The sequence below is a fragment of the Pelophylax lessonae genome (assembly GCF_965119305.1).
Source record: "Pelophylax lessonae genome assembly, chromosome: 3".
In the NCBI taxonomy this organism is placed as follows: Eukaryota; Metazoa; Chordata; class Amphibia; order Anura; family Ranidae; genus Pelophylax; species Pelophylax lessonae.
In genome coordinates, this window is record NC_138770.1 from 135,400,301 (window position 1) to 135,544,479 (window position 144,179).

Sequence of the window (144,179 nt, forward strand, 5' to 3'; positions counted from 1 at the left end):
GATGTAAAGTAATTCCTAATATCCAACTGGTTGCTATAGGCAAAACAGATTATTTTTATTCTCCTCCAGCTTCAGAAAACTGTGCAGCTGTGTTCGTTGGAAAAGCAGCATCCTTCTGGGACTTCCTATGCTGTATAATATAAATACATTAAATTTTGACATTTTTCATGTGTGTAGACAGAAAATATGACGATGCGTGTCCCGGAAAGACAGATTTGCAATCAAAAGAATCCTATTCATACAGACATAACTAAAATTCCACACCAGTAATGCCGCTTTCCTGATATTAAAAGGACACACCTTTATCAAAACAACAGCAATACATTTCCCAGACATAAAGCAAATGCCAACCAAAAGGTTCAACTTTTGCTGATGATAAGGAAATGTCTTCTGTGTTAGCACATCACTACTTTATAGTTTTACACAGTAATAGAAAATCCTCATAGATCTTGTCATTTCTCTGTGTCTGTGGCTAAACACCCGGGAAATACATTGTTTTTACAGTTAAAGAACTCCTAGAATAGTAGAGTAGAGAAAAGAGTACAGTAAAGGCCCCTTTCACACATGCTGTCCCTTTGTCCGTTTTTAATCCATCCGTTAACGGATGAAAAATGGACATCAATGCATTCCTATGGAAAAACGGATGTAAATGAATGATCATTCATTTACATCTGTTTTCATCCGCTTCAGGCAACATCCGTTTTGCTGAACGGATGAAAGCCCTATTTTTCATCCGTTAAAAAAACAGATTGAATACAGATGAAAAACATATGACAACGGGTTAACCACTTGCCGACCGCCGCAAGTACATATACTGCGGCGGTCAGCCCCCCCTGGGCAAAGTGACGTACCGGTACGTCACTCGCCCGCGAGCCAATAGGGGGCGAGCGCGTGCCTCCGGAGGCGCGCTTCCGCCCCGCTCATTCACTGAGGTCCCCGCGCGAGTGACCGGCGGTTCCGATATCCGCCGGTCACTGGCGATCTCCCGCTGGAGAGGGAGAAAGGCAGGTGGCTGATGTAACCAAAGCCGCCTGTCATTCTCCCTGGTGTAACAGCAGAGATCATACGATCCTGCTATGTAGGATCATATGTCTCTGTGGTTACATCAAAAGCCACGCACCTTGACAGTTAGAAGCACGCCCCTAGGGACACACTTAACCCCTTGTTCACCAATAAAGTTAACCCCTTCGCTGCCAGTGTCATTTTTACAGTAACAGTGCATATGTATAGCACTGATTACTATAGTGATGTCACTGGTAACCCCAAAAGTGTAAAAAATGTCAGTCAGGGGTCCGATCTGTCCGCCGCAATGTCGCAGTCCCGCAAAAAAAATTGCAGATCGCCTGCCATTACTAGTTAAAAAAAAAAACAATAAAAATGACATAAATCTTTCCCTTAGTAAACGCAATAATTTTGCGCAAACCAATCAAAATACGCTTATTGCGATTTTTTTTTACCATAAATACTTAGCAGAAAACAAATTGGCCTAAAATGTTAAAAAATTTAGATTTTTACATTTTTTGGGGGGGAATTTCATATAAAAAAAATGTGAAAAATATTCTTATTTTTTCAAAATTGACGCTCTTTTTTTGTTTATAGCGCAAAAAATAAAAATCACACAGGTGATCAAATACCACCAAAAGAAAGCTCTGTTTGTTGGAAAAAAAAGGACGTCAATTTTGTTTGGGTACAGCATCGTAATTGTCCGTTAAAGTCACGCAGTGCCGAATCGCAAAATAGGCCCTGGTCTTTGAGCAGCCAAATACTCCGGGGCTTAAGTGGTTAAAAACGGATGAAAAACAGATGATAAAAACATGATGACAAAGGATGAAAAACTGATGAAAACAGATAAAAAACTGATGACAAAGGATGAAAAACAGATGAAAAACTGATGACAAAGGATGAAAAACTGATGACTAGGATGAAAAACTGATGACAAAGGATGAAAAACTGATGACAAAGGATGAAAAACTGATGTTGACTGAAAAAACTGATGACAAAAAAACGTGACTGAACTGATGAAATGAACGGTCCGTATGTGTGAAAGGGGCCTAAAAGTGAGAAAGAACGAGTAAGCATGATGATAATGAATTTGCAAATTAAAAGTACACCTAAAGGCAGATTAGGAAGGGCTCTTTCACACGGGCGTTCCTTTTTTTTTGCCCGATCAGGTCCTTTTTTTTTTTTTGTAACGGACACGGATGACACTTGTGTCATCCGGTCCGTATGTCCGTTTTTCATCCCATCCGTTTGCGGATGAAAAACTGACATAATGCATGTCTATGTAAATACGGATGTCTGCAGATGACACCACTGACATCCGTTTTTGCTTCAGTTCCGTTTTTTGAAAGGGAGAAAAAATAGGGTTCTCCTCCGTTCAAAAAAACTGAACTGAACTGAACTGACTAAAAACGGATGTCAGAGGATGATCATCCGATGACATCCGTATTTACATAGAGATACATTATGTCCGTTTTTCATCCGCAAACGGATGGGATGAAAAACGGACATACGGAACGCCCGTGTGAAAGAGCCCGAAATGTTAAAACTCCTGTTGTTTACCAAGTGTGTACCATGGGGGATATTTCCCTCCACCATCTATCTCTAGACATAATAGGAAGTGAGAGGAAATGCCCTCTAAGGGCTCTTTCACACGGTCCGCCTCCGTAGGCGGATCCGTGTTGCTCAGCGGGGATCGATCCGCGATCCCCGCTGAGCCGGGCGGATGACAGCTCCGTCTCCGCTCGCAGAGCGGAGAGGGAGGTGTCTCAGCACCCGCTGCCCTCTATGGGGGATCGGAGGAGAGCGGACCGCTTGTCCGCTCTCATCAGATCCGCTCCGATTACTGAACGGATGGAAAAATAGGGTTTCCATCCGTCCAGATTTCAGCACAGGATCGGATGCGGATGGCAGCGGGTGTCAGCGGAGGTGTCTCCGCTGACACCCGCTGCCCCATAGAGCTGCATGGAGGATCCGATCAGATCCGCCTAAAAAACTGACAGGCGGATCTGATCGGACCGCCCGTGTGAAAGAGCCCTTACACAGTTGTCACTGGAACAAAGGTGAAGATTTACCCTCTTTTCCTGTTCTGGTGACAAATAGAGAGTGTACATTTTCAAAATGGGGTTGTAGACTGCAATTAAGCACTGACAGGTTTTTTGTACAAATTCTTGGCATTAGATACACTTTGAGAGGCTATACCCCCTGTTGGGTTTGTCATTTAACCATGTGAATTATAAACTGCTGGCTGGCAAACAACAAGGTAAATTATAAAATTTGAGGAGGCCTTCAGCCTTGAAAACAAAACATACAACTGTGAACATAAATATAGGACACTATCAAAATGATTATTATATATGATTTATATAGTGCCAAGCCAACTGTTTACGCAGCGCTTTACAACTTGAGCAGGGCCGGATTAAGAGCATCATGGGCTTGGTGCTGAGGATTTTGAAGGGCCTTAAGGGCCGTGCCTTGGCATGCACCCAGAGGAGGAAGGGTGCAGCCATGCATGCCTAATTCAACATGGGATGCTGTCTCTGAAGCCCATAAACACATCCATGCATCGTCAACTATCCCTCCTTGTCCGGCCTTCGTGCTGTGTGGGGAGGTTCTGAGGGTGCTGCCTGGGGAAGCGAGCATAGAAGCCAGACTTCTGTGTTTACAACTGACAGAAGAGCGGTAACAGTGAATATGGCCAACCCGGGGCCTATATAAAAGGTAGGGGCCTGGAGCTGCAGCTCCAATAGCCCCTACGTTAATCTGGCCCTGAACTTGAGGGTAGACTGTACAAATACAATACACTTTAATACAGTAGGAATCAGAGGGCCCTGCTCATTAGAGCTTAATGAGTCTTTCTCTTTAAAGTGAACCTATGTCTAGGCTATGTTTAACAGAATAGGCACAGAGTTCCTGCAACTCGTGGTTTACTAAACAGATGCAAAATTTCAAACCAGGTTCAGGATGGTATAGTGCATGCATACACTGAAGAATAATGCTAAACAGATTATGAAAGTTGCACAAACATGGACTCTTCTCTTTCTCATGTCTCTGTGGCTCAATCAGGGTAACGTGTCTGCACAGTATAGTCTCTATAAATCAACAGCCTTTAAATCAGATAGTCTAGCAGAGAACCATTACTTTAGTAAAACAATTCAGAAGACAGTTACTTGTGCTTATCCTCCTAAACAGCATACCTCACAGTGAAGTCCAGGTTAGCTCTGGTTACACAGGTGAATTGATGGAGGCATCCAAAGCCTAAGGTCACAGGGCCACCCTACAGAAACCAGAGTACTTGGTTAGCAATCTCGCAGTGACTCCCCACAATAGCTGGGTCTTTCAGAGAAGCTGCCTGATATGAGTCTGTGGACTGGCTGCCAAAACACCAGTTCTGACAGTGAAGAATTGCTCACCTGGCTGCAGATCATTTGTCACGCTAACTCTTCCTCATCAGCTGTGGCCTCTCTGTGCTGATGAGCAAAGGGAGCAGAGAGACATACATGTGCATCTCATAAAATTAGAATATCATCAAAAAGTTAATTTATTTCAGTAATTCAATTCAAAAAGTGAAACTCAAATATTTTATATACAGTATCTCACAAAAGTGAGTAAATCCCCTTACATTTTTGTAAATATTTTATTATATTTTTTCATGTGACAACACTGAAGAAATTACACTTTGCTACAATGTAAAGTAGTGAGTGTACAGCTTGTATAACAGTGTAAATTTGCTGTCCCCTCAAAATAACTTAACACACAGCCATTAAAGTCTAAACTGCTGGCAACAATAGTGAGTACACCCCTAAGTCAAAATGTCCAAATTGGGCCCAATTAGCCATTTTCCCTCCCCGCTGTCATGTGACTCGTTAGTGTTACAAGGTCTCAGGTGTGAATGGGGAGCAGGTGTATTAAATTTGGTGTTATCGCTCTCACTCTCTGATATTGGTCACTGGAAGTTCAACATGGTAGCTTATGGCAAAGAACTCTCTGAGGATATGAAAAAAAAGAAGTGTTGCTCTACATAAGGATGGGCTATAAGAAGATTGCCAAGACCCTGAAACTGAGCTGCAGCATGGTAGCCAAGACCATACACCGGTTTACCAGGACAGGTTCCACTCAGAACTGGCATCGCCATGGTCAACCAAAGAAGTTGCGTGCATGTGCTCAGCATCATATCAAGAGGTTGCCTTTGGGAAATAGATGTATGAGTGCTGCCAGCATTGGGAGTCAGCCTGTCAGTGGTCAGACCAAACGCCGCAAACTGCATCAAATTGGTCTGCATGGCTCTCGTCCCAGAAGGAAGCCTTTTCTAAAGATGATGCAAAAGAAACAGTTTGCTGAAGATAAGCAGACTAAGAACATGGATTACTGGAATCATGTCCTGTGGTCTGATGAGATCAAGATAAACTTATTTGGTTCAGATGGTGTCAAGCGTGTGTAGCAGCAACCAGATGAGGAGTACAAAGACAAGTGTGTCTTGCCTAAAGTCAAGCATGGGGGTGGGAGTGTCATGGTCTAGGACTGCATGAGTGCTGCCGGAACTGGGGAGCTACAGTTCATGGAGGGAACCATGAATGCCAACAAGTACTGAGACATACTGAAACAGAGAATGATCCCCTCCCTTTGGAGACTGGGCCGCAGGGCAGTATTCCAACATGATAACGACCCCAAAAACACCTCCAAGAGGACCACTGCCCTGCTAAAGAAGCTGAGGGTAAAGGTGATGGACTGGCCAAGCATGTCTCCAGACCTAAACCCTATTGAGCATCTGTGGGGCATCCTCAAACGGAAGTTGGAGGAGCACAAGGTCTCTAACATCCACCAGCTCCATGATGTCATCATGGAGGGGTGGAAGAGGACTCCAGTGGCAACCTGTGAAGCTCTGGTGAACTCTATGCCCGAGAGGGTTAAGACAGTGCTGGAGATCCAATGGAAGGCCACATAAAATATTGACACTTTGGGCCCAGTTTGGATATTTTGAGTTAGGGGTGTACTCACTTTTGTTGCCATCGGTTTAGACGTTAATGGCTGTGTGTTCAGTTATTTTGAGGGGACAGTAAATGTACACTGTTATACAAGCTTTACACTCACTACTTTACATTGTAGCAAAGTGTCATTTCTTCAGTGTTGTCACATGAGAAGATATAACAAAACATTCACAAAAATGTGAAGGGTGTACTCAGTTTTGTGAGATACTGTAGATATATTTCAAGCATTTCTTTATTTTAATTTTGATAATTATGGCTTACAGCTAGTGAAAACCCCAAATTCAGTATCTCATAAAATTAGAATATTACATAAGACTAATAAAAACAAGGATTTTTAATACAGAAATATTGGCTTACTGAAAAGTATGTCCATGTACAGTATAGTATGCACTCAATAATTGGTCAGGGCACTTTTTGCATGAATTACTGCATCAATGCGGTGTGGTATGGAGGCAGATAGCCTGTAACACTGCTGAGGTGTTATGGAAGCCCAGGTGCAGTGATTGGTTATTAGGACTGTCAATGTCTTAACAACAAATAATGTCAGGTGCATGTCCCTTTTCTTAGTAAGATGGAAGTGAAACTTCCAGACCTGCAGATTGCTCAACCCCCTGCCTTCTGCCTTTGTTTGCCTTGTGCTGAAAGGTATGGAGGCACTCTGATGGGGACACCTGATGCAATGGGGCACTCTGTTGGGGACACCTGATGTTAGGGGGCTCTCTGTTGGGGACACCTGATGTAAGGGGGCACTGTCAGGGGGACATATGATGTAAGGGAGAATATTTTAGGGGATACCCAATATATGGGGGGACTCTGTTTGGGACACCTTATGCAAGGAGGCACTCTGATGAGGACATCTGATGTAAGGGGCACTCTAATGGGGACACCTGATATAAGGGGGGGACTCTTGTTGGGGAACCCTGATGTAAGGGGGCACTGTGAAGGGGACTTATGATGTAAGGGGGAATTCTGTAGGGGATACCTGATATATGGTGTACTCTGTTTGGGACAACTTATGCAAGGAGGCACTCTGATGAGGACACCTGATGTAAGGGGCACTCTGGTGGACACCTGATGAAAGGGGCACCCTAATGGGGACACCTGTTATAAGGGGGAGCTCTTGTTGGGGAACCTTGATGTAAGGGGGAACTGGAAAGGGGACACATGATGTAAGGGGAAATTCTGTAGGGGATACCTGATATATGGGGGCACTCTGTTTGGGACAACTTATGAAAGGAGGCACTCTGATGGGGACACCTGATGTAAAAGGTGACCTGATGAGGACAGATGATGTAAGTGGGGACTCTGTTAGGGACCCTAATATAAGGGTGTATTGTGATGGGGACACCTGATATAATAGGGGACTCTGTAGGGGGACCCCTGATGTAAGTGGGCACTGTTATAGGGACACCTGATGTAAGGGGGCATTCTGTTGGGGACGCCTGATGCATGTAGGCAATCTGATGGGGACAGATGATGTAAAGGGACATGGTGTAAATCGTCTAGAAATATTAGAGAAGTGCTTTGGAAATTGTACATTGCTTATTTTTTAATAGGCAAAAAATGACTACAAATATAATAGGATTTGAGACATGACACAAACATGAGCTTTGAACCTGGTTGGACCTCAAAGAATTTTAATCCAATACCCCTGCAGTAGATCAAGCATTCTCTGCAGTAGTTTGCTATCAGCGGTACACATTGCATTTGGACTTCTGATCAAAGTCCTGCTTCAAGCAAATGATTATTAATTGCTGTAAGAGTGATTCACATCGTGATGACAGATTTTATCTTGAATGCATTTAATGTAAACTAAAATGTCAAATTCAATCTGAATTAAATGAGCATTAACTCAAAATAGGATCAAAGATGCGAAAGTGATAAATAATTTGCCAACTCTAGAACATATTCCGACAATATCTTTCAGCTGCTGTGGATTCCCACAGTAATAAAAATAACATTTACTACTTAGTTTTTCCCTATTTTGTAACAAATCTCTGGATACCAGGTTTCCGAAGGTTATTTCGGCTGTTGTGAATGCCCGATTTCCTTTAAATTGCATGAAACATTAGCAACGAGAGGTTCCTGGTCAGGTCAGAATTCCAATAGACAAAAGTAAAATGAGACAAATCAGGGACATTGGTGGAAGACTTCTATCATCAGAAAGTGATTTCTACATCCCACTGAAGAAAATTACCTTGGGCTAGAAAAAAAAGACTGAAAACTTTGCTTTCTTTTCTGCTAGAGAAATTCAACCATTTTTTCCATGTATTTAGACTCCGTGAGAGATTTTTCTCTTTTGTAGCAATATTCAAATTATAGGCAAACACAGATCCCTTCCTATAACATTTCTAATAGGTTGGGGCCACCAAAAATACTTAAAGTGCCATTAAACTCACAGCTACAAACATCAATATATGCATAGCATGAGTTTTCACTAAAAGCTTGCTGTATATATCACCTAATTTAAGGTGAACCTATTTTAAAATTGAAATCCAAGGACATATTTTTATTTTATTTATTGGCAAATGGCACAGAAATACATAATACACAGAACGCTGGGCACAGGACTGCATAATACATAGGGCAGAGCTCTTCCGTAAAGCTTTCCATAGCCCATTCACCATTGGGTCACTTTTACACAAAAAAAAGAAAAACTCAATGTCACCTGTAGTGACATACACGAAGGTGGAAGAACCACAGCAGCCGGTGTGGAGAACAAGCTTTCGGCCTAAAGACCTTGAAGTGTGTGTTGGGAGGGCAGAAGCGACCGCTTTTCCTTACACTGGTTGTCAGAACTATAAGTTATGTTACAGGAGGACTTTTTCTGTAAGGTGTTACGTTTTAACATAATTTCAAAACGGACCTTAAAGTGAAATGAAAGGTTCCCAGTGTCATTACAACAGTGCATATTTTTAGCACTGATCACTGTAATAGTGTCACTGTTCCCCAAAAAAGTGTCAGAATGTCCACCGTAATATCAGTCCCACTATAAGTTGCTGACTGCCGCTATTACTAGTAAAAAAATAAAAGTATCCTATTAGGTTGTAGAAACTATACTTTTTACACCAAACCAATCAATATATGTTTACTGAGATTATTATTATTTTTTTTTTTTTTTACCAAAAATATGTAGCAGAAAGTAGATTAGCCTAAATATAGGAAGATTTTTTATTTTTTTTTTTATTGGCTATGTTTTATAGCAGAAAATTAAAAAACTGGATTCTTGTTTTACTGTAAAATCCTTTTCTCTAATGTTCATTGATGGACACAGCTTCATATCTTCATTGACCGATAGGTGATGCTGCTCTCCTTAGGAGTAGGACACTAGGCGGAAAAGGGTCACTAGGCATAAAAAGCTTGACGACGTCTATGGGGCAGTCCCAGGGGGTATGCTCCCACTTCATGCTATAGGATCTCAGTTTTGTAACAAGCAGTGTCAGAAGAATATATAACCCAACATTAGAGAAAAGGATTTTACAGTAACACAAAAATCTAGTTTTCTCTTTTGTTCATTGACGGACACAGCTTCATATCTTCATTAACCAATGGGACATACCAAAGCAGTGTCAGCATGAGGGGTGGGAAAAAAACACAGCAAAAAAAAAAAAACAGAATTCCCCACAGGGCTTAATGAATCCAACCAAGTAACCAAGTAACCAAAGAGCTCAACTAGGAACAACTGGAGCTCACCTACCAAAAAAATTACATCCTCAAGAGGCAGAAGCCTCTGCAACAGCGGCCTGCAAAACTTTGCAGCTAAAAGCAGCATCTGCAGATGCGAAATCACCCGCCTTGTAAAACTTGGTGAATGTGTGTACATACAACCAGGTGGCCGCTTCACACCTCTTCTTTGTAGAAACTCCAGCACATGTGATACCGAAAAGGAACAGGGGGAAACCCTCCCCAAGACTCACACCAAGCAATGTATGCCTTCCAAACTCTATGGTAAACCTTCCAAGAAGTAGATTTCCTAGCTTTCACCAGAGTAGGAATCACCGAATCAGACAACCACCTATCCTTCAGTACTTGGCTTTCAATAGCCAGGCCGTTAAAGCCAGCAACTGAAAAGCAGGGTGGAAGATCGGTCCTTGAGACAAGAGATCTTCTCTGAGAGGAAGTCACCATGGAGCATCGGCTATCAGTCTTACCAGGCCTATGTACCAAGACCAATGAGGCCAGTCTAGGGCCACCAGAATAACTGGAATTGCTTCTGCTTCAATTCTGCGTAGAAGTCTCAGCAGAGTTTGAAGCGGAAGAAAAGCATATGTGAGGTGATACTGGCCCCAAGGGGCCACCAGAGCGTCTTTGGCGTCTGCCAGAGGGTCTCGGGACCTTTCCACAAACCTCAAAACCTTCCGGCTGATGCGCGAGGCTAACAGGTCCACATCAGGGGTCCCCCCACAGGAGAAACAGTTGTTGAAACACCTCCGGGTGGTGGGACCATTCGCCGACTGAGGTAATCCACCTGCCAATTTTCCATCCCTGGAATATGGACAGCAGAGGACTGAAACAAATTCCGCCCACCTCAGAATGCCAGCCACTTCTTTGGCCAGTAGGGCACTTCTGGTGCCCCCTTGATGATTGACATATGCGACGGCCGTGGCATTGTCCAATTGAATCCCTACCGGACACCCTTGCAGACGAGACCAGACTCCCTGGGCTGATTCCGTGCCCAGGACACCTCCCCATCCGGACAGGCCAACGTCCATGGAGACCACTGTCCAGTACAGGGAAAGAAAAAAGACTTTCCCTGTCGAAGCGCCGGGGAGCGAAGCCACCAAATTAGGGATCCCCTAGTACCTCGGCTCAACAGGATCAGATTGTCCAGGGACTGTGGATTCTTGTCCCATTCTGCTATAATCTTTTTTTGCAGAGGTCTGGCATGGAACAGATTGAACTGCCTCAAAGGTGGAGACCATCAGGCCCAGCACTTGCATGCAAGTCCTGAGAGATGACCGCCGGTTGGATAACAAGAGCCGAATCGCCTGCTGCATTTTCAGCAGCTTTTTTTCTGGAAGAAACACCTGGGCTAAGGCTGAATCCAGAGTCAGACCCAGGTAGTCCAGCTTGTTGGACGGAGTCAGAGCTGATTTCTGAAAATTCAGAGTCCAGCCGAACTCTTGCAGAGTTCGCACCGTGATGTCCAGATCTTCTTTCAGGACAGATGGAGACTTTGCTCTCAAAAGGAGATCGTCCAGGTACCCCAGTACAGAGATCCCCCACTGCCTGAGTAAGGATAACACCAGAGCCAACACTTTTGTGAACACTTGAGAAGCTGAGGCGACACCAAAGGGTAACGCCACAAATTGATAGTGCTCCTCGCCTACGGCAAAATGAAGAAAAACGTTGATGCCCGACATATATTGGGATATGCAGGTAAGCGTCATGGATATCGATAGAGGCCAGAAAATCCCCTTGATGAAGGGAAGCCACTACCGTGCAAATGAACTCCATTCTGAATTTCTGAACCCGCACAAAGCGGTTCAGGGCCTTGAGGTCCAAGATTGGACATACCCTTTGCCCTTCTTCCTGGGAAATGTAATTAGGTTTGCATAAAACCCCTGAAAACGTTCTGACTCTGGGACTGGTACAATGACTCCTTGTGACAGCAGATCCTGAACCACCCCGAGAAGGCCCTGAAGCCAATCCGAGGACAGGCACAGGTTGGAAGGAAAGAACCTTGCTGGGGGCAAGGACCGAAACTCGATTTTGACTGGACCAACTCATGGACCAGTTTGTCTTGAACCATGGAGGTCCATGGATCCGGAAAGAAGGCATCCCCCCACCCCATGTACGAGTGAGGGCGTCCCTTTAGGCAGAGGAGGGCTTGTCTGCGGTGCCCGCAGAGCCCGCCTTAGACTTCCCAACCCAGGGTCTCTTGAAACCACCCGAGAAGGTTCGGGAAGATTTAGACCCCTCATCCTGCGACCCTGCAGGACAAAAGAGACGCTTGTGGGCTGAGAGGAGAGGACCACGTTTGCAGGGAGGCTCTCTGCTCTTTGTAACCTGCGGGAGCAGGGTGCTCCTGCCTCCTGTGAGACCATTTATGAGCTCTTCCATGGAAGCTCTGAACAAGCGGTCCCCCACGAAGGGTAAATCCGCCCGCACCTTTTTGGAGGCCTGGTCCGTAGACCAGCATTTCAACCAGATCATGCGGCACAGTCACCGCTGTCACCGACACCCTGCAGACTATCAGGGCTGCGTCCAGGGAGGCATCACAAATATACTGTAGCCCTGTATCAACTGGTCCGCCAGCTCCGCAGGATGCTGATCTCCTTCAAAAATCCTGACGCAAAAGCTTTGCCCCTTCCGGTATGGTCTGGAAGACCAAGGTTATGGCAAACAACGGCCTCAAGATAAAGAACCAGAGATTCGGCCTTCCTATATACAGGGTCTTTAAAGGACGGAGTGTCCTCCACTGGCAGCAACGTGACTTTATTTAACCTAGAAACCAGAGAGTCAGTTTCTTGGAGAAGGACTCCTCAAAAGGATACCTCCCAGCGAAACGCCAACCATGCGTTTCGGGGACCCCCACTGACTAGCGACAATCTCATCAAAATAGGCAGGAAAGGGGAACACCTTAGTCACCTTGGATGGTCTGCGGGTGCCAAACTGCACCGGCGTGGCCGACACAGCATTAGCTGTGTCCTCCATCTTTAAAGTTTCCTGCACTGATACAATCAGTGCCTCCACAAGTGCCTTTTCTTGCACAGATGTAGTGGAAGAGGAATTGTCCTCACTGTCAGAGCACTCGAAGTGCGTGGACGCAGACCCTGTGGGTTGACTCGTGTCCACGGTGGCCAAATCAGCCTCAGAAACTGAGGAAGCAGGTTAAGGTGGAGAGCGCTTTTTATTAGGTCTCTTTTGAACAGCCATGTCCACTTTTGACAACAATGACTGCACGACCGGCGTCATGGCCGCCAGGGCAGACTGAGGTCCTACAGCTTCTTAGAGTGGGTCAGGTGGTGACACATGTTCTAGGGGGCTCCATGGTATCCTGGGGACCGCCATCAAAAGTAATGTAAAAAAAAAAAAAAAAAAAAACCCCACCGCTGCATTGATGGCACTACAGGTCCCAGTAGTGCTGTAATAGCAGAAAAAGGAAGATATGCCGAGCCAGGAACTCACCAGCCGATTTATATGGAGATAGAAGCACCGATCAAAAGGGAAGAGAAAATGGCTGAGCGGTCACTAGAGATCCCCCCAAGCCGAGCCCCACTCCGTTCTGGCTTCAAGAAAATGGCCACCGCTATACAGTATAGGAATCACCAAAAACATTGCCGCCCGATCCCCTGTATGCGGCCACCGGAAAATAGCGGCGCGATTCCTGGGACCCCCCTGAGGTACTGTCAGCAGCAAGGGGGGGCCTATACAGGGACCTCCCCCAGGACAAATACCACACAAAAAGGCAAGTGGAGCCACAGTTGGCGAGCTCACCCCCCCCCCCCTCTCCGGGGGTCTCTCTCACAGAGAGAAAAATTCAACAGGTTAAAACAGTAACATTTCTCACTAATCCCAGAATGGAAGCAGGGGGGAGATGCTAGTGCAGGGGCAACCCCACTAGTGAAATGGGGGTTGCATCTGGGTAGAAGGGACCTACCGACCCAGGGAGGGGCACCACTCCGGACAGATCACCTCCTCATCGTGGAATGGGGGGTGCTGCGGGCCAGCCGGACACTGCGACCACGTCAAGTGCATCCTTGCAATGTGTTTCATTCGCAGTCCAGCCCCCGTCCTCTGGGGCTATGTCACTGCCGACCTAGAGCGAAGCTGCAGTCTGCACACGCTCGCTGACCAGACTGGGGAGACCATAAGGATCTAGGATATCCAATGCGTCACCCAGTCCGGCAGTTGATTGCAGTTCCCACAGGAACAGACTTGATTGTAGAAGAAAAAACAACAAAAGGAAAAAAGTTCAGTTTAAAAAAGGAAAAAATTCCAGGACCATAGATCCCAGCAAAGAGCTAGGTCCTTACTCCTGACTAGGCATAGAAAAACTGAGATCCTAGAGCAAGAAGTGGGAGTATACCCCCTGGTATAGTCAAGCTTTTTTAACCCTTTTCCACCTAGTGTCCTACTCCTAAGAAGAGCAGTATAACAGATTGGTCAATGAAGTCCGTCAATAAATGTCCATCAATAAATGGAAGAGAAATATTGTTTTTTTTTTTTTCTAAATTGTCTATTTTTTTTGTTTATAGCACAAAAAATAAAAACCATTAAGGTGATCAAATGCCACCAAAAGAAAGCTATTTGTGTGTGTGGGGGGGGGGGGGATGGGGGAGGACAAACTTTGTTTGGGTACAGTGTTGAACGACTGTGCAGTTTTCAGTTAAAGGAAAAAATGGCCTGGTCAAGAAAGGGGGTAAATCTTCCAGAGGGCAAGTGGTTAAAAAACATTTGACAAGTAGAATTTTTATTTTTTTTTGTCAGAAAAGCGCACCAAAACTGCCCCACATAATAGAATGATATGGCAAATGTGTGGAAAGGGCCTAAACCGTATAACAGTCTCATTTACAGTACTTTGTGTCTTTTTCTTGGTCCGAACTCTGATGGTGGATGGGAAGGCTTGGTTCACAGTCTCCGCACTATTTTTTGGTGTTCTATTGGGTTGAGGTCAGGACTCTGTGCAGGCCAGTCAAGTTCCTCCACCCCAAACTCGCTCATCCATGTCTTTATGGACCTTGCTTTGTGCACTGGTCCAAATCATTTGGTGGATGGGGAATTATGGTGTGGGACTGTTTTTCAGGGGTTGGGCTTGGACCCTTAGTTCCAGTGAAGGGAACTCTTAAAGGGATTGTACAGGCAAAAGGTTTTCTTTTTTTTCTTAATGCATAAATCTTCTGTATGCAGCATCCCCCCTAATACTTACCTGAGCCCATCTTTATCCAGCAATGTTGCAGGAGTTTCTCAGCAGCCCCAGACTCCCCTCCTCATTGGCTGAGACAGCAGCATGGCATGATCGGCTCTTGCTGCTGTCAAAGTCAGTCAGCCAATCAGGAGAGAGAAGGGGCAGGGCCGGGTCACGGCTCCGTGTCTGAATGGACACAGGGAGCTGTGACTCGGCTTCGATGTCCCCATAGTAAGCTGCTTGCTGTGGGAGCACTTAACAGGAAAGAGGGGCAAGGAGCACAGAAGAGGGACCCGAGAAGAAGAGGATCAAGGCCACTCTCCAAAACTGCACAGAGCAGGTAAGTAGAACATGTTTGTTTAAAACTAGACTTTACATCACTTTATGGCGTCAGCATACCAAGACATTTTGGACAATTTCATGCTCCCAACTTTGTGGGAACAGTTTGGGGATGGCCCCTTTCCTGTAACAACATGACTGCACACCAGTGCACAAAGCAAGGTCCATAAAGACATGGATGAGCGAGTTTGGGGTGGAGGAACTAGACTGGCCTGCACAGGGTCCTGACCTCAACCCGGGTAAAACACCTTTGGAATAAAATAGAGCGGACACTGTGAGCCAGGCCTTCTCATCCACCATCAGTGCCTGACCTCATAAATGCGCTTGTGGAAGAATGGTCAAACATTCCCATAGACACACTCCTAAACCTTGTAGACAGCCTTCCCCGAAGAGTTGAAGCTGTTATAAATGCAAAGGGTGGGCCAACTCAATATTGAACCCTACGGACTAAGACTGGGATGCCATTAATGTTCATTTGTGTGTAAAGGCAGGCGTCCCAATACTTTTGACAATAAAGTGTATATACATACACAAACTTATACAATATAGGCCCACGCAAACTTAAAAAAAGATCAGAAAGCACTGAATCAATCTAAATAATCAAGTAAATACTTACCAAGTACATTTTTGACAACACACAAAATTTAGCCTATTACTGAGCAAATAACTAGAAAGGTCTGGAAAACCAGTCTGAATTTTTCCAGACACCAGAATGCAAAAACACAGACACTATGAACTGGAACAGTAAGAATGGATTATCAGCGCCATCATGTGGTAAAGGTAATAAAGACACACAAGACCTGCAGGTAAAAATACCTTTGCATAAAGGTAATTAGTAAATCCTTTAGTTTCTTTTAATTAGTCTTTTTTTGGGGGGATTACTCTTCCTTTTTCCTTTGATCTTTTAGAATAGACCTTGATGAAAGAAATGTGACACGTATAATTTTAAAGGGGGCATTACTAGAGGGATCACCAGCAGGGAGTGCTACTTCAGCTATATAGAGCTTTAATTATCAATACAAGGTTCATCAACAGGAGGAAGGAGGTCCTAAATTCTCTTAGGACCCTTTCACACTCCTGTACAAGTTGTACTCCATGATTTCCAATGAGTATCATTCATATCTCAGTGACTTCAAGTTGCAATGACTCAGACTAGTCAGTACACTACTTTGGTCTGACATTGATGCGTTTTTAGGTCCATAGACCTCAAGATTACACAGGCATTGCTTCAAGTCCAGTCAAAATCGAACATTTTAGGTCGCACAAGTGTGAAAAGAGCCTGATATAGCTCTTTAGGTATCACTGGAGGGATCAGCAGTGGTCCTATTGCTCTACAAAGATTTGTAATTATCACTAGAGGGATCCCTTCCAGGAAGAAGATTTATTTTTTATTTTATTTCAGGTACTTATATAGCGCTGTCAATTTACGCAGCGCTTTACATATACATTACACATTCACATCAGTCCCTGCCCTCAAGGAGCGTACAATCTAAGGTCCCTAACTCACATTCATACATACATAGTAGGGCCAATTTTATATAGGATCCAGTTAACCTACCAGCATGTCTTTGGAGTGTGGGAGGAAACCGGAGTACCCAGAGGAAACCCATGCAGGCACAGGGAGAACATGCAAACTCCAGGCAGGTAGTGTTGTGGTTGGGATTCGAACCAGTGACCCTCTTGCTGCTCGGTGAAAGAGATAACCACTACACCACTGCCGCCCATATGGTCTTAATTCTACCATATAGACGAGAGGGATCACCAGCAGGAGAAAGGAAGACCTGATTCCTGTATATCCACTTGACCTCTGTAAGATATACCCCTCTTCATGACCAGGCCGATTTTTTTTCTATATGGCACGGATATTTAACTGATAATTGCACGGTCATGCAACGCTGTACATAAATTAAATATATTATCTTTTTTTCCCCACAAATAGAGCTTTAGTTTGGTGGGATTTGATCACCTCTTGGTTTATTTTTTGCGCTATAAACAAAAAAAATATTCAATAAAAAAAATGTAAAAAAAAAATCTAATTTCTTTATAAAATTTAAGCCAATATGTATTCTGCTACATATTTTTGTTAAAAAAAAATCCCAATAACCGTATATGGATTGATTTGCGCAAAAGGTATAGCGTCTACAAACTATGGTGTATATATACTGTAATTTTTTTTTATTAATGTAATGGTGGTGATCAGCAACTTATAGCAGGACTGCCATATTGCAGAGAATAATCTGACACTAACTTACACTTTTAACACTTTGTGGGAACCAGTGACACAGTGATCAGGTCTAAAAGTATGCACAGTCACTGTACTAATGATAGTGGCTGGGAAGGGGTTAAACATCTAGGGCAATAAAGGGTTATATGTGTGCCTAGACAGTGTTTTTGTATGTACTATTTTTATTAAGGGATGTGCTGGATTTTATTCCCAATAGATCTTTAGCTATACTTCAGAATACTGTGTCTAGTTCTGGAGACCTCACTTACAAAATGATATTGATAAGAGAGAACAAGTCCACAAACAGGCAACAAAAGTAATGGCAAGTCTGAGGGATGAAGTATACTTCTAAATTAAGTAGAACTGTGGCCACATTTTTTTTTTTTTCATTTTGGATAAAGGGAGGAAAATACCCTGTTTTTTTCACCATCTGTGTTTTATTGTGGAGATTTCCCTTCACTTCCTGTCCCATAGCCAAGGAAGTGAGGAAATCCCTGCAAATTAACCACTTTACCACCGGAGGATTTTACTGTCTTACGTCCAGGCCACTTTTTGCGATTCGGCGCTGTGCGAATTTAACCGACAATTGCGCTGTCGTGCGACGCCGTACCCAAACAAAATTTACGTCCTTTTTTTTCCCACAAACAGAGCTTTCTTTTGGTGGTATTTGATCACCTGTGTGATTTTTACTTTTTGCGCTATAAACAAAAAAAGAGCGTTTATTTTGAAAAAATAACAATATTTCAAACATTTTTTTATATGAAATTCCTCCCAAAAAATATGTAAAAATCAAATTTTTTTAAAATTTTTGGGCAATTTGTTTTCTGCTACCTATGTTTGGTAGAAAAAAAAAAAATCACAATAAGCATATTTTGATTGGTTTGCCCAAAAGTTATTGCGTTTACTAAGGGAAAGATTTGTCATTTTTTTTTTTTTTTTAACGAGTAATGGCGGCGATCTGCGATTTTTTTTTGCGGGACTGCGACATTGCGGCGGACAGATCGGACCCTTGACTGACATTTTTGACACTTTTGGGGGTACCAGTGACCAGGGGCGTAACTACAGGGGTTGCAACTGCTACCGGGCCCCATGCTCCAGGGGGCCCGGTAGCAAACCAGTGGGTGAACTTCCAGGATCTCAAAGGTCACACTTGCGACCGGGCCCTGGCATTGCACCACTGTGGGGAGGCCCCAAGATTGCAGGAAGGGGGCCCACTGCAGAACTTGTGAAAGGATCCTGCTGCGGGACCATAATAAAAGGCCATGCAACGAGAGCCCCAGGATTAGTGGGAAGAGCCCCGGGCTTGAAGGGAAGGGTCCCGGCCAGGGGACTGGGGGGCCCTTCATGGTTTCTTGCATCGGGGCCCTGAAGGCTCTAGGTACGCCTCTGCCAGTGACATTACTGCAGTAATCAGTGCTATATATATGCACTGTTACTGTAAAAATGACACTGGCAGGGAAGGGGTTAATTTTATTGGAGAGGGAGGGGTTAATGTATGCCTGGTGCTTACTAACGTGTGGGGGGGGAGGTGACTTGAGTGAGCCAGGGACAGATCGCATGTTCAGCTATGCTGAACACTCCGATCTGTCACTCCCTGTCACTTAGGAGATCCGCCCGCTCTGTTTACACAGGCGGGCGGATCTCCAAACTAGATTCCCCAACGATCGGGGAAGAGCGGCGGCGATCGCTGCATGAATGAAAACAGCGGGAGCGCGCCTCCGGCGGCGCGCGAGCACCGCCTACAGGGGGAGGAGTCCAGCGACGTAGGTCTACGTCGCTGGACGATAACGAGCCACTGTGCCGCAGTAGCAGCACAGTGGCCGGTGGTAAAGTGGTTAAGGGAATGTGCTGGGGATCCCCAGGTTACAAGACCCAGTGCTCCCATTGGAAGATTTTCCCTCTATTAATTTTTTTGGGGTACAACCCAAAATTGGGATTTTCTTTTACTTTCACTTTGATAATAGTAAAAATGACAAATCGAGAGGTTGAATCTCCCCAACGAGGGCACAGACTGCTTGTCAGTTTTAATTTCTTTCTAATCCCTCTCCTCTAAAAGTGTTGCCTTTATTTGTATTTTAATAAATACAGTGTTGAAGAAAAATTATACGAAGGGGGTGAATAAGGTTCAGGAGGACAGGATTTTCAATATGAAGCCAAGATCAAGAACATGGGAACATGACCTCAAACTAGTAGGAGGAAAGTTCAAAAGTAACCTTAGGAAGTAATATTTTACTAAAAGAGTAGTTGATGTGAGTAGCGGGTCAGTCAACAGTAAGTGGATTTAAACATGCTTGGAACAAACCTAGATCTATATTCTATATATAACATCTAACAAGGAGTAGGCTCAATGGAGCACAATTTCTGCCATCACTCTTCTACATTCTATGTGATTATACTGTACATTTGTGAGGCTGGGTCACAACGCTGGAAAGGGATTGGCCCTTTTATGGCTACTTGTTGACAATCCTCTAGGATAAACAAAGCTACGTTGCCATGGCAACATCAGCAGAGCTCTGAAAGTAGGCCAAACATCACTTCCCATTTACTTGTATGGAAGAGATGGCTCCAAGACAGCGTTAACATGTAGCCAAATCCCACACACAGGTTCCAGCCTATGGAAAGCAATAAACGCTTATTTGTCTTCTATTTACAATACATTTTTTTAAAGCTGTGCAGTAATACATTATGACGTGTGGCATTGTAAAGAAGCAAAGGAAATCAAATAGTATTTAAACTGTATTCATTATAAACTGTTCATAAATAGTATTTAATCAATACAAAAATCGGGAACATTTTAATATGGAGCAAAAAGGGAACATTGCTCCTTCTAGGTAAAAGGAACTTGAAAAGAAAAAAAGATGAAAAACTGCTCATCTGTCTTCTTTGTGATACAAAAACCCATCTTTGTCAAATTTACATGACCCAACTGTGCCCCCTAAACTGCAAAGGCAGCCATACTGGGGCATACGCATGTCGCAAAATGGCAGAAAATATCCCGTCCCATTCGGTGGATTTGGGGAATCTGTTATTTTTTTATTCAGCCTGCCGACTGAACAAATTAACACCTAGACAGGTTCCTTGAGCCTTGTACATGTCCATGGTATTTTGTGCCCAATTAGCCACACTGATTTTAATTTAGTGCGTTACTTTTTTTCCTTTCTTAACCCACCAACATCTAACCAACATTGCTTCCTAATAACCTTATCACAACTACACAATTCACTCATCTTACACACATACAGGTACATGCATTAACATAAGGGACAATTGTCCACCTGACCGCTAGGATAGTGTCTTCTTGGTGCATTAAAGTGTATGTATAGCCAAAAATTAGGGAAGGCGTATTGGAAGGATCTGAGCCCCCTCCCCAAAACGTTTTTACTTGCGGCTCCCTGATGAGTAGATTTGCCAGCTTCCTGGTTACCATTTAAATAAAAATAAAAAAATGGGGATATACATACACTTTAAAAATAGAAGTATTGCTGTTGGCTGACCTTACAGTACCGTTCCCAGATTTTAAAGTCAGGATCCACCCAGATGCCTGACCGGCCCTGGACTCAGCCTCTCAAATTGCTACTGAAAGCCAGTCGCCCCCCAACAGACCTGTGCTCCAGTGAGTGCTGGAGGGCCAGAGCAGAAAACAGTGATAGACAGTCACTGCTCTCTACTCAGTGAAGACCAAGAACTGAGCAGTCATGTGATCACTCAGTTCTCGGTCTCCAAGCCGGTGGAGGACTGATGCTGTAGCCATACAGGTATTTTTTTTTTTTTTTACATTTTCCACACTTCCCCTTTAAGGCCTACCTCATTCAGATGCAAATGTAATACTAGCAGATCTCAAAACCAATCTGTGCATTGTCCATGCAGAGCGAAGCAACAGGTTTACTTAAAAAGCAGCCCATCCACATACATATACTTTCCTTTTATTTGTTATTTCACTGCTCCATTCAGCCACCAGGATTGAAGAGGGGAATCCCCATGTTGTGATATGAAGACTACACAAGGCTAAGGACTCATTTCCCAACCACATCTGACACCTCTGGCTGTCCCGGTGTCCAATCACCAATCCCCAGTGCGGTCATCGACTGAAAGGGTTTCGGGGATTCTTTTATTTATTATAATAAAATAAAGGCAAATTTATATCTTCGACTAAGCAGTTGAGAGCGGTGTATTTAGACATCCAACAACTTTTTTCCTTTTTATAGCAAAGTACACACATGTAAAAACAGAAAAAGTGAGACTTTCACTGAGTTAACTATATACAGACAAAAGGAAGATAGGGGTGTCTGGAGGTCATTTAGCACCACACCCCTTGTGTAAACATGAACAATTGAATAGGAAAATCGGGGCTTTAAACGGTGCAAAAACAGAAAAAAATAGATGTAAAAACTGTAAATGTTATTAATACAGATTTGTAAAAACATCAAAAAATACTTTTTACATAGGATTAGGCAATTGATCCAATACACTCAAGTGTATTTTTACATATATTTTTTTGTTTGTTTTTGCACCATTTAAAGCCCCAATTTTCCTATTCAATTGTTAATATATACAGACAGTATATCCTGCAAATTTTGTTTCTGTATTCTTGCATTACATTCTGCACCTGTTTCTATAGACAGTTTAGCAGAAAGAGGAAATCAGCAATCGCACAATGAAGACCTATAGCGTGTAGTTCTGGATTCTTCAGCAGTACGGTTATATTTACCAATCATAAGATGAAAAGAGTTTTCATGTAGATTTGTATTTTTATTGCTACAGCATGCACAAACGCACTGTCAAACATCATTACCAGGTAAAAGGAAACTCTGATGTATCTCATCACTTAATACCAAGCATTAGCTGGTATAGAAGAAAACAAAGACCAATCATGAAAAAAAAAAAAACACGAGGAAATAAACTAGTGTCCATATTTGCTTAATTCCTAGATGGGTATAAGTGCAGCTCCAGGTGTAGTGACCGTTGTTCAGTTTGATGTTTCATGCTGCATGAGAAGCTCTACCCAATGGGTCTCTCCATTGAAGTGGACAATCATTAACACCACAGAGGCTTAGAAGGTTCTGAAGAGCTGGTTGGGCAGATAGCTCAGGTGTAAGAAGGAGGTCTGGGCCTCTTTCTCCAAAGAAGCCAGCTCTTGTACAGTAGGCGCCAAGAGTTCTACATGCCCTTTGTAGAGTCCACCTGCAAAGAAAGAAATAGGCTCCAGTGTGAAATGGCTCTAGTAGAAGGAACAAACAATGTCTGTATGGGCATGGCTGCAGTACATAAAATGAAAAGAGAGCGCACATGCGCCCTAGTGTGACACCGTTTATCAAAATCCAAAATGAAACACTTCAATCCATAAACTTACATTTTGTAGTATATGTGCAGGTTTATAAGTCACCTCAGCTTCCTCTCCTGGGTCACCACTGCAAGTCACCTTCAACTCACCAGCTCCAGCATTCATAGAAGTCAGTAGTACAGCTTTTATGAATGAAATGTGACTTATAAATGCAGGATGGGTGGATGATTAAAAGGTCCATGTCCTCCATTCATAAACTGTTTTTCATTCATAGAAGCTGTAGCAATTACTTCTCTGAATGGAGGAGCTGGAAGAAAAGGAAGGGCATAGATGCGCACTCTTGATTAACGCCTGTCAAAGCTCCCTCAGTTCTAAGCACCGGAAAATTACAGTGGCAGATTGGGGGGGGGGGCGGCACTGGAGGAGGAGGGGATTTCTGCTAAACCAGAAAGGGACACATTACATTGAAGGTAAGTAATATCCCTTGTGCTGATTTTTTTATGTAAACGTTGGCCAAATGCCTGACGCAAAGTTCACTACTAAGGTTTACTTGAGGGAGTTATGTTTTAGGGTTTGGGTGAAGGAGAGGTAAGTATTGGGGTCAGTTTAACGCTAGGGCAGGTGGGCCAAGCTTATTTTTGTTTCCAAAAGTCCCACATAGAGGACCTCCAGCCGCACGTCTTAGTGTTAAGAAATCAGTGTAGCTCTCAGTTTTCAGCATGACCTATAGACACACACTTATTTTTGAATTGTGGGATGCCACATTACTCTATTTACATAACCACACAATATGGCCTCATATGTAATAGAATACAACCGCCTAATGAATGAAAACTACAGCCAGACTTACCACCAGTAGCTCTCCGTTGTCCATACACTACTTTTCCATCAAATTCATCCAAAGGAACCTTCATATCAGGCTCTACATGTGATATGGTGCAAGTCAGGTGCTCTTCAATTTCTGACAGCAGCTGCAGAGGAATTACAGGTACACAGATCAGTGCCAGCTACTGTCCGGGGATGTATTTAGCACAGTAAGGATTAATATTGCATTACAGGAAGATATGGAATTTTTTACATTAGAGAATACAAAAAAAGTGCAGGAAGCAAATTTACTGGAAAACTGAAAATCTATGAAATATTTTTTTTTTGCAGATAATGTCTTACTGAAAATCAAATTCAGAACATTGAGATGAATATATTGGGTTAATAAAAAGGCACACATCAGTCCCGCTTATCTATAAACCTGAAGTCCTCCTTAAGGGCACATGCACACGATGGGGTTTAGCTCACAGAGCATAAAAACTGGACAATGGGGGGGTGGGAGGGAGGCACAAGTGCAGTGTACAGCCTGCTGCCAAAAGCCTGTCAAAATCAATGGTAGGCTTAAAAACACAGCTGAACACCAACTCCTGAGTGGTGCTCATGTTTAATAGGGTGTGTTTAGAGATGTAGGTCTCCAAAAACACAAAATGCCTGTGTTTGGGGCATATGTCCCTAAACTCATATGGTCTTAAAGTGGAACTTTAGTAAAAAAAAAAAAAATGAGGTCCTGCTAGATGACTTCAGGCTGGCCCCTTGTGAATGTATAGCTATGTAAAACATGAAAAATGTGTGTCTATACTGTTTAAAATCCAGTAATGCACAGTCTCATCCTGCTCTGCACTTGCTCTCCTTTTTTTGGGAATGTTTAGGCTCTGCTGAGTTTGTAGAGGCGGATCTGCTTACAGCCTTAAAGCAGAAGTAAATCCTCCTATCCTTTACAGCCAGGGAAGCTGCTTCTGCTTGATCTGCAACCGCCACGATGCTGGACATGTGATCAGTTACGACACCAGCCATTCGTTTGGTTGAGGAAACAAGCACATGTGACAGTTAGCAATTCTGGCATTCCATGAATGTAACTTTTCTTAAACTGTTAAATCAATGGGTTTAGGTCTGCTTTATGGCTTTGGGCTTCAGCAAAATGGCAGCCTCCAGAAAGAAGAAACCGGAACAATTCTGGAGGCAATTTACTGCACACACTCATTTTGGTAGCATAATTATTAATGTGGAATGTATGTTCCTTGCTAAAGAACATTATTTTTTATCAAGTTATGTGTGAAGTTCCACTTTAAATTAAAGTACCGGTCAGACCAGCATTCAGCTGCATACAGCCACCACACTTCTGGGTAGTCATAGATTTTGAAAGGCTGCTGGCAGTGGGCTGTACACACTGCACCTGTGTCTCCTTGTTCCCAACAAACTTTTTATGTTCTATGAGTCTGTGTGAATCCAACATATGCCCAAACGAGACTCGTATTGTAGCTGATAGAAGGTCTTGTGGAACATACCTGCATCTCATTGTACCATATGGTACAGCCGCCTTCGTCCTTCAGCCTGGTATTATAACAACCTTTACCACGACTGCTGCACACATGATACCAAACCTATGGGTAGAAAAAGGAGGCGATAAGTGATCACACCTACATAAAGATGTTCAAACACAGAACTTTGTTTCATGCTAATCAAGGATGGACTAAACCATATACTTAGAAGAAAGGGGACAGGTTTCAGCAGGGCAATGTCAATGGTGTGCTTAATGGGTGAATGCATTTCTATTAGATATTTATTTTTATTTTTTTTTTAAGCATAAAAAACTTCAACTTTATTTTGTCAAGTGCTGGACCTACTCAATCTGATCAAACAGCTTTATTTTATAAGTACAGCATTCAGATAAAAGGATCAAACTATGCTCCCAGATGTAAATTCTTCTCTAATGATCCTGACTAGGTCACCTAATTCTCTGGTTCCCAATAATTTAATCTGAATGGGAGCAGAAACCAATGTATTGGATTAAATACTGATATGTGCATGCATCTGTAGGATAGTCTAACAAAGGTTTATTTTATCCTTACAGTAAGTGATCATACGAAAGGAAAACTGCTATTTAAGAGAGTGTATTTAAAATGCAACCCACACAGAGAAAGATATGCTGGCTGCCATCATTAGTTTCTTTTTAAAAATACTAATTGTAGGGGCGTGGCTAAGCTATGGTAGCGTGAAGACACACTTCTTCACACTCCGCACCAAGCCGCTTCAAAGGCAGAGTTTGCCATCCGTTTCCACCTGCTTAATTCATGTCCAAGCACAGACTGAAGCAGAGGAAACATAGCGGTACATAGTTAGTCATGTTGAAAAAAAAAAAAAAGAAAAAGTCCATCTAGCTCAACCAATAAAAAACAAAAAAAAAAAAAAAAAAAAAAAAAAAAAAAAACATGATCTGCCAACATACAGCACTTCTTTCCCCCCTGGAACACCGCGGACCCGCTTGGCCTACCGAGACAAGATGGCGCCGGGAACAGCCACGAGGCACAGCGCGGCTCCGCAGGTAGGCGGCTCTCCTTCTCCCTCACCTGCTGCTGTCAGAGCTTAATCCCCATCAAGATCCAGTCTCTCTGGAGTATCTGCTCTCCTAAGGGATGAGGCACCTGCTAGTCCCTCGCAACCTAGCCTGTCAGGTAGCAGCAGTAGGGACATGTCTGCTCCACATGCAGTGTCGACTATCCTGCTCTCCCTCCCCACAAGACAGGACATGGAAAACATTGCAGCTAGGCTTGAATCATTCCTCAGGCAAGATATTACCAATGTGACCCAAACTGTACAAGTTCTTGAGACTACAGTGAACACTCTTTCAACAGACAGAGACTATTCTACAAAGGCTGAATGCCCGGGAAAACCTGCATAAACATCAAGCTGCTCTAACCCATCTGCGTCTACAACATAATTATTTAGACAATCAAAAGGGTTGGCATGGACAAAGCGGTGGATCATGTCTATCGTAACTGCAATCACAACCAGAGGTCTACTCAGAGTTATCACCATTAAAGAGCTGCCTTCAGAGAGGACAAACAAGTTCCACTGACACCAAGTCTTGGTGTACCGTTCATGTTGGTGACGTGTGTTGAGAACAAGGTTTTCCATCTTATTTCCTCTACCTTTTTGAGCCACATGCTGACATTCAGAGCTTGTAGGCTTTTCCATTTAAGAGGAATGCACTTTTTGGCAGAATTTAGAAGGTGGGGGATGACAAAATTTTTATAGATCTGGACTGGGATGTTAGAGGCATAGAGAAGGAAGAGAGCAGGGTCATTGGGGAGCGGTCGGTCTATAAACCCGAGATATGTTACGCAATGACTTCCAGAATTTCTCTAGTTTAGGGCACGACCAAAAAACATGTAGGAGCGTCCCCCTTCCCTCCCGGCATCTCCAGAATTGATCTTTAAGTGTGGGGATAAACCTTCACAGCCTAGATGGTGTGCAGTACCATTTTGTTAGAAGTTTGAAGTTGGTTTCTTGAATTTTCGTACAGATGGAGGATGTAAAGGTAAACTGAATGTGTTTTTTTTTTTATCTGGGTTAAAAGACACAGTCTAAGTCCCGTTCCCTCTTAGCTAAAAATGGGGGTTGGCGCGACCCCTGGGGTGTGATAAACACTGCGTAAGTTTTGGACAACGCTTGTGCTAGTATTCCGTCCTGAGAAGATTTCTTCAAAAGGTGTAAGTTGTGAGTCGTGTTCGCTGGGGGCTGGCAGTGAGTTCAAGAATTGGAGTTGTAGTGCCCTCCAGAAATCTAGGCGGTAGGGCCTGAGAAGTCCATGAGGTTATTGAGCATAGGCCAGCCAGATGGTGTTAAAATATGCGAAGCTTGGAAACAAACAGATTCCATCAAAGTCTGAATGTTTTGTCTTGGTAACCCGGGGTAAACTGGGGGTTCCCCAACCCGGGCGTCAGTTTGCGAGTGCGTCTGGGTAAGTGAGAGTTGTGCGAACAATTTCGGGCAGGTTTTGATCATGTGACCAATAAAGGGATGGAGTTTCACAGAGTATGGTAGTGTATGGTGGCACTAAGGAGCATGTCGCATTAAGCTTGTTCAAGTTTGGGCCAAAGCTTTGTTTCAGTATGACGACACCAGTCAATGTCATCAGCATCTTTAATAATATATTGGATAGGCCTGTCTCTTCACCTATTGAGCTTAAAAGGGTGCACAAAGTCAACGTCCCTGGTGGTAATGAACGCACCCAACAGGGAGATGTATTATGCAGGGTGCATTTCTTCCTTTTGAAAGAAGAGATCATGCGGCGGGCCTAGAACAGGTGACCGGTTCAATTTGATGACACTACTATCCAGCTTCTCCCCGACTTTTGTCGAAGAACTCTGTCCTTGAGGCGCCAAGTGAAACCTCTGCTGGATAAAATCAGACTGTGGGGGAACATACAGTTGTGTTCAAAATTATTCAACCCCCCAATGCTGTAAAGGGTTTAGGGAATTTAGTGTACATTTATAATTGTATTCAGAATGAAATCCTACAAGGACTTTTTAAAGAACCATATGCATATAAAATGACATCAATTGGTTTTGTAATACAGTAGTAAATGTTTCTTTTGTGAATTCTTCATTGACAATTATTCAACCCCTTAAAGACTACCACTCTGAAGAACAGAGGTTCATTGAAGTGTTTTCAATCAGGTATTGAAAACACCTGTGGAGGTCAGGGAGCAGCAATAAAGCCTAATAAGCACCAATTAGGCAGCTTTAAAATGACTGTGATACTCAGCTCCTTCTAGACATTTACTGGTGTGGTTACAAACATGGTGAAGTCAAGAGAATGGTCATGGAAGACAAGAGAAGAGGTGATTACTCTTCACAGGAAGGGCAATGGATATAAGAAGATTGCATAGATGTTAAACATTCCAAGAGACACCATAGGAAGCATCATTCGCAAATTCAAGGCAAAGGGCCCTGTTCAAACGCTACCTGGTCGTGGCAGAAAGAAGATGCTGACTTAGACTGCTGTGCACTACCTGAAGTGTAGAGTGAAGAAAAGTCCCCGTGTGACTGCTGAGGAACTGAGAAAAGATTTGTCAGATGTGGGTACTGAAGTTTCCGCTCAGACAATACGGCGCACACTGCGTAATGAAGGCCTCCATGCCAGAACTCCCAGGTGCACCCCCTTGCTGTCTCCAAAGAATAAGAAGAGTCGACTGCAGTATGCCAAAAGTCATGTGGACAAACCATAGAAGTTTTGGGATAGTGTTCTGTGGACTGATGAAACAAAATTAGAACTGTTTGGGCCCATGGATCAACGCTATGTTTGGAGGAGGAAGAACAAGGCCTATGAAGAAAAGAACACCTTGCCTACTGTGAAGCATGGCGGGGGGTCAATCATGCTTTGGGGCTGTTTTGCTTCTGCAGGTACAGGGAAGCTTCAGCGTGTGCAAGGTACCATGAATTCTCTTCAGTACCAGGAGATATTGGATGACAATGTGATGCAGTCCGTCACAAACCTGAGGCTTGGGAGTCGTTGGACCTTTCAACAGGACAATGATCCCAAGCATACCTCCAAGTCCACTAGAGCCCTGGTCCTCAACCCTGGTCCTCAGGGCCCACTAACAGGCCAGGTTTGCAAGAAAACTGAAATACATCCCAGGTGATATCATTTGCTGCTCAGTGATTGCAGTGCTCTAGTCTGCATCTCCCCAAGGTAATACTTAAAATCTGGCCTGTTAGTGGGCCCTGAGGACCGGAGTTGAGGACCACTGCACTAGAGCATAGTTGCAGATTAAAGGCTGGAACATTTTGGAGTGGCCATCACAGTCACCAGACTTAAATCCGATTGAGAATCACTGGTGGGACTTAAAGAAAGCAGTTGCAGTGCACAAGCCTAAGAATGTGACTGAACTGGAGGCTTTTGCCCATGACGAATGGGCGAAGATACCCGTAGATCGCTGCAAGACACTTGTGTCAAGCTATGCTTCACGTTTAAAAGCGGTTATAACTGTAAAAGGATGTTGTACTAAGATTGAATGTCACTTGGGGGTTGAATAAAACTGATAATGATGTGAGCACAGAAAAGACATTTGTGGGTATTTCATTATAAATGTTATGTTATATTTGTCTGACCTACACGTACCTCTTTGATTTAATTGTAAGCAGGATGACTGAATGATCAAAATCAATGTCAAACTGGCCAAAACAATCAATTTCAGTGGGGGTTGAATAATTTTGAACACAACTGTATGTATGAAGCTACCCTTTTAGCCTTACTATTCACCCACACAATGACAGTATCTTCCTAAATGACCCCCGGCAACTACCGGATGTTTTCCGCTTTCTTGACATCAAACCTATTGACTTGCCTGATTGGCTGGCACTGAATGTGGTTCTCAGCGTACCCCCACTCCCTCAACCCGAAGTAGTTCCAGATCCTGGTCTGCTGTCTAGAGAGCCATGAATGGACCATTGCGGCTTCTTCTAATCGGTTGCTCCAATGATTTTCACAACTTCTTTGAATATCCTTTAAGATTTCTTGTCATTGGAAACGGCTACTGTCTATGAACGACACACCTTTCCACCATCGTCTGTTCATGGCCACGGTTACTCTATTGCTCATTTGATTCATGTGATGTACAGAGATCTACCAGTGTTGCATCTTTGATACCGCTTTATATGTGTTTTTTTTCCTTTGTTTGCCAACATTCACTGATGTGGGCTGTGTACTATTTTTTTTTTTTTTCTTTTTCTTACTGCTTATACATTTCTCTGGTCCCCCATGTGGTTGCAAGTTCTCAAGATTGACATATGTCAATTTCTCAGTACTCTGAATTGTCTTTATATGTGTGGATTCCATGTGGACCCTGGGTGGGTAGACTCCATTTCACTCCCCCTTAATATCAAAACGGGAGGTTATTTTTTCTTCTCCGACACGTTTAATGTTGGTTGTCATCCAACATAGTTGGGCCCTCTTGCGGGACATACTGTTTTTTTTTTTTTAAGGTTCTTTTACTCTTCCCTCCCGGGATGCTCCTCAAGTGAATCCACAATACCCGAGTTATGTTAATTTTGCAGTTATATGCTGCCTGAGTTTTTTGGAATACCTGGTTGGTGTTTTTGATCCTAGCCATCCTGGAATCGGGTGGACCTTTTCATTCATTACATTTTACAGTATGTGCGCTGCATTTATATTTTGCTAAGTGTTTAGTCCTTCTTCCCACAATGAAATCCGAGCTTCTGCCTGTTTCAAATTTTCGAGACAGACAGAATCCTGCTGGCTGTAGCCATCCCATTTTAGGGTACGAAAGTTGTGCTAGAGCCTATATTAGCATCTTTTCTTCTTACTCCTAGTTTTCTCCTTTTTTGTCATTTACTTTGCTCCAGACTCCCAATCTTGTCTTGTATCTTGCTTTCCCTCTTCTATATTTGAGTGAGACTCAAGTGAACTTGTCTTGCTCAAGTTAAAGAGCTTTCACTTGGCATTGCTGACTTGGAACGATCCCATAAACGTAACCAATCCCCGACCACACAACTGGCATTATCCGATGCTAGACGTGAAATGACTACACCTTTTTGAACAGAAAACCCTTTCCATCAGAGAAACTACGCAAGCTCTTCTATGTTGAGGCTAACAAGCCAGGTAGGATGTTGGCTAGAGCCGTTCATGCCAAAAATTGCCTTGCCGCTATCCCTAAGCTTAACCGTCCTGAAAGCCAAATGGTTCATCATGATAAGGACATTAATGACCTCTTTCGTTCATTTTATGCCACACTGTATAACGTACCTACATGCCCTTCTACTATTACACCAAAATGTTTTCAGTCTAACATAGATGAGTATTTTACCTCTACAACACTCCCGACCGCTCCTCCGTCAGTGGTACAGGATCTTGAACGACCATTTCTAGAGGAGCTAGCAATTGCGGTTTCCTCTCTTAAGATTAATAAAAGCCCAGGTACGGATGGATATTCGGCTCGCTTTTATAAATCCTTTCAGGACTCCTTCCTACCACTACTTGCAAAAACATTTAATGCTATCTCCTATGATTACCCTTTCCCAAGACAAGCCCTTGAAGCTAATATCGTGGTCCTACCTAAGATTGGTAAAGATCCTACGCTTTGCGGTAGCTATCGCCCTATATCGCTAATCGATTTTGACATTCGCCTATACTCTGAATTACTGGCAAACCGTCTTACGCCACTTATATCTAGCCTATTCCATCTTGACCAGGTGGGGTTTATTCCCAAGAAAGGGAAGGGATAATATTCTTAAAACAAATACCCTGATGGAGTATGCCCAAAAAGGTCAATCCCAGCTTGCTTGATATTGGTCGAAGCTGAAAAGTTTTTGAAATGGGTTCATTGGCAATTCCTTGAGGGTAAGCTACAGCAAGTGGGCCTTGGATTCAACATGTTGTGTAGGATTCAAGCTCTCTATAAAAACCCTACAGCGAGGATTCGCTCCAATGGCTTGCTCTCAGACCCAAGTCGGATATGAAACTAAACCCGGCAGGGAAGCCCCCTATCACCCTTATTTTATACACTCACAATGGAACATCTTGCAATAGCCATACAAAAAAACCCAAATATCATGGATCTTTCAGTTGGCCAACGTCAACATAAGCTCTCTCTTTATGCAGATGACCTCCTTTTTTAGGTTTCTAACCCCCATATAACTTTACCAGCCATTATCAAAGAGTTCACCGAGTTTGGCCTGGTAAGCAATTTTAAAGTAAACTATGACAAAACTGAGGCCCTTAACGTATCCTTATCCAAGACTACTTTATCCCAACTCCAATCTAATTTTGCATTTAAATGGCAGCAAAAAGCTATTGAATACCTTGGTATCCAAAATCCTACTTAACCTATCTACCTTGGTAGACCTTAATTATACGCCCTTGTCTTGTACAATTAATGCGTGTCTCAAACCATATGGTAAACCAAACATCTCCTGGTTTGGTCGCATGAATGTTGTCAAAATGTACGCGTTGCCTATACTTCTTTATACCTTTCAGGCGGTTCCTGGATTTTTTCCCATTGGTCATTAGGGCTATTCCTGACTTTATATGGCAATGTAGGAGACCTCAAATTTTCCCTAATATCTTGGTGCTACCTAAACTTAGAGGAGGTGTTGCTCTTCCTCACCCCTTGCTATACTTCCATGCAGCATCACTGCTGCTGAGAGTAATTGACTGGTACCATGATAAATCTGTAAAATGATGGAATTATTAAAAAATGACCCGATATCCCCAGACCTTACGTCTCTTCTACTGACAGATCCAACACACAGACCCTCTATTGACCTATAGTCTTTTGTGACCTCTGCTACACTACCGATTTGGGACAAATACCTAACCAAAAGACTGTTGTCCTCGAGACCCAGCCCATTGACCCCGCTATTTGGGTTTGCGTCCTTCTTTTCGTCTTTTACTAGCTCCAAATTCCTCTTATGGAGAAAATCTGACAATGCTCTTCAGAACCATACACTTAGAAAATGAATCCCTCTCTCCCGATTACTCTCAACTTTTCATACACCTTCGGGGGCATGGCTTGAACACTCAAATTGACACACTTTCTGGATGGAATGCTGAGCAATGACAATTTGAATGGACTACAGACAGTCTTTGAGTCTTTGCTATCCCAACCTAACAGACCCAGAACATTCGCTATTCCGAATATACAAGATTCTATTACAGGCCTCCTATCCAGCTTCACCACCATTCCTTTCCAAACGGGAAGAGAATGTATCTACCGATAAGGAATGAAGCAAAACACTGGCGTTTTCTTTTAAGTTATCTATATCATCGCATACCTAAGAAAGGAATTACCGAATTGTGTCTATATGGTATCGTTTTCCTACTTATTCTGCAAAAAATTGATCCTGCCATACCAGAGACATGCTGGAGATGTTTGCAGGCTATCAGCACCATGACACATATATGGGGCACATGCCCACGCATAATCCCTTTTTGGGATAAAATACTACACCTATATGATAAACTTGTAGGGGACAAATTCCCAAATGAACCTCACGTAACCATACTTTCCATGTTACTGGGCTCCTATAAACAAATCAAAAAAAGCTTAATTCACCATTTTCTTATGGCTGCCCGCTCTGTTATCGCTAGATTTTGAAGCCAACAGACAATTCCCTCTCTAGCTGACTGGGCTTGTGAAATGGACAAGACTGAACACCTAGAACATATGATGGCCTGGGATGCTGATAAGAGTGAATCCTATAAAAAATTATGTGGACCGTGTGGTTACACTTGCGGTTTTCTTCCGCTTTTGAAGCTGATAAATTTGATAGTGCTTCCCCTGGGACCTCCCATGTGTAGGGGACCTTCCCCTTCATTTCCTATACATACATTTTATCTTTGCCTCTTTACCCCTTCCTTTTTTTTTCTTTACATTTTCACTTTGCTTTTTGCTACCCTGTATTTTTTCCTGGGTCTCTCCTATTTCTGTTATATTACTTTGGCGCAATTACTTGAAATACCACTATATACTCTTGACAAATCGAATAGGATCTCTTACATTACATTAAGAGTGGTCTTTGGCACTCATTTTATATACAGGCTTTTAATTTTTTTTGTTCTTTTATATACAGTACTCACTTTACCATGTCTTAGAGTCCCTTTATTTTATAATAACCCTGTGATGTTTGGTTTCCTATTACTATGGTATTAAGGTTTACTTATACATCCATTGAAATTGACGAATACTCTCACGTTTATTCTATGTACTGTTTGAAACCTAATAAAACAGAATCAACATAAAAATACTAGTTGCCCGACTCTGGCTTTCATATTTTCTGAGTCACCACCCAAAGTAGAAAGTCAGAGTGAGACCAGAACGCCTGATCACCATACTTGTTAAAGGTCAGTGACTCAAATGTATTGAAGCCAAAGGATCAGAGTGACAGCCAGGCAAATCCGTTTTTCAGAAAGTGTGGCCAGCAAAGGCAGTCTCCACATTCTTTCATGAGAGGTTTCCTTGAAATATATACATAAGCAAAACAAATATACCATGTATACTGAATTAACTATTACTGATGTGAGACAAAAATGCTTAAAATGGAACTTCACCCAAAAGGGGAAGTTCCCTTTTTCCTCCTCTCCTATATATGGAATGTCTTTTTTTTTTGGGGGGGGGGGGGGGGCTCAGCGGGTACCAGAGTTTGACAGGTACTCATTATTTCTGCCCCCATAGCCTCTTGGGACACATCACGGGTCCCAGGAGACTGTGGGACCATTCATGGGGTGCAGTGCGGCTCGCACAGGCACAGCAAGCAGCCAACTGTAGAGCCACAAGGAGTCACAAGTGGCTGCCCACAGTTAAGATGCCAAAACCTCCTAGAGATGAAACGCGTAGGGTAGAGTCACGGTGTGTGAGGAACGAACTGCAGCCATCTTGATGGTTGGATTTCCTAATTATTTGTATATGCTTTATTTCATCACTACTATGTAAGTGTAATATTCTATTAAACCACTTCTGCTTTTAAATATATTACACCATGAGGAGGCTGTTTGCTTTTTCCCAATATATGTGCTAACCCGGTGAATCTTGCAAGTGTTACTGCAGGATTGGATTTTGGAGTGGTGCTTTTGGTGAATACTTGCCTATCTTGCCTGGAGCTGATACACTGCACTATTTGGCTGCCTGTTGGGAGCCAAATCTCTCTGGCAAAAGGCTGCCCTTTTGGAGTGTTGGTGCTAGTGGAGGATTTTATACATTTATTTTATACCTTTTTCTTCATCATACAGGGACATCTTTATACACTCAAGTATATGGAATTACAATACATACCTTTGGACTCCATGTTTTGAGAGACTTTTGTATTAGTATAATTGGGGCACACTTGTTTGTGTGACTCTCTTAAAGTGATAGCGCTGCATTTTTCAGTTTCATTGTTTTTGTGTATGGCCTACATATTATTCTAGCTGCTGTGCGCATTTAATTTAGGAGGGTGGATATAAGCGCTGGTCCCTAGAAATATATTGTTACAGGTAAATGTGTGTTTAAAAGTCAGCAGTTACAATATACGTAGTTGCTGACTTTTACATTTTTCTTTACAGACTGAAGATCTTCTTTAGCTAAAATTTTGTAACAGGTCGTCTATAAATGACATTTTTAGAAGACCTCTTAAATGTAACAAAATTCTTTGCAACTTTTTGCCACCCCCTTATATCTATAGAAGAGTTTGTGTACCCCCCTGTAGAAACACGCAGTGATTACAGCACACAATCATTCCTTCATCAAACGCCTTACCTTCTCTTTTTCCGCTGCCACCAGAGAAATGGCCAATCCCATTCTGAAAATGGAAACATCTGTTTAGTAAGCCAGTAATAAATATGCTCCAACCATTAAATAAAAAGGTGTGCGTTTCTGCAACATTGTCGAACACGGTGTTAAGTAAAATTTTTTAAATAGTCCAATATTCAGTGGCTTTGTCTGTATCAAATTACAGCACCAGCTCACTACACACTTCACCTCCAAAAAAACAATAGAAACCTGTGGGATAAGTACACAGGACAAAGTGGCAGCTAACAAAGAATAAAGGAAAACTTTGCAGAGAGGAAAAAGGCAGGCTGCTCCTCCTACTGGAAGAGTAGAAAGAGGTGCAGACAGACAGATGAGAGAATAGACAGGCCACAGCCGTACGAGACAAGAGATGGAGGAAAAAAAGAAAAAAAAAAAGCATGTCTTTTTAGCTAAAGCTGCATATTTATTTTGAAATTTAAAAAGTATAAAAAAAAAAAAAAAAGTGCATGTATGTGTGCATCAGTACTGCCACTAAACATCACCCTTCTAGGGACTGGACAGAGGTGACATTTTGCAAAAGAGAAATAAGACCAATGCTAATCAAACTGTAAAACTAATTACTCAGTACTCAGATAACCATCAACAATTGAGAGCCCTTATCCAGAGACACTGGCACCTCCTTAGTGAGGAAGTCACACTGTCTAAATATGTCAAAGAGTTTCCGGAAGTGGTATTTAAGAGAGCAACCTCGATTCGGGACTTGCTTACTAAGAGCCACTATACCTGCAACCCCCCTGAACCCAAGACAAGATTTGGAACATACCAATGTGGTAATTGTGCACGTTGTCCTTGGATTGAGGAGGGTTCTATTACATACCTGCCAAATGGGAACAACCACAGACTTCGTAGCTATGCGGATTGTTCCACGTGTGGAGTGATCTATTTAATGCAATGCCAATGTTCAGCGTTTTACGTTGGTAAAACCTTTAGACAGCTCGGACAGAGAATAGGTGAACATCTGTACTATTCCGGTGGTGGAAAAATTCTCACCCCGGTGACTCGTCATATCAGGCTACATCATAGATATAACAACACATGTGTCTCCTTTAGGGTTCTGGAGATTATACCCCCAGACCCTAGAGGCGGCAACTGGGACCAACGTATTTTACAAAGGGAGGCTTTGTGGATAGAAAGGCTTAATGCCACAATCCCTCCCGGATTAAATGAAGCCCACTCATATAAATCTTTTTTGTGATTTCACGTTGTCAGCTGGACTCTAATATTTTCTTTTTGTGTCTTGTTTTTTTGTATTTTGTTTTTCCCCCCTCCCCCACCCGTTTCCCCTTTTTTCCTTTTTCCCCTCCCCCCACCCCGTCCTCCCTCCCTCCGTTGTTCCCATCTGATTTTTCCTGTTCCCTTTATGTTTTTTCTTCATTCTGCCCCTTCATCATAGATCTTTGCCTACAATACATTTAGAATAAGTTTATATTGAATTACACCCTGAGAGTTGGATTCCTTAGCCACTATTGCTATGGCAACACCCAGGTTCTTTCCATGAGAATAGTTCTCATGTTTGAAAAAATTGTCTATATATACTTCTTTGTATATGTGATTTATTTTCCTCATATGTTTGTATATACCAATCCTTGTGACTCTTGTTTAGATGAGATGATATATATAAGAAAAATAAGAACTTCCGCGCTATGGACTAAATGGATAGATAAGTGAATGATTAAGTGAAAAAAATGTGTATAAATATATAAAAAATGTAGTAAATGTATAAAATATAAAATATATTTCTATAGATATATCTAAAAATAGGCTGCAGCCTCCCTGGATGATAATCCGAAGACTATGCACTGGATATAAAAGGAATAGGGGCGATGGCGCTGCCTATATAATTTAGATATAATAAAATGTGATAGGCTGTGATACAAAGTGCCTTAAGCTGAAAACAATAATGTATAATATTCAAACAATAATATATACCATAAAAACTTCAATTAAGTGCAAGTGCAAGGTATGAAAGTGCCTGCAGAGAAATTGAAAAGTGACTGGTGCAATAATTGTATGAGCAATAAATAATATTTGACATGCAATATTAATGTGCTAAAAAAATGGTGCTATATAAAGTGAGCTGTTCCACTCATACCACGTGTTGATATGGGGAATAAAAAAGTGCCACCAAAGCAAAAATAGAAAAAAGTTAAAATATTGAAAAATACAGCTTGCAATGTCCAATAAGGAAAGATCCAGTAGAAAAGTCTATATCATGTGCGGTGACTTCAAAGGCAATAAAGGTGACAGCACTCGAAACAAACCGACACTCAGGTAAAAAGGTGACCCCGTGGTGGGTGGTAAGGTGCTGGGATTCCTTTGATAAAATTGCACACTTACCAGAGACACCCACCCCACACAGGGGTATAGAGCGGGTGTATTTATAGGTCTGGCAACCTAGCGGTATCCTCCTATCCCTGGGTGGAGGGCGTGTGCCGAGGATCAGACTGGTCCTGGTGTAGATGTACCCTAGGATGGTCCCCTGTGTGCCTTCCTGCCTAGGTATGTTCCGAGGGATCCACTCAGCTCCACTCCCGATATTAGACCTCCTCTGCTGTCTCCTCGCTACTTCGTCTATATAGAATTTCCTGCCTGTTTCTGACCTCACTTCCTGTCTCAGGAGACAGGAAGTGAGGTCAGAAACAGGCAGGAAATTCTATATAGACGAAGTAGCGAGGAGACAGCAGAGGAGGTCTAATATCGGGAGTGGAGCTGAGTGGATCCCTCGGAACATACCTAGGCAGGAAGGCACACAGGGGACCATCCTAGGGTACATCTACACCAGGACCAGTCTGATCCTCGGCACACGCCCTCCACCCAGGGATAGGAGGATACCGCTAGGTTGCCAGACCTATAAATACACCCGCTCTATACCCCTGTGTGGGGTGGGTGTCTCTGGTAAGTGTGCAATTTTATCAAAGGAATCCCAGCACCTTACCACCCACCACGGGGTCACCTTTTTACCTGAGTGTCGGTTTGTTTCGAGTGCTGTCACCTTTATTGCCTTTGAAGTCACCGCACATGATATAGACTTTTCTACTGGATCTTTCCTTATTGGACATTGCAAGCTGTATTTTTCAATATTTTAACTTTTTTCTATTTTTGCTTTGGTGGCACTTTTTTATTCCCCATATCAACACGTGGTATGAGTGGAACAGCTCACTTTATATAGCACCATTTTTTTAGCACATTAATATTGCATGTCAAATATTATTTATTGCTCATACAATTATTGCACCAGTCACTTTTCAATTTCTCTGCAGGCACTTTCATACCTTGCACTTGCACTTAATTGAAGTTTTTATGGTATATATTATTGTTTGAATATTATACATTATTGTTTTCAGCTTAAGGCACTTTGTATCACAGCCTATCACATTTTATTATATCTAAATTATATAGGCAGCGCCATCGCCCCTATTCCTTTTATATCCAGTGCAGAGATGATATATATGTCTACTGATTGATATTCATTTATGTTTGTTTTTTCCTTTTAAGATCTATATCTCGCACCACTCTGGCTTGAGCCTCTCCTGTGCAGCTATGTACGGATCTATTTCCTCTTCTTGGGAGGACCACTTCGGGTGCCTCCCCCTACGGCGGACACGTGACGTTGGGTACGCCCCCTATCCCCCATTGGGGATGTGGACGATACGCCGAACTCACACCGTCACTTCCGGCCAAGTTCTGTGACGACGCTCCCCTGCGACGCACGACACGGCCGCACACTTGACGGGTGGACGCCCGGCGGATGCGCTTGCGCAATTTGCGATGCGCATTCCCGGCGCCAGCCCGGATGTACGGCAAGACGTAGTGCTTGCACGTCATCTTGGGTGGAGCTCCTTAACCACCATATATAGCGGTTCTTCGGCGTTCCCTCCGTGCAGTCAGCAGGGACGGGACGCCGATAGTTGCACTACCGCAGGTAATACCCTCTATTTGCCTTATTGGAATCAGCGAGCTATATTTTGGAATAAATGGATTTTTGTAAGAACTTACCGTAAAATCCTTTTCTCTTAAGCTCATTGACAGACGTAGTCTTCTTGATTCTCAAGAGCTGGGTTATGTTGTCTCCGCAGGAGTAGGACTAGGCAGAAAGACAAAACGTTCTGGCTCCACCTTAGGGGCAGTCCCTGAGGGTATATCCTCCCTCTCTCTGCTACAGGGAATCAGTTCTGTTTAAAGCAGTACAGAGAATTTAACCCAACCCAACTCAATGATAGAGGGGCGGGTACTACGTCTGTCAATGAGCTTAAGAGAAAAGGATTTTACGGTAAGTTCTTACAAAAATCCATTTTTCTCTATCGCTCATTGACAGACGTAGTCTTCTTGATTCTCAAGAGCTGGGACATCCAGAAGCAGTGCCACAAATGAGGGGTGGGATTGACAAAATCAAATCCAATCTAGAAGGCCCAACCGGTGCCAAACTAGAAGTTTTAAAGGCTCATTATAAACAAAGAATGAGACTAAAGAAAAATTTTCCAACGCAAAAAACCCTCGAGGTAGACCACTGGTCTCCTCAAATTGCGGCCTGCAAAACCTTGCGGCCAAACGAGGCATCAGACGATGCCATTACATCAACTTTATAATGTTTAGAAAAGGTATGCACCGACGACCAGGTAGCCACCTTGCACACCTGGACCACTGACGCCTGATGGCGAAAGGCCCATGACGCACTAAGTGCCCGAGTGGAGTGCGCCTTAACAGGGAACGGGGGCTCCCGACCCTTAATAGAATAAGCCTGCACTACCGTCTGTCTGATCCATCTGGAAATGGTCGCGGCAGATGCAGGCAACCCCTTTTTGGGTCCATCTGGGATCACAAAAAGTGAATCCGTCTTGCGAAACGAGTCTGTCGTTTTCAAGTATACCCTGATTGCCCGGACCACATCCAAGGAGTGTAAAGCAAACTCCCGAGGATGACTGGGCTTAGGACACAGGGAAGGTAATACAATTTCTTCATTCAGATGAAATTCTGAAACCACTTTTGGTAGGAAGGATGGATTCGGACGAAGAACCACCTTATCTCTATGAACCACCAGATATGGTGAACGACAAGATAATGCGGCCAGTTCTGACACCCTGCGTGCAGAAGTAATAGCCACCAAGAAGGCCACCTTCTGGGACAACGTGGGTAGAGGAATCTCCCTAATATCTTCAAAGGGAGGTTTCTGAAGAACCGACAACACTAAATTAAGATCCCAGGGGGGTAACGGCGCGTGCACTGGCGGAGCCAGATGTCGCACCCCCTGGATGAAATTCCGCACCAAGGAATGAGTAGCCAAAGGCTTCTGAAAGAAGATGGCTAATGCTGAGACCTGACCCTTGATAGTACTCAAGGCCAGTTTCTGCTCAACCCCTTGTTGCAGAAAAGCCAATATTCGACTAATCGAATAAGACCGAGGACGGAACCCCAAAGGTTCACACCATGCAATGTAGGACTTCCATGTGCGATGATAAATCTTTCTGGTAGTCGCTTTCCTTGCTTCAACTAGAGTAGGAATAACTGAAGCTGACAAACCTTTGTCCTTCAGCACCTGGGTCTCAATAGCCAGGCCGTTAAAGCCAGCGATCGTAAAGCAGGATGGAAGATCGGTCCCTGAGACAGTAGATCCTCCCTGAGAGGAAGTCTCCATGGGACGTCTGCCACCAGTCTGACCATGTCGGCGTACCAAGCTCGACGAGGCCAGTCCGGAGCTACCAGGATTACTGGGATTCCTTCCTCCTCTATCCTGCGAAGAAGTCTTGGCAGTAACGCGAGAGGAGGGAAGGCATATATTAGCTGGTATTGCCCCCACGGGGCGATCAGTGCGTCTGCGGTTTCTGCTAGAGAATCGCGGGAGCGAGCCACGAATCTCTGAACTTTCCTGTTGAATCGTGATGCCAACAGATCCACATCCGGGGTGCCCCACCGTAGGCACAACTGGTGGAAAACGTCTGGATGGAGGGACCATTCCCCCTGATCCAGGGTCTGACGGCTGAGATAATCTGCCTGCCAATTCTCCACCCCCGGAATGAACACCGCAGAGATTGCTGGAACAAATCGTTCCGCCCAGCGAAGAATGCAAGCCACTTCTTTGGCCGCTCGGACACTCTTGGTGCCCCCCTGGTGATTGACATAAGCCACGGCCGTGGCATTGTCCGACTGGATCCGAACCGGGCTGCCCTGGAGCTGCTCGGTCCAGTGAATCAGACAAAGTCTGATCGCTCTCAGTTCCAATACATTTATCGGTAACCTGGATTCTTCCGGGGACCAAAGTCCCTGGACAGATAACTGACCGAGAATTCCTCCCCATCCGGATAGACTGGCATCCGTGGTCACTATCGTCCAATATATTGGCAGAAATGACTTTCCCTGGCTGAGCATTGGAGACCGAAGCCACCAAACCAGAGACTCTCTGGTCTGTTTGCTCAATCGTATCTGATTGTCCAGGGATTCCGGATTCCGATTCCATCTGAGAAGAATCTCTTGCTGAAGAATTCGGGTATGGGACTGGGCAAATGGGACTGCTTCGAATGAAGCCACCATCAACCCCAGAACCCTCATGCAAGTCCGAAGGGAAGACCAGCTGTTGGACAGTAACAACTGGACTGCTGATTGAATCTTTCGGAGTTTCCCTACCGGAAGGAAAACTCTTGTCCTGACTGTGTCTAGAATTAGACCCAGCTATCGAGCCTCTGGGTGGGAACCAGAAATGACTTTTGCTGGTTCACCAGCCACCCGAATTCCTGTAAAGAAATCATAGTAATTTCTATGTTTTGTAGCAAGGTCTGAGGAGACTCTGCATGAAGCAGAAGATCGTCTAGGTAACCTAGAATCGATATACCTCTTTGGCGCAGAAGTGCCAACATTGGGGCCAACACCTTTGTGAAGACCCGCGGAGCCGTGGCGAGACCGAAAAGGTAACGCCACAAACTGATAGTGGTTCTCCTCTACGAAAAAGCGTAGAAAACGCTGATGTCCTGCGAAAATGGGAATGTGAAGATAGGCGTCCTTGATGTCTATGGACGCTAGGACATCCCCTGGATGCAGGAAGGCTGCTACCGTGCGAATGGACTCCATTCTGAATCTTCTTATGTTGACGAAAGAATTGAGTGCTCTTAAATCCAGAATTGGACGCACTTTGCCCTCTTTCCTGGGTATTGTAAACAGGTTTGAATAAAACCCTTGAAACCGTTCTGTCCAAGGAACGTGGACTACCACTCCTTGTTGTAGTGACTGCTCTCCGCAGATCTTCTAAACGATCTGCGGATAGACGGATATTGGAAGGGAAGAATCGCGCCGGTGGGAGAGATCGAAACTCGATCTTGTACCCTGACCTTATGACTTCGCAAACCCATTTGTCCGGGATTCTGGAAAGCCATGGATCCGGGAACCGGCGAAGACGTCTCCCCACCCCAGTTATGGGTGGGGGCGCACCTTCAGGCTTTGGATGGTTTATCTTCAGGTCTGGAGGGGGCGGGCTTTTGCTTGCCCGACCAACGACCCCTGACGCCTCCTGCAGGAGCTTTGGAGGACTTAGTTTTTTCACCCGCTGGACGAAAAAACCTCTTGTGAGCAGAAAAAGAAGGCCCTCGTCTTTGACGAGTTCCTCTACCTTTAAAATTTTGCGGTAAAAAGGTGCTTTTTCCACCGGTGAGATCCTTAATGATCTCATCTAAGTTGGCTCCAAATAGACGCTCTCCTGAAAAGGGGATATTAGCCCAGGGCTTGACAAATTTGCCTGAAATCTAGGAGCCAGCTAAAAAAGTTAGGAGCCAGTTTTTTTTTTTTAAACTAACAACCAAGCTTTATTTAATAAAACGGATACTAAATTTACACATAAATGCGACTAGAACCCCACTCTCCTCTATAGCGCAATTGGATGGAAACCGACTGTCTGTCTTTTTCCATCCGATGCCATCTGATCCGATCCTCCGATTACCGCTCCATAGAGGAGAATGAGGGGTCCGATCAGGTCTGTCTGAAAAACTGACAGGCGGACCCGATCAGACAGCCTGTGTGAAAGGGGCCTTCGGCTGTATATATAATATAAACATTCTTTTTTTTTTCAATTCTTATTAAAAAAAAAAATGATATATAATATATATAATATATATATATATATATATATATATATATATATATATATATATATATATATATATATATATATATATATATATTTTTTTTTTAATAAGAATTGAAAAAAAAAAAAGAATGTTTTATTTATTTTTTTTTAATAATTAAAAAAAAGAAAAAATGTATTATTATTTATTTTTTCTTTAATTGAAAAAATAAATTAATAATAATAACCACACTCCCTGTCCACTTACCTTTAAGCAAAGGTAACTGGACAGAGAGATGAAGCCTGCAAAAACGTCCCATCTCCTTCCAAAGAGCAGATGAGAAGGAAGGCATTGAGAACATGCATTACTCCCGGCCACCACAAGAGGGCGCCAGTTCCCCTAGCCTCTCATCTAACAGAAGAAGGCCGAAAAGCCGGGGCCTCAATTTATGGACGGCGTGGAAGTCCGTGCACTCGGGAAAGAAGGTGGGGGCGCAAAAGGGACAGGACAGCTCCTGCAGGGCCCCCCAGGCGCCAGGTCGCTAATTCTAGTCGCAAATGCGACCTGGCGCCCGGGGTTTGTCGAGGCCTGTATTAGCCAATGCTTTTTTGGAACCTTGGTCGGCTAACCAACCTTTTAGCCACAGTGTACGCCTGAGAACCACTGCTGAGACCAGGGGTGTTGCTAGGTGGGAAAAAGACCAGGGGCTTCAGCCCGAAGATAAATTTGATAACCCCCTCCCACATTTTAAAGAAAAGCCCCGCCCAAGCTCCTCCCATATTTAAAAGTAAGTACCGCCCAAGCTCCACCCAATGGCCCCCTCAGTCAAGGGTCAGTCAAGGGGTGGTATGGAGAGGAGTACAGGGGGTGAGAAATTGGGTGGTATGGAGAAGAAAGAAGTAAAGGGGGTCAGTCATGTGGTGGTATGGAGAGGAGTACAGGAGGTCAGTCATGGGGTGGTATGAAGAGGAGAGGAGTACAGGGAGTCAGACATGGGGTGGTATGGAGAGGAGTACAGGGGGTCAGACATGGGGTGGTATGGAGAGGAGTACAGGGGGTCAGACATGGGGTGGTATGGAGAGGAGTACAGGGGGTCAGACATGGGGTGGTATGGAGAGGAGTACAGGAGGTCAGTCATGGGGTGGTATGGAGAGGAGAGGAGTACAGGGGGTCAGACATGGGTTGGTATGGAGAGGAGTACAGGGGGTCAGACATGGGGTGGTATGGAGAGGAGTACAGGGGGTCAGTCATGGGGTGGTATGGAGAGGAGTACAGGGGGTCAGACATGGGGTGGTATGAAGAGGAGTACAGGGGGTCAGACATGGGGTGGTATGGAGAGGAGTACAGGGGGTCAGTCATGGGGTGGTATGGAGAGGAGAGGAGTACAGGGGGTCAGACATGGGGTGGTATGGAGAGGAGTACAGGGGGTCAGACATGGGTTGGTATGGAGAGGAGTACATGGGGTCAGACATGGGGTGGTATGGAGAGGAGAGGAGTACAGGGGGTCAGTCATGGGGTGGTATGGAGATGAGAGGAGTACAGGGGGTCAGTCATGGGGTGGTATGGAGAGGAGAGGAGTACAGGGGGTCAGTCATGGGGTGGTATGGAGAGGAGAGGAGTACAGGGGGTCAGACATGGGGTGGTATGAAGAGGAGTACAGGGGGTCAGACATGGGGTGGTATGGAGAGGAGAGGAGTACAGGAGGTCAATCATGGGGTGGTATGGAGAGCTCCTCTCCATACCACCCCATGTCTGACCCCCTGTATTCCTCTTCATACAACCCCATGACTGAACCCCTGTACTTCTCTCCTCTCCATACCACCCCATGACTGACCCCCTGTACTCCGCTCCTCTCCATACCACCCTATATCTGCCCCCCTGTTCTCCTCTCCATATCACCCCATGTCTGACCCCCTGTACTTCTCTGCTCTCCATACCACCCCGTGACTGACCCCCTGTACTCCTCTCCTCTCCATACCACCCCATGTCTGACCCCCTGTACTCCTCTCCATACCACCCCATGTCTGACCCCCTGTACTCCTCTCCTCTCCATACCACCCCATGACTGACCCCCTGTACTCCTCTCCATACCACCCCATGTCTGACCCCCTGTACTCCTCTTCATACCACCCCATGTCTGACCCCCTGTACTCCTCTCCATACCACCCCATGACTGACCCCCTGTACTCCTCTCCTCTCCATACCACCCCATGTCTGACCCCCTGTACTCCTCTCCATACCAACCCATGTCTGACCCCCTGTACTCCTCTCCATACCACCCCATGTCTGACCCCCTGTACTCCTCTACTCTCCATACCACCCCATGTCTGACCCCCTGTACTCCTCTCCATACCACCCCATGTCTGACTATTGTCCCATCATTTTTTTTCCCTCCTCTTACGTGTTATACGTGGGAACACTCACCTGCCCAACCCAACAGATCCAGCAAGCATTGTCCTGCTGTGATTTGCAGCACCTCTTCCACAGGCCTGTGAATGGAAAGCGAAGCATCCCGGTATATGTGGTGAACACATTTCAAAGTCTTAGAGACGTCATGGTACAGGAGATGGTCAGAGACTGCAGACATGGTACAGGAGATGGTCAGAGACTGCAGACATGGTACAGGAGATGGTCAGAGACTACAGACATGATACAAGAGGTGGTCAAAGACTGCAGACATGATACAAGAGATGGTCAGAGACTGAGGACATGGTTCAGGAGACGGTCAGAGACTGAGGACATTAAACAGAAGATGGCCAGAGACTGAGGACATGTTACAGGAGATGGTCAGAGACTGAGGACATGATACAGGAGATGGTCAGAGACTGAGGACATGATACAGGAGATGGTCAGAGACTGAGGACATGATACAGAAGATGGTCAGAGACTGAGGACATTAAACAGGAGATGGTCAGAGACTGAGGACATGTTACAGAAGATGGTCAGAGACTGAGGACATGATACAGGAGATGGTCAGAGACTGAGGACATGTTACAGAAGATGGTCAGAGACTGAGGACATGATACAGGAGATGGTCAGAGACTGAGGACATGATACAGGAGATGGTGAGAGACTGAGGACATGTTACAGAAGATGGTCAGAGACTGAGGACATGATACAGGAGATGGTCAGAGACTGAGGACATGTTACAGAAGATGGTCAGAGACTGAGGACATGATACAGAAGATGGTCAGAGACTGAGGACATGATACAGGAGATGGTGAGAGACTGAGGACATGTTACAGAAGATGGTCAGAGACTGAGGACATGTTACAGAAGATGGTCAGAGACTGAGGACATGATACAGGAGATGGTCAGAGACTGAGGACATGTTACAGAAGATGGTCAGAGACTGAGGACATGATACAGGAGATGGTCAGAGACTGAGGACATGATACAGGAGATGGTGAGAGACTGAGGACATGTTACAGAAGATGGTCAGAGACTGAGGACATGTTACAGAAGATGGTCAGAGACTAAGGACATGTTACAGGAGATGGTCAGAGACTGAGGACATGATACAGGAGATGGTCAGAGACTGAGGACATGTTACAGAAGATGGTCAGAGACTAAGGACATGATACAGAAGATGGTCAGAGACTGAGGACATGTTACAGAAGATGGTCAGAGACTGAGGACATGATACAGGAGATGGTCAGAGACTGAGGACATGTTACAGAAGATGGTCAGAGACTGCAGACATGGTTCAGGAGACAGTCAGAGACTGCAGAGATGATACAGGAGATGGTCAGAGACTGAGGACATGATACAGGAGATGGTCAGAGACTGAGGACATGTTACAGAAGATGGTCAGAGACTAAGGACATGATACAGAAGATGGTCAGAGACTGAGGACATGTTACAGAAGATGGTCAGAGACTGAGGACATGATACAGGAGATGGTCAGAGACTGAGGACATGTTACAGAAGATGGTCAGAGACTGAGGACATGTTACAGAAGATGGTCAGAGACTGCAGACATGGTTCAGGAGACAGTCAGAGACTGCAGAGATGATACAGGAGATGGTCAGAGACTGAGGACATGATAGAAGATAGAAGAGCACTAGGGGGGCCGGAGAGCACAGGCGAAGCAGAGAGCACTGGAGGAGCTGAAGGGCACGGTAGGGTGGGGGTGGGGGACTGGAGAGTATTAAGAGGGGGTTTGGAAAGCATTGCAGGGGGGTTGGAAGGCGCAGGGGGTGGAGAGCACGGGGGGGACAGGGAGCATAGGGGGGAGGGAGATGAAAAGCACAGTGGGGAGCTGAAGAGCACCGGGGGAGGGCTAAAGAACAGGGGGCAGTCCAGTGCACTGGGTGGGGGGGTTAAGAGCACTGAGTCGGGGATAAGAGCACTGAGTCGGGGATAAGTGCACTGAGGGTGGGGGGGGGGGGGGGATAAGAGCACCGAGTGGGGGGGGAATAAGAGCACTGAGGGGGGATTAGAACACTGGAGGGGGGGGGGGTTAAGAGCACTGGTGAGCCAGCAAAAGAAGTTGTATAGGAGGGGGATGGGGCAGCTGCATATAGAGGAATTGATCTTCCCCTATTCTTCCTGCAGGAGGGTTATTCAGCAGCTGCAGAAAGAATAGGGAAAGATGAATTCCTCTATATGCAGCTTCCCCATCCCTCTACTACCCAGCACACACACTTGAGCAATGGGCACTCACCTTCTTCCCGCCGAGGCTCCGCCCCTTCTTCCCGCCGAGGCCCACCCCCTTCCCGCCGCGGCTCCGCCCCCGCTAGTCCCCGGACTGAAGGAGCTGCCACTGCCTGCGGTTTACACAGTGCCCTTTACGCCACTGCATCCAGTGATTGGTGGGCGATCTGGGGCAGCCGCAAGGAAGGAGAGTGATTGCCGCTGTCAAGTAGCATTGATTTCGGGTGTGGGCGGGACCGGTATGCGGGGCTCCGCCCCATTGTTCCGTGCATAGAGAAACAGAAGCTGTCTGGGGAGGAAGGTGGGCGTGGCATACCGGCCCCGCCCACACCCGACATCAATGCTGAAACTTGACAGCTGCATTCACTCTCCTTGCGGCTGCCCCGGATTGCCCACCAATCATTGCATGTGCTTTATAAATCTTACACTGCTGAGGAATGTAGCCTGAGTTCTCGGCCAAACCCAGGCTTTGGGACTCGGGGCTAATCATTTTAAAAAAAGCAACAGGAGACCCGGGGCTTTTGGGGAGCACACTCGGGGCTATAGCCCAGGTCAGCCCCCCCCTGCCGACGCCACTGGCTGAGACTGATGCTCGCGCCATTAATGGAGTGGCGTCTAACGCCGCATCACATACAAACTGTAACCCCTGTATCATTTGTTCCAACAAATCTGATACCGCCTGAGGGACTTCTTCTAAGTCCCGGCGTAACCACTTGGTCCATTCAGTTACAGCCTGCGAAACCAGACCAATAGCAATTATTGGTCTGAAAGCTGATCCAATCAAGGAAAACATGGTGCGAGACATAGCTTCTATCTTGCGATCCACTGGATCTTTAAAAGACGGAGCGTCTTCTAAAGGAATAACTGTGGCTTTATTCAATCTAGCAATAGGTGAATCCACCACAGGTGGTTCTGTCCATTTCTTAATAAGGGTTTCCTCAAACGGATAACGCCTGTCAATGCGTTTAGAAATATTAAAAGTGCGTTTTGGCAGACGCCATTCTTCTTCGATTGGATTGCCAAAACATTTGGGCAATGGAAAAACCTTCGCCACTTTGATGCGTTTTTTAGTCCCAAAAGGGATCTCAGTTTCAGCTATTTCTGATGGAATACCCTGTAACCTTAAAGTCTCTTGAACAGATATAATGAGTGCGTTTACCAACGCTTCCTCTCGGGCTATGGCGGATGCCGAAACATCCTCCTCACTGTCTGAAGAGACAGGACCCGAGACACCAATACCAGATGAAGTACCTGCAACTGCAGAAATAGGCTCAGAGTCTGAATCCGAGGTTTCAGATAATAAGGGGTTAGGCGGGGGTCGCTTTCTTGCGCCCTGTCCCTGACAAGCCACTTCCACCCGGGACACAAAAGTTTCCATAATAGCTGACAAAGATTCAATTGTCAATGGGGTGCTGGAGGATCCCGCAGACCCCTCGAGGGGATCCGGAGGAGATACATGAGTGGCAGGGTCCATGTTAATACAGGACACCTTTGCCAGCAAAACAAAAAAAAAACTTTTTCTTTTTTTTTTTTGTGTGTCTCCCCCTAGCGCAATAGCGCCCCTCAGAGTACCTGCTTCTCGATCCCGGAGAGAGAGAGAGAGGGACCCCCAAGGCTCACCAACCGATGCAGTGCAGTTTCCAACAAACTGCAGTCAGCGTCTGTCTTACACAGACTGAAAGGAGCTGTTTGCTTTTTCCCGGGCAGAAGGCGTGGCTCCGCCCCCTGTGTACGCCTTCCGGCGTTCCCAGCCCTCCACGAGGTAGCTGGGCTCACAAAACATGGCCGCCCCCATAGAAGAGACATAAGACTCCAAAAACATGGCGGCCGGCGTGACCTGAGGACATACATGCATTCGGTCTACGGCAAAATGGCGGCGGACCGCCGATATCGTCTTCCCAGCACATCCACCTGCACTCTGCTACGAGGTGACATATGGATCTACAGAGATACACTGCACATAAGGTAGGATTATACCTCCTATGTCTGCTGTAATGTTACAGTCTGCTGGGTAGAGTGTTAGCTCTTGAACCAAGTCCACTTCCCACAAACACATGCTGTATTACAAGGGGGACTTGTAAGTATCAGATATATACTGACCATATATGGAGGGGCCCATAATATATACTGCCTCATAATGAGGAAAAAAGGGAACGTTTACTCACCATACCGAACCGACAGGCACCCTCTCTTCACAATACCCTCTCCACCGGGGTGGGGGTTTGTGGACGCCTCGACTCTCTGGTACCTGGCGTCCAAGCGAGACTTTTAACTCGCAAAGTCAGTCCCTTTACTGGGACTCCGTCGCGGCCGACCCAGCGCACTGGTCTGCACGCGCTTGTAGGCAGAAAACCGGGGTGACCACTGGATCTCAACATCCAGCCCGTCGCCCGGCCCCGCATACTTACTTGAATATGTGGCGGCCGACCAAGCGCAATGCCATGGTCTGCGCGCGCTCGTAGGCCGGCTGGGGTGACCACAAGTGTCGCCCAGTCCGGCATTTTTGCTTGAAGATCTCACAGGAAAAAAACACTGGAGAAAACTACCTAAAAAATGTCTTTTTCTTAAAGAAAAAAAGTCTTGCCAGGACCAAAAGATCCCAGCAAGGAACTTAGGTCCTTACTCCTGACTAGACAGAAAAAAAACTGATTCCCTGTAGCAGAGAGAGGGAGGATATACCCTCAGGGACTGCCCCTAAGGTGGAGCCAGAACGTTTTGTCTTTCTGCCTAGTCCTACTCCTGCGGAGACAACATAACCCAGCTCTTGAGAATCAAGAAGACTACGTCTGTCAATGAGCGATAGAGAAATTGTTTTTCTTAATCGGTTACTCATACCTTTTAGGTGATGTGCAAAGGATCTTGCTGTGGATATTGGATGCTACACGGTCCTTGATTCACCATATCTAATACACCCGTTCCCTGTCCATTCCTCTTATCCGGAATCACCCGGGTAAGAATACACCTATATATTCCATTTATATCTCAGGCTATGCATTTGAGGTTTACCCCTTAACTCTGCAAGGCTTTTATATATATTTTTTCATTGCGTCTTGGGTGAACCACCACTAGAGGGTGGATACACCTTCTATGCAATTTATCCGTATTTATACTTATATATGGTTTACTTGTTTTTTCTAATTTTCAGACAGAGATACCCATTTATTGCAGTACTACCTTGTGTTTTTTTTTCTGAGCTTCTGTGTTCGCCCCCGGGGGGATCTTCCCCCTACCTTGTGGTCCAGGACCTCTACCATTGTTGGCTTGTTGGTTTACCAGACAGGTGCGAGATTATAGACATCCTAATATATCTGTCATTATCACAAGTTTAGCATATTACACAATATGTATGGATTTATGTAAAATTCTATATGTGTTATATGTGATGTTTCTTTATACAGACATTCACTATTTGTTTTTCTCCTTACTTTCAGTGTTGAAATATTTACAAAGTGATACCCCATAGAAAAATTACCCCTGAGGAAGCGGCAATAAGGCCGAGAAACATGTTGGGTTGACACTGTGGGTTTCATCGCTATCCTGCATAGACACCTCCTTTTGGATGAGTCTAGGGTATATGCTATCTACCCTAATGTAGGAGCTGTAAATCACTTGTAATCTGTTATATATGCCAAATACATCTGTTTACTGCAAATGTTTTTAAATTACAATATTATAGATATTGTTCTTTGTATCCTGTTGGTACAGTATACAATTTTATGTTTTCTCTATTTTGCCTAATAATAAAATTTTGATTTTTTCTTACATATCTCTTTTCTTATCTCGTACTACATACATACCAAGCACCCCTATAATAAAAGTCCCACCATATGCCCAAAATCACTTTTTTCCTTTGACATTCAGATAGGGACGTGGTGCTTCTCTATTTTTCCATTACTTCTATGAGCTTGTCTACCCCTTTGATTCATCACCCTTCTAGGTTAGCACTGAGGGGTGAAAAACAAGGTGGTCATCATCCATCTAATCGGGTAATGCTCTGTTTAACAGTCTAAAGCACAGTTGTACAAAAAAAGTTAAACAGCAGTAGTGCATGCTCAGTAGGGGCCCACCCACACCAGGACAGTCTACTGCTGTGCGTTTAACACATTAGAGTGTTCAGCAATAGAACAGCTCATTTATTTGAATGGGCTGCCGATGCACAATAAGAATTCCATTATTGTAATGCTTCGAGTTTTGGCTTGCGCAGTGCCTGGCAGTGCAGTACTGTGTAGGTGAACAGAGAAGTCTTTCGCAATGTGCCATTAATGCATGTAACATGTTACTACAATGCTTAGGCCATTAATGAGGGATGAAAGCTTTTTAATCACATTATGAGGGCTTACCAATAACAGAAATGCAGGTTTAGGAGATATTAATTGTACCTACAGGTAAGCCTTATTATAGGCTTACCTGTAGGTAAAAGTCAAAAATATCGGTATACTACCACTTTAAGCCAGGAAATGCTCTTTTCTACGCCAGCACCCTCCTTCTGTATGGGTCACCGAAACTAGAGATGGGAACTCTGAGTGTTTCTCTAACATATGGCCACATTAAAGGCTTGTTTACAGTTGCAGTGCCCCCTGAAGAGCAATCATCGCTCTTCACAGGGTGGTTGACAGGTTTTGAGGAGGCGCGATATCACTTTTTCCATGCATTTTTTAATCCTTAAAAACCTTGCACCATCATGCCATAACAACGTACATTGCATGTGGTTGCGGTGCAGCCCCATTCAGGTGATCATGGCAGGGAAGGGGGCAAATCATTTTTATTGCCCTGCAACTGTAAACTGTAAGGGCTCATGTACACTACAGCTTCTAAACTTGAGTTTAGGAGCTTTTGGCATTTTTTTGCCATAGCTCCTAACTCAACTCCACGAAAGCCTATGTATCCATGTACACATAGGCTTTTTCAAGAGTTAAGAAGATGCTGCAGTTAGGGGAGGTTCAACCTAGCTCAACCTCCCTCTCCTGAACAATGAAGAAGAATCGCATGCAGGATAGGAATGTTTTCATCGCTGGTCGCATAACGTGGCCAGCAGTCAACCTAGTTTGTGTGTACATGAGTCCAAAGTGTAAACCAGTGATTCACCACTTTGATATTGCAGCCACAATATTTTTTGATAATTAAATACTTTATTTAGTTGTGCTGATATACATTACACCTTCAAAGTGTAAACCAGGCAAGAGAAAAGCTTCCATCAATTACTAGAAAAAACAAAAAGGAGAGCATAATTCACAACTGTATAATACCTCTCAGCTCTGCCGACTCTTCCAATACGATGGACATAATTCTGCTTCTCATCCGGAAGGGTCACATTGATAACTGAAGGATGAACAGATATCATTATGCACAATCATTCTGATACAAAAAACGATGATCAAATAACTGGAAACCAACTCACCATAAGGAACTCCACGGATATCAATACCTCTGGCAGCCACATCTGTGCAGATCAGGAATCGAACTTCATTTTTCTTAACACAAAGTAATGGAAGTATGAAAAAGTGAATTGACAGATTAGAGACAAAGTGTTAAGACAATTCAATTTCAAGGTTTGGTATTTCAAGATGAGAAGAGGTATACTGCAACTAAAAACACTAAAATTTTTGAAAGGGAAGGCTCCATGTTGAGGTTATTTTTTTCTCTGTTCTTGTGCTGTATATACACAGCAAAAAAAAAAAATGTAAAATATTTTCAATCAAAACTTTGATTAAAAAATAAAATAGCACAGACTTGGAGGAAAAACTTGAAACATTGGGGTTGATTTAATAAAACTGGAGAGTGCAAAATCTGATGCAGCTCTGCATAGATATCAACCAGCTTCCAGTTTATATTGTAAAATCTAAATTGAACAAACTCAAGTTAGAAGCTGATGCTTTATAACATTACATTACATTTACAAAAATTGCTGCAACTGCACTTTCCAAGTGCAGAGTCTATTTGATTTTAGTAAATAAACCCAAATGTACCTTTAGGGGGTAACATTCAAAATGTATCAGTGTAACCAAAGAATTATAAAGCAACTGCATGTGCTGCATTTTTTTCACTGCTAAACTCACTGTCACAGCAACAAAGGTGCAAAACTGACATCTGCAGGCCATATCAAACAATGCACTGTTCGGTAAAGAGCAACACTGACATCTGCAGGCCATATCAAAAAATGCACTGTTCGGTAAAGAGCAACACTGACATCTGCAGGCCATATCAAACAATGCACTGTTCTGTAAAGAGCAACACTGACATCTGCAGGCCATATCAAACAATGCACTGTTCTGTAAAGAGCAATACTGACATCTGCAGGCCATATCAAACAATGCACTGTTCTGTAAAGAGCAACACTGACATCTGCAGGCCATATCAAAAATGCACTGTTCTGTAAAGAGCAACACTGACATCTGCAGGCCATACCAAACAATGCACTGTTCGGCAAAGAGCAATACTGACATCTGCAGGCCATATCAAACAATGCACTGTTCTGTAAAGAGCAACACTGATATCTGCAGGCCATATCAAACAATGCACTGTTCGGTAAAGAGCAAAGCTAACATCTGCAGGCCATATCAAACAACGCACTGTTCTGTAAAGAGCAACACTGACATCTGCAGGCCATATCAAACAATGCACTGTTCGGTAAAGAGCAATACTGACATCTGCAGGCCATATCAAACAATGCACTGTTCTGTAGAGAGCAACACTGACATCTGCAGGGCATATCAAACAATGCACTGTTCTGTAAAGAGCAATACTGACATCTGCAGGCCATATCAAACAATGCACTGTTCTGTAAAGAGCAACACTGACATCTGCAGGCCATATCAAACAATGCACTGTTCTGTAAAGAGCAATACTGACATCTGCAGGCCATATCAAACAATGCACTGTTCGGTAAAGAGCAATACTGATATCTGCAGGCCATGTCAAACAATGCACTGTTCTGTAAAGAGCAAAGCTAACATCTGCAGGCCATATCAAACAATGCACTGTTCTGTAAAGAGCAACACTGACCTCTGCAGGCCATATCAAACAATGCACTGTTCGGTAAAGAGCAATACTGACATCTGCAGGCCATATCAAACAATGCACTGTTCTGTAGAGAGTAACACTGACATCTGCAGGGCATATCAAACAATGCACTGTTCTGTAGAGAGCAACACTGACATCTGCAGGCCATATCAAACAATGCACTGTTCTGTAAAGAGCAACACTGACATCTACAGGCCATATCAAACAATGCACTGTTCTGTAAAGAGCAATACCGACATCTGCAGGCCATATCAAACAATGCACTGTTCTGTAAAGAGCAATACCGACATCTGCAGGCCATATCAAACAATGCACTGTTCTGTAAAGAGCAACACTGATATCTGCAGGCCATATCAAACAATGCACTGTTCTGTAAAGAGCAACACTGATATCTGCAGGCCATATCAAACAATGCACTGTTCTGTAAAGAGCAATACTGACATCTGCAGGCCATATCAAACAATGCACTGTTCTGTAAAGAGCAACACTGATATCTGCAGGCCATATCAAACAATGCACTGTTCTGTAAAGAGCAACACTGACATCTGCAGGCCATATCAAACAATGCACTGTTCGGTAAAGAGCAAAGCTAACATCTGCAGGCCATATCAAACAATGCACTGTTCTGTAAAGAGCAACACTGACATCTGCAGGCCATATCAAACAATGCACTGTTCGGTAAAGAGCAACACTGACATCTGCAGGCCATATCAAACAATGCACTGTTCGGTAAAGAGCAAAGCTAACATCTGCAGGCCATATCAAACAATGCACTGTTCTGTAAAGAGCAAAGCTAACATCTGCAGGCCATATCAAACAATGCACTGTTCGGTAAAGAGCAAAGCTAACATCTGCAGGCCATATCAAACAATGCACTGTTCTGTAAAGAGCAACACTGACATCTGCAGGCCATATCAAACAATGCACTGTTCGGTAAAGAGCAACACTGACATCTGCAGGCCATATCAAACAATGCACTGTTCTGTAAGGCAAAAAGAGATCAGATATCTTATACTTCAAAACACTAGCAACCCATGGAACAGCAGTGGATCTCAGCACATACCTTAAATCTCTCCAAGTTTTGCTTTCTCTCCTGTGGTTTCCTGTCACTGTGCAGACATACGCATGAGAATTGGTGTCCTTTCCTGTCAGGCCCTGAAACATTATTTCAATAAATACAAATTTTAATTGAATTATATTTCATTTGAGATGACAGAACAAAATTTTAGAACGAATCTCACCAATGGTGACACAGACCATTAAAAAAAAAAAAAAAAAAGACAGAAGTTTCAATTCTTTCCAAAACTAGCTGCCTTGCCCATAAATTCCTTATCTTGGAGTATAGTACAGGACTTGTTTTTATAGACCATGGGGTTATTTATTTGGAGGTACCTATACTTGTATACACATATGTATATCGTACATTCACATCAGTCCCTGCCCTCTAGGAGCTTACATCCATCCTAACTCACATTCATACATACATGTACTAGGGCCAATTTAGACAGGAGCCAATTAACCTACCAGCATGTCTTTGTAGTGTGGGAAAAAACTGGAGTACCTGGAGGAAACCCATGTGGCACAGTGAGAACATGCAAACTCCATGCTGGTGGTGTTGTGGTTGGGATTGGAAACAGCCCTAGTAAAGCAGGCTACCTTCAGGTTGTTGGATACTGCCAAAGAAACTTCTCGGGCTGCCCCTAATGCACACTCATAACTCCACCCATTATATATGAAAAATGGATTTTTGTAAAATCTTACCGTAAAATCCTTTTCTCTTAGCTCATCGACAGACGTAGTCCTCGGTGATACACCACCTTCGGGTTATGTTACCTCCGCAGGAGCAGGACTAGACAGGAAATTAAAAAGCTCTGGCCACACCCTAGGGGCAGTCCCAGAGGGTATATCCTCTCTCTCTCTGCCTCAGCAAATCAGTTATGTGAAAAAGCAGTGCTTAGAGAATTTAACCCAACCCAACTCCAAAACAGAGGGGCGGGGACTACGTCTGTCGATGAGCTAAGAGAAAAGGATTTTACGGTAAGATTTTACAAAAATCCATTTTTCTCTAGCGCTCATCGACAGACGTAGTCCTCGGTGATACACCACCTTCGGGACGTCCCAGAGCAGTATCACAACTGAGGGGTGGGAAAATGGAAATCAAATCCCAATCTAGAAGGCCCAACCGGTGCCAACTAGAAGTTTACAATGCTCATCCTTAATGATGAGACTCAACCAAAAAAAAAAAAAAAGAGAAAACAATTTTTTTTTTTTTTTTTCAAACAGAAAAAAACCCTCGAGGTAGACCACCGGTCTCCTCAAATTGCGGCCTGCAAAACCTTGCGGCCTAATGAGGCATACGCCGATGCCGTCACATCAATTTTATAGAATTTTGTAAAGGTATGTACCGACGACCAGGTGGCCGACTTACATACCTGGACCACTGACGCCTGATGGCGAAAGGCCCAGGAAGTACTGAGCGCTCGAGTGGAGTGCGCCCTAACAGGGAACGGAGGACTCTGACCCTTAATAGAATAAGCCTGTACCACCGTTTGTCTAATCCATTTGGCAATGGTCGCGGCAGATGCAGGCAAACCCTTTCTGGGGCCATCCGTGATCACAAAAAGTGAATCCGTCTTACGGAATGATTCCGTAGCTTTCAGGTATACCCTGATTGCCCGAACCACATCTAAGGAATGCAACGCATGTTCCCGATGATGCTTGGGCTGAGGACACAAGGAAGGTAGTACAATATCTTCATTCAGATGAAAATCTGAAACCACCTTGGGAAGAAAAGATGGCTTAGGATGAAGTACTACCTTATCCCTATGAATCACTAGGTATGGTGACTGGCATGATAATGCAGCCAGTTCTGACACCCTGCGAGCAGAAGTAATAGCCACCAAGAAGGCCACCTTCTGGGATAGAGTAAGCAAGGGAATCTCCCTGATGTTTTCAAAAGGAGGTTTCTGTAGAACCGACAAAACCAAATTAAGATCCCAGGGCGGTAAGGGCGCGCGGACTGGAGGAGCCAGGTGCCGCACCCCCTGGATGAAATTCCGCACCAAGGATTTGGTAGCTAAAGGCTTCTGAAAGAAGATTGCTAATGCTGAAACTTGACCCTTGATGGTGCTCAAGGCTAGCTTCTGCTCAACCCCTTGTTGCAAAAAAGCCAATATTCGAGTAACCGAATAGGTACGTGGAGGAAATCCTAAAGATTCGCACCACGCAATATAAGTCTTCCATGTGTGATAATAGACTTTGCTGGAAGTCGCTTTCCTTGCTTTAATAAGGGTAGGAATGACTGAAGTAGACAAACCTCTGTCCTTCAGTACTTGGGTCTCAATGGCCAGGCCATTAAAACCAGCGACTGTAAAGCACGAAGGTAAATTGGTCCTTGAGACCACAGACACTCCCTGAGACGAAGTTCCCACGGAACGTCTGCGACTAACATGTCCAAGTCGGCCAGGCCGGCTTGAGGAGGCCAGCCTAGAATTTCTAGGACCACTGGCGCTGATTGGATCTGAACCAGGCGTCCCTAGAGCTATCTGGCCCCGACCATCCGAGAAAGTCTGGTCGTTTTCTGTTCCCACACATTTATCAGATACCTGATAGTTATCAGGAAAAGTGATCTTTTCTGGTTGAACCTCAGGGACCGAAGTCACCCGACTAGAGGCTACTTGGCCTATCTGGTCAACCAGATCCGATTCCTGTGAGGTATCGGGACTAATCTTAGGAAAAGGTAAAGGAAAAGATCTTTTCAGGGAACGGTAACTACCGCTTCCTGTGGTACTTAAATGTTGGAAGGGAAGAATCGCACCGGTAGTAGTGGTTGATGCTCGATCTAATGTCCTGAATACCGGTGAAAACGTCCCCCCACCCTGAAACCGGGTGGGGGCGCACCTTCAGGCTGTGTACTCCTTTGCTTCGGGTTTGGCTGGGTTGGTCCCCTTCTTGAACCCTCCTGGAGGAGTCTTGCCTTTCCCGCTAGTACCAGCCGGGCGCCCTTTATGGGCGGTAAAGAAAGGTCCTCGCTTGTTGCGAGGTCCCTTAGCTTTTGCAGCCTGTGGCAAAAAAGTGCTCTTGCCCCCAGTGGCATCCTTAATGATTTCATCTAGGTTGGCTCCAAATAGACGATTCCCCTGAAAGGGGAGATTGGTCAAGGTCTTTTTGGAACCTAGGTCAGCTGACCAGCATTTTAACCACAGCACACGTCTGAGGATCACTGCTAACTTAGATGCATGCCCTAATAGGGGAGTAGTGTCCAAGGCTGCGTCACAGATAAACCGTAGCCCTTGTATGATCTGTTCCATCAAATCAGATGTCTCCTGGGGAATATCTTTTCCCCTAAGATCTTGGCGTACCATCTTCGCCCATTCCGTAAGTGTCTGGGAAACTAGACCAATAACGATTACTGGTCTAAATGCTGACCCTATCAGAGAAAAGATAGTGCGGGACTCTGCTTCTATCTTTCGATCCACCGGATCCTTAAAGGACGAAGTGTCCTCCACTGGAATAACCGTGGCTTTATTCAGCCTGGAAATAGGCGGATCCACGACTGGTGGTACCGTCCATTTCTTAATGATGGATTCCTCAAACGGATAGCGTCTAGCAATACGCTTGGAAATAGTAAAGGTACGTTTAGAATGCTCCCATTCTCCTTTAATCTGATTACCAAAACATTTAGGTACAGGAAAAGCCTTCGCCGTCTTGATGGGCTTATTAGTCCCAAAAGGCCTCTCTGTTTCAGTTGCCTCTGCCGGTAAAGCCTCAAGTTTTAAGGTTTCTTGCACTGCCACAACTAGTGCGTCCACCAATGCTTCTTCCTGAATTATAGCAAGAGAAGAAGCGTCCTCCTCACTGTCTGAGGGGGCTTTACCTGGGATAACAGCCCTTGCAGAGGAACCTGCAACTGCCGTGACCATCTCTGAATCTGAGTCAGAGGTGTCAGATGGTATAGGGGTAGGCGGGGGTCGCTTCCTTGACCCCCGTCCCTGACAGGCCGCCTCCACCCGAGCCACCATAGACTCCAAAATTGCTGTAAATGACTCTATACTCTGTGCACCGGCGGGTCCCGAGGCCCCCTCGAGGGAAACAGGTGGGGGAATATGTGTGGCAGGGTCCATAATAACTCCAGTTACTTCCTGGATAATATAATTCAAAAGTAAAGAAAAAAACTTTTTTTTTTTTTTCTTTTCTGACCCCCAGCGCCACAAAAAGCCCCTTAGTGTTACCTGCTAGGGATCCCTATCGATCGAGAGAGAGAGAGATAGACCCCCAGGCTCACCACTTGATGCTCAGAGTTAAACTGCAACAGCTTACAGCGCTGTCTTGACAAACAGGAAGTCTTTTGGCTGGCTGCCCAGGAAGAAAGGAGGCGGCTCCGCCCCTCTGCACGCCTTCCGGCGCCTCCCCCAAGCTCCACGAGGTGTAGGATCACCTCAAACATGGCCGCCCCCATGCTGGAGACACGAGGCTACGCCAAAATGGCGGCTCGTGCGATCCTGCAAGAAAAAATGGCGGCGGCCTGCTGAATGTCGGTGTGCTGCACACAACACTGTCTCTGCCTGGGGATATGGCGTGGTTGGCGGTATCGGCCCCTGGCGGACCGCATGGCCGTTCGGGAGGCCTGCTAATAGCTGGAGATCTGATTTGGAAGGCAGTCTACATGTCCGTGGCTTCTGACTGGTAGGTAGCTTATACTTAACCCATAAGATTCCCAGAATGCCACAGATTACATCTTTTAAACATGTATACAATAGATTGTTAGCTCCCAAACCAAGCCTCCTGGCTTTTTGTACACAAAAAATCACACTCAAAGTAGGAGGATCTGTGACATGTTATAGGATAGAAAGGACTCTTTCTTACCATACCGAGAGGGGCCCGCGTTCACCACAAAACCCGTCAGAGGGAAAGGGGGAACATACTACTCACCATACCGGAACCAGGCGGGCACCAACTCCTGACAGTACCCCTCTCCACCGGGGCGGGAGGGCTGTCGACCGATACGAACGCCGTGACTCATGGTCTTTGGCGTTTCAGCGAGACGTTTAACTCGCGGGTTCAGTCCTTTTAATGGGACTTTGTCGCGGCCGACCCAGCGCGGAGCTATGGCCTGCACGCGCTCGTAGGCTGAACTGGGGTGACCACAGGATCTCAACATCCAGCCCGTCGCCCAGTTCAGCTTTCTTGCTTGAAGATCTCACAGGAACACTGGAGAAAAAGCTGTCTAAAAAAATCCTTTAAGAAAAAATTCTTGCCAGGACCTAAGATCCCAGCAAGGTGTCTAGGTCCTTACTCCTAACTAGACAGAAAATAACTGATTTGCTGAGGCAGAGAGAGAGAGGATATACCCTCTGGGACTGCCCCTAGGGTGTGGCCAGAGCTTTTTAATTTCCTGTCTAGTCCTGCTCCTGCGGAGGTAACATAACCCGAAGGTGGTGTATCACCGAGGACTACGTCTGTCGATGAGCGCTAGAGAAATCCAGGTTTTTTTCAAGCAATAAGGAGTAACCACAGAAGAGAGGGGAGGGGAGGGCATGAAGCACCTTGTGGCTGAAGCCTGCATCAGCCATGGTTTGAAAATCCACCCCATAAAACCTGGAGAGAATGTGTGAGCACAGGACCAGGAGGCAGCCTTGCAAATCTGGGATAGAGATGCTTGATGCTGGAAAGCTCACGAGACACCAACACACCTGGTGGTGTAAGCTTTTATAGAGAAGAGGGAAAATCTATTCTTAAGGAAGAAGGGTATGGAAAAAAAAACTGTCTGTCCACTTGGCAATGGTGGAGCTGGAGGCAGAATAGCCTCTACAAGTGTCTACAGGTACGACAAAACTGGATTCCATTTTGAGAACAGAATCTGTGGCTGCCAGGTAGACCCCAACAGCCCTCACAACATATAAGTAATGTAGGGAGAGGTCTATGGTGTGTTTTGCAGCAGGATAGGAGAAAGGAGGGTCAATGTCTTCATTGAAGTGGAAAACAGACCACCTTGGGCAAAAGAGATCCTGGTCCCAAGATCACTTTACTCCTGTGCAATACAGCAAATGGCTCTTTACAAAAAAAAAAAAAAAAAAAAAGTTGCCAGCTCAAAAAACACACAACAGATATAATGGCCACCAGGAAGGCAACCCAAAAGGGAAATCTAATCAGCTCAATGAGGGGTCCAATTTCTGGAGTACCGAGAGCACCAGGTTGAGATCCAAAGGCTACAACAGGGGTCCCATTGGGGGATTTATATAGGCAACTGCTTGAAACAAAAAAAATGTCTAGATTAAAAATTGCGATGCAAGAGGTTACTGGAAAACAATAGATAAGGTATAAACCTTTTCCCTGAAGGGTACTCTGGGAGAGACACCGATCAAGACCAGATTGATAAAAGGCCAAAATACAAAACTACAAAATATTCCATAGGACTGAGCTGCCTGCAATGTAAGCCTTCCACGTTTTGATGGTAGATCTTGAGGGAGGATTTTATCATTCTAAAAGGTGAAGATAACAGAGCCAGAGATACCTCTATCCCATAGGACCACGCAGGTAAAAACAACGACTGAGAAGAAAGGTGGAATAGGGGGGTTTGCATCAGTATGGGTGTATGAACACACCCCCACACATGTTGAACTGGATTGATTTGTGTCTTCATTCAACCTTAACAACTATGTAAGTCTGATCTGTTTGGAAGAGGCAAAGGCTTGTTCACCAGAAGTCCGAGTATGTTGGTGTACCAAGTCCTTCTTGGCCAATTCAGTGCAATGAAGATCACTGGAAACCTTTTGTACCTCTATTTTGCTCAGAAGTAAAGAGAGAATAAACATCCTTTCAGGATTAGGCCAATCATCATGCAGTATACTTTTGGATTTTACCAGCCTTAGGCTCCATGCACACAGGGCATCATAAAAACGCACTCCAAAGCTGTTTCTTGACGCCAGGAAAAAGCAGCTGTAAAAACGTGCTTTCAGTAGCTTTTTCCATAAGAGTTATTGCACGTTTGGCCACATAGCTTTTAGCAGCGTTTTTTCTGCCTCCATTCAAAATCAATGGTTCCCTATGGGAGCCTATTGATTTGAATGGAAGTCGCACCGCAAGTCAGATCAGGATGATCCGACTTGCGGCGCGACTTTCGCTGTGAGAATCTTGAGGGGGAACTCCACGCCAAAATGAGGAAAAAAAAACGGCGTGGGGTGCCCTTCAGGTCTGGTATGGAATTTGAGGGTGGCCCCACGAAAAAACTGCGTGGGGTCCCCCCCAAAATCCATACCAGACCCTTATCCGAGCATGCAGCCCGGCAGGCCAGGAAAGGGGAGGGGACGAGCGAGCTGCCCCACCCCCCCTGGACCATACCAGGCCACACGCCCTCAACATGGGGGGGGTGTGGGTGCTTTGGGGCAGGGGGGGCTCTGCACCCCCCACCTCAAAGCACCTTGCCCCCATGTTGATGAGGACAAGGGGCTCATCCCCCACAACCCTGGCCGGTGGTTGTGGGGGACTGCGGGCAGGGGGCTCATCGGAATCTGGAAGCCCCCTTTAACAAGGGGGCCCCCCAGATCCCGGACCCCCTCCCTATGTGAATGGGTATGGGGTACACTGTACCCCTACCCATTCACCCCATAAAAGGCAGTGTATGTAAAGAACGACAGGAGACGTTTTGAAAAATGTATTAAAAATCTTCATCCGCTCTTCTCCCCTCCGCTCTTCTCCCCTCCGCTCTTCTGCCCTCCGCTCTTCTGCCCTCCGCTCTTCTGCCCTCCGCTCTTCTGCCCTCCGCTCTTCTGCCCTTTTGCCTCCTCTGGTCGTCTTCTTCCTCTGGTCCTCCTCCGACGCTGTCCCGGTGATTATGCCGGTCTGGGGGGCCCCCTTGTTAAAGGGGGCTTCCAGATTCCGATGAGCCCGCAGACCCCCACAACCACCAGCCAGGGTTGTGGGTATGAGGCCCTTGTCCTCATCAACATGGGGGCAAGGTGCTTTGAGGTGGGGGGTGCAGAGCCCCCCCTGCCCCAAAGCACCCCCCCGATGTTGAGGGCGTGTGGCCTGGTATGGTCCAGGGGGGAGGGGCTGCTCGCTCGTCCCCTCCCCTTTCCTGCATGCTCGGATAAGGGTCTGGTATGGATTTTGGGGGGGACCCCACGCCGTTTTTTTCGGCGTGGGGCTACCCTCAAATTCCATACCAGACCCGAAGGGCTCCCCCTCCCGCCGCCGGAGGCTCGCTCCCGCTGTATTCAGTCACAGCGGGAGTCGGGCCAGGGGAGGAGCGGCGGTGACCACCCCCGCTCTTCCCCCATCGTCGGGGAATCGAGTTTGGAGATCCACCTGCTTGTGTAAACAAAGCGGGCGGATCTCCTAAGTGACAGACAGTGACAGATTGCAGGGTTCAGCATAGGAGAAAGGACAAAATAGGGGTGTGTTTTAACCACTTAAGCCCCGGACGATTTTACCCCCTTCCTGACCAGGGGGTATTTTGCGATTCGGCACTGCGTGAGTTTAACGGATAATTGCGTGGTCGTGCGACGCTGTACCTAAATGAATTTGACGTCCTTTTTTTCCCACAAATAGAGCTTTCTTTTGGTGGTATTTGATCACTTGTGCAATTTTTGATCATGCGCTATAATCAAAAATATGAAATCCCCCCCCCCCCCCCAAAAAAAAAGGAAAAATCTAAATTTTTTTAAATTTTTGGCCAATTTGTTTTCTGCTACCTATGTTTGGTAAAAAAAAAAAAAAATCACAATAAGCGCATTTTGATTGGTTTGCGCAAAAGTTATTGCGTTTACTAACTAAGGGAAAGATTTTTGCCATTTTTTTTTTTTTTAACGATTAATGGCGGCGATCTGTGATTTTTTTTGCGGGACTGCGACATTGCGGCGGACAGATCAGACCCTTGACTGACATTTTTGGGGGTACCAGTGACATTACTACAGTAATCAGTGCTATACATATGCACTGTTACTGTAAAAATGACACTGGGAGGGAAGGGGTTAACTTTATTGGAGAGGGAAGGGTTAAGTGTGCCCCTAGGGGCGTGTTTCTAACTGTCATTGGATGTGGCTAGTGGTGTAACAGCACAGATCAACTGTCCTACATAGCAGGACCGAGTGATCTGTGCTTTTACACAGGGAAGAATGAAGGGCGGCTTTGTTTACATTAGTCGCCTGCCTTGCTCCCTCTCCACCCGACGATCGCGAGTGACCGGCGGACATCGGGTCCGCCGGTCACACGCACGGGCTTCCTAGAGCCCCCTATTGGCTCCCAGGCTAGTGACGTACCGGTACATCACTTTGCCTGCGAGGGGCTGACCGCCGCCGTATATAGTCGGGCGGCGGTCGGCAAGTGGTTAAAGACATATCAACATCATGTTAAAAAAAAAAAAAAAAAAAAAAGCTTTTAGACAAAAATTTAAATCAATAAGAAAATTGTGTGTTCTAGCAAACTATACTACAGTAAAGATTTACCGTAATTAGGATATAAACATTTGCTGCCATTCTCTTTATACAAGACACTGCTATTTGTGCAGTTATTACCTCCTCCATACTGTATAAAATATTGCTCCATGTTGTCACAGTCCAGCTTGGTTCGGCAGAAGATGATGGCTTGGTCCATGTTGTGTTCTTTGATGGCACGAACTATGTACTCTCCCTTTAGGATCTTAATGGCTTCTGACATAGTTTCTGGGAAAGAACAGAAATCACAGTTAGTGATTCCATAGTGACTGTTCTCCCATATTCTGCTGCATAACAAAGGGGGCTAATTCATTAAGCTAGAACAACTGCTATTTGTCATAACATCTTTTCAGTTGTGATGGCCAATAAGGATTGAAAAAAAAAAGCAGTCATATGGGTAAAATTAACTATTTATGACAAAAATGAGTTCTAGCTTAATGAACTGAGCTTATTGTGTTATGGCACAAGACATCACAGATTACCTGGGGAGCTTCCTCCTGGTCTAGTGTTATCTTTATCGTGGACTCCATCAGTCTATGCAACAAAAAGTATTAAAAAAAACATTAAGAAATTCATTTAAGAGAAAAACCTCACATTATATTAGTTCATGCCAATCTGGCATTGATTTATTTTAGATTGCAAGTCCTAGAGATCCCTGTACCGAAGCGATCTCCTTCAAATCCAGAAGCCCAAATCACATTTAGTCGCTTTAGCATGCATCGGTTAATAGGACAATAATAATGGCTAACTTGCTTACTTAAATAATTAAACTTTTTTTCTAAGGACAGAACCACAAAGAAGAACCAGTTGTTTTTAAAAAACATTTTATTTAAGTAGTGTTAACATTCTGTACTATTTTCTCTATGAGGAAAGGGAGGAAGGGGTGAAGGGTGCATAGAAAGTGGGGAAGAAGATAGAGATTTGGGGTGATGGATAAGCAGAGAGACTGGAAATCAAATCTGGACAGTACAGACCTATAAGCTGAAGGAAAGCAGACTGTGCCACTGGTGTGACCAAGGAGCCCTTGAAGATAAAGGCACACGTCTTGCAATGGTGCCCCCCAATAACTCTGTTGTTGCAATAGTACACTAATACAGCTACAATCCCATTAAAGGATAAGCTCACCTTTAAGGAAAGAATAATGCACATATTTTTGCAGGAAAAAGAAAATGTGCATTTATTATTTTTTTTTCCCACAGGAGCCTGCAAAGCATTGCAGCCACAATCAGTGGACCACTGATGCAATGTCAGGCTCCTGCATATTCTCCCACACAGCTTCCTGACCGTACTGCTCTACAGGCTTTCAGTTAGAGAGCTGAAGGGAGTGTGAATAGACTGCGGGCACACTGAGCACACTCGTAGTCCATTGCGAACTACACACCATATGACGCGGTGGAAGTTGGGACTTGTAGTTTGTTCCGGTCACAGATTACGGTGAATGATTGATGAGGTAGCCCAGACAAATCACAGCGAAGCTGATTTTAAACGTAAGTGGCTGCAGGGGAAAGGAACCCCCTTCAACTGTCATAGAGAAGAAAAAACTCAGGGGTGAAGGGGAGGGGGGCTGAACATGTTACATCCTAAATACAGGTTATAAAAAAAAAAAAAAAAAAAAAAAAAAAAACTTAGCCTTTAATCATAGAAGAGAAAAGGAATCTTCACATTCTATGGTGAGCAGATGGGGAAAATATCTGCACAATATGTCACGGTATGTCACAGTCTGAGAGGAACATGAGAAATCATGGACTTATAAACTGCAAACATAGAATAAACTCATCACTATTTTATGCAAGTCAAGTCTGCATATTTTTATGCACATACAGTGTAAATGAGGCCTTTATTGATAAATTAAGAGTAGGAGAGAGACAGAATGAAAGAAGCAGTCAGAGAAAGAGACAGATAATGCAAGTGGGAGAGACAGACAGACATACATATATATAGGGTCTCGGGCTAGGACGGGGGTGGAGTGAGCAGAAGCCCTAGGGGTAAGTGGGGCATCAGGACACCAGTGCCGAGGGTTATAATTGCATAAACTGGCACTGATGCTGGGAGTTACTTTTTTGCGAAAACTGGCACAACGCTAGCAGTTATTATTGTAAAACTGGCACCAACACTAGGAGTTAATGCAAAACTGGCACCAGCACTGGATGTTATTATTACAAAAATGGCACCAACACTAGGAGTTATTATTGCAAAACTGGCACCAACACTGAGGGTTATTTCAAAACTGGCATTACTGTTGGGGATTATTATTGTAAAACTGGCATTACTGCTGGGGGTTATTATTGCAAAACTGGCATTAGTGCTGGGGGTTATTATTGCAGAACTGGTACTAATGCAAAGGGTTAGTATTGCAAAACGGGAACCACCACTGCAGGCTATTGCAAAACTGGCACCACCCCTGAGGGTTATTATTGTGGAAACTGGCACCAATGCTGGGGGTTATTATTGCAGAAACTGGCACCGATGCTGAGGGTTATTATTGCAAAATTGGCACCAATGCAGGAGTTTGTTAACGAAAGTGCCCTCAATGCTGAAAAAATGAAGGATGGGGGGCTCAGTTCATCATTTTTGCCCTGGGCACCGGATAACCTTGTCCTGGCACTGGTCTGTCTCTGCTCATACAGTTCTTGTCCCTATGAATGCTTGACTACCAAGTTAGTCTCTGAGCTAGAGAGTAAAGCCAGAATCAGGATGGCAGCCCTGAAGTGTGCACAGATGAAATCAAGTCAGCAATGACAGATCCCATATTTCTATACGAACAGGCTTCTTTTATAAAACAAATTTATATAAAAACACCATTTTTTGTAATTTAAGTGTCTAAATAAATTATACACAGAACTCCAAGAACACTGCACCTACTCGTATATGTTTGCTGCCCAGTCGCTCCCACTGTTTATCCTTCTTCGGGTTGATCGGGACAACAACATGGTGAACGGTTTCAGGGACAGAATCTTCCCCTTTTAGATCCACCCAGGTAGGGAAATGCATGATTTTCTCAGACAGTTTCTTCACATCAAATGAATGCAGAGTGGCCGAACACACGATCACCTGAGCAGAACAAAAGTCAAATCATGAACACAGAGTTTACATTCCTGGCAGAAAAATGTACTTGGTCAGTATTCCTTTTTGTAGAGTTAGCAAAAGACATCTTTATTTTACTTGAAAATTCCTATTCAGATCTACCTCGTGTCTGCATAATGAAAATATACAGGAATCAAAACCACTGCAAATTTATTCATTGTATTATTCTCCACAGACTGGACAAGTCTGCATACAACTACTTGGGTGCATATGTGAATAAAGTGAATTTGGTATCTGCTAACCTATCTGCAGATCAGGCAGTGCTACCATGTGGTGCCAGTTATGTGTCTTCGAAACAAGCTCAGAATCAATTTTCAGTGAATGTCCAAGGTCAGGCTCTGAATAATGACAAGCCCACATCTTTTTTTAACCTCCGGAAGATTTACACCCCCCTTCCTGACCAGGCCATTTTTTTTGCGATACGGCACTGTGATAATTTAACTACTGCATGGTCATGCGACACTGTACGCTAACAAAATGTATGTCTTTTTTTTTTCCCCACAAATAGAGCCTTCTTTTGGTGGTATTTGATCACCTCTTCTTTTGACATTTTTTTGCGTTACAAACAAAAAAAGACTGACAATTAAAAAAAAAAAAAAAAATTTTTTTACTTTTTGCTATAAAAATTGAATTTTTTCATTAATTTAGGTCAATATGTATGCTGCTACATATTTTTGGTAAAAAAAAAAAAAAAAAAAGCGTAAATTGATTGGTTTTCGCAAAAGTTATAGCGTCTACAAACTATGGTATATATACTGGAATTTTTATTTACTTTTTTTACTAGCAATGGCCTCGATCAGCGACTTATAGCAGGACTGCGATATTGGGGCAGACAAATCGGACACTGACATTTTTTGGGAACCAGTGACACGAATACAGTGATCAGTGCTAAAAATATGCACGGTCACTGTACCAATGACATTGGCTGGGAAAGGGGTTAAACATCTAGGGCAATCAAAAGGTTAAATGTGTGCCTAACCAGTGTTTTAGTGTACTGTGGGAGATGCTTTTACTAAGGGATGTGATAGATTTTATTCCCTGCTGACATGACAGAGCTCTGCCTTGTTTACATAGTCCTGTCATCTGTCCTGTGTGTCTTCCTGGCGGCAGACATCCATTGGCCAGCACCCGCTGATCAGCATCTTCTGTGTATAATCACAGCGTGCGCCCCCCTGCCGGGAAATGCCAGCAGCAGAGCCACCTTACATGCAAGTGATACGGTCGGCAAGCAGTTAAGCATGACAGTTTACTTTCACCGATCTGCCGAACATTATGACCACTGACAGGTAAAGTGAAAACATTGAGTAAGGATTTGAGCAACTCCGACAAGGGCCAAATTTATTACAGTTACTTATATACTGCTGTCAACTTACAGTTCGCTTTACACATATACATTGTACTTTCACATCAGTACCTGCCCTCAAGACGCTTACAATCTAAGGACCCTAACTCACATTCATACATACAGTTCATATACTAGAGCCAATTTAGACCGGATCCAATTAACCTGCCAGCATGTTTTTGGAGTGTGGGAGGAAACCCGCGCAGACACAGGGAGAATATGCAAACTCCAGGTAGGTAGTGCCGTAGTTGGGATTCGAACTGATGACCCTAGTGCTGCTAGGTGGAAACACTTAGCCACTGTGCTTAAAAAATGAATGCTGAATAACAGAAAGGTGTCAGAACACACAGTGCATCGCAGTTTGTTGTGTATAGTCAGGGTGCCCATGCTGAACCAAGGCTCCTACAATGGGCAAAGAGAGCATCAGAACTTGACCATGGAGCAATGGAAGAAGGTTGCCGGGTCCGATGAACCCAAGAATGGTTTGAGGAACATAACCGTGAGCTTGAGGTGCTGCTTAATGCCAGATACCACAGGGGTCTAGTGGAGTCTATGCTTTAACGGGTTATGATGAGTGGTCATAACGTTATGACTGACCAGTGTATATAGGAGATGTTTGGCCCTCACGTCTTACCTGCAGCCTTTTCCCATCTGAAGTGATCTGAGGGATTTGTTGATGAATTCTGTTGATGAAGTCTGAATAGCCCTGAGAGAGAAGGCCATCCTACAACATAGCAACAGAGAGATCAGAAAAGAGAAAACTAGACAACACTATAGAACAAGACATGTATCATTAGAGAGCACCAGGACATTAGAATAAAGCCAGTGGGTAAAGAACATGACAACTTACAGCTTCATCGAGCACCAGAAAGCGCACTTGTGACAGGTTCAGTTTTCCAGTTGAGATGAGGTCATCAATTCTGCCTGGAGTGCCCACTACAATATCCACCTATTGGGAACACAAGTAAAGTTTGTATTAAAGTGTGACTTAAACCACATCATAAACAAACCTGGTTAATCCTGCGGTTTCCTATCTGCAACCCCCTCTCCCTCCAATTTAGCTAGGGATTTTGCAGCTGTGGTGGCAGCTCTGCACATGCTCAGTTTTCAGTGAGCTTCTGTGCTGAGCATTTCCTCCCTATCACATCTGAGCAGCCCATGTGACTATAGAGTCACACATGTGGGCGTATACACAGTGGTAAATGACAGCCCACTCCCTCCCTCCCCCTCAATGCCCACTAACCAGATGAACACAATAGGGGTGGGATATTACATGTAGATTGATGGAGGCTTTACCTCCCTCTTATTCTAAGACACAGGCCAGAGGGGCGTGACACAGCCTGTGACTGGCAGAAATCTGCCCACACAAGGTTATTTCCAAAAAATAATACATATTTGATTTTAAATATATATATTTGTATGACAATTTAAAACAGTTTACTGATATGAATTATTTGGTTTTACTCTGTATCTCAAAAGGATGTTTTTTATTTTGAACATGTGACAAGCAGCATAGCGCTAGAGGCTCCTTTTGCTTAGGTTTCCCTGCAGACAGGCTGGGAAAGATCTGGGTCATGTGACAGCTGTACATCGATTAGGAAAACTGTATTTAGATGTTTTTTTGTTTTTTTTATTAAAATAATTACAGTGCTATCACCCATATACAGAAATAGGAGGGATAATGTAAATTAAACAGTGTGTGTTTAATATTACTTGATGAAAATACCACTCTAAAGAAGAAAAAATATATAAACTTACTCCACTCTCCAGCGATGCCAGCTGCTCCTTTGCTGCTACTCCGCCAATAATCAGGAGCTCCCTACACAATAAAATATCATCATCATCATCATCTTTTTAATTAGGTGTTTTAAATAAACAGAATTCAGTAAATATAAAGAAAACTAAAACTTTACCCATTCCCTCAAAGCTCCTTCATTGTCCCAAATCCCAGTATCAATACAAACAATACAGATAAGGTTTACAATTTTTTCTCATGCTTTTCTTAAAGCAGTATTAAACCCAATACCAAAACTGTAATAGTTTACAGCTTACCGGTCATTAGACTTGATGGCTTTATTAATTAGTTTTCTTTTGTTAGGGTTTTTTCCTCTGTTTTCCCCTGGCCATCTGGCCATTAACACACTTCCTGTATTAGAGCGCCCCACTCTGGATGAAGGAGCACAGGGGGCACCTTTGGACAGCTGCATTGTCAGTTAGGGGGGATGGGACTTTTCAATGTACTAGCAGATTTAAATACACCGAGGGTGTTTTCACACTAGCACTTTTGGTGCGCACCCAGGTTCGATTGACATCAGAATTTGGTTCTTTTTGAGGATGTGAACACTGTCTTAGCGCAACCGCGAACCGTAACCGAGTCCACTTAAAAAGGGTGGTCCGGGGTACGGTTCATGTGAACTCCAGTACGGTTCGCTTCTGATGAGAACACAATCGTACCAAAGCAAGCAATTTGGCACCTTCTCGTTTACAGCGGTTGCCAAGCAACATGAGTACGCGACGGCTGCAGCTTAATGACACAAGTGTACCGAGGTTTGGATACAAAAATCAAATGTGAACACAGTCCATCGGGGGCAGAGGGAGGGGGGAGCAATCGAACTCTGGTTCGGACCAGGCAATCGCACCAAGTGTGAAAACACCCTAAGAAATTGAAGCCAAATTCTGTCTCACGCTGCAGTTACAGCAACAGTTTTTTTTTTTTTTCTTTTGGAACAAAGGTTATGCATGAATAAATAACAGCTGATCATTGTAAGCTTCCCAGTCAGTGGTAAATGGTTTGTCTCAACACGTTATGGGCTACATTTGCAGGAGAGCTGCTAAAATACAACAGACTTACTGCCTGGAACAAGAGATGAAAATAAAGAAAATAAAAAAAAAAAAAAGAAAGAAAAACCACCACATCTAAGAATTGGAAAGCTGCAATATAGTAAAGTGTTTATTACCACTTTAAACAAATTCTAAATGAATGATAAATTCTGCAATAGGGTCCTGTCTAAACTAGTAAGCACAATTCACAAAAGTGTAAGGTGTTTTCATAAAAAGGAGAAAAAGTATATATAACACAACCAGTTTGTTCAGAGAATAAGAGGGGGAGGGGCAAGAACATTCCAACCACCACCAGATACTTCATGCATACACAATTGGCACTTTTTTGGAGTGGGGGGAGCTGGTACCTGGTTTTGATAGGTACCCGCTCCCACTTCCGGGTAAGATCAGCGTTGGGCAATCTTCATGCATTTTCGACCCCTCCTTCTTCCCCCCGCTGCCTCGTGGGACACCCACAGGTCCCAAAAGACAGCAGGACCATTCAGAAAGCGAAGCGCAACTCGCGCATGCGCAGTAGGAAACTGGCTGTGAATCCCGAAGGCTTCACTGCCGGTTTCCCTTACTTACAATGCCAGCGCCTGCACAAAAAACCTATTGACAAATCGGCTCGGGGCGCCAAAATCGCAGGATTCCTGGACAGGTAAGTGTCCTTATGTTAGAAGTCAGCAGCTAAAGTATTTGTAGCTGCTTACTAAGTTTAAATTTTTATTTTTCCAGACTGGAGCTCCTCTTTAAGCAGGCATGTTTTGTGTGTGGGCTAATCTTTCTTAAAAAAGATGCTATTAACAGTCGCTATTCACATTTTGAGATCTGGAGAAGTAGGAGCAATCAAACACTGTAGTCGTTTATGAGCCAGGAACAAAAATATATGCCCTGGTTAACACAATTAAGGGTCATATGCCACATTAGCGTGTAGCATGATTATTTATTTAGCTGAAAAGTGTAACCCCATTTAGAAGCCTGCTCATATTGATCACCTCAGCTTTGGATTGTCCACATATTTCTTGAATTGCTTGACGTTATTCAGAGTCTGCTCTGCCAGCTCCCGGGATGGTTCAATAATGAGGGCTTTTGGTGCATTTGGCAGATTCTTTGCCTGGCTCACTTGGGCACTTCCTGAAATAAAAACACCACATAATAGCAGACATCAGTAAACATGGTGGAATAACATCAAACCTAGAAAATGGTAAATACAGGTGTAAAGGAAGGACCTAAAGGGCTGTACACATAGGCTGAATATTGGGTGGCATCGGCTGGTTCAGTAGAAATCGGCTGACCTTCGGTCATGTGAATGGCAGCCGGCTTCTGTCAAATGGGCATGACTGATAGAGGTATGCCAACCGTCTCCCGGACTCAGCCAGTGGCTGAGAGCACTGACCGGAGTATTCTGACAGGGGGCCGTCTCTGTCAGAACACAAATCGCTCTGTGGGGGAGATCGCTGTACTAACATCATAGTCAGTACAGCTGCTCTTCCTGAGCTCTTCAGTTTTTTTTTTTTATTTTCGTATAGCCCCCTGGGTAAAAAAAAACAAAAAAAAAAACACAACAACTAAACTAGTGTGTACCAGGCTTAAAAGTGGATGTAAATCCTCACATATACTCAGTGAACACCCTCAGATGATACACAGAGATGAGACCAATCTCCCTACATTCATTTTACATGTATATCTGCTGTCTTCAGCTTTCTATATTCTTTAAAAAAATGCACATCGTGTTAGAAAGGTTTCTTCCTGTCTTAGTGTAGCACCCTCCTAGGTAGGTGCTAGAAAAACCATAAGGGAGGCCCTGTCTGCTTATCAGGGGGGCCTGATTGTTCAGCTAGGCTGTCATGTGTTTCCAGGTGTGCCTGATGAGCTTGGAGAGTCTCCCCACTATGTCCAATGAGAGCTCTTATTGGACAGTGGAGAAAACCTGACCAATAGCACACCAGGGCATGTATCTATCCCAGAGGGCAGAATCTGCTGCAATGCATCCTGGGATGGGGTATAAGTCTGAGGGGGACACATGACAGAGCGTCTTTGGCGGGAAGCAGAGTCCCAGGAGGAGGATGATGGCTGTCTCTCCTCCTGTCAGAACGAGTGAGGGTGTCCTGGGCAGTCGGCCTAGAGGACGAAGGTTGATCTGAGCTTCAGAGAGGGATCCAGTATGCTGTGGACTGAGTGGAGCTACTGGGCCGAAGTTTCAAGGAGAGCAGTGTCGTGAGTACTGTAAATTTCTCAGGGGTCTGCCTAGGATAGGGGACCACTCCAGAAGGTCAGAGGGATCCGGGAGCCAGTTAACCAGTAGAGAAGGCTTAGGAAAGGGGGTGCCAGTTTCTAAGCCCTGAAGATAAGTGTGTGAAAGAGGGTGCCGGTGCGGGCCCTGAAGGGTACAAGTGTTCAGCAGTGCTAAAGTAGCTACCTCAGCAAGGAGCACCAAAGGGAGCTTCAAAAAGGATTTTGAGTTACAAGGAGGTGATCAGAAGTCAGTTCAGTGTTAACAGGCAGCAGGCCAGCGTTAACCAGCGTTGACGGGCATCAAGCCAGCTTCAAGTCAGCATCAACAGGCGTTTTTCAGTTGTCCCCAGTAAATTGTGTATAGTTGAGCCAAAAGAGTATCCCACTCATCCCTTCTCCCATCCAAGTTCTTAATAAACAAAAAAACCCAAAGATACTGGACTGGTCATTGTCTCAGTGCTCACATGCTTAAATATGCTGTTATTAGCGGTAACCCAGGCGGACCCACATCCAGCACAATGGCTGGGAATTCTGCTACATTAGCATACACTGTATGTGAGCTGATTGGAGAAAAAGCACTCACCACATAGGCAGAGGAAGGAAGACTACAATTGTAGAGTTGTATTTTGAATAGACAAGCTTTCTGCTTATCAGTCTCTAAGTCCCTTCCCCGACACAAATTTCCAGTTGCTTTTATCTCCTGTGTCTGAGAACTTGTCAGAAGTTATCGTGCTGATAACAGAGGAACAGAGCAGCAGAAAGACATGGGACTTAGGGCTTTGGAGAGAGATAAGTAAACACCAGGTCAGATTTCCTGAACGGGGCTTTACATTCACTTTAAGTCTTATAAAAAACGTACAATTCCGCAATGGTTTGCAGGGCACATATCTGCTGTCACCTTAATTTGGATGGAAATCTACAAACCTACATGTAGGTCTTGGGCGAGGGGGGGACCAAAATGCACAGAGTAAACTAATAAAACACAAGCAGAGCACTGTAGCTCAGAGCAATCGTATCTCTGAGAGGGGACTAACCCAGACTCAAGGTGCTGCAAGTTAACACTGATAATCACCTGTTTGTATATGCAAGCTATAATATATATAGATATATATAGTGCTATAACAAAAATGGCTGTCACCAGACTGGCTATATTTTAGTTATGGATTCTGGAGGGGGGGGGATACCTGGTTTTGACAGGTACCTGTTCCCACTTACAGTCAGATCATCGCAGCAATCTGACTGGAAGTTCACCCCCCCCCCCCACATTCCCCTGCAGACCACTTGGACGCGTCACAGGTCACAAAAAGGTGTGGGACCACTCAAGTAGTACGGCACAGCTCGCGCAAGCGTAGTGAATAGCCGGCTGTGAAGCCACCAACTATTACAGCCGGCTGCCCACAGATAATGTGCCGGGCACCAAAGCCCAGTGAAGAAAGCGGCCATGTTAGGACAGAGCTGGATTCTCGTACAGGTGAGTGTGAGGTTATTAAAAAAAGTCAGCAGCTACAGTTTTAGCTGCGGACTTTAAATTTTCCCACCGGTCACTGAAGAACCACTTTACTATATCATGTTATTTGATGTTTTTCAAAAGTTTTTGATCCTTGATACTCTGTTCGCACTAGTGCAACTCCAAAGTCGCACGCTTTTTAATGCAACTTTGCACTCTGGAAAGTCACATCAAAGTTGTGCAGGAACCTTTTCTAAGTTGCACAGACTGGAACAGGAGTCCTTGAAATCAATGGGCTGCGACCTGTCATCCAACTTTAGGTGTCCAAAATCACAAGACAAGTCTCACTAATGTGAACGGAGCCTTAGTCCAATTATGAATTTATCAATAAAGATGTCTTGGTTAAATGTGGATAATTATGAGATAATGCTGTGTACATATATTCTCTATAGATGCATGTGCTTCTCAAAAATTGGAACATATCTGGCATGCCAGGTGTCTGTAGCTGCAGAAATCTGGCCTAAGGCCTGGTTCACACCTATGATGGTTGCGGTTTTTTGCATTTTCCTGGTGCGTTTTACGTTTTATCACGCATGTTTTTAGGAGGTGTCTGTTGTCATGTGAGAGAAACCAGTAAAAATGTGCCAGAACTGACTTTGATAGTTTTCTATTGAAGTCTAAGGAACCAAAAATATAGTCTGTTGCAGGAAAAAAAAGTCCCTGGCCTTTTCAAAAAAAAAAAAAAACACACAGGTGGAAAACACAGAGATGTGAAAGTGATCAATAGGAAACCATGTTAAATGGACTCTACTGCTTCTCTGCAAATCTGGAAACGAACTGAAAAACGCACAGGTGTGAACCAGGCCTTATACACGGTTAGGGGTTGCTTTGCTAAAACTGGAGAGGGCAAAATAAAGTGCAGCTGCGGGTGAGATTAGCTTCAAACTTCAGCATGTTCAATTAAACTTTAACAAAAAATGTAGAAGCCGATTCGTTTCTGTGCAGAGCTGCATCAGATTTTGCACTCTTCAATTTAGGTAAATCCATCCCTTATTGTCATGCTCCATAGAAATCATGTGCTACAGGAAACTATCGCTTTATAGATACTAAATCAACCAAGTGATCGGAGCAATACATTTTTTTAATTGCAAAGCTACGCTTATAGCCGAGCTGCTACAGGCAGATAGAAACCAGACAAATGAATTCAGCTCTGTATTTATTAACCGCTTGCCGACCGCTGCAAGTACATATACTGCGGTGGTCAGCCCCGGCCAGGCAAAGTGATGTACCGGTACGTCACTAGCCTGTGAGCCAATAGGGGGCGAGCGCGCGCCGCCGGAGGCACGCTCCGGCCCCCACTCATTTACGGACACCTCCGCGCGTGTGACCGGCGGACCCGATGTCCGCCGATCACTCGCGATCGTCTGCTGTGAAGGTAGAAAGGCAGGTGGCTAGTGTAAACAAAGCCGCCTGTCATTTTTCCCTGTGTAACAGCAGAGATCCAATGGTCCTGCTATGTAGGACCGTAGATCTCTGCTGTTACATGTAAAGCCAAATCCCTGCACAGTTAGAAACACGCCCCTAGGGACACACTTAACCACTCCTTCTCCAATAAAGTTAACCCCTTCCCTGCCAGTGTCATTTTTACAGTAACAGTGCATATGTATAGCACTGATTACTGTAGTAATGTCACTGGTACTCCCAAAAGTGTCAAAAATGTCAGTCAAGGGTCCGATCTGTCCACCCCAATGTCGTAGTCCCGCAAAAAAAAAATCGCCGCCATTACTTGTAAAAAAAAAAAAAAAAATGACAAAAATCTTTCCCTTAGTAAACGCAACAACTTTTGCGCAAACTAATCAAAAAACGCTTATTGTGATTTTTTTTTACCAAACATATGTAGCAGAAAACAAATTGGCCAAAAATGTTAAAAAAAATATTGGATTTATACATTTTTTGGGGGGGAATTTCATATAAAAAAATGTGAAAAATATTGTTATTTTTGCAAAATTGTCGCTCTTTTGTTTATAGCGCATGATCAAAAAAAAAAAAAAAAAAAAAAAAAAAAAAAAAAAAAAAAAAAAAAATCGCACAGGTGATCAAATACCACCAAAAGAAAGCTCTATTTGTGGGAAAAAAAGAACGTCAAATTCGTTTAGGTACAACGTCGCAAGACCGCGCAATTGTCCGTTAAAGTCACGCAGTGCCGAATCCCAAAATAGGGCCTGGTCAGGAAGGGGGTAAAATCTTAAGTGGTTAAGATACCAAAAGTATTTTTTTTATGAAAGGTGTGCAAGTACCTGAAATCTACCTTTACATTAGCCTTTTGCAACCCATTGTGCAGCAGAGCTCAGACTAGTAGAGGAAGCAGCAGAACAGAACAGTTATGCCACAAACCAATTGGCTTTCATTTCCCAACCTAGAAAAGTGAAAGACCGAATATGAAAAAAAGCTGAATTTGATACATACCAGCATTCTGAGATTTGACTACATGGCCATCTGGAGCTTTGCACAAAGCAACAAACCCATCCTTGGGTGGGAATTTGAAGTCCTCATCTCCAAAATTAAATTTCAGCTCAGCATTCTGAAATAACCAAAATGTTCCACATAAGCTAGGATATAATAATGTTGCATTAAAGAATTTATGTCACCCATCAACAATGGTAAAATAATTCTACTTAAAGTGTATGTCCAACCTAAACTCTTCTCGGTTTAGATAAGAGTGGGGAAAAAACTAGAACCCATTCTTCAGTTTTATGGCTTTCCAGGGCTCCATTAGGCTAATTGTATCCTTCCAATTAGGCACTGGTATGGTTGAGAGAGGTTTTAGGCTACATTCACATGTAGGCGTTTTGGGGAGTTTTTCAGCTCTAGGATCAGCTCAAAAAACACCCAACAAGACAAATCCTATTCATTTCAATGGCCCCTGTTCACATCTGAGCGCTCCGACGCCTTAGGTAAAACTCCCGATGCTCCAAAAAGTACATGAGCTTCTTTTTGGGCAGATTACAGGCCCATAGACTTAATGCAAACGCTGGAAAGGCGATATAGAGCGTTTTACCTGTAAAGCACTTGAAAAAAGACCTATCAAAACGCCTATAATAACGCCTGAAAAACACCTATAAAATAGCAACGCCTAGATGTGAACTAGGGATGCACCGATCCGATATGGCTATAATAGCTGGATCTGTGGATCAGTAAAATTAACAGATCCGGTGTTGCTCTTCACATATAATAAGGAAAAGAAATGGCTGCACTCCGATGTGGTCAAAATCCAGGTTTATTGGACATCCCAATGTGGCAAAAAAGTGGCAAGGTAGACGCGTTTCACACACTAAGATGTGATTAAGCACACATCTTAGTGTGTGAAACGCGTCTACCTTGCCACTTTTTTGCCACATTGGGATGTCCAATAAACCTGGATTTTGACAACATCTGAGTGCAGCCATTTCTTTTCCTTATTGACTGTCCACGGAGGCGAGCGCCGCTGTTGGTCATCAAGCTTCCTATTACCTTGAGCAGTGTATCTCTTTCCTTTGTTGCTCTTCACATAGCTGTGAGGGAGCAGAGAACAGCTGTCAAAGAAAAGAAAAAAAAAAAAAAAGAGCCTCCTGCAAATGCCTGTCAGTCTCCCAGTTAAGTAAACACAATGAATACAATGTATCGTTTCATTCCGTGTGCCGCAGGAGGGAAGTTTAACCTCTTAAATGCACAATTGTTATAAGGTATCTGCCGATACCGATCCAGAAGTATTATTTTGTTATAAGCTCACGAAACAGTACTTCCGGATTGGACTTGGGATCTGCGATTTCACAAAGCAAAATATCAGCATCGGGACCAAAAAAGTTGGATCGGTGCATCCCTAATGTGAACGTAGCCTAAATCCCCCCCAAACCGCTGCCCCTTTAGCTGTAAAGGCAGCTGGTAGTGTTATACAGATGCCACAGAACAGCAAAAATATTCTCCCCACTGCATTCAGCGTGTGATACCACCCACCGGTGCAAATGAGGGCACCACTAGTAAAACGAAGCGTTTAAGAGATTTCTTCACAGTTCCTGTCCTGCTATAAAAAAAAATTATACCAGACAGGAAGTAAGCAGAACTCTCCAACCGCAACAAAGACAAATAAAATGCTTTTATTTAGGAGACTTTGAGAAGGTTTTTTTTTTTTTTTTTTTTTTTTTTTTTTTTTTTTTGTTATTTCAGTCTGCGTCCCTGTTGCAGATTTTTTCTTACTTCCTGTTTAGTAAAACCATTGTCAGTAGCCAGGAGAGAGTAAATCTCTCTAAAACCCCACTGGAGTTCTAATCCTTCCCCGCTCTACCCAAAACCACAAACACATGGGCTTTTCCTAAATTGTAATGGACTAATACAAAATCATTTGAGTTGGTAACGGAAGCTATAAATGCCATCCATTATCTTTATAGAATTCCATTACTTGCCACAGATGGATATCTTGTGTGCTACATCTGCTAATATTACACGTGGCTATCCCAAGCACACAACTTAGTCATTTTTAGTACTGTGGATCACTAACCAGCAGTGGCACCATTAGAGTAAGTCTGAATAATGCTCCATCCACACTTGTACGACTCCAAAGTCGTGCAACTTTGGATGGGTGCGACTTGGATGTGAATTGTTGTCCCTCTGCTGTGTGCGACCCAATGTTGTATTAACATTCAGGTACGACCTTCATGCAGCTTTGGAGGGTTAACATTGAAGTCTGTGGCCCTCAAGTTGCATGAAAGCAGGACCAAAGTAGTGCATGAACTACTATGAAGTTGCTGCGACTTTAGGTCACACATATATGAATGGCTATCATTGGAAAACATTGGGTACGATTTGTCATGCAACTTTGATTTTCATGCATCAACAATGGAATGACTGGAAGACCTTGTGCTTACCTTCAGAACACATGACGCAAATATTGCTTGGTTCTTCAAGTGCGAGGGAATATCAAATGCATTTCCAAGGTCTTTGCCTAAACAGAAGCAAAAAAAGATGAAATACAAAAAGCTCCTAAAAACAGCAAATCCTAATAAAAAGATGAAATCACTCACCATTCTTGGAGAACTTTACACGACCACCATCTATGTCCACGTAGCAACCAATGGTATCATGCATTGTAAACTCCTAAAAATGAAAAATAAAATTCAAAAATGGACCACTTGCAGCAATTTGTTACACTAAGAACAATAACGTTGGGTACAAAATGCGAACTCAGCTGTAAGATCGTACGTGACAATAATTGTTTACATAGAATACTGCAATGCGCTTTACAAGATAAAATTAGTCTAATTTAATCTTAATTGATCTAAGTTTTAGCAAATATGGTATAATTGTGTTGAGGTCTGTTTGCATCAAAGTAAATATTCTAATAAACCCGGGGAGTGTCTGTGAAGGTTCTTCTTAATCTAGGTCATGGTATAGCTAGTAATAATTCGTCATATTCAGCCAGACTTGGTTTGTAATGTCTAAAGTGGTTCTAAAGTCAGAAGGTTTTTTATTTTTTTTACTTCTGGATGCAGCTCCCCCCCAGCCCCCCAATACTTACCTGAGCCCAATCTCGATCCAGGGATGTGCATGAGAGCAGCAGCTATCCTGGCTCCCTCTCTGTTAACAGCAGCGGAAGCTGCTGTCAATCATAGCTAGTGAGCCAATGAGGAGAGAGGGTGGAGTGGAGGGGGAGCAAGCCACGCCCCTATAGCAAATGGTTTGCTATTGAGGGCACTTGGCAGGGAGAACCAGGACAGCCAGCAGGGGGGAACCAAAAAGGAGAAATTATCGGATGCTCGAAGAATAACATGTTTATTTTTAAAAGAAAAAAAATGAGACAACCTTTAGAATTACTTTAAGACCTATCTTAGCTTTTCCAAGCCACCTACTCAGTTGAGGATATTGCTGAGGTCACTTGGAGATGCTACAAAACCTGGAGTGCTTGGAACCCAGCAGTGGACTCAGACCAACAGGGCATAATGGACTTCACCATGTGCTTTGTGTTCAGCGTAGACCTTTAAGCCCATATACGAGGTTTATTATACCAAATTTTATTCCATAAATGGACTATTAAAAAAAAAATATATATATATATAAAAAAATAATGTTTACTTATGCACTAGCCACTGTTGTCCCCTTTAAAAGTAGTCCCCCGATACCTCTCAGCGTGTACAGGGAAGCGGCATTCTACTTGGTCAGCAGCGTCACATGGACAGCACTGATCAATCAGAATCTGACTAGCACGTCCCATCAGCACTGTGAGGAGAGGATTTCAAATCTTCAAACCACCTAAGGCATCATGTGAATGGTCACTGTCGTTGTGGAGAATCCACTTGGCAGGCCAGAGTTTCTGTCTTTTCCTCCAAACAGATTCCTGGAACCTTTTCAGAATTTCCAAGTAAAAATGTTGGTTGACCATTGCGCATCTGTCCTTTGCGTTTTAGGCTGCCCACTGCTTCATTGTGGACATCTTCATGCCCCTTCCTAAACCACCCATGCTATTCAAAAAACACTTGATTTCTCCATTGAATGTTCACCATGAAAGTAGACCAAACCAAAAAATCTCCTGCGCTCCGAGAGGTTACATAGTTAGTGAGGTTGAAAAATACATCAGTTCATCCAGTTTAACCCATGATGTGTGTGTGTGTTAGTACATTGTATACCCCTGTATGTTGTGGTCTTTAATGTGCCCATCTAATAGTTTTTTGAAACTATTGATGCTCCCTGCTGATATGGAAGAGAATTCCACATCCTTACTGCTCTGACAGTAAAGAACCCCTTACGTATTTTAAGGTTAAACTGTTTTTCCTCTAGTTTAGTGAGTGGCCATGGGTCTTATTGTATTCCCTTTCTCTAAAATGTTTGTTCCTTATGCTAGGGTCACCACCAGTACAGTATTTGTACATTGATATCATATCCCCCCTCAATCGTCTCTTCTCCAGAGAGAATAGGTTCAATGCTTGTGGTCTTTCCTCATAGCTGATGTCCTCCATTCCCCTAATTGATTTTGTTGCCCTTCTCTGGACTCTCTTCAGTTCCAGCACATCCTTCCTGAGGACCTTTTATTCAATAAAACCTTTATAGGAGGATAATGCACTAGGCCGGTGCGCTCGTGTTTGTTCTTTGATTTTAATGTTCACCATAAGCCTGTTGTAACAAAGCTAAAGTTTCACTCGCACTTTTGCCAGTTGTCATGCAAAATTTAATGTTAAGCCAGACATAAAAACAAAAAAAGTTCACTCTAGGGTCTGAGTTGGTAAACACCTCCAATGAGGCCAGCTGACAGCCAAGTTTCCCAGGAGCCGGCTTTGTCTTCTGCGTGCTGCTGCTACTGCGCATCTGCCCAGTCCAGCAGGCACCACGCTCCATAGTCAAAAGACCGCAACACGGGGTTAGGCAGACAGGAGGAAACGCATGTAGCGGTTGCCACAATGCATTTCAGAGGCATGGCCTCCCTTTTCTAGTCACGCCCACCTTGCTACCAGGGAATCTGGCTGTCAGCTGGCCTCATTGGAGGTGTTTACCACCCAGACCCCAGAGTGGCCATCGAGGAGGAACGGCAATTATCGAGAGATGCCTTATTTTTATGGAACCATGTGAGTGCATTTGGTTATGGGTTTTAGCCACTTTTTAATAAACTGCATTACACTAGGGCAAGTTGCTCTCTCCTTTTGTGTTATAGACCCTCTGCCTTTTCCCAGTGGGTGTAGTAGAGAGCAGTAGCACCACTATTGTTGGCCAACTGGATTGTGGGTGACTTTTACATCCACAAGCCAGGGTGCTTCATGGAGATTTGCAAAGGCTATTTTTTTCCTTTTTTGTATGTGGAATTTAAGTGCAAGTTAGAACATGTCAGAACACGCTCCGGGCAAATGGCTGTGTAACATCACCATAGCGCCACGCTGCGGACATTACAGGAATCACATTTTTACACCTCGTACACCGATTGGTGTGCTCTCAGCAATAAAACCTCTCAGCACTTAAAGCCTAGGTCTATTCACAAAATGAATGTTACCCAATACAAATAGGTCACATGCTGCGAGGAAGCACTGTTGCTCTGATAGCCTAAATTTGTCGCTAAGGAGTGCATGTCCCCCAGAAAGAGAAGAACTCCAATTTTCAAGTCCAAGATATATGCAGCCCTTAATCATTTCCTGCTAAATGTAATGTGTGGTTAGAGCTGCATAGACTGTTTGCCCAGTACCATGAACAGCAATAACCACGGTAGACTGGACTACTTGCTGCTAAGGAAGTATCAGAATGTCAATCAGTGCATAGAGATAATCTGACTGTAAGAGATATAGAGCTTGGGTTTTATCTACCCAAGGTAAGCATATTGCTCTGTAAGCTACATAGAGACAGAGACCAATGTGTCCCATATCAGCACTGTTTAAATGACAGTAAATATAATAGTCTGTAAAGCTTTTATTTCCAAAAGGTGACAAAAAGATCCAGAAAAAAAAATTCTAAATTTGTAAATAGCATATAAACAAGACTGCCCGCTGTTTTGTAACTTATGAAGAATATATGTCCCCCACTACAAAGAGAGAGAATGGAATTACCTCCCCATAATTATCAAACTGCTTGTTGTGAGACTTCTTTCCGGTTCCTCCAAACCCAAAGCCAAACTTGTCCGTTCCTAAAAAAAAAAAAAAAAAAAATCAATATTAGTTTTTTCTCTGGATGAAAAGAAATCTGAGCATTTAAAAGAGAAGTATGGGCTTTAAAAAAAAAAAATAAATAAAAACAATCCAACTTGCCTAGATGGGTGCAGCATCAATCCCAGCTGTATCTATCCCCCTCCACCTCTAAGATCGAGAGCTGAACAAACAAACACTGCTCATCGCCTAAGCACTCAGCCTTCAGCCAGCAGCGAGCTGGTGATCGTCCGTCTCCGGCTCTCTGCTCTGCCCCTTCAGTGCTCACTGGAGCGCTGGGCTGTGGAGGGGGTTATGTATGGACTGGCTCACGCTCTAAGCAGATCGTTGGGAAGCTGAGCCAGCTGCTAGTCCAGGCTTTAGGATGGACTTCAAAGTTGGGATATTTCCTGAGCCTGGACTGGCTGAATGACGTCCCTTCTTCCCTCTTTAGCCTGCAGTTAGCTAAAAACGGATTAAAGAAGTGCAGAAGGAGCTGCACTCCTGTGATCCATAGAAGTACAGCCAAAACAGCTTTGGTTATACTTCTCCTTTAATAAATAAATTAGATGAAAATCTAACATTTATCTAAAGCAGTGGTCTCCAAACTGTGGCCCAGGGGCCAGATGTGGCCCTTTGCTTGCCTTTATAAAGCTCTTGGGGCACTATTCCTCCCACCGACACCAACGGCGGGGCACTATTCCTCTCACCGACACCAACGGCGGGGCACTATTCCTCCCACCGACACCAACGGCGGGGCACTATTCCTCCCACCGACACCAACGGCGGGGCACTATTCCTCCCACCGATATCACGGCCGGGTACTATTCCTCCCACCGACACCAACGGCGGGGCACTATTCCTCCCACCGATATCACGGCCGGGTACTATTCCTCCCACTGACACCAACAACTATCTGGTCAGTCAATCCAAACCAAGGCAATATTGAGATAAAAGAGCACCTGGAATATCAAGGTTACAGCATGGCTTATAGTTGCGTTGGATGATTAGTGGCTGCTATTGGATACTATATTTTTCACCTAAAAAAACCCACTTTAATCTTTTCTACTGTAAAAGCAATCCGAGTGGATAACTAGCTGCTGAATTGTTTTTACAAGCAGCGGAGGAAGGGGGAAGTTCCCCACCACATTCTGTGGGCTGCCCTGTCCCACCCGAACACCTAGTCGACCAGCCGACGCTTCCACCAGCTGATCACAGAGGCGGACGAAGACTGGAACCGCTCTGTCCGCCTCTATGATATAGGAAACAGGAAGCAATGAGCATACATCACTTCCGGTTTCCCCAGATGTAAATGGTGCCATTTTAAGAAATGGAAAGCATTTGATCACACTGATCTTCCTATTCCTATTGGCCCCAGATCTCACATACAGTAAATGCAGATAGAAACTGTACAGCTATAAGGACGTTCAGTGAGCTGGTCATACCTGATGTACCTGCACATGTAACATAGCTACATAGTCTGGTTGAAAAAAAGACCATTTAGTTTAACCAACAAAAGGGAAAAAAAGAAAAATCCTAAAAAAAAAAAAAAGAAAAATCATACATTCCTATATACACAATCCTATACCCACAGCTGATCCAGAGAAAGGCAAAAAACTAAAGCAAAGCATGATCCAATTTGGTCCAGCAGGGGACAAAAATTCCTTCCTGATTCCCAGAGGCGCAAATCGGATATTCTCTGGATCAACTTTACCTATAAATGCTATTAGCAATCTCGTCATAGAGTACCTGTCACTGCCTATTGCTGTCACAGGGGATGTTAAAAATCCTTGTGACAGCAATAAAAATTATTAAAAAATATATATATATTTATATGTAAAGCACTTTTTTTTTTTAAAAACACCCCATCCCCCAATGCTCACACGCAAAGGCAAACATATGTATCAGTCCAGCACACACGCAAACAGCAAACGCCCAACACATGTAAGGTATCACTGCGATCATCAGATCAAGTAAAGTAATTCTAGCATCAAACCTTCTGTATAAATCTATAGTGGTAACCTGTAAAAGCTTTTAATGTGTCGCCTATGGAAAGTAAGAATTGACATTGCTTGTTGCTGTTGCACGGGCACGCTCAGTTTTAAAGCATGACATGTTTGGTATCTATTTATTTGGCGTAATATCATGCTTTATATTTTACCAAAAAATACGGTTATGCGTTCTATGTATTGTGTATTTTTGCATTAAAAATTAAAAAGTATATTTATGTGTTTGAAAAACTGTTGCACAAATACCATGTGACATAAAAAATAATTGCAATACCCACCAATTTATTCTCTAGGGACTCTGCTTTAAAATACATATACATACATATACATATATATATATATATATAAAAAATGTTTGGGAGTTCTAAGGAATTTTCTAGCAAAAAAAAAAAACAAAGGTTTAGCCGCCATAAAACCCCTTTTGTTTTTAAAAGCCCCAGACATTCCTTAAAGCACCTCTGCCTTAAAACATCTACTTTTCATATTTTCCATTCTGGCAAAAAAAAAAAAAAAATGTTATCAGGACAAGTAGATTGTCATGAGGGACAAGTAGATTGGGACCCTGATTCAGTCCATTGGACAAGTAGTTTTGTTAAAAAAAAATCCACGCCCCTAAATATATCATACTTGCCAACTGTCTTGGATTTGCCGGGGTGGCAGTTTAGGGCATAGTACAGTTGGGGTCAGGAGGGCACAAAAAAGGGTTAGTAATGTATAATAGAGAAATGGTCTCCTCGAGCACAGCAGTGCAGGGAAGCCACCAATGTTCCCTCTAATTTTTTACTGGGCTGAGCAAATAAAAAAATTTCTGAGCGCAGTGCTCCCCAACCTTTTTATCGCCGCGGACCGGTCAACGTTTGATCATTTTTCTGTGGCCCCCAATCAATGCAGAGTGCCCACAGCATTGCCCCCAATCAATGCAGAGTGCCCACAGCATTGCCCCCAATCAATGCAGAGTGCCATAGCATTGCCCCCAATCAATGCAGAGTACTACAGCATTGCCCCCAATCAATGTAGAGATGCCAGCGTGCCCCTTTTCAATGTAGAGGTGCCAGTGTGCCCCCTTTCAATGTAGAGATGCCAGTGTACCCCCTTCCAATGTAGAGATTCCAGTGTGCCCCCTTTCAATGTAGAGATGCCAGCGTGCCACCTTTCAATGTAGAGATGCCAGCGTGCCACCTTTCAATGCAGAGATGCCAGCGTGCCCCCTTTCAATGTAGAGATGCCAGCGTGCCCCCTTTCAATGTAGAGATGCCAGCGTACCACCTTTCAATGTAGAGATGCCAGCATGCCCCCTTTCAATGTAGAGATGCCAGCGTGCCCCCTTTCAATGTAGAGATGCCAGCGTGCCCCCTTTCAATGTAGAGATGCCAGCGTGCCCCCTTTCAATGTAGAGATGCCAGTGTGCCCCCTTTCAATGTAGAGATGCCAGTGTGCCCCCTTTCAATGTAGAGATGCAAGTGTGCCCCCTTTCAATGTAGAGATGCCAGCGTGCCCCCTTTCAATGTAGAGATGCCAGTGTGCCCCCTTTCAATGTAGAGATGCCAGCGTTCCCCCTTTCAATGTAGAGATGCCAGCGTGCCCCCTTTCAATGTAGGGATGCCAGCGTGCCCCCTTTCAATGTAGAGATGCCAGTGTGCCCCCTTTCAATGTAGAGATGCCAGTGTGCCCCCTTTCAATGTAGAGATGCCAGTGTGCCCCCTTTCAATGTAGAGATGCCAGTGTCTTCTCTTTCAATGTAGAGACTCTTCAGTCCCGAGTCTAGTAATGGTTCTGCAAGCAAGTTCCTCATTGAGATCCTCCAGAACTGATGAATACACCCTTTTCTGTATGTTAAGCTGCATATAGAGTTACCCAATTTTTCAGTTTTTAATTAATGCAGAGTGCCCACAGCATTGTCCCCAAATCAATGCAGAGATGCCAGCGTTCCCCCCGCGAGTCTACCCCCCCCCCCCCGTGCACTTACCTCACGGTCACGGGCGGCAGCTTCTCTTCAGTTCATTCCCCGGCTTCCTGCCTCTCCTCAGTCCTCCTGACTCCCGAGTCCTGGCGCCTCTTCCTCGGCCAATGGCATGAAGTTGGCCTTTCGGCCAATCAGGAAGCGGGAGGACCCGCTCCCTGATTGGCCAGGAGGAGGATCCGTGTGACAATAGCGAATTTTCATTCGCTATTGTCACACAATGGGCGTGCTCTCGCGGCGCACGCTCTGCTACACGGCCGCCACGTCTGCGGCTGCGCGGTTTGAATAGGTGCTTGCGCGGGACCTTCATTCACACTGCGCGCCCGCGCATGCGCGCAGGCTAAAGGGAACACTGAAAGCCACTGTCACTGATCTTACCTGTTCTGGCCGGCTGTCACTGGGTTAAATCTACAATCGGAATGACATCTTCTCCTCCCTCTACCGCCCCCCTGCAGTTTCCAGCATGTTGCCGAGGTTAGTGAAGAACCCCTAAGGCAGAGCATCTTAGTATGGCTGCTGCTTGTATGGGCGGGATGTGTACTGCTAAGATCCCCGCTGGCCCTCCTATTCATCCCATGTAATCAGAGCAGTACACATCCCGTCCACACAAGCAGCAGCAGTAGAAATAGAGGTAAAATGCACCGCCTCATGGGTTCTCCCTTAAGCTCTTCAAAGCGCCGGACACTGCGAGAAGAAAGCACCAGGGGAATGTATCATTCCTGATTGTAAATTTAGCACAGAGACAGGCTGCTGCCGTTTACACAGCCCAAATTCCGGGATGCTGCCCGGCGGAAATAATATTTAATTGTTTAGCTTTTTAAATTTGCAGACCTAAAGAGCCACCTTAAAAAAAAACAAACCCAGCAAGCTAGAACATCTAGTCCATTATGTACCATATCACCAGAATGGGTGCTGTCTGGTATGCTAAACATGGAGAATATAAATGTTAGCAAATGGATGAAAATTAAAAAAAACTCTTAATGATTAGATCCATCGCAAATAAGAAACCAAGACTACTTAAAACATGTTATGCCAACTGGCATTTCTGCAAGGTAATATGTAGGTTGCCACATACACAGCACACTTACCAAGATCTAATGATGCCTGAAGTGAAGACCAACCAACTCGACACAAACCCTGGTCATGGCAGGACACTTCATAGTAATACTTCCCTGTAAAAACATAAAGATGACAAGTATTAATTTCCAAAGAACAGTATAAAGTCAATCATCACTACTGGGTTAAAATTTCAGGATCGGTGCCCTTTTAAAAATGAACTTGTTTAGCAGTGCTGCACAATATTCACTTAAAGTGCCAAAAGCTTTTGAGCTTTAGTTAAAGTAGAGAACTTATAAAACCAATGGAATCCTATAAAAGGTCACATCAGGCCTGACCGCAGAGAACAATGGCTGTTTTACGTAAATGTGGCCAGCTAAAGATTGATTGTTTATGCCCAGGCCCGCAGCTTGTGTAACATTTCATATGGTATATCTTACTTCTTTTGCATTTCAGGTCAGTGGCCAAACATGAACCTTTAGCTCTCCTCCAACTTGTGTCTATTTGCCCCATGTTGGCACTATATCCATTTGAGCATTTGCATTTTGTAGGGCAGAGTAGGGACTGGCCATAGAAGGATTACTTTGATGCAATTAGCCAGCTTAAACATGTATTGCAATGTAAGTGAACTAAAAATCCTTGTTTTTGCAAAGTTTGCTATAAAGGGTATGTAAATATCCATAATTTCCAGTGTTAATGTGGTCACACTCCTTTAAAACCAAATGGATTATTGACATGTAGAAGCTATTGGGATTTGAGCACAGGTACATCTTATTTCTATTGCACTGCAGGTCAGTGACCAGACCTAAACCTTGTAGCTCGAATGCAACCAACTTGTTGCTATCTGCCCCATATTGGCACTATATCCACGGAAGCATTTGCCTTTTGCAGAGGAGAGTAGTGATTGGCCATAGAGGGATTACGATGGGTAATTACATATGGCTAGCTTAAACGTGTATTGCAATATATGTGAACTGAAAATCCCTGTTTGCTATAAAGGGTACAGTGGGTACGGAAAGTATTCAGACCCCCTTAAATTTTTCACTCTTTGTTATATTGCAGCCATTTGCTAAAATCATTTAGGTTCATTCTTCTTCCTCATGAATGTACACACAGCTCCCCATACTGACAGAAAAACACAGAATTGTTGACATTGTTGCAGATTTATTAAAAAAGAAAAACTGAAATATCACATGGTCCTAAGTATTCAGACCCTTTGCTCAGTATTTAGTAGAAGCCCCCTTTTGATCTAATACAGCCAGGAGTCTTTTTGGGAAAGATGCAACAAGTCTTTCACACCTGGATTTGGGGATCCTCTGCCATTCCTCCTTGCAGATCCTCTCCAGTTCTGTCAGGTTGGATGGTAAACATTGGTGGACAGCCATTTTTAGGACTCTCCAGAGATGCTCAATTGGGTTTAAGTCAGGGCTCTGGTTGGGCCATTCAAGAACAGTCACGGAGTTGTTGTGAAGCCACTCCTTCGTTATTTTAGCTGTGTGCTTAGGGTCATTGTCTTGTTGGAAGGTAAACCTTCGGCCCAGTCTGAGGTCCAGAGCACTCTGGAGAAGGTTTTTGTCCAGGATATCCCTGTACTTGGCCGCATTCATCTTTCCCTCGATTGCAACCAGTCGTCCTGTCCCTGCAGCTGAAAAGCACCCCCACGGCATGATGCTGCCACCACCATGCTTCACTGTTGGGACTGTATTGGACAGGTGATGAGCAGTGCCTGGTTTTCTCCACACATACCGCTTAGAATTAAGGCCAAAAAGTTCTATTTTTGTCTCATCAGACCAGAGAATCTTATTTCTCACCATCTTGGAGTCCTTCAGGTATTTTTTAGCAAACTCCATGCGGGCTTTCATGTGTCTTACACTGAGGAGAGGCTTCCGTCGGGCCACTCTGCCATAAAGCCGCGACTGGTGGAGGGCTGCAGTGATGGTTGACTTTCTACAACTTTCTCCCATCTCCTGACTGCATCTCTGGAGCTCAGCCACAGTGATCTTTGGGTTCTTCTTTACCTCTCTCACCAAGGCTCTTCTCCCCCGATAGCTCAGTTTGGCCGGAGGGCCAGCTCTAGGAAGGGTTCTGGTCGTCCCAAACATCTTCCATTTGAGGATTATGGAGGCCACTGTGCTCTTAGGAACCTTAAGTGCAGCAGAAATCTTTTTGTAACCTTGGCCAGATCTGTGCCTTGCCACAATTCTGTCTCTGAGCTCTTCAGGCAGTTCCTTTGACCTCATGATTCTCATTTGCTCTGACATGCATTGTGATCTGGAAGGTCTTATATAGACAGGTGTGTGGCTTTCCTAATCAAGTCAAATCAGTATAATCAAACACAGCTGGACTCAAATGAAGGTGTAGAACCATCTCAAGGATGATCAGAAGAAATGGAAAGCACCTGAGTTAAATATATGAGTGTCACAGCAAAGGGTCTGAATACTTAGGACCATGTGATATTTCAGTTTCTTTTTTAATAAATCTGCAACAATATCAACAATTCTGTGTTTTTCCGTCAATATGGGGAGCTATGTGTACATTCATGAGGAAGAAGAATGAACTTAAATGATTTTAGCAAATAGCTGCAATATAACAAAGAGTGAAAAATTTAAGAGGGTCTGAATACTTTCCGTACCCACTGTATATAGCAGCATGCAGAGGATTAATCCAGAATTTTTAATATGCACAGCTTGGCCAATCAGCAGGCCATGGCAGTGACAAGGAACATTTGACTGCATCTCAAAACTGTAATTTTCCTACTGATTTGATGTGCGAACAAGCTGCCTAAACTCATGCTTGCTCCCATTGATTTAACAGCAGTGGTTGCTATAACTGGATTCATTTGCAAGGGAAACAACTTCAGTTCTCCTTGTACTAGTATTTACAGAGGAGACCCATAGCCAGATGATGTAAAAGTGTATGTAAACCCTAACAATTAACTTTTTGGTATGTTAAATATGCTAATGAAAACAGGTTTTTTTTACAGTACTGTATCTCTTCAATAAATACAAAAACAAATACCTATTGATCCTGTCAGAAATTTTGTGAGCTTGTAACTTCTTGAAGTCAACAGACAACACAGTGCCTCTACAGCAAAGAATCTTATCAGCTTTGCACCGGTTACCACTGAGCTACAGAACTTCTCTGCCCTTTTTATGGATATGAGGTGTTGGGGAAGGTGTTCTGTAGACCTTAAGCATTTGGTGTCCTAAAGATCTTTGGAGAAGTAGTCATATGGTACAAGTGAGGGATTTCATACTAAGACAGGACGTGAGTTATTGGCAAAAATCACCAAGTGAAAAAAAAAAAAGTGGAAAAAGAAAACTCATGCAGCCACTAAATTTAAAGATACGACAAACTTTAACCATGTTAAAAGGAATCTTCAGTACCTGTCATTTTATAATTTTATTTGTATAATCAGTAGTGCTCTTTGGCTCCATTTACCTTTGCTGACTCCACGGGTTGATCTACATCCATGCCACTCCTTCATTTCTCTGCTCTGACAACAAAGTCCATCAGAACCAATGGCTGTATAAGAAAAAAAAAAAAAATTAAAAAAGCAACTTCCGACTATTTTAATTGTGAAAACTTTTTATAAATAAAGAATGCATAAAATAAAAAAAAAACAACTCCCGAAAACATAAGAAATCAATTTGTTAACTAAATTCCTTCCAAAAAGAAAAATTTTTTTTCTGCAGCTGGTCAGAATGTCCACACAGTTTTTTTATGTATCTGTCATTAAAGACACATGGGAGCTGCCTTAGTCTTAAAACCTAAAACAAATTTTTACTCCCTCTGCTTTATAATTATATATAAGGCCTTATTCCATGACACCAATTACTCGTAACCAGACTGTGAACTTGTGCGCCCCCTGGTGTAGTGCTCCCACATTCGCCAGAAAAAACTCCTACCTGCGGGTCTACACACTTGGTCACACATCCTGGGTAAGACTACATGCAGTTTTTGTAACCAAATCAGTATACTACATTCTTTTACATCTGTCAATGTTATAACTGTCTTCTTTTTCTTGTTTATAGAATTAAAGTTTATGCCTTCTCTATAATACACAACACATTAAGCTCCTGAAGAAGCGGAAACTCATCCCCAAAACATGTCGAACGCTGGATATACAGAGGTTATGTGACAACTTGAAAGTGCAGGCCTTTGGTGTCACTGCATCTGTGTCTTTATAGTCAGCGAGTGTCACAACACATGCTATTTTGCTTTTTTCCTTTAGATGTATGTTTATTTAGGTGAATAATTATTGTAATAAATTATATTTTTATACTTATGCTGTGTGTTAAGCCTTTGTGCAGTACCATGAAAGTCCATGATAGCCTCAACCCAATACCTTCTCTTAAAACCTGTAGGTTCTTGAGGTTCAATATTAAGTTTGCCAATGTTTCAGATAAAAAAAATGCAGGTCGCACAATATGACTTCAATGGCTGCATGCTTAAAGCGGAGTTCCACTCAAAGTGGAACTTCTGCTTTAAGTGGTCCTGACCGCCTGACATGCCACATTTGGCATGTCATTTTTTTTTTTAGGTGGGGGAGCAGGTATCTAGTTTTGACAGGTACCCGCTCCCACTTCTGCTCGGGCTGCCTAGGCAGCTCGGGCGGAAGTTCTCCTCTCCCCCTCAGTCAGTTCCCAGAAGATTGCCTGGCCATTCAGGACGCGCAGCACGACTCGTGCATGCACAGTGCACACCCGGCTTTGAAGCCGCAAGCTGTCACAGCTGGGTGACCACACTAAAGATGCCGGCACCACGGAGAGAGGATGGAGAGAACTGAGGTTCCCACAGGCCGCATTGCTGGACCGTGGGACAGGTGAGTGCGTGTTTATTAAAAGTCAGTAGCTACACTTTTTGTAGCTGCGGACTTCTAACAAACACAAAAGCCAGTGGAACTCCGCTTTAAAGCGGTTGTAAACCTAAAAAAAAAAAAAAAAAACCCTGCAAGACAAAGGCATAATGAGCTAGTATGCATCGCTTACTAGCTCATTATGTATTACTTACCTTAGAACGAAGCCCCGACACGGAGCCCCGGACACCGCTGTGGGAGCTGAAATGATTTCTCGGCGTCTCTTCCGTGTTCGGCTGCTCCGGCGCAGTGATTGGTCGGAGCCGCGATGACGTCAATCCCGCAAATGCGCGCGGGAGTCATTTTCCGGCAAGGAAAGCTGAAGGTCCGCCGGACCTTTAGAGCGCATGCGCCGCTCGCGTGAGCGGCTGCATGCAGTGCAAATATTTCCTAAACCGTGCCGGTTTAGGAGATATTAATTGTACCTACAGGTAAGCCTTGTTATAGGCTTACCTGTAGTTAAAAGTGGAAAAAAAGCGGTATACTACCGCTTTAATCAAATTCAAATAAGGTAGAAAACACTTATAAATACAGGTCTGTCTGGCAATACATGGCTTTAAAAGAATTATAAAGCCTGGCATTTTTTTTTTTTTAGAAAAATAACAAACATGTTGTACTTTCCCAAACTGTACAATGGTTTTGCACAAAGCAGCTCCTAACCTCCTCCTCTGGGGTGTCCCGTCAGTGCTCCAGGCTCCTCCTCTTCTCTGGCAGCAGCAGGAGCCATTGGCTTTTGCTGCTGTCAATCAAATTATGTGAGGAGGGAGTGGAGGTTGGGGCCAAGCTGCACTGTGTGTCTATGGACACAGGCGGCAGCACAGCTCGGGAGCTGACAGGCTCAGGTGAGGGTTCAGTGAGGTGGGGAGGGAAATAGTGAGAAGTTTTTTTATCCTAATGCACTTTAATCCTTTCTCCTTTTGTATGTGGGTATTTCCCAGTGAGAACGGCCTGAAAAAGCTCTTCTGTGCATCATAATAGAGTGGAGTTAATTCTAACTCCCTAAACACTGAAGCAAGAGGATGGGGGTTACAGCAGAGTGACTTTAAAACCAAGTCTGCAATAGGAGCCAACATATTTCTATCATAACTGATGACCTTTTCTTTCGATAAAATGCTGCAAGACAAAACAGAGCTTTAAGAGGCTATAAGGGAGGAACTGCAGATTCATCCTAGCAAATGTGATCCGTGTGGCTTCTCCAACCTCACATATAATGCACATATAAAAAAACTTTTGTGATGGTGTAAATCAGGGGTCCCCAAATGAATTTAAGACAGGGACAGTGTCCTTCAGACTTTAGGGGGGCTGGACTGTGCATAGTGGGAGTAAACAATGCCCACTCTTTGGTATTAAGGGGAAAATAGTTGGCGTCATTGGGAGGAATAGCGCCCCATCTTTGTTGCCAGTGGAAGGAATTATGCCCCATTGTTTGTGTCCGTGGAATAAATAGTGCCCCATTGTTGGTGGCAGTGGCAGGAATATTACCTCAAGGGACAGATAAGGCAAGCAAAAGGGACGATTTGGAGACCAGTGCTGTAAAAGGGACATCATGAATAGCTTCTTTTTGCATGATCAAGTTAAAAATACCAAAAAAAAATAAAAAAATCCCTTACGCAATATGAATAATCTCTTAGCCTGAATAATTACACCACACAGAAACAGTATCCCCCAGTAGCATGTTTTGTAGTGTTTCCCTACACCAGACTATGCTCATCAAGCAGAATTCCAATGACTGTAATTGTACCTGTTCAAATTTTAATGCTTAACCACTCGTACTCTCTACACTGCATGCTCAAAGACATTCATAAGTTATTTTTGTAGCGTAATTAGGGGTTTCTGGCCACTTAGACTTTAATGGGAGTGCCTGTGCAATGAACAACATGTACTTTTTTTGCCTGAAGAACTCTACTTAGCCCAAAAAACAAACCCTGAAGCTTGATACACATGCAAAAGTGCTTGCACAAAGCTTACAAACACAAAAATGATTTAAAGTCACCAGGAATACGGTCTGCTCAGGTGTGAGGGAAAGCTTAATAAATGGATTGCGTATTCCCAGAACAACTATCTACCAACAAGCACTCAGTTCTACAGGAGGTGATGTCACACAGTGATGTCATAACTGCATCTTTGTGCTTCTCACTGCAATGCAGGTAGATCATAGCTGGTGGGAGGGGCTGGCAGGGTGTTGTACATAAAATCACAGCACCCTGCCTCAATACTCTGTTCAAGAGCCCTCAGTCCTGGTGCAAGTAGTAGGCTGGTTCTAGGGAGGATTTTTGCAAATATCGGAGTGCCTTGAGGGGTAGATTTCAGTCTAAAGGAGTATTCACAGACAGGCTACATTTATCTGAAGATTGCCCTAGGTAACGCCCACAGTTGCTGCTGATCCGCCATTGAAAGAACTGAAGTCCAATGAATGGAAGGAGCAGGCCAGGGGCAGTCAGGCTGGAGAGGAAAAGACTAGGTGGTAATGGATGTCTTCCAGCCAGTAAATGAGGAAGGCTATATCCTACTTTCTGTGCTGACAATGCACACTGTGAGAGGCTCAAGGTGTGCAGTGAAATCAGGGTACCCAATTTTAGTACATGCGGAGAGCCTTTACAACTGAGCAAGACTAAAAGTAATGTTGGAGTTCAGCTTTAACATTAAAAACACATTGTACAATGTAAGTCTCATTCAATGATTTAAGCGATAACTTCTAGAAACTGGAGCCAATGTCATTGACCCAACTTAGGCATGTGGCCATATTAGGTCAATGATGTCACAAGCATCTCTGCCCCTGCAGCTGCAAAGTAGGGAATGCATAGGCCACAGTTGATTGGGCAGCAGTGACTGGTTCCTTATTGGTTCAGGTTGAACCCAAGTTTGGGCCAAACCCAAGCTTGTCCCTAATTCTAAGCAAATGATAAAATACTTACCAAAGGCAGAGCCTCTGTCATATGGATTCATCTGCCACTTATTCATCACTATAAAAAAAAAAAAAAAGTACAGTTTTATTTAATAATATTCTAATTACTGTAAATGATTTGAAATACAAAAAATTAGTCAAGAACAGGGTGTATTAATATAGGGGGAACTGCATTAAATCCTAGGACTTACACCTGGCATGCATGCTAAGTTTTTTTTCGCTCAACCCAGCAGGCTGAAAGAAAAAAAAAAAAAAAAACTCAGGAGCTCGAGATCTTAACTATGCAATGTTTGTACAGAAACCTCACAAAGTGCGGATGTGTTCTGACAGGAGGATTACCTGTCAAAACCATGTTCCCCCCAAAAGGTGCCAAATGTGGCAACGGGGAGGGAGGCAGACAAGCAGAGCTTCTCCTTTTGGCTGGAGCTCCGCTTAAAGATAGAATTAAACCCTCCTTTCATTTTCAGCCAAGCAAGCTGCCACCTTGGCCTCTGTTTCAACTGCCAGGGGGCTACACATATGATCATTTAGATGAGACAGTTCACATGCTTTGAATTTAAATGGATGAATTCAGCTCCGCTTTACCCCTTAAGCCAGTGGTTCTCAACTCCGGTCGTCGGGACCCACTAACAGGCCAGATTTTAAATATTACCTTGGGGGAGATGCAGACTAGAATACTGCAATCACTGAGCAGCAAATGAGATAACCTGTGATGTAATTTATTTATCTTGCAAACCTGGCCTGTTGGTGGGTCCCGAGGACCGGAGTTGAGAACCACTGCCTTAAGCAATTTAAGACAGAGAATGAATAGTCAGATTTTTGGATAAACAGAGTTTTAACTAATTCTTTTTAATTTGCTTAATCTGGAACCTACTGCTAAAAAAGAAAACAGATGAATTGCTGTTAAATCATTTAGAATTACCTGAGCTGCCGGTCTTAACAGCAGCCTTTCCTTTCTTGCCTTCTTGATGATCCTTCAAGGTTTCATATACAATCTGAATGACAGGGATACTAAAAGCCTAAAACAAAAACAAAAAAAAAAAATTATTAAAAAGACACAAACTGACTTTAAAATAAAAACAAAAACATAAAAATTCACAAATTACAATCTCGCATAAATAAACTACCTCTTGGGTGGAGTGAGGCAGATCTAGATCTAACTTTAACAGTTTTTCTGCAATCTGGGCCCAGTAGGGAGATCGCTTCCTGTACAGGGTAGTCATGATATATAGCTGACCACCCTGTTGTCATTGTATTCAAACTTCTTCATACAGGATTTTATAGCATACATGGGAGAAAATGTAATCCAAACAGAAGGTCTGCAACATCATACAGTGCTCTTAAAATCCTTGTTTATTGACTACTCCACAGCAAACACATCCTATATACAAAGATATTGACATGTTTCAGCCTTGCTTGGCCTTAGTCATAATCTTTTATGATTAAGGCTGAAATGCATCAACATCTCTGTATATAGGATGTGTTTACTGTGGAGTAGTCAATAAATGAGTATTTTAAGAGCACTATATGGTGTTGCAGAGCTTCTATTTGGATTACAATGCTATAGTTGCATGGCTGTGCATCGTCCGCCCGTTTGCAGAGTTGTAGCACCTTTTTTATCCTTTGTACAAGGGAAAAATGTACTGTAAACAATACCAGCACCAAATACACTTACCCCTGTCTTGCCACTTCCAGTCTCAGCAGCCTGTAACAAACAAATGTAAGCCATTAAATATCATAGATCCCATATTAAACCAATTCTTTCTGAAGATCAGTTACATCCCCCCAGAGCTCCCATTTCCATACATCTATCACAAATCCAAATGGTAATCCCATTTTCCATATGATTCTCCATAACACTGGATATATTATGAATCATGCAGCAACAGGTGGGACAACACTGTAATGTCTTTGTATGGAGGGGACAAGAGCACAAACTTCTGAATGAAAGCCTCCCTGCTGGAATCTCCTGGAATCTCCACAATATAATATATAAAAAGCAAGTAGGTGACGTAGTGCTCACGAAGCACAACATACTAGCTCTAGAAGAAGCGGATCTTTAAAGCCAAACCCAAAATAGCAATATAAAACACACAGAATATAAGATATTCTTTTATAAAATTTTGCAGTACATATAGCCTCCTGTAATCCCCTGTAGAACATCCCTCTGGGAGAGGAAAGAACAACACTCTAAGCCCTACTGCTTTACAGTATGCTTGTTAGTTCTACACTGAAAATGCCTACAACAGGGTAAAGCATCAAGGCATTGCTACTTTCTCAGTTACCAATCATATAGTAGGAAGCAGAGGTAACTAAACAGCGGCCATTTTTTCCTATTGACACCAGATGGATGAATGCCAATGTCATGAATTCAGGGAGAAAGATGTTGATCTGTGCACATGGAAAACACTTGCATCAATATCAGGAAGGTAGGGCTCTTATGTGAGACAGAGATCCTGTCTCCATTAATTTTTTATTTGAAACTTACTTTAAAGAAGACTAAGCGGTTGTAAATCCTTTGCAATAAAAAAGAAGGATATCCTTCTATAGTGGGTACCTTCAACAATCCAAAGCACTTACTGTAATTACTGGTTACTTTTTCCTTCCCCGCCTCCTGCCAGCTGGAGGCTCAGAAAGAGATGGTTGCAGATAAACAGGTACAACTTTTGTATGAAGATTGGTTTAATCTCTGTGCATCACCTGAGACTAGTCACTTCAGTGGACAAATGTAAAGTTTTACAAACATTTTAAGGCTGCATTCACACTTATACCACTCAAAAGTTGCACTGACTTTGGATGGGTGCACCATGAATATGACTTTGGCTTTGACCAGTAATAATGGACAACTGTGCATTGTATAACATTCAGGTACCACTTTCACGCAATTTTTAGGGTTAACATTGAAGTCTAGTGCTCAAGTTGAATGAAGGTTGGACCAAAGTAGTGCATGAACAACTTTAAAGTAACTCCACTTTCATAGGAGAAAAAAAAAGCAAATAAAGAAAAAATAATATAGTGTATACATTTGGAACACAAGTCATTTTGTAATTGAATGTTATTTCCTTTTCAATCTTCAGCTCTGTCATTTTCTGTAAAGTGCAATGCAATATGGCTACCTGGAGGTGTTCAGTACATAGAATGTATGCAGAACGCTTCCCATAAACATCATTTTCTGCTGATTGGCTTACTGATTTTCCCAGAAGCCTACACCAAGACACAAATCAGATTTCAGCCCCGGTTCACACTTGTGCGTGTGCGGGGTTCGCATGTAATGTCGGAGCGCACTGCTCCGACATTACATGCGATCAGCTGTGCGGTGCGAGTTTAGCCATACAAACTGTATGGCTAAATTCGCATCGCTCCCGCAGCAAACACGCACAGGAGGCATTTTTGCAGCCGCATCAGGATCGGATCGCACAGCGGTTCACACTTGTGTGATCCGATCCTGTGCGAACTGCACGATCGCACTGCGATATGCGATCAAACTGGGGGTGTCGTTAAGATTACATTGACACCCCCAGCGTATCGCATATGGCAGTGTGAACTGCCGGGGTTGCGTGTGCGATGCGGGAACAGGCTGCGAGTTCGCAGCCTTCCCGCATCGCATCAGTGTGAACCGGACCTCAGGCATCCCCTGCAACTAAAATGTAATTTTTGGTGAGATACTCCCAATAGGAAACCACGGCTAAAGGGGTGCAGGCCCAGGAGCTTTCCTCAGAGTCCTGCAGGTGCACAGCTGATTGATAATTCTAAAACCGCTCACTTTTCTACATGGATACAGAGAAACACAAAGGGATTTCTTCAGAATATCAAAAAGGTAGAAATCTGCAACAAATTTTGATAAAACCCTTGTAATGTACATAGATTACCCAGAGGGAAATGTTATTTTCTCAAAAAAAGTGTAGTTACACTTTAAGTCGCACATACATGAATAGTAATCATTGGAAAACTTGGGGAAGAACTTGTCATGCAACTTTGATGTCCAAAGTTGCATGACAAGTCACACAAGTGTGAATGGATACTAAACATCGAAAGCCATGGGAAGAAAAAAAAAAAAGTCAAGCAAAAGCAAAAAGGACTAGTCACTAGTGCTTTTTGTAGGCTCACTGCAGATTATTGTTTTGCACTTCTGATTTACCATGCCAGATTCCTTGCAGAGCGTTTTTGTGAAGGTGACTATCTTGGTGGAGGAGAAGGGCTTTGTTTCTTCATGTCAGACCTGCTCCCCTGATGACTAGTGGGAGGAATGATTAAGAAGCAGATAAAATCAGCACAGATCCGCAGTAGAGATTTTCCTCCACTGTAGATCATCAAGTACAGCTTTCCCTCCAGCAGGCCCACAGAAAAAGTGAGCAGTGGCATTACCAAATCTCATGTCAGCAACACTCATTGAAAGGAGGAGCAGGAGGGACATGCTCTGCATCTCACATTGGCACAAACACTGTAACATATATATGTCCACATCAGTGCACAGTTTTGCAAAATAAGTAGAGAGGGCTGACCAAGTATGCTGACCAGCAAACCCAAGTGGGAAGCTATCAAAACCAGGTACCTGCCCCCCCAAAAAAAAGGTACCAAATGTGGCAGCGGAGGGGGGAGGGAGGAGGCAAATGAGCGGAGCTTCCCCTTTTTGGTGCCGCTCTGCTTTAATAAAGGGATATTAAGGGGAGGACTTATTCAAAGGGGAATTTCTCAGTGGCTGAATACCTGCATAGCAAAACAAATAAATTGCTGAAAGGAAAGAAATTACCTGAGCACTAATGAGTTAACTTATGTTGACCTTAAACTATTAAAAATAAAAAGGATAATGTGACAACAAAAATTTAGCACAATGTTTAGTGGCACAGCTTATATTACTAGTCAAGGGTTCTCTGCCTTATAGGATACCAAACTTACCATAAGTACATCACCGCCGCCTAGAATCAGTGGTATAGACTCCGCCTGAATGTCAGTAGGAAGGCTGTGCAGTAAAACAAAACAAGTGTTTAAACAAGAATAGAGCAGCACCATTTTGGATTCAGGTTACTCCTAAGCAAAGAATCTTCATAAAATTATGACTCCAATCCCATGTAGCAGTTATGTACAAGTGTAAAGTTTAATATTATATATATATATATATATATATACACACACACACACACACACACACACTCATACATACACACACAGTATAACAGTGTAAAGTTGCTGTCCCCTCAAAATAACTCAACACACAGCCATTAATTTCTAAACCGCTGGAAACAACAGTGAGTCCAAAAAAAATGTCCAAATTGGGCCCAAAGTTTCAATATTTTGTGTGACCACCATTATCTTCCAGCACTGCCTTAACCCTCTTGGGCATGGAGATCACAGAGCTTCACAGATTGCCACTGGAGTCCTCTTCCACTCCTCCATGATGACATCACAGAGCTGGTGGATGTTAGAAACCTTGCGCTCTCCCACCTTTCATTTGAGGATGCCCCACAGATACTCAATAGGGTTTAGGTCTGGAGACATGCTTGGCCAGTCCATCACCTTTACCCTCAGCTTCTTTAGCAAGGCAGTAGTCATCTTGGAGGTGTGTTTGGGGTCGTTATGTTGGAATACTGCTTGCGGCCCAGTCTCCGAAGGGAGGGGATCATGCTCTGCTTTAGTATGTCACAGTACATGTTGGCATTCATGGTTCCCTCAATGAACTGTAGATCCCCAGTGTCGGCAGCACTCATGCAGCCCCAGACCATGACACTCCCACCACTATGCTTGACTGTAGGCAAGATACACTTGTCTTTGTACTCCTCAGCTGGTTGCCATCACAAACGCTTGACACCATCTGAACCAAATACATTTATCTTGGTCTCATCAGACCACAGGACATGGTTCCAGTAATCCATGTCCTTAGTCTGCTTGTCTTCAGCAAACTGTTTGTGGGCTTTCTTGTGCATCATCTTTAGAAGAGGCTTCCTTCTGGGACGACAGCCATGCAGACCAATTTGATGCAGTGTGCGGCATATGGTCTGAGCACTAACAGGCTGATCCTTCCCCCCCCCCCCCCCCACCTGCAACCTCTGCAGCAATGCTGGCAGTACTCCTATGTCCATTTCCCAAAGACAACCTCTGGATATGACGCTGAGCACATGCACTCAACTTCTTTGGTCGACCATGGCGAGGCCGGTTCTGAGTGGAACCTGTCCTGTCTTGGCCACTGTGCTGCAGCTCAGTTTCCGGGTCTTGGCACCGTTCTAACAGCCTAGGCCATCTTTATAGAGGAAGACTTCTTTTTTCAGATCCTCAGAGAGTTCTTTGCCATGAGGGGCCTTGTTGAACTTCCAGTGACCAGTATGAGAGAGTGAGAGTGATAACACCAAATTTAACACACCTGCTCCTCATTCACACCTGAGACCTTGTAACACTAACGAGTCACATGACACCGGGAGGGAAAATGGCTAATTGGGCCAATTTGGACATTTTCACTTAGGGGTGTACTCACTTTTGTTGCCAGCAGTTTAGACATTAATGACTGTGTGTTGAGTTATTTTGAGAGGACAGCAAATTTACACTGTTATACAAGCTGTACAACCACTACTTTACATTGTAGCAAAGTGTAGTTTCTTCAGTGTTGTCACATGAAAATATATAATAAAATATTTACAAAAAAATGTGAGGGGTGTACTCATTTTGGTGAGATACTGTACATACATACATACACACAGCCCTCAAATGTTCCATTCGCCTGCTCGCATTTTGCAAGTGGAAAATGATTATGGGCGTGTGCGGGGCTGCCTCAGGAGCTGTTCTCCCAGCGATCGCCCAGGGGAAGAGAGGAGAGGAAGTGGAAAGCGCCCGGATCATCACAGAGTGGGGATCGCCCCGCTGTAACAGCTTTCATTTGAATTGCCGGGCGCTCCCTGTCACACACAGTCCCGCCTCCTGGCCCGGCTCCTTTGACAGACAGAAAACAGGTCCAATGCCGGGACGTGTGATGTCAATCACATGAGCTGATCAAAGAGGCAGGACTGTATGTGATGGTGAGCTCCCGACAATTCGAACGAAAGCTGTTACAGCAGGGCGAACCCCATTCTGTGATTATCCGGTCGGCTTTCCTCTTCCTCTCCCCTCCCTTCCCCTGCACTGGTCAGGCTGCATTGATGGGGCACACGTTAGGCTGCATTGACGGGGCACATGTTAGGCTGCACTGGAAAGGGGGCATCGATGGGCACTGGAGAGGGGGCATCGATGGGCACAGGAGAGGCGGCATTGAAGCTTCACTAATAGGCTGCATTGATAGGCGCTGATGAGGCTGCTACATAACTGCTACATTCATGCAAAAACATTTAACAGTGTAATTTAATGAGATAATTTCTGAGGGCGTGTTTAGGGGCAGAATTAGGGGCTGGGTGGAGCAACTGGCGAATAACCCTTAAGGCCTGGCTAGTAGCTTAAGACTTGAAATTTTGAGGGATAATATATATATATATATATATATATATATATATATATATATATATATATATATATATATATATATATATATATATATATATATATATATATATATTATACATACATATACACACACACACACACACACACACACACACACACACATACATATATATACACACACACACACACATATATATATATATTTACAAACACGTACTTTTTTTTTTTTTTATGAGCTAAAATTCATCAGAATATTCGAAAAGAAAGGGAAAGATTTGTCCCCCCCCCCCCCATATCCCCTCAAAAAATGGGCCATTAAAAGGTAACCCCCAAATGGTATATAAGACCAATACAACAGTATTGATTAAAAAAAGTACAAACATATTTTTAATGCACAAACAAAAGCATATACATGACCTAATCCAAAGCAGGGTCACAGTGGAAAAAGATCCCTGTAACATTGATACATATACTGACATAAAAAAGGAGATAATTTAACAGGTAAAGTAAGCCAAATTGCTAAATTATCTCCTTTTTTTATGTCAGTATATGTATCAATGCTACAGGGATCTTTTTCCACTGTGACCCTGTTTTAGATTAGGTCATGTATATGCTTTTGTATGTTCATTAAAAATATATGTTTGTACTTTTAAATCAATATTGTTGTATCGGTCTTATATACCATTTGGGGGGGTTACCATTTAAAGGCCCCTTTTTTGATGGTATATGGGGGGGAAAGGGAACAAATCTTTCCCTCTCTTTCTTTTCTTCCCCTTTTTCTTCATTGTTTAAATATTTAGGGCTGGGTTTCTCTCAAAAATGCTTTGATTCATATTTCCATACCATAACTTTATACCAAAGTATTAATTATGGCTTGCAGCTCTATGAACTATGAGGGTGCTGGTGAGCTCGTAGTTCACTGATCTTCCTGCTCTCAAGTAACTGCCTGCCCGTATCAGAAGTACGGGCAGACAGCTAGCTTCAGAATCTTCAGGAGGTTGACACTGTACCCATGATCTGCTCATCATGAGTGCAATGCTCTGCAGGCTTCTTTGAAAAAAAAATGCACATTATACCTGCAAAATTGCATTTATTTTATTTTTTTCAAAAAGGGGAAAATATCCTTTAAAAAGGTAACAGCAAAATAGTTCACTTAAATACAAGAAATCCCCAAAGGCATTTTTAAAGCGGTTGTATACTCAAAAAAAAAAAAAAAAAAAAAAAAAAAAAACCCTGCAAGACAAAGGCATAATGAGCTAGTATGTATCGCATATTAGCTCATTATGAAATACTTACCTTAAAACAAATCCCCGACACGGACCCCCGGACAGCGCTGTGGGAGCTGACATGCTCCCTCGGCGTCTCTTCCGGGTTCGGCAGCTCCAGCGCTGTGAGTGGCCGGAGCCGCGATGACGTCACTCCCGCGCATGCGCGCGGGGGATTAACTTTCCAGCAACTTCCCGGCAAGGAACTCTGAAGGTCCGCCGGACCTTAAGAGCGCATGTGCCGCTAGTGTCAGCTGCTGCATGCAGTGCAAATATCTCCTAAACCGTGCAAGTTTAGGAGATATTAATTGTACCTACAGGTAAGCCTTATTATAGGCTTACCTGTAGGTAAAAGTCAACAAAATGACTATACTACCGCTTTAACTAAAGAAAAATGTATTGTACGTTATAAAACTACAAAATGATGAAAAGAAATAAATTAAAAAGAACCTGCCAGAACAGAGATGCCAATGCGTTTTTTTTTTTTTTGAGGTTCATATTCTAGCACAGTTATTCTAATCTTATTCCTCCACCTAGGAGGCCGGAAACTCAGACCTATATACTTGTTGCAAGTCCTTGAAAGACAGCCTAGAATCCTGCAAATTGTAAAAAAAAAAAAAAAAGGAGGCAACCATGACCTTCTCAGAACTTAGATGGATCATCTATCGGTACTAATATCACCTTTTATATCATTTGTTGAGTATATATATATCGTTACACCTGTATTCGTCAGGACACTCAAATCTATTATATTGCTACCTCATACCAATACCACCACATTTTTTATCATTGCAGCACACGTCGCCTTAAGGGGACGTATATGCACATGTCACTTTGATTCACTGTTCATGATACAATTTTTACACACCACATTTTATATACCGTTTTTATCTTTTACCATATGTTGATAGTATTTCCAGACTTGGCACTTTATTATCTATCTCTACTAGCAAACAGACAGCGCCACCCCCTACCCCCCTTTTTCACTACATTATATAGTCTTTTGACTATAGTATAGGGAGGCTGCAGTCTATATTGCCAAATATATCCATTACTCCATAAGCGCGGAGTCCTCTATCTTATATACCTTAGATGGAGAAAGATATAGTTGTGTTCAAAATTATTCAACCCCCAAAGCTGTAAAGGGTTTTAGGGAATTTAGTGTACATTTGTAATTGTATTCAGAATGAAATCCTACAAGGACTTCTTAAAGAGCCATATGCAACTAAAATGACATCAATTGGTTTTGTAATACAGTAGTAAATGTTTCTTTTGTGAATTCTTCATTGACACAATTATTCAACCCCTTAAAGACTACCACTATGAAGAACAGAGGTTCATTGAAGTGTTTTCAATCAGGTATTGAAAACACCTGTGGATGTCAGGGAGCAGCAATAAAGCCTAATAAGCACCAATTAGGCAGCTTTAAAATGACTGTGATACTCAGCTCCTTCTAGACATTTACTGGTGTGGTTACAAACATGGTGAAGACAAGAGAATGGTCATGGAAGACAAGAGAAGAGGTGATTACTCTTCACAGGAAGGGCAATGGCTATAAGAAGATTGCAAAGATGTTAAACATACCAAGAGACACCATAGGAAGCTTCATTCGCAAATTCAAGGCAAAGGGCACTGTTGAAACGCTACCTGGTCGTGGCAGAAAGAAGATGCTGACTTCGACTGCTGTGCGCTACCTGAAGCATAGAGTGGAGAAAAGTCCCTGTGTGACTGCTGAGGAACTGAGAAAAGATTTGTCAGATGTGGGTACTGAAGTTTCTGCTCAGACAATACGGCGTACACTGCGTAATGAAGGCCTCCATGCCAGAACTCCCAGGCGCACCCCCTTGCTGTCTCCAAAGAATAAGAAGAGTCGACTGCAGTATGCCAAAAGTCATGTGGACAAACCACAGAAGTTTTGGGATAGTGTTCTGTGGAATGATGAAACAAAATTTGAACTGTTTGGGCCCATGGATCAACGCTGTGTTTGGAGGAGGAAGAACAAGGCCTATGAAGAAAAGAACACCTTGCCTACTGTGAAGCATGGCGGGGGGTCAATCATGCTTTGGGGCTGTTTTGCTTCTGCAGGTACAGGGAAGCTTCAGCGTTTGCAAGGTACCATGAATTCCTCTTCAGTACCAGGAGATATTGGATGACAATGTGATGCAGTCCGTCACAAGCCTGAGGCTTGGGAGACGTTGGACCTTTCAACAGGACAATGATCCCAAGCATACCTCCAAGTCCACTAGAGCATGGTTGCAGATTAAAGGCTGGAACATTTTGGAGTGGCCATCACAGTCATCAGACTTAAATCCGATTGAGAACCTCTGGTGGTACTTAAAGAAAGCAGATGCAGTGCACAAGCCTAAGAATGTGACTGAACTGGAGGCTTTTGCCCATGACGAATGGGCGAAGATACCCGTAGATCGCTGCAAGACACTTGTGTCAAGCTATGCTTCACGTTTAAAAGCTGTTATAACTGTAAAAGGATGATGTACTAAGTACTAAGATTGAATGTCACTTGGGGGTTGAATAAAACTGATAATGATGTGAGCACAGAAAAGACATTTGTGGTTATTTCATTATAAATGTTATGTTATATTTGTCTGACCTACACGTGCCTCTTTGATTTAATTGTAAGCAGGATGACTGAATGATCAAAATCAATGTCAAACTGGCCAAAACAATCAATTTCAGTGGGGGTTGAATAATTTTGAACACAACTGTATATGCTGGACAGAATTAAAGATGTGAATTTTACAGTATTTCACTGGACGAATGCAGAGTCTGTCAGTCATCATATCATTCCCCTTTCCCAAGCCCTTATTATTAGGGGCGTTTTCTGGTCCCCAAAATGCGCTGGATCTGGGACTACATCTCTTATCCTAATTTATGTGAAATAAGTTTACACATGGACAAATAATTCTTGGTGTATAGCTTCAATCTCTGTTCCAGTGAGCATATAGTGTGTCATCCATTCACTATTCCCAACATTTTCTATACTTGAGGATGTAAAACTTACAGCCAGTCCATCTCCTCCACGGCCTGAGCAATCTCCTGCATCACACCCATTTCTGAAAATAGAAGACAGTTTATTATACACAGCATCCAGAACTGATCAGGGTGTTCTTTCATTCTGAAAAAAACATGCTATTCACATCTGCTGGTTTCAGGTGCATGATGAGAGTGTTACAGAAATCTGACTTGTATCTTATGCTGGCCTTACACGCACAGAATTTCGGCCGAAAATGGTCGTTTTAGGAAAGATCGTTCGAAAATCAGGCCGTTAGTGAACACAAGTTTACCGACGATTTTGATCGTGTGCCCAGCTAATGTCGATGGATTCATAGCGACAACTTTTATCGTTTCTATGAAAGTTTTTATGTGTATAGTAAAATTGAAACAAAAATAATATTCTGACTCATATTGTGCATGTTATCAAACGATCATTATGATCATGAAAACGATTATGTAAAAGAGTTTATTCTGTAAGTTAGTGGCCAATTAGCTTTCGACCGAAGAATAATCGTTCAGTCTGCAAACGGCCGAAATTCTGTAAGTGTATGGCCAGCATTAGGCAGACTTCTGGAAAAATTGGTGAGCCAATCACACAAGCAGGAAATTATGTTTCTGGTGTGTGGTCAGTATACATTCTGTGTATAGAACAGCTCCAGGTAGCCATATTGCATTGCAATTTCAGAAAATTACAAAGCTGCAGATTGAAAAGGAAAGGTAATTTTTAATAACATTCAACTACAATATGATTTTTGACGCAATTGTATACGCTATATTGTTTTATTTATTTGCTATTTTTTTTCCCCGCGAAAGTGGAGTTACCCTTTAAAACTGCGTGCTCCTGTGAAACCGCTACAAAGTTCAGTACCCAAAATTACCCATAGGCAACACTTTAAATGTGCTCTTTAACCACTTAAGCCCCGGAGGATTTGGCTGCTAAAAGACCAGGGGGTATTTTGCGATTCGGTACTGCGTGATTTTAACGGACAATTGCGCGGCCGTGCGACGCTGTACCTAAACAAATTTGACGTCCTTTTTTTCCCACAAACAGAGCTTTCTTTTGGTGGTATTTGATCACCTGTGCGATTTTTTGATCACGCGCTATAAACAAAAAAAGGAGCGTCAATTTTGCAAAAATAACAATATTTTTCACATTTTTTTATATGAAATTCCCCCCAAAAAAAGTAAAAATCTAAATTTTTTAACATTTTCGGCCAATTTGTTTTATGCTACATATGTTTGGTAAAAAAAAAAAATTGCAAAAAGCGTATTTTGATTGGTTTGCGCAAAAGTTATCGCGTTTACTAACAAAGGGAAAGATTTTTGTCATTTTTGTTGTTTTTTTTTTTTTTTTTTTAACGCGTAATGGCAGCGATCTGCGATTTTTTTTTGCGGTACTGCGACATTGCGGCGGACAGATCGGACCCTTGACTGACATTTTTGACACTTTTGGGGTTACCAGTGACATTTCTACAGTAATCAGTGCTATATATATATGCACTGTTACTGTAAAATTACACTGGCAGTGAAGGGGTTAACTTTATTTGAGAGGGAGGGGCTATGTGTGTCCCTAGGGGCGTGATTCTAACTGTGATTGGCTGTGGCTTGAGCTGTAGGAACACTGATCAACGGTCCTACATAGTAGAACCGTATGATCAGTGTTTCTACACAGGGGAGAATGACAGGCAGCCTGTTTACACAAGCTGCCTGCCTTTCTCCCCCAACGATCGCGCTCGCTCCCCAGAGCCTCACAGGCTAGTGACGTATATATACCTCACTTTGCCTGTGAGGGGCTGACCGCCGCAATATATCTACTTGCGGCGGTCGGCAAGCGGTTAATATGTGGAATGAACTGAATACTATATATAAAAGAGTGGAATACACTGTATACTGTGTATGAGTGGAATGAATCCTATCTAATATGAGTGGAATGAATCCTATCTAATATGAGTGGAATGAATCCTATCTAATATGAGTGGAATGAATTGTATGCATACATAAGAGGGGAATGAATTGTATACTACTGTATATAGTAAAGGAGTGGAATTAATCCTTATCCTATATTCAAAAAATGGAATGAACCATATACATAGGTACATAAGAGCAGAATGAATGAATTGAAAACTATATAAAGAAGTGGAATGAATCCTATATAATTCATAAGAGTTGAATTAATTGTATACTATAAATAGAAGTGGACTGAATCATGTATAATATATGAGGAATCAATAGTATATATGGGTGGAATGAATTCTATATAAGAGAGGAATGAACTGTATACTATAATTGTGGAATAAATCCTATAGAATATATAAGAACAGAATGAATCGCATATAATATACAGTCAGGTTCATAAATATTGGGACATCGACAATTCTAAACCTTTTGGCTCTATACACCACCACAATGGTTTTGAAATGAAGCAAACAAGATGTGCTTTAACTGCAGACTTTCAGCTTTAATTTGAGGGTATTTACATCCAAATCAGGTGAACGATGTAGGAATTACAATAGTTTGTATATGTGCTTCCCACTTTTTAAAGGGACCAAAAATAATGGGACAGATTAACAATCATAAATCAAACTTTCACTTTTTAATACTTGGTTGCAAATCCTTTGCAGTCAATTACAGCCTGAAGTCTGGAACGCATAGACATCACCAGACGCTGGGTTTCATCCCTGGTGATGCTCTGCCAGGCCTCTACTGCAACTGTCTTCAGTTCCTGCTTGTTCTTGGGGCATTTTCCCTTCAGTTTTGTCTTCAGCAAGTGAAATTCATGCTCAATCGGATTCAGGTCAGGTGATTGACTTGGCCATTGCATAACATTCCGCTTCTTTCCCTTAAACTCTTTGGTTGCTTTCGCAGTATGCTTCGGGTCATTGTCCATCTGCACTGTAAATCTCCGTCCAATGAGTTCTGAAGCATTTGGCTGAATATGAGCAGATAATATTGCCCGAAACACTTCAGAATTCATCCTGCTGCTTTTGTCAGCAGTCACATCATCAATAAATACAAGAGAACCAGTTCCATCAGCAGCCATACATGCCCACGCCATGACACTACCACCACCATGCTTCACTGATGAGGTGGTATGCTTTTGATCATGAGCAGTTCCTTTCCTTCTCCATACTCTTCTCTTCCCATCACTCTGGTATAAGTTGATCTTGGTCTCATCTGTCTAATGGATGTTGTTCCAGAACTGTGAAGGCTTTTTTAGATGTTGTTTGGCAAACTCTAATCTGGCCTTCCTGTTTTTGAGGCTCACCAATGGTTTACATCTTGTGGTGAACCCTCTGTATTCACTCTGGTGAAGTCTTCTCTTGATTGTTGACTTTGACACACATACACCTACCTCCTGGAGAGTGCTCTTGATCTGGCCAACTGTTGTGAAGGGTGTTTTCTTCACCAGGGAAAGAATTCTTCGGTCATCCACCACAGTTGTTTTCCATGGTCTTCTGGGTCTTTTGGTGTTGATGAGCTCACCGGTGCTTTCTCTCTTTTCAAGGATGTTCCAAACAGTTGATTTGGCCACACCTAATGTTTTTGCTATCTCTCTGATGGGTTTGTTTTGTTTTTTCAGCCTAATGATGGCTTGCTTCACTGATAGTGACAGCTCTTTGGATCTCATATTGAGAGTTGACAGCAACAGATTCCAAATGCAAATAGCACACTTGAAATGAACTCTGGACCTTTTATCTGCTGCTTGTAAATGGGATAATGAGGGAATAACACACACCTGTCCATGGAACAGCTGAGCAGCCAACTGTCCCATTACTTTAGGTCCCTTAAAAAGTGGGAGGCACATATACAAACGGTTGTAATTCCGACACCTTTCACCTGATTTGGATGTAAATACCCTCAAAGTAAAGCTGAAAGTCTGCAGTTAAAGCACATCTTGTTTGATTAATTTCAAATCCATTGTGGTGGTATATAGAGCCAAAAAGATTAGAATTGTGTCGATGTCCCAATATTTATGGACCTGACTGTATGAGAGCAATGAATCATATGCGCTGATTAGCCACACCATTTTGACCACCCACCAACCAAACAGTCCTGACCCATAGGGGTTGATTTACTAAAAATGGAGAGTGCAAAATCTGGTACATCTCTGCATAGAAACCAATCAGTTTTCAGGTTTTGTTAAAGATTAATTGAACAAGCTGAAGTTTGACACTGATTGGCTACCACGTATAGCTGCACCAGATTTTGCACTCTCCAGTTTTAGTAAATCAACCCAATTGACATAGGCTCCACTAGACCTCTAAATGTGTGCTGTGGTATCTGGCAAGAAGCTCCCAACAGATACTTTAGAGCCCTTTCCCATACACTGTCCAATAAGGTCTGCCTGTCAGTTTTTCAAAAGGGACCTGATCAGACCCTCCAGCCTCCATCCCCAATGGAGCGGTGGATGTCAGAGGACACATGTCTGCTGACACCCAGTGTATGGGAGAGATAGAGCCGCTCAGGTGTGTAAGTCCGACCTGGTGCTGGTAAGACCCGTCATCCGGATGAAGTGCAAAGAAGTAGTAGAACCGCACTCAGGTAGATGAAAGTAAAATAATACTTTTTTATTCTTCAAATCATAGATGAACAGACAGTGCAGGGGAACAGGCAATCCAAAGGTTAACGCGTTTCACGGCACATACAGCCGCTTACTCATAACTGTTTTGAGTAAGCGGCTGTATGTGCCGTGAAACGCGTTAACCTTTGGATTGCCTGTTCCCCTGCACTGTCTGTTCATCTATGATTTGAAGAATAAAAAAGTATTATTTTACTTTCATCTACCTGAGTGCGGTTCTACTACTTCTTTGCTGACACCCAGTGCCATACGATCTGATCCTGCCCGCAAAAAAAAAGACAGATGGTGGTCCTATTTTCCATCTGCCTGGTGGATCAGATGGAAACGGACAGGCGGTATGTTTTCATCCGATTTCCTCATAGTGGAGAGCAGGACTGCGTCTGTGTCCGCTTTGCACAGTGGAGCAGACACAGAACCATCATCCACCCGCTCAGCAGAGCGATCCCCCACTGAGCAAGCAGAATCCCCTACATGGAGGCGCCCGTGTGAAAGGGGTCTTAAGTTGAAATTTGGTGGTCTCCATGGATCAGACTGGTTTTTCCAGCACATCCCACCGATATTCCTAACGATAAATCCTAACGAATTGAGATCTGAGAAGTTTGGAGGCCAAGTCAACAATTTTTGCAGTGTGGCAGAGTATATTATTCTGCTAAAGAGTCCACTGCCATTATGAAATACTGTTTCCATAAAGGGGTATATTTGGTCAACAGCAATGTTTAGGTAGGTGGTATGTGTCAAAGTAACATCCACATGAAATGCAGGACCCAAGGTTTCCCAGCAGATCATTGCCCAATCACAGTGCCTCCCATGGATTATCTTCTTCCCATACTGGAGCCATCTCTTCCCTAAGTAAGTGACACACGTACACCCCTGACCATCCACATTATCTTTAACAAAAAGCGATTCATCAGAGGAGGCCACCTTCTTCCATACCTCAGTGGTCCAGTTCTGATGCTCATGTGCCCATTGTAGGTGCCTTTGGCTGTGGGCACGGGTCAGTATGGCCAGCCCGACCAGTTCTAGGCTACACAATCCTATACACAACAAACAGCGATGCCCTGTGTGTCCTGACACCTTTATATTTGTTGTTTTTAGCAGTTTGCGTTACAGTAGCCCTTCTATTGGATCAGAATACACTGGCCCGTCAAGTGCATCAATGAGCCTTGGCAGCTCATGAGCCGTCAAGAGTTTTTCTTCCTTGGACCAGTTTTGGTGGGTCCTGATCACTGCAGACTGGGAACGTCACACAACATCTGCAGTTTTGGAGTTGTTCTGACCCGTCGTCTGGCCATTACAATGTGGCCCTTGTCAAAGTCACACAAATCCTTACACGTGCCCATTCTTTAGGGTTTCAATACATCCCAACATCATGTCCACTTACTGCCTGATATATCTCACCCACTTTCAGATATCATTGTAATGAAATAACCTATACTATTCACTTACCCTGTCAGGGGTCATAATGATATGGCTGATCTGTGTATATATGAATGCAATGAATTGCATGCAATATATAAGAGAGCAATGATTTTCATCTAACAGCCCACATACATAATAATCCTTATCCATGAAGTGACACATGTCAGATCTGTCTATGACACCATAGCAGGCCTTGCACTGTGTGTCACTCGTGCTGTCAGAGCATGCTGGAGCTCGTAGTTCACCAGCAGATGTACAACTAGATTCACTAATGTAAACAACAAAGATTAATATCTATGGCACTATGCAATCCTCACCTCCAAAAGCCGCCATGTCTACCGGCTGCCAGCACACACAGAACACGGGAGGAAATGACTACAAACCGGAAACCTGCTGCCAGGCGTGGAATGAGAATATGTCACGTTGTCTCCAATCACCCGCCATTTTACCTAAGCCGTATCCTTTAGAAAACTATACAGCTTGCTCTCCAGGAAAATGGCCGACCCATTGACATTTATAGGACACAAAAGCAGACATGAGAAACAATGCCGACTAGGCTTCCATATGGCATTTTCTCTGTGCTGGGATTAGTGAGCTCTTGTTCTCCTCTTTGTGTCCTGTACATATAGGAATCTTTTATGTAAAATACATGCATTCATCTGATGGTTTACTGCACAATAAAGTACCTGTTTTGAAAAAAAAAAAAAAAAAGTTTCCTTTTCTAATGTTTCTGCAACCCTGTAACAAATATGACCGCTTACCAACAATTATCTGCTGAATAATCAGTGAACAACCCCTTTCCTTAACCACTTCTGGACCAGAAGGATTTGTTCTCTTATGACCAGGCCATATTTTGCGTTTCGGCACTGTGTTACTTTAAGTGCCGGTTCACATTTGTGCGATGCGGGAACGCTGCGAATATACAGCGTGTTCCCGCATCGCATCCGCACCCCTGCATATGCGACATGCAGGGGGTGTCAGTTAAAAGTTAAGGACATCCCCCTGATAAGATCGCATATCACAGTGTGATCTGAAAGTTCGCACAGAATCGGATCGCAGTAGTGTGAACCACCATGCGATCCAATTCTGCTGCGGACCAAAAAAAGGGTCCTGTGCGTCTTTTAGTGCGAATTCAGCCATACAAACTATGCGCTCCAAATTACATGCGATCCCTGTGATCGCACTAATGTGAACCGGCACTAACGGACAATTCCGTGGTCGTGCAACGCTGTACCCAAATAAAATTGACGTCCTTTTTTTCCCACAAATAGAGCTTTCTTTTGGCGGTATTTGATCCCCTGTGCGATTTTTATTTTTTTCGCTATAAACAGCAACAAAAAGCAACATTTCTGAAAAAAAACAATATTTTTCACATTCTGCTATATAACATTCTCAAAAAAAGAAATTTAAAAATCAAAATGTTTTAACATTTTAGGGCAATTTGTTTTCTGCTACATATTTTTGGTAAAAAAAAATCGCAATAAGGGTATTTTGATTGGTTTGCGCAAAAGTTATTGCATCTACTAACTAAGGGAAAGATTTATGTAATTTTTATTGTTTTTTTTTTACTAGTAATGGCGGCGATTTTTTGCAGGACTGCGACATTGCAGCGGACATATCGGACCCCTGAGTGACATTACTAGAGTAATTAGTGCTAAAAATATGCACTGTTACTGCAATAATTACACTAGCAGGGAAGGGGTTAACAGTGTGGGTGATCAAGGGGTTAAATGTGTACTTGGGGAGTGTTTCTAACTGTGGGGGGTCGTGGCTTGTGGAATGACCATAGAGACCTGTGATCCTATATAGAAGGATCACAGGCGCTCTGTGATCATTCCAGGGAGAAGAACGGTCAGCTGTGTTTACAACAGCCAACCATCCTTCTCTCTCAGCGGAGAACGGGGGGGGGGGGGGGAATTCGGAGCCGTCTAACACGTGCATTGGCTTCCCCGCTGACAAATGGGGGAGGGAGCGCGCGCTCGCTCCCTAGCTGCCTCCAAGCGACCAGCGTAGCCCTACGTCGATTTCCCTGGGAGAGCCACACTGTCACAGTAAATATGCGGTAAGTGGTCAGCAATCAGTTAAAGCGGTTGTAAACCCGAAAAAAAAAAAAAAAAAAACCTGCAAGACAAAGGCATAATCAGCTAGTATGCATCGCATACTAGCTCATTATGTATTACTTACCTTAGAGCAAAGCCCCGACACGGACCCCCAGACATCGCTGCGGGCGCTGCCAAGATCCATCTCTTCCGGGTTCGGCGGCTCCGGCTCTGTGCGCAGGAGTGATTTTCCGGCAAGCTCCCGGCAAGGAAAACTGAAGGTCCCCCCGGACCTTCAGAGCGCATGCGCCGCTCGCGTGAGCGGCTGCATGCACTGCAATTATCTCCTAAACCGTGCCGGTTTAGGAGATATTAATTGTACCTACAGGTAAGCCTTATTATAGGCTTACCTGTAGGTAAAAGTGTCAAAAAGCGGGATACTACCACTTTAATGTAGAATTAAAAGGAAACTTTGCCCTCTGTTCACACTGAACACGGCTTTGAAATCGAAATTTCAAAGCTGAATTTGGGGGCGACTTGAAAGACATCGGTTGCGGGGTCATGCACAGATTTCTTTTAAAGTCGCCCCTGAAGTCACCAAAAGAAGTGCAGAAACTACTTTTGGAAATCAGTGTGGCATCGCAGCTATTGGGACGCTCCAATTGCCACCAATAGGCTGCAATTTGAAATGCTATTTGACCTGAGAAATCACATGTCAAATTGCATTGTGAAGGGGGGCTTTTTTTGTTTTGTTTTGCAAAGAGTGGGGAGGGATTAGAGCCCGTGTCAGGTTTTTTTTAGTGATGGGCTCAGGCGTATTCGAGTCCCCACATGCCCGATCCCGCCAGTAATTTGAGTCCCCACATGCCCGATCCCGCCAGTAATTTGAGTCCCCACGTGCCCGATCCCTCCAGTAATCCAACACTGCACTTCGCTAGTCACAGGCAGTGAGACATTTCCCGGTCCGCAGCTGCACAGATCGGGATAGTCTCAGAGCCTGTGATTAGCAGAGTACAGTGTCGGCTTCCTGGCAGGATCGGGCACGTGGGGACTCGAATACGCCCGAGCCCATCTCTAGTGTTTATAGCTGTCTGTGCTGTGTTATGGACATTCACCCTTGTTATAATATGACATATGCTTATCAAGAGTGAAAGAAAATCTTAAATGTTTGTTTGTCACCAGAAGAAGAAAAGAGAAGAAATCTTCCAATCGGGACACTAGTTCTGGTGACAGCCAGGGATTCCCTCACATAAACCACTTGACCTCCAGAAGATTTACCTCCCCCCCTTCGCGACCAGTCCATTTTTTACGATATGGTACTGCGTTACTTTAACTGACAATTGCACAGTCGTGGGATGCTGTGCCCAAATCAAATTTATGTCCTCTTTACCCACAAATAGAGCATTCTTTTGGTGGTATTTGATCACCTCTGTGTTTTTAGTTTTTGCGCTATAAACAAAAAAACGGCTGACAATTTTGAAAAAAATATATACTTTTTTTTCACATATCAAATTAAGCCCCCGTTCACATGCAAGCGACGCATGTCTATGACGGTCGCCTCCTGGTTGCCCCAAAGAAGCTCCAGACCCTTTTTCTAAGTCGGAGCGACTTGTGTCGCTCCTATTAGAACGGGTCCGCAGCTTCCCTATGGGAGGCGACCTACGGGGACCTGTGAGGCGACCAGGTCGCCTCACAGGTCGCCTTAGTGTGAACGGGGGCTAAATTTTTTATTTTTTTTAAATAAATTTAGGCAAATATGTATTCTGCTACATATTATTGGTAAAACAAGTCCCAATAAGCGCATATTGATTGGTATAGTGGCTACATACTATGGGATATTGTTATTTATTTATCTTTTTATTTTACTAGTAATGGCAGCGATCAGTGACTTATAGTGGGACTGCAATATTGCGCGGACATTCTTAAACTAACTGTCACTTCTGACACTTTTTGGGGATCAGTGACGCTAATACAGTGAACAGTGCTAAAAAATACACACTGTCACTTTACTAATGACACTGGCTAGGAAAGGCTTAAACATCAGGGGTGATCGAAGGGTTAACTCTGTGCCTAGTCAGGTTTTTACTGTATTGTGAGGTGCTTTTACTAGGGGAAGAGATATCATTTATCCCCTGCTTTGCAAAGACACAATGTCCATCCCTTCCCCATTGTCAGAACGGCAATCTGCCTTGTTAACATAGGCAGATCGCAATTCTGCGACTCTGCCTAATGATTGGCGGGTGCCAGTGGATATTGAGTACCTTGCACCCACCCACCGGCTTCAGCTGTGTGTAATCACAGTGGGGGCGAGCCCCAGGCAGCACACATTTGCGCCCCCTACCCAGAAGTGCCGGATCTATGTGATCATAGCTGCCGTCCTGTAGCAGTAAAACTGCTATAGGGCGTTTGGTAAGTAGGTAAAGGGATTTCCTCTCACTTCCTGTTTTGCCAAAAACCCTTACTGGGGATTGGTGAATGTGGGCTGTATGGGTACTTTCTTGGTATCATACTCATGATGTACACCAACATATGATTTATATAAAAATACACATTTTATTATAGATTACAAGTTAAAAACACTTGATATAACACAAATAATTTTTTATAAAAAATACATATATTTGGATAATTTGTGACAATTGACAACCATTTAAAATATTATAGACCCTCTTATACTTTTTGGGTGGGGCCACTTGTGCTGCCACCCACGTCCTTGCCCAACATGTTTCGCTAAAAAGCTTTTTCAGGGGCGAATTGGCATGATAAGGATTCTGTTATTGTCTATAAAACATCAACAAAATAGTATTAATAATCATACAATTTCATAGTTTAAACATGTTCAGTTTCTCTCAGCATACCTCCAAGTGGATAAACCCCATGCTCAAAGCAGTGCTCTCCATGCAATACCATTGTTCGGCCAGATGATCACCTATGATGCGTGGCATGCAAATGTCTCCCCGGCAAGTGCGGGGGCAAAAAAAAGGGGTGAATTTTATAGCATATGATAAGTAAAGTGTTCAATATAGATAGTGATGCTATAAAGAAAAGAGGGAGAACCTTCCCCTAAACTTCAAAGATTGTGCAAAAAATGCTACATGGTGAATTTTCTGACTTCCATATCATAAAGAAATTTATCTACCAAAAGTTTACTAGTGTAGTATGTATAGTATTAACTTTATTGAAAAAGTAGTAACTTACAATACAGACAAATGAAAATATGGCAAAAAAACAGATCGAGGGGTCCCAGGATTGTAACCGCAAGGAAATTCCGAACTTCCGGTCTTGACCATAGACCGGAAGTGATGTCACACGGCGGCTCCTCCTGATGCATTGCATCACAATCACGTGACTTTCTCAAGTGACGTCACCCGATTCTTTCCTACGCATTGCGTCACAATCACGTGACTTTCTCAAGAGCCCTTGAATGTTCAATATAATCCTCCAACACCTCATGCGGAGACATGGTAATGAATGTTCATTTATGGCCATCTCATACCTTGTGCAAAAACATGAATAGTTAAAAACAGATAACAAAAATACAAACAATGAGGAAAAATGAATAGTAATTAGTAAAAATGTATGTAGTGTTAATGTATGTTGGTGCTTATTAGATACTTATTTTTCTTCCGCATTGGATTAGATAATATATTAACACAAGTAAATCACCAGGCTCGGATGGCGTACATCCGAGAGTACTCAAAGAACTCAGTAAGGTTATCTCTAGACCACTGTTCCTGATCTTTGCAGATTGTATTTTGACAGGAACTGTACCGGGTGACTGGAGGAAAGCTAACGTGATACCAATATTCAAAAAAGGGCAGAGGCATTTCCGGGAAACTATAGGCCAGTCAGCCTGACGTCAATAGTATGTAAACTTCTGGAAGGGATGATAAGAGACTATATCCAAGAATTTGCTAAAGAGAACAACATCATCAGCAGTAATCAGCATTGGTTTACAAAAGGGCGTTCTTGTCAAACCAATCTGTTAACATTCTACGAGGAGGTGAGCTGTGAGCTAGATAGGGGGAGACCTGTGGATGTGGTGTACCTGGATTTTGCTAAGGCGTTTAATACAGTTCCCCACAAATGCTTAATTTATAAAATAAGGTCTGCAGGCATCGACCACAAGGTTTGCTCTTGGATACTAAACTGGTTAAAGGGGCGTGTCCAAAGGGTGGGACCAACTTTGTTCAATTTATTTATAAATAGGATTGAGGACGGGATCAGTAGCTCAATCTCAGTTTTTGCAGATGACACAAAATTAAGCAGGGCAATAACTTCTCATCATGATGCAGAAATCTTACAGAATGACCTGAACAAAATAACAGAGTGGTCAACTACATGGCAAATGAGGTTTAATGTGGAGAAGTGTAAGGTATTGCACTTGGTGACTAAAAACATAAACGCACAACACACTTTAAGGGGGGTACCTCTGGGGGAATCAAAAATGGAGAAAGATCTGGGAGTCTTAGTAGAAGATAGGATTAGCAATGTCAAGCTGCAGCTGCCAAAGCCGGCAGAATATTAGCATGCATAAGGAAGGGGATGTATTCCAGAGATAAAACTATAATCCTACCACTTTCCAAAACTCTGGTCTGACCACATCTGGAGTATTCTGTCCAGTTCTGGTCACCAGTCCTCAGAAGGGATGTGTTGGAGCTGGAGAAAGTCCAGAGAAGGGCAACTAAACTAATTAGGGGATAGGAGGACCTTAATTATGAAGAGCGTTTACAAGTGCTTGATTTATTCTCCCCGGAAAGGAGACTCCTGAGAGGAGTCTCCTCAACAGTGATCTCACCACAGAAAAAAAACTATTCAGTCACAACGAATGCACGAGGACACGGGGCCATACAATGCGATTAGAGGAGAAGGGATTTAACCTCAGGCTAAGCAAGGGTTTTTTTACAGTAAGGGCTACAAGATTGTGGAACTCTCTAGCACAAGTGGTAGTAACTGTGGGGAGTATGGCTAGTTTTAAAAGACTCTTGGACGTACATCTCAAGGATCAAAAAATTCATGGGTATGGGAAATTATTACGTCCACACACACACACCTACACAGGTTGAACTGGATGGACTATTGTCTTTATTCAACCTCAACTACTATGTAACTATGTAATATTCATATATCTTAGTGATATATTGGTGTACCTATATTTAATATTTATATTTATAATTATATTACTGGTATAGAAGGGTTGGCTATTTACATGCAGGTTTTATTATACATATGTATTGTGGAATAACATTTTAAATATTGTGTCATTTTTATTAATTACTATTCATTTTTGCTCATTGTTTGTATTTTTGGTATCTGTTTTTAACTATACATATATATATATATATATATATATATATATATATATACTGTATATAAAACAACACACAGTTTTTTGCAAAACATGTTTTTTTGCACGAGGTATTGGATGGCCATAAATGAACATTAATTACCATGTCTCTGCCCGAGGTGTTGGATGGTTATATTGAACAGTCAACACTTGCAGTGATTGTATTCAGGTTTGCCTGATTACATATAAGCATCTGAGGTTCGTTACTGGCTCCACCCCTACTGACGAAGTCAACGGATGACGCAACGCCTATAGAGAGCGGAACCTGCTGTCAGATGTCTCGTCGCTGGGTGATCTAAGAGAGAGCGGATTGTTTTAATGAACTTGCATGGCTTATTGTGCCTACAAATGTGAGTCAGATACCTTTAATTTAATGTCCTTAATAAGATTTTGATAAACAGAGAGCACTAGATTTGTCCCTCTTTTTGTCTCATACTGGAGTCATATCCAAGGGTAAACGAGATTGGAGGATCACTTTTCACAGGATTACTGGCTGACCATTGTCCATAGGATTACATCCCTTTTGGGAACAGCTCCTTCTGACCCACTGGTAACACAGGGGTCCGAACTTGAGGTTAGCAGCCATTTTATACACGGCGAAGGATTGCACTTTAGAAGATCCACTTTCAAGCACCGGCACTTTTTCAATTTGTGTGTACATTGGTATTTTTGCACGAGTTTTTTGCACAGGACTTCATATATTTATTTATTGTATTATTTATCTTGGATGGGACTTTCACACATATTGATTACATTTATAAGATTGATATTTTTAGGATATTTCATTTAACTTGCATTGATTGTTTTAATATTTATGAAATTTCAATCACTTTATCTATTTATTCAAGTGGCGCTGCACTTTTCTTGATCATCTTTCTAATGATTTGTACAGGGGCAAAATTATATCTCTCTTTGTTGAGTCCATAACTTTCTTAATACAAGAAAGGACTTTGCTCACTTCTAGTAGCCAAATGCTATATTTTCCATTTGAAATCAATGAAAAACATTTGACTAGCATAGGAAATAGACTAACACCATTTGTTTTTTCCCCATATGCAAAGAAAGAATGTACATGCACTTTCACTGGGTGGTTTGCTTTTTGAACCTTTTATAAATACACCCTAAGTAATTTGTGCTAGAAACAGCTAGATGTGAAATTCAAAAATAGCATCAATAACAATCCCATGTTTTTTCTGTTAATGTAAACTTTCGTTTTTGTAATATACAGTAAAACCTTGTGTAGCGGGGTTAAACATGCCTAAAGACACTGTTTGATATGTGGGAAGGAACTAGGCTCCCTCTAGTGGTAGCTGCATGGAATTTCCCGGGCTGTGACTTCCTTTTCACAAGATGAAGAAACTACATCTCCCAGGCTGCTTTGCAAGATCCAGGAACTAGGCTCCCTCTAGTGGTAGCTGCATGGAATTTCCCGGGCTGTGACTTCCTTTTCACAAGATGAAGAAACTACATCTCCCAGGCTGCTTTGCAAGATCCAGGGTGCACGGCTGCACCGCACGGCACTATGGGGGAGGTTATTTAAAGGAAGAGAGAAGCGCGCGAAGGGGGGGGGCCTTTCTGCGCTGGACTCTGAGGAACCAGCGAACAAGAGTGAAGGACTGACACTGGATATTGGGCCAGAGCCTTTTAGCCTGGAGGGACGACGTGGAACCGTCCCATCTCAAGCACGAGGCACATTCCTGGAGGTCATACTGCTGTTTGCCGAGACCGGAAGTCATCCGCCAGAAGGACCCCGCGCGGCTGGCATATAGCCAAAGGACTGAGACCGCAGTGGAAGCGCGCGAAGGAGAAACTTCTGTTGGTGAGAGGGCACATGCCCAATAACTGACTTTATCTGCTGAAGAGACAGTTTTATCTACAGATAGCGGTAGCGCAGCAGGAGGTGATAAAACCCCGGGGTTTATCACCATACTCTCTCAGGAGACTCATAGACAAACAATAAGGTCTGTAAAGGAGTCGCCAGAGGCTTATCTCTCTCGCAGAAGTTATTGCTCAGTTACGCAGACACCCTGCGGTGACAACTAACAGCTCGTTGTTTTTTCTCTCTTGATCTTTATTCCTAATCTGGATTACAAATGAGCTCTATTCAATAACCTTGCTAGCGAAGATCAACAAGAAAGAAGAGAACTCTGGGGGAGGGACTCAGATAGGCCCACCTACCTGGTACTGTGTCTAGCCTTAATGCAGGAGGAGTGTGGGGGTATTCTTTTATCTTTTTAAAGCTGTTTTAAATAACCTTTTATGGACTTGTATTGTATTGTATTGTATCTCCCCTATTCAATTTGATACATAGTAAACTAAGTTTGGTTAATTACAATCTTGTGCGTTGTTCCATTGTGTCACCCAGAAGGACTACTATTCAAGAAGGTAACAAGGTATTGTTGCATAGTGAAGTATTGTATTCCAACCTGTGTATCTATTTGATAGTCCAGTCCTATTCTGGGTCAGTTGTGCCTGAGGAGGGATCGAGCCAATTTGATTGGGTTGTTAGGCAGGGTGTAGACCCAATAATATAATCAGCAGCTCCTGCGGGGGTGGTGCTACACGTGGGGGCTCGTCCGGGATTTCTACAGTCCTGCAATACAACCCTCTCAGCCATAGAATCCCCTCCCACGCAGAAATGGATCCTGTCGCTGCTGCTGAGTGGTGCAAGGAAGAGAATGTCATAGTGGAAAATGGCCTGGTGGTTGAAATCAAGGGAGAAGCCTGGACTGAAGAAAAGCTCCTCCCTGTTTTGAGGGCACTATCCACAGACAGGAAATTTTGGGTGATTGACATGAAAACTGACACCACTGTCCCACACACGTATGCACTGTGTGAGTGGAGGAAGGGGGTCCCTGAGTATTTCAACGGAAACAGTGTAAAAACTACTGACCAAACAGAACTTTTCCTGATACATCCAGGAGTTCCTATTGCGGGTCCCTCATCCACCACCCCTGGGGTATCCAGCCAAGAAAAAGGTGTCCAAGAAGGGCATCCTGAGTCATCACCTTTGTCGACTTTTAGCTCAGAACTGTGTGCTGTTCTTGGGGAGATTGTGGCAAAATGTAAAAGGGACTCCTCGAGCTATTTGATGACTGGATATAGGAAGCTCCGGACATTCTCTGGGAAACAGCCTGTGCCTTCAGCAGAAGATGGGTTCGAAGAGTGGTTAGATACCGCCACTCAGGCTTTGGAGGAATGGGAGGTACCAGAACAGCACAAGAAGCAGAGAATCACAGAGAGTTTAAGGGGACCTGCATTAGAGGCTGTACGTAATCTAAAGCTTAGCAAGAAGAACTGCACTGCACAGGATTATTTGGACATTCTGCAAGATGTGTTTGGTCGGACGGAGAACGCGGCTGAACTTCTCTACCAGTTGGACCACTGTTATCAAGAAGAGGGGGAGAAGTTGTCCGAATTCATTAAACGTCTGGATAGGATTATCCACCAGATTCTGTTAAAGAAAGGAATAGACCACCGGAAAATAGATGAGACTCGTGCACGACAGGTTCTGAAAGGGGCTCAACCTTTAGATCCCATTGCCATACTGTTACGAACTCGTCGAGATGGCGGCATTCTAGAATACCCCGATCTGATTCGAATGGTCAGAGAGGAAGAGGTTATGTTGGACAACAAGAAGAAAAGTCGGCAGTTTGACTCAACTGCCCGGGTTGGAGTGATAAGTGTGGAAGAGGGTGACTCTCAAGTTGAACTCCTAAAGACCCAAGTGTCTCAGTTGATAGAAATGGTGTCCATCCTGACTGGTCAGGTATCCACTCTACCCAAGGGGAGTATATCGGAGAGGCCAGATGAACCTGTTAGTCTCAGCACAGATCCAGAGCCACGGCCTGCAAGATTGTTAACTTGTTTCAACTGCGGGGGAGTTGGGCATGTTAGAAGGGTATGTCCCAGCTCAGGAAATGCTGCCGCGAAACCTCGCGAGCCAGCGGGAAACTTCAGAGGACACCGGTGAAGGAGTCAACCGGGTGTCCGCCAGTCTTAAGGGACTCCAGAAGTGGTGCAGGATCAGGGAAACTGAGTCAGGGGGTCAGACCCAAATATAATACCCCCAGTTCTAGACTCCGGGTTACTGAGGGAAGGAAAGTCAATGCACACCGGGTTCAGCGGGGGCCCAGATCAAGGAAGAAAAAGGAGAAGAGGGCCAGGGTACAGAGAACTGAATCAGACAACCAGGCTACATCAAGAGAATTCCCAACTAACTTGGTCGGGCCCTCCCCAGTGGTCTCGGTTCAGGTGGAAGGAATTTACACAAGAGCCCTCCTTGACACAGGGGCCCAGGTGACTCTTTTGTATAGAGACTTCTATGATAAATATCTTACCCATCTACCTTTGCAGAAGTTGGAAGATCTGGAGATATGGGGTATTGGGACCCAAAGTTTTCCCTATGACGGGTATCTGCCAATCAAGTTGACCTTTGATCCATCAGTGGCTGGTGAAGCGGAAACCTTCGACACCTTAGCGGTGGTCTGTCCTCGTCCACCAGGGGCCAACAAAAGCTCTCTCATCGTAGGAACAAACACTGACCTGGTAAGGCGCCTTCTGATACAACTGGTCCAGGGACAAGATGCTCAGGCGCCAAGGATCCATCCCATGCTACGGCAGGCCTACCAACGATTAGTGTTGGAGCAAGAGACCCCCGCAGAAGGAGTTGGACGACTCTGGAAGCTGGATAGAGCAGAAAAGGTCTTACAGCCAGGAGAGGTGGCCTGTTTTAAGGCTTCTGTTAAACTCACATGGCAACAGCCGGGCCCCTTCATTATCTTTGAATCAGGTCAAAAGGAGAGACAGAGAGGGATAGAAGTGATCCCTGAGGTGATCCCTTTGAAGGTGTTACAGGAAAACCGTGGAAGGGTTTTAGTGAGTGTCAGAAACACCTCTATTACACCAGTGAAGGTACCGGCCAGAGTGCTCCTGGGCCAAGTCAACCCGGCTACCCCAGTTGCCCCCATTGATTTCAAAGAAAAGGAACAGGGTGAAGCGGTTATAGAGGAGCTTTGCTCTGGAAACGCTGCCCTCCCGCCGGAATGGGTGAAGAGGGCCAAGGCACAACTTGCTCGATGTAGGGAAATATTCTCTAAGGACGAGTTTGACGTGGGATGTGCCAGGAGCGCTACTCATAAGATCCGCCTGAGTGAGGACAAGCCTTTCAGGGAGAGAGTCCGGCGAGTCCCCTTAGGTGACTTAGAAGATCTACGTCAACAGCTGGCAGAGCTCAAAAAGATCGGGATTATCCGAGAATCCAGGAGCCCGTATGCTTCCCCGATAGTGGTAGTCCGGAAGAAAAATGGATCTTTGAGGCTTTGTATCGACTACCGAACGCTGAACAGAAGAACCATCCCAGACCAGTATACCACTCCTCGAATCGAAGATGCCCTACAGAGTCTGTCAGGGGCGAAGTGGTTCAGTGTGATGGACTTAAAGAGTGGGTATTATCAGATCCCCATGCACCCTGAAGATCGGGAGAAAACAGCCTTCATCACCCCTGTGGGGTTCTTTGAGTTCAATCGCATGCCTCAGGGGTTGTCCGGGGCCCCTGCTACCTTCCAAAGGCTGATGGAGAGGACCGTTGGAGATATGAATTTGATAGAGGTACTGGTATACTTGGATGATGTTATCGTGTTTGGCAGAACTTTAGAAGAACATGAGGAGAGGTTGGAAAAGGTCTTGAAGAGGCTACATGAAGAAGGTCTGAAACTTTCTCCTGAGAAGTGCCAATTCTATCAGTCCTCGGTCCATTACCTGGGCCATATCGTGTCTGAAGAAGGGGTGGCCACTGACCCGGACAAGCTGGATGCTGTTGCTTCCTGGCCGAGACCCACAAATGTGACCGAACTCCGGTCATTCTTGGGCTTTTGCTCCTATTACAGGAGGTTTGTGGAGGGGTTCGCCCAGATTGCCCGACCCCTAAATGAGCTCCTGAAGAATGAAGAAGATGATGTCCCTGAGTTGGTAAAGCCGGCGAAGTCCACCATAGGCCCCCGGAAGGCTAAGGAATCCATCCAGGATCAGTGGACCCCGGAATGCGAAGGGGCCTTTGTCCAGCTGAAGGAAACCCTAACCACTGCCCCTGTGTTGGCCTATGCGGACCCCACAAAACCATATGAACTGCATGTTGATGCCAGCCGAGATGGGCTGGGGGGGGTACTTTATCAGGAGCATGAGGGTCATCTGCGACCTGTTGCCTATGTGAGCAGAAGCCTATTGCCTGCTGAAAGGAATTATCCTACTCACAAACTTGAATTCTTGGCCTTGAAGTGGGCAGTGGTTGACAAATTGAAAGACTACCTGTACGGAGCTGAATTCATTGTCAAGACAGATAATAATCCCCTCACCTATCTGTTGACTACGGCCAAGCTGGATGCAACAGGACATCGATGGTTGGCTGCCCTCTCTAGCTTCAATTTTAGCCTGAAGTATCGGCCAGGAATCGGAAATAGGGATGCAGATGCCCTATCCAGAAGGTTGCATGTTCCACAGGAACCTGCGGAAGAATGGACTCATTTGGCTCCAGAAGGGGTGCGTGCCCTATATCAGGGAACTGAATTTCGATCCCGAGGAGGGTCAAGAGCAGAAGAGATTGGGGTTTCGGCTATCGGAGTACCCAAATGCTACTGCCAGGTGACCCAAGTTGAAGGGGAGGGTTTGCCCCGGCTGTCCAAAAGGGACTTGCGGAAGGAGCAGTTGGAAGACCCTTTGGGAAAACTTCTCTTGGAAGCTCTGGAGATCCAGAGCCCTGAGTTGCTTCTAACTGACTCCCCTCAGGGGGCCCGTCTGTTGCATAGAGAGTGGACCCGGTTACAGATCAGAGAAGGAGTGGCCTACCGGAGAGGTCCATCTGAAGATCTGGAGGAGAAGTGGCAACTGTTCTTACCAGCTAAATACAGAGAGGGAGTTCTGGCCGCTCTTCATGATAATCATGGCCATCTGGGGCCCGAAAGAACCTTTCAGCTTGTCAGGGACAGGTTCTACTGGCCTTGTATGAGGGCCGAAGTTGAAGGATACTGTCATTCTTGTGTCCGGTGTATACAGAGGAAGACTCTGCCACGTCAAGCAGCCCCAATGGGCCATCTACAAAGTCAGGGACCCATGGAGCTGGTGTGCATTGATTTCCTTTGCTTAGAGCCTGATCTGAGTGGCCAGGGGAATGTCCTTGTGGTAACAGACCATTTTACCAGATATGCTCAAGCATTCCCAACAAGGGATCAGAAGGCCTCAACGGTAGCCAAAGTTCTTGTAGAGAAGTTCTTTGTACATTATGGGTTACCACAACGCCTCCATTCTGATCAGGGAAGGGACTTTGAAAGCAGACTGATCAAGAGACTGTTAGATATGTTAGGCATTCAAAAGACTAGAACCACTCCCTACCATCCACAGGGGGATGCCCAGCCTGAACGATTTAACAGGACTCTTTTGGATATGTTGGGGACTTTGAGCTCAGAGAAGAAACAGCATTGGGGCAAGCACGTAGCTGCCATTGTGCATGCCTACAACAGCACTGTCAGTGATGCTACTGGATATTCCCCTTATCGGCTGATGTTTGGAAGGGAGGCTCGGTTGCCAGTGGATTTGGCCTTTGGCATTTCGCCTGATCATACCTCTTCAGCATCGCATAGAGGATATGTGGACCGACTGCGGAAGAGTCTGAAAGCGGCCTATGACAAGGCTCAGGCCACATCTGATCAACGTGGACTGCGGAATAAAAAAAATTTCGACCTAAAAGTTCGGATCCATGACCTGCAACCAGGGGACAGGGTTTTGTTGAGAAACTTGGGTGTCCCGGGAAAACACAAGTTGGCAGACCGCTGGAAGTCCCAACCTTATGTTATCTGCAAGCAACTGCCAAACCTTCCTGTGTACCAAATTCGGCCTGAAGGAAGTGTGGGTCCATTGAAGGCTTGGCATCGGAACCATTTGCTGCCTCTCTCTGAAGCGGTTCGTATGCCCCCTGTGGAAGACTTGTCAGAGGCCCCTTCGACTTCTCGCCGGTCCAGACCAGTTACCAGATCTCAGACGACGCTCCCAGATGAGGGAGAGGGAAGTTCTCCATCTGAAGATTTGGAAGATGAAGAGGAGGTACCCGACTGGTTGTGGTCATCTCAGTTGCCAGAACCCACACCTGCCTCCCTGTCTTCATCTGACTTGGCTGATAGAGGAGCCCTTCGGGCAGAAGCCCCTGAATTCATACCCTTTCATATGCTTCCAGAAGAAGCAGCTGAGGATGAAGATCCTGAGGAGGAGGTTGCACCCTTCTCTGAAGAAGAACTGACCTCTCTTGAACCATCAGGTTCCTCTGTGTTGGAACATGAGGAGGGGGACATTGAAGAATCCTCAGAAGTGCCTGATCCTAGCACCTCTGAGAGCATGCCTCCACGGGAACAGAGGGAAAGGAGAGTCATTCACCCACCTAAGAGACTGACCTATGATCAATTGGGTGAATGTTCGGAAGAAGCTGTTTTTACCTCCAAAAGATCTCCTGACCAGCCTAGTTCCTCCACTGTAGATTTGGTGGGGGACAACCCTAGCTCACCCCCAGGCACAACTGTACAAGCCACCCAAGTTTTGGGGGGTCTGTGAGAGATCATGAGAACAAAGTATTGAAGTAGAAAACGTTTGCATTTAAGTTTGTACATAAGGATATTGGGTTTGGCCATTATAATAAGCACAGTTTTTGATGTTCACAATTTGGTTTACTTTGTGAGTTAATGTTTGCGCACATTTTGTTGCTCTGACCTCACTATATGTTTTTTTCTCTTTCTCACCTTTTGATGTTTTTTTTTCAACACAAACTTTAAGATGTAAGTGTTTAAGAAATTGCAAAGGCACATGTGCTTTTTAAAGGAGCACTATATAAAAGCACTAGAAATCAGCACTATATTAACACTGTAGAAATCACTTATTTGTTTATTAATTGCACTTTATCGTTTTACTGTTGCACTGCTATTAGAATACAAAATTGGATGTATTCAGATTGACTTATTTCAGCAAAATGTTAATGTTTTTGTTGTATAATGCCAACCTATGCACTAGGGTACATACTGTTGACCTCTTTGGGGACCAAAGTTTCTCAAGTGGGGGGAGTGTGTAGCGGGGTTAAACATGCCTAAAGACACTGTTTGATATGTGGGAAGGAACTAGGCTCCCTCTAGTGGTAGCTGCATGGAATTTCCCGGGCTGTGACTTCCTTTTCACAAGATGAAGAAACTACATCTCCCAGGCTGCTTTGCAAGATCCAGGAACTAGGCTCCCTCTAGTGGTAGCTGCATGGAATTTCCCGGGCTGTGACTTCCTTTTCACAAGATGAAGAAACTACATCTCCCAGGCTGCTTTGCAAGATCCAGGGTGCACGGCTGCACCGCACGGCACTATGGGGGAGGTTATTTAAAGGAAGAGAGAAGCGCGCGAAGGGGGGGGGCCTTTCTGCGCTGGACTCTGAGGAACCAGCGAACAAGAGTGAAGGACTGACACTGGATATTGGGCCAGAGCCTTTTAGCCTGGAGGGACGACGTGGAACCGTCCCATCTCAAGCACGAGGCACATTCCTGGAGGTCATACTGCTGTTTGCCGAGACCGGAAGTCATCCGCCAGAAGGACCCCGCGCGGCTGGCATATAGCCAAAGGACTGAGACCGCAGTGGAAGCGCGCGAAGGAGAAACTTCTGTTGGTGAGAGGGCACATGCCCAATAACTGACTTTATCTGCTGAAGAGACAGTTTTATCTACAGATAGCGGTAGCGCAGCAGGAGGTGATAAAACCCCGGGGTTTATCACCATACTCTCTCAGGAGACTCATAGACAAACAATAAGGTCTGTAAAGGAGTCGCCAGAGGCTTATCTCTCTCGCAGAAGTTATTGCTCAGTTACGCAGACACCCTGCGGTGACAACTAACAGCTCGTTGTTTTTTCTCTCTTGATCTTTATTCCTAATCTGGATTACAAATGAGCTCTATTCAATAACCTTGCTAGCGAAGATCAACAAGAAAGAAGAGAACTCTGGGGGAGGGACTCAGATAGGCCCACCTACCTGGTACTGTGTCTAGCCTTAATGCAGGAGGAGTGTGGGGGTATTCTTTTATCTTTTTAAAGCTGTTTTAAATAACCTTTTATGGACTTGTATTGTATTGTATTGTATCTCCCCTATTCAATTTGATACATAGTAAACTAAGTTTGGTTAATTACAATCTTGTGCGTTGTTCCATTGTGTCACCCAGAAGGACTACTATTCAAGAAGGTAACAAGGTATTGTTGCATAGTGAAGTATTGTATTCCAACCTGTGTATCTATTTGATAGTCCAGTCCTATTCTGGGTCAGTTGTGCCTGAGGAGGGATCGAGCCAATTTGATTGGGTTGTTAGGCAGGGTGTAGACCCAATAATATAATCAGCAGCTCCTGCGGGGGTGGTGCTACACTTGGTTTGAGAGTAACTTGGTTTAAGAGCGCTTTGCAAGCCAAGCAAAATTTTCAAATAAATTTTGACTTGATATACAAGCGATGTCTTGATACACAAGTAGCCTCAAGTCACAGCTGATGATTGGAACAGGCACATCTAAGGATGCAGGCATCAGGGGTAAAGCTGTCCACATAGGACTATCCTCCGCACCATCATCTACGTCATCCTTTCCATGCTGCCCCTCGCTTTCAGATCGCTTTAATGCAGGGTGGTCTTCCCGGTCAGGATTACAGACTAGCAGCAGGTGGTGCAGAAGATGGTCTATGTGGACAGCTTTACCCCGGATGCCTGCATACTTAGATGTGCCTGTTTTATTCATCAACCATGTGAGTTGCTAAATGTTGTACCTTCATTAAATGGAACCATATTGCTACCCTGTAGCTCCTGCTGGATTTTGCTTCCAATCCCCTTGTGGAAGCGGCTATTTGTGGATGGACATTGTATGGTTACACAACCTATCGCTGTGTCCATAATCTTTTTATATGGACTATAAATTGAAGGATTTGTGAATAAATGGTTGTGGAACGAATCATCTGAGTTTCCATTATTTCTTATGGGGAAATTCGCTTTGATATAAGAGTGCTTTGGATTACAAGCATGCTTCCGGAACGAATTATGCTCGCAATCCAAGGTTTTACTGTAAATGTATTTGTAATATATTTGAACAAAAAATTGCATTGCAGTTGTCATTCTTTAGAAGTACAGAGGTGTGTACATAGGGAATTTAGTATCGGAGATTCTAATAATATCTTAGTGGCATCAAAATAAAAAATATCTTCAGCATTGCACAAAAGATTTGAAGGACATAGCACTTCATTTTATCTTATCCTATCCTTCCCATCCTATATATGAGCTAAACTTGCAAGGCTTTCTTCAGGTTTCAGTACAGTGAGATTTTGGCTGGGTTTCTGTTTTTGCCTCCAGTCTTCCGAATGCCTTGATGCAGTGTCTACCCCGGTGAATTCAATGTTTTAGAAGGGTTTTACTGTTTTTGAAAAGCTGGGACATCAGTAAAACTCAGTTCGGACTACCAATTCTCCCCAGCAGAATCTTCTCTCTTGATTCCCCAAATAGAAAGTCCAGGCCAGAATACAAGTTTCTTTTTACTCAAATATGGAAGTCATTTAACATTTAACACTGTCCCTTTAAGAGCATTGTTTACAATAGCTCCATTTGGAGAGTCGGCAGCCAATGTTGGAGCTGCCTGGCAGGGTGTTAGCGTGGAGAGCCCGAAAGATTTGACACTCCCAGACATGTCAAGTTCTGAAGCAGTTGCGGTATGGTTGTAAGTGAACCAAGATAATTTTTTTACAAAAAAAAGAGACCATTTATATATATATATATATATATAAAAAATGCAAAATCTTTCATCTAGAAAGATCTTGTGTCAAACACAAAGCGGAATCTGGCCCCCTAAGCCCTGTCATGTGGCCCTCAGACCAGGTTTTGCAGTTAGAATGTAGCAGAACTCCATTCCCCCATCTTCCGCCCTCAACCAAAGCCTTCTGTTTTTACCAAGGACAGCTTTGTTCTCAACGGCTACTGGATCTAACAGATCCCTGAAAACACTTGTGGTGAGGCAGATCTCCATAGAGAGAGCGATCTCCTTGTAAGGCAAGGCAGAGCCATCTACACAGGGAGTTACTAGAGCCAAATACACGGGTAGTAGACCTGCCTACATAGGGAGGTACTAGGGCCGTCTTCAAAGGGACATACTAGACCCGGGCCAGGTAGGAGAAAGTAGAGATGCAAGGAATCTTGGGGGTAGGGGGGTTGGGGTTGAACGCTGTGGTTAGCACACCCCTAAACCCTGCACTCTGTACCTTTGAGGGCAACCATACTGCTGATGCGGCCCATGATGAATTTGAGTTTGACACCCCTGATCTAGAAAAACTGACATGTCTATTTGTTGTGTGTGAATGGGGCAAAATTGAATGGTTCCAGGCTATTTCCAGTACAGTTCAAACGTTTCTCATTCATAAAAAATGAGTGGTTCGTACAGTCCGTCTTCCTGGACTTCAAATGAGGGCCCCCTTCTGTTGACTTTTTGTTTTTTTTTTTTGTTTTTTTTAGACTAACTCACAAAGGCTGTTTGGGTAATATCACAAGACAAACTCCTTTTGATGTTGTATATGTTCATATCAGCCCTATTTTATTATTCTCTAGCTCTAAGGTTTTTCTCACATCTGAATTACATAGTGATGTAACTGTTTGTTATCCCCTTATGATCTGGGTATCTACTTTACCTCTACAGTCTTGAGAGTGACCTGGATTGTTATGTTGCAACTATTCTGTATTCTGAGCCTGTAATGTACAGTATGTTACAGCTTCTGCTCAATAAACCTTTTTTGGTAACAGAAAAACAAGTGGTTAAGGGAAATATCATATTCTAACCACTAGGTGGCGCTGAAGAGCATAGGCAATAAGTATTTATATCCTATGATCATCAGCGCCTTCTAGTGGCCTTAATGCAGTATTTTCCTGAACCGCTAGTTTTTCAGGAAGAGAAACACTTAACCTGCAATGGAAATGGGAAGATTTGATTTTGACTCATTCACACAGAATGAATGTACAGTATATACCAATTTTATCATTCAACTAGCTATGCAAAATGAGACCCCTTGGTGAACACTTTTTGGTACTTCTCACTTCTGTAGTCAAATTTACAAGTACTAGTTCATGATAATGACAAGTCATTAGGAGTTCTTGGACTTATCTCAATAATAAGTCCAGTGCACACTGTCATTTTGTAAGCTTCCCACCTATTAGGAACAGCTTTAAATTGCTCACACTTCTATGAAGTCAAACCGATTTTGCAGCAAAATTTAAGTATAACTAGGCACAACTTTTTTTTTTTTTAATGTGAAGTAACCTTAATAGAAAGATTACCTATAGCGCTTGCTCAATGATAAAGTGCATATATATTATATAAACAGTACTGTTATACTTCAGAATAAATAAATAATATTGGTGCTTATATTAAAGTGCATAAGTGTTTAGTGCAAAAACCAAGTGAACAAATTAAGATCAATTTCTGTGGTATACAAAAGACAAAATACCAGTTCAATAGATTGCACACTATAAATAAATCAAAAAAGGACCAAAAAAAATTCAAGTTCATACGTAGTGCATGAGATATAAATGATCTCATAAATATTCCACACAGTTCATAAATAAAGGTGACTTCTTGTGAAAAAAGTTCAAAAGAATTACCGTATGTAACTCTGTGCAGTGCAGGAGATAAAGTGCAGGTGCTCAATGCCAGGCTTTCCAATCAGATATTGGTGTCACTTTGGTTTCCACCGTGGCTAGTAGTAAAAAGGCTCACTCACCAGAACAAATGGGTCTTATATGCCTTATGGCATTAAGACCACATAGGCTTAAATGACCCCCAGGGCCGGGATGGATTCTCTCTGGGTAGGTACCTCCTCTTTGCTCCAGTGGTAGCTATCGCTCCTCTGCTGCCCTTATCCAGCCGGGTAAAGCTCCAAATAGTGCAGTATCATTTAAAAGGATATTTGTATTGCACATAAATCCAAAAAACTATATTGCAAGATCCAAATACAGGTAAAACAAAGTAAAAACGCCGTCACATATGGAGCTGTGGAGTGGAGAGTGGTAACTACCGATTTGTGTTCCACCCAGCTCATATGACATCACGACGTGCGTTCCAATTTACGCATTTCGTCATTGGCTGACGTCTTCAGAGGTCTTTTTTTTTTTTTGTCAATTTTGGAGAGAGTGGAAAAGGTTTAGAGCCCCTATCCAAAAAAACAAAAAAGGAGAGATATTCCATTAGAAAAACTAGTTCTTATGACACTGGTGACAATCATGGATTCCCTCATTTGGAGGGATTATCTCTCACTTCCTGTTTTGGCTTTAGGACAGGAATTGAAGGAAAATCTCCCCAATGGGACACAGAAGGCAAAAAAAAAAAATACAGGTATTATAAACCTCCCTACAAAAAAAAAAAAAAAAAGTTTTGCTTTTAGTTCAACTTGAAGTTCAATCAAATTTCACACTCATGTGTAATCTTCATGTAAATTCACCTGTCTTCAATTGCATAGGGTCTATGCAGGGTTTTTTTTTTTTTATCGAGAACATGGGGGAACGCAGTTCCGGCACCTCAAGCACTGAATGTATCTAATGATAAGGGGTGGTTGGGGGGTGCTGGAGGGTCCATTGAAGCTGGCTGTTGGGGGATCTATTGTTGCTTGCCGGTCTATTGTTGAGGGAGGGGGTCTATTGTTGCATGAGGTCTTATGTTTTTGAAGGGTCATTTGTTGCTGGGAGGGATCTACTGTTGAGGGTGGGGGGTCTATTGTTGCTGGCTGCTGGAGGGTCTATTAATGCTGGCTGTTGGAAAATATTTTGTTGCTGGTGGGGGTCTATTGTTCCTGGGGGGGGGTCTGTTGTAGTTAGGGGGTGTTTTGTTGCAGGGGGTCTATTGCTGTTGGGGGGGATCTGTTGTTGCTGAGGGGGGAGGTGTATTGTTGCTTGAAGAATCAATTTCTGCTTGGGGGGCTATTCCATCATTTCCATTCCCACCACAAATTCCATACAAATTATTTAACACCACAATATGATACTTGGCTCTATTTTCTTAAAAGGTTGCGGTACTGAGAGGTGGGTAGGGGGTGGAACAAAGAGACGTTAAATCGGAGGTGAGGGTGGCAGAGACAAGGGGTCACTTGAAAGAGGGGAGTACCTGCACCTATTCTTTGAGAAAAAAGCACTGGGTCTATGTATAAAAATTTTGCTGGACGAATGTGAAACACATTCGCCAAGCTTCTACCGAAACTTGTGTTATATATCTATCGTTTATGATCAAAGCACCATCTGGTGGCCATAATGTGGTATTTGTTTTCAATACCTCATACCTGGAAAAAAATGAATTTTGTCCACTAGATGTCGCTGTGATCACACAAGATACTTACGGCATATAGCACAGAATACGTCAAGATTCGTTGTAGCTGTGCAAACATGCGTCACATTAGTTTAGCGAACTTTTAACAAAAACAAACCCCATCTCTACTGAACATTCTGACATGCAGTCAAAGCACCCACCTATTGCAATTGCAATAACTGAAGGACAAGGGTTGTGCTTCCCGTGGACATCTTCCAACAATACCTTTTACACAAAACACTTTATTACACTGCAATCGTTCTGCTTCTATTATGTGAATAGAACTATTTTTGTATTTTTTTTGTTCTTTCTTTTCTTGCTCTGTTTCACGCTCTACCCCGAGGCTTCTGGCGAGAAGGCCAATAAATAAAATAAAAGCATTAATCTCTTGTAGGCAGATCAAGCTGTACCAGGGGAGCGGCAGCCTGCGGGGCAGCACGAACACTGGTTTTATTAGCGTACATTATTTTATTGCACGGATGATTATAAAAAGCTCGGGGCCCATTTATGAAGAGCAGACAAATACCTTAAATATGTAACAATGGAAGGCATACGGCCGTGATGAATAGAGGGGATTAAAGAAGAAATGGATCACGCCTGGAATTCTGCAAATACATTTCCTGACACCGGATAAATTATAAGGAAAGCATTCATCACGTAACTCAAATTGGATTACTGTACAAGACATTCATTTCTGCCGGGGTCGTTTTTCATTTCTGTCCATTGATTATAATTTAGAAAAACATTTTTCTTTGTTTTTTTTAAATTTCCTTTACTGTGGAAGGACAGATATATTCTTCATAAATACTTCACTCCGAGATGTATCACCCCGGCGCTGACTCATTTGCATTGTTTAGTGGCTGTTGTTTTATTTGCAGTTAACATTTTTTGACTAATGTGACAATAGTGAGATAGAGCGTTATTTAAAATTACATTGCGGCTAAACATGGAAATGTTCCAATAGGGACACAGTATGCCTGCCATGGCTTCAGATGGCTCCTAGGCTGGCCATATACTGTATATAGAGATCTGGTTGTGTGATTAAAGTAGTAATAAAACCTCAGTGTTTTTTAGTTAACCACTTTAAGACCAGAGTTTTTCTGGCACTTTTTGTTTACAAGTTTAAAATGGTTGTAAACCCCCCTCTGTAAGTTGTACCTATAGGTAAGCCTATAATAAGTCCTTTGAAGACGCTGTGTGTGACGGCGAAACGCGTTGACGCACTTCCAGTTGCGGACGTAACGTCATTTCCGGTCGGGAACTTCCTGTATGTGGAACGCACGCTAATAGCGGCGCCACTCGCTTTGTTTGCTATATGCCCATATAATCTTTTATCCTGTAAGTATTCAATCATTTTTTGGGGAAATAAAACATACCTTATGTACTTCATGATGTATGGCCCTCTTTTCTTTTAATGGTGATATCGGAGACGATTTCAACACGGAGGTCACATCGGAGGAATCCCATATCAGATCCTGGGCAAATGTGCAATAAAACCAAGGGCTTTTATACAATCTTAATCCGGTGAGTGGGGAACCAAGAGGGCACCTTCACCTTACAAGCACCTTTATTCACTTGGCACTTTGGCACCTTTTGGATCATCAATAAGGACTGTATCTCACCATTTATGCACTTTAAACTTTTCACTTAGAAATTATATTTAATAATTTGTTTAGCCTAATTATGTACTATATTTAATTATCACAGAAATGTATGCACTTTAATATTATTATACATTGGATTTATATGATATGGATTGGTTTATTTTAAATATTTTTATCACTAATTTGTTGCTAGCGCTGCATAAATTTGCTTTTATTCAAGCCTATAATAAGGTTTACCTATAGGTACTCCTAAACTTGCACAGTTAAAGAGATATTTACTGTATAGAGCGCTAATGGCGCATCAGCGCATGCGCTCTGAAGGAACGGTCGCCCATGTCATTTCTTCAGAGCCTGGGCCATGACCAGCAGCTCCCACACGCATGCGCGGGAGTGACGTCACGCGGCTTCCGGCCAGTAGCATAGCCAGAGTCTGCAGACCAGGAAGAAAGATGGCTGAAAATGGATGCGGCCTCCAGCGGGGATAACGAGGGCTTCGTTTGGAGGTAAGTGTCACATAATGTGTTAGTACGCAATGCATACTAGCACAGTATGCTTTTACTTTTCATGGTGAAGAAAAAAAAACAAAAAACACACTGGGTTTACTTCCTCTTTAAATTTGGATTTTTTGCTAGAAAATGACTTAAAAATAAATAATTATTATTTATCATACATTTTATTCCTTAGCAGAGACCCTAGAGAATAAAATGGTGATCGTTCCAATATTTTACTTCACACGGTATTTGCGCAGTTGTTTTCCAAATGCAATTTCTTGGAAAAAAATACACTTTAACCACATCTGGACCGGAAGATTTTCTCCCTTAATGACCAGGCCATATATTGCGATTCGGCACTACATTACTTTAACGGACAATTGCGCAGACGTGCGACGCTGTACTAAAATTGATGTCCCTTTTTTCCCACAAATAGAGATTTATTTTAGTGGTATTTAATCACCTGTGCGATTTTTATTTTTTGCGTTATAAACAAAAAAAGAGCAACAATTCTGAAAAAAAAAAAAAACAATATTTTTTACTTTCTGCTATATAACATTCTCAAAAAAGTTAAAAATCAAAATTTTTTAACATTTTAGGCCAATTTGTTTTCTGCTACATATTTTTGGTAAAAGAAATCGCAATAAGCGTATTTTGATTGGTTTGCGCAAAATTATAGCATCTACTAACTACGGGAAAGATTTATGTCATTTATATTGTTTTTTTTTACTAGTAATGGTGGCGATTTGCGATTTTTAGCGGGACTGCGGCATTGCGGCGAACAGATCGGACCCCTAACTGACATTTTTGACACTTTTGGGGGGACCAGTGACATTACTACAGTAATCAGTGCTAAAAATATGCACTGTTACTGTAATAATGACACTGGCAGGGAAGGGGTTAACATTGTGGGTGATCAAGGGGTTAAATGTGAGCCTAGGGGAGTGATTCTAACTGTGGGGGGGGGCGTGGCTTGTGACATTACCATAGAGACCTGTGATCCTATATAGAAGGATCACAGGGGCTCTATGATCATTCCAGGGAGAAGAATTGTCAGCTGTGTTTACAACAGCTGACCGTTCTCTCTCAGCGGGGAACGATTACGGGTGTCAGGCGGCAATCAGAGCCCCAATTTATTTCTAAAATGTGAAAGTGGATGTTACGCTAGTAAATAGATGCTTAACATGTTACGCTTTAATATTGCGCACGCTTGTGGAATAGCGACAAACTACGTTACCTTAAAATCTCCGTAGGCAGCCCTTTAAACGCCTTTATAGGTTACCTATTTAGAGTAACAGAGGAGGTTGATGTGGCAGTATGTTTTTCCTAATATACAAGATGCCTTGATTGGCATACAAAAAGGTTGATTATGTCTTTAAGGAATTTGATCTAATTCTTCTTTGATTTCTTTACATGTGTCACTGAGCTTGCAAAAGCTAAAAATATATATAAGCTGAGATTTTTCTGCCCGCAAACAATACTCCCGTATCTGTCATAAGAGGAACCCTGTCTGGACAGCTGACTGCAGAACCATTAATATCTTCTAAAAGTCCCTCGGGAAACTTCTTGATGAGCATCACAAGGAAAAAATTCCCTGATGACAGAAAATCACAATATAGATTCAGGGCCGGCGTTAGGGGGGGCAACCTGGGCAACTGCCCAGGGCCCCGAATGTCCAGGGGCCCCGGCAGGGGCGGACTGAGCGGTCGGGCATCGGGCACTTCGGACGTGGTCCGAGGACCCGGCCAGGAAGGGAGAGCCCGGCCAGCAAGGGGAGCCGCCGTCCAGTATAGAATTAACACACCCGGGCCGGCGATACGTAGTAGAAGGAGGGGAGGGACCCAGCGGCCGGCACTGCTACAGTCAGTGTGAGGAGGGGATCTGGGGAGGGGCCCGGCGGCCGGCGCTGCGTCAGTGAGAGGAGGAGGGGCCCAGGCTAGGGCTGGGATTCCATTGTGTCCTGTGTGCGGGGGCGTGTCGGCGTCGCATACTGACGTGACATCGACAGGCCCCGCCTCCACAGGTTGTGAGGGGTAACCAGGGGCATAATTATAGGGATCGCAAGGGTCACCATGGCTCTCCTATATGCCGCCCCGTCAGCCCTCCTATCCAGCCTGGTGCTAGCCTAGCTGTCTCCACAATGTTCACAAGTAGTCATCGATCCATACCTAGGACCGCCTCCAAGCTCCGCCCCCTGACTCCGGCTTCAGCTTTAACTTCTTGTTTTAAGGCTGTTCCTGCTGCTGGGCACGGTAGGGAAGTACTGCCCCCTCCTGGCACACTGTCCCCCCCCATACTGCCCTCCACTGCCCCCTCCCATAATACTGTCCCCCCATACTGCCCCCTCCTGGCACACTGCCCCCCCCCACTGCCCCCACTGCCCCCTCCCATAATACTGTCCCCCCATACTGCCCCCTCCTGGCACACTGTCCCCCCCCCCACTGCCCTCCACTGCCCCCTCCCATAATACTGTCCCCCCATACTGCCCCCTCCTGGCACACTGCCCCCCCCACTGCCCTCCACTGCCCCCTCCCATAATACTGTCCCCCCATACTGCCCCCTCCTGGCACACTGTCCCCCCCCACTGCCCTCCACTGCCCCCTCCCATAATACTGTCCCCCCATACTGCCCCCTCCTGGCACACTGTCCCCCCCCCCACTGCCCTCCACTGCCCCCTCCCATAATACTGTCCCCCCATACTGCCCCCTCCTGGCACACTGTCCCCCCCCACTGCCCTCCACTGCCCCCTCCCATAATACTGTCCCCCCATACTGCCCCCTCCTGGCACACTGTCCCCCCCCCATACTGCCCTCCACTGCCCCCTCCCATAATACTGTCCCCCCATACTGCCCCCTCCTGGCACACTGTCACCCCCCCATACTGCCCTCCACTGCCCCCTCCCATCACACTGTCTCCCTCCCATCACACTGTCCCCCCATACTGCCCCCTCCTGGCACACTGTCCCCCCCCCCCATACTGCCCTCCACTGCCCCCTCCCATAATACTGTCCCCCCATACTGCCCCCTCCTGGCACACTGTCCCCCCCCATACTGCCCTCCACTGCCCCCTCCCATAATACTGTCCCCCCATACTGCCCCCTCCTGGCACACTGCCCCCCCCACTGCCCTCCACTGCCCCCTCCCATAATACTGTCCCCCCATACTGCCCCCTCCTGGCACACTGTCCCCCCCACTGCCCTCCACTGCCCCCTCCCATAATACTGTCCCCCCATACTGCCCCCTCCTGGCACACTGCCCCCCCACTGCCCTCCACTGCCCCCTCCCATAATACTGTCCCCCCATACTGCCCC

General features: G+C 43.9%; 1 protein-coding gene across 1 annotated transcript; it reads right to left on the minus strand.

The window, feature by feature from the left end:
* Positions 1-22,137: 22,137 nt before the first annotated feature.
* On the minus strand, positions 22,138-116,411 carry DDX1 (DEAD-box helicase 1). The gene is made up of 26 exons (XM_082252488.1): positions 116,332-116,411; positions 110,024-110,075; positions 103,214-103,277; positions 99,993-100,022; positions 99,240-99,336; positions 98,328-98,375; positions 93,996-94,079; positions 90,587-90,670; positions 85,455-85,531; positions 81,957-82,029; positions 81,801-81,877; positions 79,366-79,480; positions 74,213-74,351; positions 72,153-72,213; positions 71,245-71,343; positions 71,029-71,118; positions 68,831-69,019; positions 66,451-66,502; positions 66,050-66,196; positions 56,599-56,690; positions 53,914-53,986; positions 53,762-53,834; positions 35,761-35,803; positions 25,013-25,108; positions 23,533-23,653; positions 22,138-22,582 (listed from the first exon to the last, which is right to left on the minus strand). Exons 1-26 carry the CDS (start codon positions 116,345-116,347, stop codon positions 22,452-22,454), a joined length of 2,223 nt encoding a protein of 740 aa, XP_082108614.1. The 5' UTR covers positions 116,348-116,411; the 3' UTR covers positions 22,138-22,451.
* Between the last annotated feature and the right edge of the window lie 27,768 nt (positions 116,412-144,179).

Excerpts from the sequence above, each read along its gene's own strand:
- DDX1 (XM_082252488.1), bottom strand. Across the intron at positions 81,878-81,956 it reads TGTAAAGTTCTCCAAGAATG|GCAAAGACCTTGGAAATGCA; the intron begins GTGAGTGATTTC and ends GCTTCTGTTTAG. Across the intron at positions 74,352-79,365 it reads AGTCAAATCTCAGAATGCTG|GAAGTGCCCAAGTGAGCCAG; the intron begins GTATGTATCAAA and ends TTTTTATTTCAG.